This window comes from Adiantum capillus-veneris, chromosome 10 (assembly GCF_014529385.1).
Source record: "Adiantum capillus-veneris isolate H3 chromosome 10, ASM1452938v2, whole genome shotgun sequence".
In the NCBI taxonomy this organism is placed as follows: domain Eukaryota; kingdom Viridiplantae; phylum Streptophyta; class Polypodiopsida; order Polypodiales; family Pteridaceae; genus Adiantum; species Adiantum capillus-veneris.
The window spans coordinates 129602429-129746607 of NC_140940.1; the positions used below are offsets into that span (position 1 = coordinate 129602429).

Genomic DNA, 144179 nt, shown 5'->3' on the forward strand with positions numbered 1-144179 from the left:
CAAGGGTGCCCAAGTAATAAAGCTAAGTGTGGGAACTGAAAAAATAGAGAGAAGACCAGAAAAAACGTGGAGAAGAGAGGAGGAACAGCCGCAGCTGTGTTTTTGCTCATTTTGGAGCCTGTTTTGGCCGTAAACTGCTCATCCGAGGTCGGATTTGAGCACTTTGACATTGTAGATTGGGGTTTTGGGCCGTTCCGGACGCGATGGCACTGTCCATTTTGCCAAATTCTTCACTCTTTTTCTGCTTTTTTGGCTGTGTAAGTTTCTCTTATGAGCGAAGCTTCTTCTCCAATTTGTGATTGTATCTGGTATATTTTACCCATTTTGTGTGAGCTATTTGCCCCTTGGTGTTGGCCCAAGCTCATTTGTATCTAATTATCAGAAGTTCTCCTCTTTTGAGCTGAGTTTTTTTTTTGTGTGTGTGTGTGTGTGTGTGTGTGTGTGTGTGTCTCTGTGTGGAGTGGGAAAGTGGATAGTCTCTCTCCTCTCGCTCCATCGGTGTGTTCCCTGTCTCGGCCAGGTGGATTGTGTAAGCCGAGTGGTGCCCCATAGTGTGTGTGTGTATATCTTTCCAAGAGTGTGTGTTGGGTTGTTATAGAGGCGTTCTGTGTGTTTCCATCCTGCTCACATTCTTTTGGCGCCCCCACGGAGGATCTTCTTCGAGTACCTTCTGCTTCGAGCTTCAAGCATTGAGATTAGCGATTACGGGTTGCAGACTATAGGTTACAAGTTACACGTTACAGGGACAGGTACATGTACAAGTGATTCACATAGGTACAGGTAGCTGGAGTACAGTGATATACTAGAAGTGGTGTCACTTGCAGTTGTTGTGGGTATGCATCATTTGGCGCCTGTTTGAGTGCATTGTCTGCTGGATTGTACGTTACTTGTGGAAAATTCCATTGTACGCCATTGTGGAGCCATATTTGGTTTTATTTGGCAGTCCCAACCATTTCTGAGACTTGGTCTGGAAGATAGTCATTTCTGAGACTTGACTATACGCGATTTGCATTAGCCTTCATGTGAGGGTCAATAGCGTGAGGTTTTTATTGAGCTGGGGGATTCTCAAATGTGGAGATCCTTTCGGTGATACAGGTAGATGGAGCACCCTTTTCGTGACCTCGCCATAGGCTATGTACTAGTGAGTCCTATTTGATGCTCGAGTTCTATTGTTGACAGGTTGTGCATACATATACAGTCTATATTTTGGGTTCTTACTGCTCTACTTCTGGGGAAACTCTGCCAAAATTTTTCCAAATTGTGATGGCTGGTTTTTTGGTCTTTTGAGCCATTTATGCTGTTATGCTGCTGAAATTTTGGCAAAATCAGAGGATAAGACAGGTGTTCCTTCTTGGGAGCTGCATGGTTGGCTTTAATGGATGATCAAAATGGCCCTCAATTCACTCCATTTCATTTAACTCAAAGAATCCATATAAATGTTCATGTGTCCAGGAAGATTTTTTTCCAGCATCGCATAGTCTTCATGTTCGGGCCAAGAAGATTAAGGGAGATCTTGGAATGTCCTTTGCCTGTTGTAATTCCGATGATCAACTATGAAAACTCATTTGATGTGCATGTGTTTGTCCTTATCTAAAGTTGAGCTCCATTGAAGTTTTTGGGAATTGAGTCAGTAAAAGTTTTGGGTTCTTGCACGTGTGTTCAAAGGGGTTCTCAAAGGATTAAACTTGGGTAGCCATGGCTTTCTCTTATCCGGAATTTCATGGAAGAAGTGGTGAAGATGCAAAAGACTTTCTGGAGCAAGTCGAGGTGGCATGCATCAGCAACAATATGTGTGATGAGGAGAAGATTTTGAGGCTATTTGGATTGCTTTTGGAAGATGAGGCCCGTGTTTGGTTCATGGGTTTGGAAGCTAAAGAAGCAGTGGATTATTCCTATGGTTTGAGTCTTGACAAGTTTATAAAAGCTTTTTTAGAGCGTTTCCAGGTTTTTGAAGATGCAAATGCAGTATGGAATGAGCTCAATGCTCTTAAGCAAGGTTCTTGTCAAGGTGTTGATGCCTATGTACAAGGTTTTACAGATTTATGGACTCGTTGGTGTGTTGCTCTTAAGGATGAGACCCCCCCTTGTTCATTGAAGAAAATTTCTTTTGTTGATGGTGTTGTCACCTTGGTTGCGGTTCGAGGTTAAGTTGAAGACGCCCGAGTCTTTTGAAGATGCAGTATGCATTGCAAAGCACAAGGAATGGAAGTTTAAGCGTCTTGAGGAACATGGTATCAGTACAGGTATGCATGTGCAAGATGGATTTGACATGGAAGATGAAGTTAAGCCTAAGCAGGTGAAAAGTAGCCTATCCTATGATGTTTCTCGTTTCTTCCCAAGGTCTATTGTGAAACGTAAAGAGGTCTTGCAGGTTGACAGGTTTATGGAAGAGCCTAAAGAGGTGAGTAATGCTTTGGATACAGGATTGAAAAGTCTTGAAGAGGATGCATTGGCTACTTGTGTACCTTGTGATTCTGGGTGTGAGTGTGAGGTTGAGGTTATTGATGATGAGCACGTATCTTTGGATACTAGTTCCTTGGAAATTAGGTAAGAGGGCAAGGTTGAGAGCCATTTTGTGGATTTGTTGGATGTGGAGCCTGTGTTGAAGCCATATTTTGATGTATGTGCAGTGATTGAACCGATTTGTGAGCATGATTGTGGTTTAGAGCAGGGATCTGTTTTCTTGGAGACTGATGAACCCATGCTAGAAGCTATGGATAGTGGTGATAGCCATGATTATGATGTGGATAAATTTATGTGTGATGATGAGTATGCTTATGATGATGAGAAGGGGTTTGGCATATATGAGTCCAATCTCAGCTATGTGGATGCCTATACTAGGGATATGTGTGCTGCGGGGATACTTTTGTGCTTTGGATATCAACAACTTTAACTTCACACAATGATTTTAGCTACTTTGGTGCATGATTTGCAGGTTGTTTCTATGGCTGGTGAAGCCAAGATGCCAGGTGATGAGTCCCTTGAGTTGTCTCTATCGGTTGGGTGGAATGTGGCATGCAATATTTATGCTTTTGGAACTCTAGACAGGGCGGATGTGTTAGTTGGATATGCCTATGGTGCATTTTGGTTGATTGTTGACAAATGTAGGTGTGGTATTATGATGCTTCTTGTGAATCAGGCGATATGCCTTTGCCCTTTTGATCCAGGTGGAATGAGCATCTACTAGTGCTGCTGCTGAGCATGAATGCTCTAGCAGGCTAGGGTATGGGCAAATTATGTCAGGAGTTTTTTGGAAGAAGTGATTGCGCATATGTACATACCCATCCATGGTGCATCTAATAAAGAATTGCCCATTTTCCAGAGCCAGGTGGTTACGTGGGGCCCACATGTGTACAGGTAGGAAAGGGTGTACATAGTGCATCGATTTTCACTGTTATCAGTACCAGTGTGTTTTTTCTACAATAATGAGGAGTTGGTAGCACGTAAAACTTCTCGAGGAAGCTATCGGCGGGCCTATGACATGAGGTAAGCAAATGCGTCAGATGACATCTAGTGGCGTCAGAACGTCGAATGGGGTCAGTACTTGCACGTGGAGAAGTACGGACACGACGTGGGTGTTTTCTTGTGAGAGTTATGCAGAAAGGTCATCATTAGGATCACTTTTTGGGGCCACTTCACATGGTGGCGGGAGGCATTATTGAAAGAAATGAGTGCCAGGTGTGCGGATGATGCAAAAAGGTGACAACTATGCACTGCGAGGTCAGTTTTTGGCCTGTTCGGGGTCCGTTTGAGGTCATCTAAAAGGCCAAGGGTGCCCAAGTAATAAAGCTAAGTGTGGGAACTGAAAAAACAGAGAGAAGACCAGAAAAAACGTGGAGAAGAGAGGAGGAACAGCCGCAGCTGTGTTTTTGCTCATTTTGGAGCCTGTTTTGGCCGTAAACTGCTCATCCGAGGTCGGATTTGAGCACTTTGACATTGTAGATTGGGGTTTTGGGCTGTTCCGGACGCGATGGCACTGTCCATTTTTCCAAATTCCTCACTCTTTTTCTGCTTTTTTGGCTGTGTAATTTTCTCCTATGAGCGAAGCTTCTTCTCCAATTTGTGATTGTATCTGGTATATTTTACCCATTTTGTGTGAGCTATTTGCCCCTTGGTGTTGGCCCAAGATCATTTGTATCTAATTATCAGAAGTTCTCCTCTTTTGAGTTGAGTTTTTTTTTTTTGTGTGTGTGTGTGTGTGTGTCTCTGTGTGGAGTGGGAAAGTGGATAGTCTCTCTCCTCTCGCTCCATCGGTGTGTTCCCTGTCTCGGCCAGGTGGATTGTGTAAGCCGAGTGGTGTCCCATAGTGTGTGTGTGTGTATATATTTCCAAGAGTGTGTGTTGGGTTGTTATAGAGGCGTTCTGTGTGTTTCCATCCCGCTCACAGCGGGTACGTCAGCATCTCCGTAGCACAGGCGCACTCGTCGATCTCAACGATAGTCAGGTGGAGGTGGTGGTTGCTGTGGAGGAGGGTCCACAGATGCTTCGAACTTTCCTGGCTCACCACCCCCGTCCTACCCAGACACACCTCTTAGTACACCTTGAACACCTTCGGGAGCACATGATCCTAGTGCCTCCAAGGTCTATACTGTACGGGCAGATGGACAGGTTGACATGGATAGAGTCGGGACTGAGATGAGACAACAGGTTCTCCAAATCGCAAAGCTGTATTTTTCTACCACCATTATGGCATCTTGGCCTTATCAGGACTGCAGCAAAGTCAATTATATAGTGGAGACCATCATGAGAGAGTATTAGCCTTCTCCGAGTTCAGAGGAGCTTGCGTGGAGGTGGATCATGAATGTTGCACAGGACACCGTGAAACATCGTCGAGATGCAGCTTGTCGGGCTTTCAGGCAGGGCTCCCTGAAGCCTTCGGACAACTCACATGAGACGTGGCAGCAGATCAGGGAGGATCAGCAAACAGCGGACACGAGGTTCAGATAGCAGCGTCAGGCCGCGAAGGTACGTAGGACGACCAGAGGCACATCTCATCTTGGCAGCGGAGGCTTTGATACCTTTCGCTATGAGTTTGTGAGTTTCCAATCCAATCCTAGCTATGGCATTTTTTTTAAAAAGCGATGAATCATGTATTCTTAATTACTTTGGTTTTTGTATAAACGTAGAATCTTGAAATGCATCGAGCCCCTACACGCCAGGAGGAGACAGATGGATATCGGAGCGGCATTTATGAAGTATTGAATGATCTTGCTACTGCAGGAGAGCTTGTAGACTGGGAGGCCTTAGAGTCTCGGTGATCAATTGAGGTGAGACGTTTGATCGAGACAAATAATATGTGTGAGTTGACTTAATTAATCAAGTATATGTGAAGTAATATCATACTAATTTTGTGACTTGTAGTTTTATGTGCAGGTTGTGACGCGCGAGTCATGATCAATGGATTTCTATATATGTTTTGTGAGACACAGACACATATCTGTGTTTCTTTCTTGTATAGACATGGTTATCGTTATTGTTTATTGTTTATGGACGTTATGGTTATGGTTATTGTTTTGTTTATGGTTATGTTTAATTTTATGGTTATTGTTTTGTTTATGGTTATGGTTATCGTTATGGTTTTGATCAATATGGTTATGGTTTTAATTTGGTTACGGTTTTGCACAAAGTTTGTTATATATGAAGTTCATTATGGTTATGGTTTTAATTTGGTTATGGTTTGCACAAAGTTCGTTTCATTTCTTCCATCAAGTTGTGCCTTAAATCTCATGTGAGATCCTACATGGATATCATGTAGGAGGCGTATACATATGGTTTTTTTTGAAAAGTTTATGTTAAAACAAAGGGAACTCCGTCGAAATTTTTGCGGGAACACGGTTGATTTTGGTGCTGCTCGCTTTCTTGGGCAAAGGATAGGTAGTCTGGCTGTGGCTGTGTCCATCTTTTCACTGCGCTCACAGGACACGCTACCTGTCCTCTACCCAAGAATTTTTTTTTTGATATGGTCGTCGAAATACTCATCGATACAGGCGTAGAAATACGCATCAAAAACAGGTGCCTTTAGACATAGATATCGATGCGTATTTCGACAATATCACATGGACGAAGATTTCGATGTAGTTTTCGACGGCTCGTGTCGAAATCTACGTCGAAGGCACCTGTTTTTGTTGTAGTGTTGGAGCAGTAAAAAATAATGTTGTGTTGTAGTTTCTACGATTGAGTTAGAATATGTTGCAGCATCAGTTGCAGGTCGTGAGATGATCTGGCTTCGACAAATGCTAGTGGATATTGGTCACTCTGATCTTTCTAGCACACCCTTGCGGTGTGACAACCAAAGTGCTATTAGTCTTGCAAAAGACTATGTTCAACATAATAAGTCGAAGCACATTGCTGTCCATTATCATTATGTAAGGTATAAAGTACGCAAAGGAACCATTTTGGTTGAACACTGTCCAAGTGACCAGATGATTGCAGACATTCTTACCAAAGGCCTCAACGAGTCACGTTTCATCCTCTTGCGCTCAGAGCTTGGAGTTTCTTTGGCCTCATTCTTTCTAGATTAGCTTCTTTGTTATTGTAATAGCTTTGTACATGTGACATTGTAATCCTATAGGTACCATGCACTATGCACATTCCACATTTGCACATTGTGATCTCTGAGTCACTTGTATATTTGTACATAGATACACAATTCATTTTCACATCATCATCGCTGGTTCATATTTTCACATTGTATAGGGGCTTGGGTTTTTCCCTTGAACTCCCTAAGGACTTTTTCATCTAAAGCTAGAGACCTTTGTTTGAGTGGGGATGTTGGAGCTATATATGGCTCACTCTACTCAACTTGGTCTCACCTATATATTTTTATCTTGTCCTCAATATGAATCAGTCTTTGGAAGTGTACATGGTGTCTCTCTTGTCTCATCTCTCTCTTTCTCTCTACATCTCAACATTTCTCGCTTCTCTATCTCCCTCTCTTGCTCTTTGTTTCTCTCCCTCTCTTTCTCTATTCCCTCTCTTTCTCTCTATTCTCTCTCTCCCTCAGTTTCTCAAGTTTTTTCCTATTTTATTTACTTCAACTTATTTCTTTATCCATTTCTCTCACAATCCATTTCCCAACAAATCTACCTCTTACATCCATTTTCACACAAAGAAAACAAGTTTACAGTGACGTGTGAGAAGGTTGTATCTACTTCACTAAGCAACCTACGTCTATCATCACGTAACATCATTTCAAACGGATACAAACGTATCCAAAGTAGCAGGGGGAGGGGAACAAACCACCCCCCTCTACCCTTAGATATCTATAATGGAAGTATTGATTGTACTTTAAAGAATTGTAGTACTCATTGCACTTTATTCTCTTTGAATTTTTAGTCATCTCTCTTTTTTAATTGAAATATGTAATTGACACTATTTTCTCTAATTAATTGTTTATTTTTAGGACACACATGATTAAATATATATTTTTTGAGTTAAATATCCTCTCTATTTTGCACGTGTGCAGAACGTCGAGTAGCATGATCGTGGCCCTCCAAATGGCCCTGAGTGTGATCGACGGCTCAAGGACAAACTCCCTTGTCCTTGTGCCAAGAGAAAAATGGAATTCCCTCGCTTGAGGCACATTGCATTGGAGCACATGGAGAACGAAGGGCTTTGGCATCCTCAAAAAATCACTTGGAGAGATGAGAGAGCCACTCACCCCTCACTTGAGGAGGTGCCCCATTGATCTGTGTTCGATGGTGGTGCATTATCATGCAAGGCCGAACGACAGAGAGAAGTGCTATTGGATGAATTGGACGCACCGCATTGTGATCCTCCCACTTGCTCTACTTCCACATCTCCTCCTCTGGTGTCTCAGTTGCACTTTGAGGTAGAGAATGAGCACATGTTTGACATGTGTGATGAGTTACTGGCTCATGAATGTGATGTGTGCATTTCCATCCATGCACTTGACTAGCAGCGGCAATGGAGGATAGAATGATGACGAGTTTCCAAATACCTCTTTAGGACGCTGCCGATTACTTGGTGCTCCGAGCACTGTTGCAAGCAAAATTTGGTTAGAGCAATGCAAGTGTCAATGCACTCCTTGGGTAAGTTTGCTATAAGGATTTTTATACATCTCTCTCGCTTCATGGTGCCTCCTTGCAATTGTATAAATAGGCATGTTTGTTGTAGTTGGGAAAAATGTTGCCAAAAGCTCACCAACAAGCAAGATTGTATGTCAGTGCACTTGGCATGGAGTATGAGTGCATCCACGTGTGCATCAAAAATTGCATACTATACCACATTGAGTACACACATGCTACCTCATGTCCCGTGTGCGAGAAAGCATGATACAAGACCGGAGTGAGCACGATGCATCTACCCCGCAAGGTATTGAGACATTTTCCATTAATCCCTCGCATGAAACACATGTTTAAAAGAAAATCTATCGTGGATCTTCTTGCATGGCATGCCAACCACCACTCGAATGATGGAATGATGCGTATCCTAGTAAATTCACCTGCATGAAGGCACATCAAAATTCAATGGATAGAGTTTGGATTGGAGCCTCATCACTTGAGGATTGGGTTATTAAGTGATGGTGTCCAATATGGTATGTATGTAGGGTTTTCCACATTGGATCACAATGCATGTTCAACTTGCGGGCCATCATTGGTGACAGAGAGGCCGGATGCCTTGCACAAGGTAATCTATCCAAACAACCATTTTTTATTACCCCAAGATCATAGCAAGCACAAGGTTCCAACAAATGGTAAGATGTTTGTAAATCTCACGATGCAAATTGGGAAACCATTTGGGAAGAGCACTACAACAACAATCCGTCTCTGAGTACTCCACCAAAAATTATGTCAAGGTACTCCATATTCTATAAGCCTTCCATATTGGAAGGACTTAAAAATACAGCACCTCTTGGATCCCATGCAGATATTCAAGAATGTAGCCCACACCCTTTGGGACCACATTATTGGCAAGAAGGACTCATGGGCGAGGGAGGATTTGCCCGGGGAGGTCACCTAATAAAAATGCAACCTATCACGTGAGTTCAACAGAAGGCTATTTAAATTTCTTGAAACTTACATAAATATATATACAGAAGGGCATTATTTTATCAAATTTGAAAAAAACTTATAGATTTTAAAAGAAAAGGGTACATTGTATTCTTAACAAAATTGACAGATAAGGGGTTTTATAAACATGTCTTGAACGTACGTGACATGGTAGTTTTACACATAGTGAACCTCCCAAGAGGATTTGAGGGTCTTGAAATGTCTCCCCGTCTTTGCTACTCCACAGTGTGTCCCCAATGAGAAGATTGTGATTCCTAAAGCACTGTGGGTGCTAGCCAAAGAAGATTTAGACAAAGTGAAGGGTACCATTGCATCTATTCGCACATCAGCAGCATGCACAACTTTCACAAAAGCTAAGAGAGGTGGAAGCGTTCAATTGTATGGGTTGAAGTCCATGATTGGTAGTAGATGCTTTAGGTAATGTCTCTTTCTCTATTCTAGAAATTGATTGTGTGTATGACTCTCTCTCACTTCCCTTCCCCAAATTTACATTGTAGTTATTTCTGTCGGTGAGTATGTGTATATGTCGGGACAAGAACAAGACTCCACTTAGCTACACCTTTTTTATGTACACAATAACCTCAGCTAGCACTTAGTGTATTCTTGTGTGTTGTCTTTCAAATTTGTGAGCTCCAAGGAGATAGAAATAGATGCTATCCCTGCTGCTCAAACACTTGCAACGGAAACCCTGTGTGCCATTGAGGATGCATTTTTTGGATTGGTCCTTCTTAGTCAAATCCACCTCTTGGTTCATGTGGTGGAGGAGTTCTCTATATGTGGAATAGTACATGCACGATGGATGTTCTTTTTAGAGAGGTTTCTAAATACTCTCAAAGATTTTGTGCCGCTATGGTCTCAACCAGAGGCATGTATGGCCAAGGATGGATCGTGCAAAAGGCATTTGTTTACATCTCCAAGTATTTGGCACAAGTTGATCCTTCAATGCCTCGCATGTGGTTAGACGAGGAAGATGCAAGGATGACTTCACACTTTCCAAGTGGAAAGGGAAAATTATTTAACATGGATATGAATCTATCCTGAGTGGCCAATAACTTTTGTATTCTCAATGCAAATGTTATGGCCGAGTGGGTAAACTTGTGGATAGTAGCAAAGGCAAGAAATTTGCAAGAGAGAGAAGCATGGAAACAAGTACATGGAGGGAGGAGGGCACCCCAAGTGCCTAGACACCTTGCATGTTTCCCAGATCTCATTAGTGTGGATTGGATTCATGAGTGAATGACCGAAGCAAAAGTGCATGGAGAATACATCATCGACACAGAATGGGAATATGCACAAGGCTGCATACCAAAAGGTAATGGGAGTATGCACGAGGCTACATATCAAAGGTAGAGTACTCATACACCTAAACCATAATGTATAGCTTTTTCTTGATTTTATCTTTGTAATTGATAAAATATATTTTCCTATTTTGTAGTGCCTTTCCTTAACTCTATATGGTCAAAGGGTTGTCACTTTCCTACGCACCACATGGACGAACGTAGAACCACCATGGATTGTGCCATCATGGCCAACCTTGACAAAGATGGTGATGAAGCTAGGTACTATGGAACTATTGAAAGGATACTAAAGGCTAATCTTAGAACCTTTCATACCTTCATCTTCGAGTGCAAGTGGTTTGCAAATGTGTCTAGACGACATGAGAATGGCCTCTACATGGTGGACTGTAATGTACATCACACAAGGAGGTATGACAATTTAGTTTTTCCACACAATTGTGAGCAGGTGAGTGACTACCTTTTCTATTCTTATTTTCTTGTAGCATTAATTATACCAATGCTACTCACTTTGAGATCCTCTCCTATAGGTAATCTATATCCTAGCAATTCACCAACAAAACTTTGGTTTGTAATTCTTATAAAACCTCAGGGGAGAACCATTTTTTCCACTAATGAAGTGGAGACCATCTTCAACCCTCTTCCATTTCCTACTTTGGATGAGCGGGAGACAGAGGAGAGGGAGGTCGAGGAATCAAATCTGGTGGCCGGAAGTCTTAGCGGGGATGATTGTCATGAAGATGAAGATGATGAGATGGAGGATAAATAATTCAAAGATGATGAAGCAAACGCATACGCAAATGACAAATATATTTCTCTCTTTATTAATTTAGGAGCCATGGGCTTAGAATTCAATGATGCTTCTTGTAGAGATCTTTTGGAAGATGATTCATAAACATTTTGCATACTTTAAGTTATGACTTTTTTTTGTCGTGTCATCCATTCATCTCTCTCTCCTCCCTCGTCCTCTCTCTAATTTTGTGAATCATGCTAAATTATGTTAATCAAGTGATAGTGATCAGTTTAACTACAACCATGTGTAATCCCACAGAGCCAACTATTGTTCCATGTTTTCATATCTCTTTTTTTCAAATTTAATAATATCGTATAATTTTCTTTAAGTTTAATTAAGAGGAGGGAAACACCAAAATTTTGGAGGAGGGGGGGGGGCGGGGGGGGGGGGGGGGGGGAATGTATAAGCCAAAATTTGAATGTTTAGGTGTTGAGTTGCTCTTCAGGAATAAACGCGGTAATACGAGCGAAATTATTAGAGGTAATTTTTGTGGTAATAGTCATGAAAATAATCACGGTAATATTTGAAATGCATAAAAAACCCCGCTCTCCTTTCTCTTCCCTCTCCAATTGATTTTGGACCTTCTCTCTACAAAACGTGGTAAAAGACCACGGTAAACAATTAGAGATTTTCATAGTGTTAGAGACAAGGGATGACAACCTTGATGACATGGTGTCGCAATGGCTCAACTTGAATTAGAGAGAGCACTGATGAATCAATTGGGCTAATTTTTATGTTTGATATTTAGGTGTGAATTTATTATGTGTCTAGCAGTTGACATTTTGGTCTCTCCTCTACCTTTTGTTTGAAAAAATATAGACATGGAGAAATGTTTTGACGTGATTGCCGTACATCATTGAGGAGTTTAGCAAATCTTGTAAATTCTCTTTGTTCGGGAATAAAACTTGGACTTCCACATGTTACATTTGTGCTCCATCAAGATAATTTGTGAATGGTTGATATCCAGTAAAAGTATTAATTTTTAATAGTGATTTTTGTTAGGGATGGCTTGTTTGTTTACGTTTTTGAGTTTCTTGAATCCTTAAATGTACCTCTATCTATCATAGTAGTTACTATCCTAACATAGATCCATCATATAATCTATGGTAGAGATCTATGAAGTTTATTTTCTACGTTTAGACATTACTTTCACTAGTGTGGGACTAATATATTTAGGTTGGGATTTTGCTTTGAACCTATTTTAGCCAATATTTGGATGTTTATGTGGCCAAGTATAGTGTTTCTTTGTGCCTATTGTGTGATATGTTGAACATAGCTCACCATGAAGATCAAAAGGGGCTAAGGATATTTGTGAAGAGAGACAAAAAACTAAAGGGATAGTGAAAAGATATTGTTATAACACAAACATATCATGTTTCATCTAAGAGGAACCATGGAATAATCCCAAGAAGGTAGGGAAAATACACTCTAATAACACAAGCGGATCATGTTTGATCTAAGAGGCACTATGGAATAATCCCAACCACATAGAGAAAAGATAGTATTATAACACAACCGGATCATGTTTTATCGAAGAGGTACCATGGAAAAATTCCAACCATTAATGAAGTAGAATGAGTATTTGAAGGCACAAAGGATTGTAGTAAAAGATGCCAAATACCTTGGTGAGGAAGACATCTCCTCACTACATGTCAGAAGTGAATTGATGTTTGTCAGCAAATGCTATGCTGTATATTCATTGTCTAGCTAATATTTTTTGTCTTATAAACCTCTTGGAGTATAGCATTTTGAATTTTTCCCTTGTGAAGTCGCTTGTGTTAGGTTGTCTCTATATATTTGATGGTATTTCCATGAGACTTTCCTCTTTGCATCATTGTTCAAATACATGTCCTAGGATGCTTTGTCATGTGTTGAATATGTGGAAGCTTGGTTTCCCTTTCTTAGATGAAAGGTATCATTTACTAGGCTTGGTGTTAGATTCACTCTCGCGAGTTTTCTCCCCAAGTTCTTTCTTTCTATACTTAAATCTAGTGAGTGGCATAACCATCTTTTTGCAACATTTTTCAGCCTACTCAACGTCCTCTTCCTCATATGTGTATATATTTTTCTACGCTATTAAGTTATCTAGAGTAAATTCCCCCTCTTAGTTTAACCTTTTTGGCGACACATACATTGTACTCTTCCCAAAAATGTCACCTTAGTCATATTTATATTACCACCCTTTTCTTTGTAAATAAAATTAAGCATACAATAACCAACTATGTACCCCCAAACTTTCTTACCTCTTGTAAATTAGTAGTAGAAAAATAATATATCCATCTTTCATCCCATATAGATAAATTACCATGGACAATCAACTCTCCACTTGTCTTTACCAAAGATTATGGTCCATCTCTACAAGTCTTCTATGCCCCCTACATAGGTGGCCCAATATCTCTTAAGAATATACATATAGTTTTTCTCCTTTCAAAAAGACTCAAATTGTATATTCTTTTCACTAGCAAATAATATTGGTCCCTCCTCTATTTGTTTAATCATCATACCCTTTTGAAAAAGCATGATTTCCCTCGGATGCATACAAGCAAAGGGCCCATACAAGAAGACTTGGAAGCAAAAGGTTCCCTAACCTTGTGTGGACCTTCCAAACCGAATTCCTTGGTGCATGGGTGTGAAGAATAGTCCAAATTCATATCAAACATGTTGAGAAGGTCAAATTTTCCTTTTGAAGCATGTCATTCCGAGCTACAGGTAAAAATTTATGGTCAAAATAGTGTAAATCTCACTACAAGAGGCTATTCATATTAGCGACGCTCACACAGCAACGCTCAAAAAAAAAAATTCCCAGCGTCGCTATGAGCGTCGCAAATTTACTTGTAAATTTGTGACCCTCATAGCGACGCCGGCTGGGCTAAAAAAAAATAACAGAGAGCGCCCAAAAACTCAGATCTCAGATCTGAGTTTTTTGGCGCCCTCAAGCAAGTAGCAGGTAACGCTCTCCCTCTCTCTCTCTCTCTCTTTCTTCTCCACACACACACACACACACACACACACACACACGAGGAGAGGAAGGAGAGCCAGGTATGTTAAGTATGGAGCCTGATTTACCCTCTGTAATTTTTTGTGGTAAAAGCGCACATTTGTAAGGCCCCCATTATGAGGAGAAGCCATCGTGCGTGAAAGAAAATCACTCACCAGAAACCAAAATTTTCACGCACAAGAATCACGGACTTTTTTTTCGCCAGAATATTATGCCTGGATGGCGGCCGAAAAGTGGTCGGAAAACAACCGGTCGGTTGGCCGGTGGCCGGTAGTCAATGGCCGATGGCCGGTGGTCGGAAGTCAATGGCCGGTGGCCGGTGGCCGGTGGCCGAATTCAATGGCCGGTGGCCGAATTCAAAAGCGGATTGGAGGGTCCGATTTGGACTTATTCGCACAAGGGCGGTTACACATGGCTGTCTCTCATAAGAGAGGGCAGCCCTTTTGGCCTATAAAAGGAGGCCATTTCTACACACATTTTGTAGTGTGAAGTTGATGCAACAAGGTGAGTGTGAGGTGGTGAGAGTGAAGCAAGGCGGGAGCTCCATTAAGGGTATAATCCCTTTGTAGACTACTTCTTGTTTTGAAGTACTAAAGCCATTGAGTGGCTGCTTTCCCGTGGACGTAGCCCACATTGGGTGAACCACGTATATCGTGTGTACTCTCTCTCTCTCTCTCTCTCTCTCTCTCTCTCTCTCTCTCTCTACTCTATAATCTCGTGTATATAAATCTGTCTCTCTCCATTAAGTAATCTACTCAATTGTCTATTTAGCTACGTCTTATTTCCTAACAATTGGTATCAGAGCAAGGTTTGCTCGTAGCTAAATTATCTCAAGGAAAGGATTCCTTGAATTGAGTGGGAGTTATCGTGGAGGAAGGGAAGCTCAAGATTGAGAAGTTCAACGGCAAAACCTACCAACATTGGAAGATGCAGATTGAAGACTATCTCTACCAGAAGGACCTCTATTTGCCACTAGGCGGTCTTGCGAAGAAGCCCGCAACAATGGCAGATGAAGCATGGATTGTCCTTGATCGAAAGGCACTGGGAACAATCCGGTTAAGCTTGGCATCAACGGTGGCCTTCAATGTTTCGGAGATGAAGACCACGGAGGACTTGATGAAGTCACTTGACGACTTCTACGAGAAACCATCGGCATCCAATAAGGTATTTCTTATGAAGCGCTTGTTCAATCTAAAGATGGCAGAGAATGGTTCAGTTGCAGAACACCTAAATTACTTTAACAAAAACATAAGTCAACTTTGATCAGTGAAAATCAATTTCGATGACGAAGTGCGAGCTCTCCTTATACTATCATCTCTACCGGATAGTTGGGACAGCCTTGTGATGGCTGTAAGTAATTCTATCTCTGGCACAAATACTCTTAAGTTTGATGATGTTGTGGGTGTTCTCCTAAGCGAGGAAATGCGAAGGAGAAGCACAGGAGAATCATCAAGTGCTGCACTATCAGTGGAAACAAGAGGAAGGCTTAAGGAGAGGTTCAAAAACCAAAAGGGTCGTGATCGCTCAAGGCGGAGCAAGTCACGCACAAAGTCAGTTCTTGAATGTTGGAACTGCGGCAAGAAGGGCCACGTCAAGAAGGATTGCTGGTCCAAGAAGAAGAAGGAGACACAGTCTCAAGACAACAAGCCAACATCGGAGGCCAATGTGGCAGGTAAAGTAGAGCAAGATGCTCTAATTCTCTCATTAGACAATGTGTCTAATTCCTAGATAGTAGATTCCGGGGCTTCATTCCATGCGACACCACACAAGCAACATTTCCAAGACTACACCAAAGGTAATTTTGGGTATGTATACTTGGGAGATGATGAAGCTTGTGAGATTGTCGGCAAAGGTACAGTTTCTGTCAAAACTGCTAACGAAAATGAATGGAAGCTTAAAGATGTTAGGCATGTTCCTTCTCTTCGCAAAAATTTGATCTCTACAGGACAATTGGACGATGAAGGTCACAACATTGCATTCGGAAACAAACGGTGGAAGATCTCAAAGGGATCTTTGGTGGTTGCCAAGGGTGAAAAAGTCGGTACACTTTACTTGTGTACTGTTAGCACGCAACCTTGAGCTTGTGCAGCAACTACAGAAGTTGACAGTGCGGTGTGGCACTACCGACTTGGGCATATGAGTGCCAAAGGAATGCAAATCCTTCAAACAAAGAAGCTTCTACCAGGTTTGAAAGAAGTGGACTTAGAGTTCTGTGAAGATTGTGTTTATGGTAAACAAAAGAGGGTAAAATTTCAAAACTCAGGAAATGAAAGAAAAAATTAAAAACTTGAGTTGGTTCATTCTGATGTTTGGGGTCCTGCAAGTACACCATCACTTGGTGGCTCATTGTACTAGGTAACATTCATAGACGATGCGACTAGAAAAACATGGGTTTATGTCATGAAGAATAAATCCGATGTATTTTCCATATTTCAAAGGTGGAAAGCCTTTGTGGAGAATGAAACAAGTACCAAGGTTAAATGCCTCAGATCCGACAATGGAGGCGAATATTGTAGCCAAGCTTTTGAAAGCTTTTGTGCTAGCAATGGCATTCGGAGGCAAAGGACAACCCCAAGGACACCTCAACAAAATGGGATTTCGGAAAGGATGAATAGGACAATCATGGAACGAGCACGAAGCATGCGGCTACATGCAGGCCTACCGCTTGAGCTTTGGGTAAGTACGTCTGTGTACTTAATCAATCGTTCACCCTCAACGGCATTGGATGGGGGAGTTCCAGAAGGGGCATGGACAGGTAAACCGGTGAATTATGCATTTCTCAAAGTGTTTGGATGTGAGGCTTTCATGCACATAGATAGAAGCCTAAGATCAAAGTTAGATGCAAAGTCCAAAAAGTGTTTCTTCATTGGCTATGGAGAAGGAGACTTTGGGTATCGCCTATGGAATACTGAAGATGGTAAAATCTTAAAGAGTAGGGATGTAATTTTTAACGAACAAAATATGTACAAAGATTACTTGGAAAGAAAACAAACAAAAGAAACAGGTGATGAGTACATAGAGCTTGAGGACGGTGAAGACTCAAGGACTGCAAACGGTGACAATGTGCAACAACGTCAACCAAATGAGGAGCCTCAACCTATTCCCTGAATATCTACAAGAGCAAGTAGACCTCCAGAAAGGTTTGTTCCTTCCTTCAACCATCTCTTGATCTCAGATTCTGGAGAGTCGGAATCGTACGAAGAAGCTATGCAACATGAATCCAAAGAAGAATGGACGAAGAGCATGCAAGTGGAGATGGACTCACTACATCGCAACCAAACATGGGAGTTGGTTGAGTTGCCTAAAGGTAAGCGGGCACTTCAAAACAAATGGGTGTACAAGCTAAAGGAAGAAGAAGGTGGGAAGAAAAGGTACAAGTCTAGGCTTGTGGTAAAAGTTTTTTCTCAAAAGAAAGGTATTGACTTCAATGAAATATTTTCTCCTGTTGTAAAAATGAACTCAATTAGGCTTGTCTTAAGCCTTGTGGCTGCTCATGATCTAAATCTCGAGAAAATGGATGTAAATACGGCATTCCCTCACGGTGACTTAGAGGAGGAAATCTACATGCTTCAACCAAAGGGGTATGAAGTAAAAGGTAAGGAGAAAATGGTTTGCGGATTAAAGAAGAGCTTGTATGGTTTAAACCAAGCATCAAGACAATGGTACTTGAAGTTTGATCGATGGATGTTGGATCATGGATTCACAAGATGCAACTCGGATCACTGCGTCTACATGGAGAATTTGGGAGATGGGAAATTCATCATCCTAATGTTGTATGTTGATGACATGTTGATTGCAAGTGCTAACATGTAGGACATCAAAGACCTAAAAGAGAAGCTGTCCAAATCTTTTTCAATGAAAGATTTAGGTGCTGCAAAGAGGATACTTGGTATGAAAATATCAAGGGATAGGACGAACAAGACAATAAAGCTATCTCAAGAAGATTACATCAAGAAGGTACTAGAAAGGTTTGCAATGCAAAATGCAAAACCAGTTTCTACACCTTTGGCTGGTCATTTTAAACTAACGAAGGATATGTGTCCAAAGACACAAGAGGAGATAGCCTATATGTCTAAAGTTCCATATGCTGCAGCGGTAGGTTCTCTAATGTATGCTATGGTCTGGACAAGGCCAGACATTGCACATGCAGTGGGAGTTGTGAGTAGGTTCATGGACAACCCAGGTAAAGAGCATTGGCAAGCTGTGAAGTGGATACTTAGGTATGTAAAAGGGACAAAAACAAATGCTTTGTATTTTGGAGGAGCTGATATTTTTCTAGAAGGGTATGCTGATGCAGATATGGCAGGTGACAAAGATACTCGAAGGAGCACTACTGGCTATGTGTTCACGGTTGGAGGCACAGCAGTAAGCTGGGCTTCAAAGCTGCAGAAAGTGGTTTCACTTTCTACCACGGAACCAGAGTATGTAGCAATGACGGAGGCAAGCAAAGAAATTATGTGGCTTCACAGATTCTTAGAAGAGCTTGGATTCAAACAAGACAATTGTGTCTTGTACAGTGATAGCCAAAGCGCTATCCATCTTGCGAAGAACTCAGCCTTTCATTCAAGGACAAAGCACATTGAGGTGAGATATCACTTCATACGCACTCTTTTGGAAGAGGGACAACTAAAGCTAGCAAAGGTGCATACAAGTGAAAATCCTGCAGACATGTTTACAAAGGTGGTCAACAAGGAGAAGTTGAGCTTTTGCTCATCTTCAATCGGCATTCAAGGATAAGAAGCCAGAATGGAAAGCAGTCACAGGTTTGGTTTGGAGATCAGTCTCCAAGTGGGAGATTGTTAAGTATGGAGCCTGATTTACCCTCTGTAATTTTCTGTGGTAAAAGCGCACATTTGTAAGGCCCCCATTATGAGGAGAAGCCATCGTGCGTGAAAGGAAATCACTCACCCGAAACCAAAATTTTCACGGACAAGAATCAGGGGCAACTTTAAAGGCCTCGGGGGCGGAGGCCCCCAAGACATTTTTTTTCGCCGGAATATTTCGGCCGGACTGCGGCCGGAAAGTGGTCGGAAAACAACCGGTCGGTTGGCCGGTGGCCGGTAGTCAATGGCCGATGGCCGGTGGTCGGAAGTCAATGGCCGGTGGCCGGTGGCCGAATTCAAAAGCGGACTTGTCTTCTCAAGGGCGGCCACACATGGGCGGATTGGAGGGTCCGATTTGGACTTATTCGCACAAGGGCGGCTAGACATGGCTGTCTCTCATAAGAGAGGGCAGCCCTTTTGGCCTATAAAAGGAGGCCATTTCTACACACATTTTATAGTGTGAAGTTGATGCAACAAGGTGAGTGTGAGGTGGTGAGAGTGAAGCAAGGCGGGAGCTCCATTAAGGGTATAATCCCTTTGTAAACTACTTCTTGTTTTGAAGTACTAAAGCCATTGAGTGGCTGCTTTCCCGTGGACGTAGCCCACATTGGCTGAACCACGTATATCGTGTGTACTCTCTCTCTCTCTCTCTCTACTCTATAATCTCGGTTATATAAATCTGTCTCTCTCCATTAAGTAATCTACTCAATTGTCTATTTAGCTACGGCTTATTTCCTAACAAGGTATGCTCCTTCCCTCTCCTCACTCTCATGTTCCCTTCCCCTCTTTCTCTCTCCCTCTCTCTCTCTCTCTCTCACACACACACACACACACATAGTGTTTTTGAGAGAGAGAGAGAGAGAGAGAGAGAGAGAGAGAGAGAGAGAGAGAGAGAGAAAGAGTACAAACATAAACAAAAACGCACACACACATACATAAACAAAGAATGCACACACACATTGAGAGAGGAAAAGAGAGAGAGAGCATGCATAAAAAGAAAACGCACACATTGAGAGAGGAAAAGAGAGAGAGAACATGCATAAATAAAAAATGCACACATTGAGAGAGGAAAAGAGAGAGAAAACATGCATAAACAAAAAAACGCACACACATTGAGAGAGAAAGAGAGAGAAACTAATTTAACGTCGTAGGAAACTAATTAAAATTAAAAGACCTAAAGATCTAGCCGATGAGGAGTTGAACTCAAGACCTATTATTCAAGAGGGAAATGGCATAACCAATCTATCATACTTGGCATGGGTGATAGAAAGGTTATACCATTTATCTCTTTTTATTGGCACACACATCCACACACGCGCACACACACAAGAAGAAGAGAGTTATAACGTCGTAGGAAACTATCCTAAAAGACGTTAAAGATTAGGTTAGATGTAGACTTACGTTAAATTAGATTTAGGTTTATTTAAGTTAAATTAGATTAGATTTAGGTTTATTTTTAGTTAGATTTACGTTTATTTACGCTAGATTTAGATTTACGTTATATTAGATTAGATTTAGGTCTCCATAGACTGCGATGCCTGCATGAAGCGGGTGAAGAAAGACCTCAATGGAATATAGGGTATTGCTGCCTTCACTCATGGTGGGCTCCGTCGATCCAAAAGTACTGGTGAAATGTCTTCAGAAGATAGGGAAGAAGGTGGATCTTCAGGGCGGCAAGAGTCACTACATCCCCGACAATGACCATGTGGACAACCTCTAGTCATTCAGCAGCAACTTCAAAGTTAGTAACAAGACCAAGAATGGTCCAAAGGGCCAATTGCTGTCATCAGATGTGGATGGAGATGAGGCAGCGTCACCGCCGGAAGTTAACTCTCACATCTTTAGTGATGAGAATGCCAACTCTTGCCGAGTTATGTGAAAAATTATGTGTTAAATCAGTTTTAAGGTTCTTATAATCCCTGTTAGTTTAGTTCTTTGTTTTTAATATAACATAATTTACGTTAGATTTAGATTTATGTCATATTAGATTAGACTTAGGTTTATTTAGGTTTACCCACACACACACACACACACACAAGAAGAAGAGAGTTTTAACGTCGTAGGAAACTATCCCAAAAGACGTTAAAGATTAGGTTAGATGTAGACTTACGTTAAATTAGATTTAGGTTTATTTTTAGTTAGATTTATGTTTATTTAGATTTACGATTATTTACGTTAGATCAAGTCCACGCAAGAATTACTTACGGTTTAGGGTTTTGAGTTAGACGAACAGTGAAAAGATCTACTGTGAAAAGATGTTAAGATGATGTGAAGTGCTACAGCTAGAGAAGAGGCAAAGGGGTTTTGTCCACTACATGCAGTATCATGTAGACGTGGGTCTGTAGATTTCTTGTACCCACAAATATAGGTATTGACCAATAAAGACGAGATTATAACCCGGTGGTTCTGATCGCCGTGCACCTCTAGACCGAGGTGTGCGGGGATTGGACATGAGTAGAGAATGTGAGGTAGAGAGAGAGAGAGAGAGAGAGAGAGAGAGAGAGAGAGAGAGAGAGAGAGAGAGAGAGAGAGAGAGAGATAAGACGAAGAATGCCAATAGAATATTAAATTTGTTGTCCAGGTTATAAGATTTTTATCCTCATTATGAGTAGTGATGAGGATGTGGGATTGTCCAACCGAAACACCTGTCTCTCTACGAGGGTCTTATGTCCTTGTAATCAATGCAAGCATGCTATGCGACGGACAAGACGTGTTTCTTTGCAACACGTTCGTGAATTTGGCGAGTTCGATCCATCTATTATAGATCGAGTTGTTTTCAATTATAACTCGTCGGACTCTGATGCTGGCCAACAAGCAGCAATCTTGCAACCCAATAGACGTGTTCGCAGGCGCTTTGGTCAAGTATCATATGTGAGGCCACAAGATGTAGCCTCTGACAGCTCGGGGGATGATCATGCAGAGCACATTCCCAACGAGGCAATGTTTGAGCCCGAGATTGATGAAATGATCGAGAGGATCATGGATTCAGAAAGGCTTATGTATGCTGATATGAAAAGTGAAGCCGATACGCCATTGTATAATGGAGCACGTATGTCTAGATTGAAAGCACTCCTAGTTCTTCTCAACATGCAGGCAAAGTTTGGATGGAGTGACACTAGCGTCACAACGCTTTTCAGGTGATCTATTACAATTAGTTTACTATAATAAAACTCTAAATGTATAATGATCTGATAGATTTTTACACGACTGTATCGTATTTTTATGTTGTGTAGATTGCTTAAAGAGCACATACTACCAGCTGACAATGTGATGCCAGATTCCCGAGATGAAGCAAGAAAGATTTTGCGAATAAATCTTGGGTGAGGAGAAGCACGTAGGGCGCCCTCACTGAAGAAGCAAATCTACGAAGGTCATCAAGCGTATCTTCCAGAGAATCATGTGTTACGCGACGGCTTTTTGGGAAGAGAGCCACCAAGGATGTCTGCACAAGCATGGTTAGAGCAGAAGGAGATGTGCGATGACGGATTGCCTCCAGGGATGAAGAGACTATCTCTATGGTACGAGTTACCATACTGGCCCCGACTCATGATCAATCACTTGCTCGATCCAATGCACATATTCAAGAATGTGGGTAATCTACTATGGGACCATCTGATCGGCAAGAAAGATACTTTGGGAGCCAGAGTTGACCTTAGAAATGTGGATCGTATGGAGCAATATTGGCCGCAAACAGCGTTTGATGGATCGATAAAACTCCCTAAAGCACGATGGATTTTCACAGGAGCCCAAGAACGCAAAGTAAAAGAGACCATTCGATCTTTGCGGGCCCCCACTGGCGTAATGCACTCGCTCCGAAAGTGTTTTACTAAAGAAGGAAAGCTTAGCGGTTTGAAGTCACACGATTGGCATAAAATTTGTCAGGTACGTTCATAGTGGACTTTAATATCATTGCATAAAATGTGGACTTTAATATCATTGCTGCACATACTTTACAATTTATTTTACCGGTTGCCATTGAGGGATGTTTGTCTCTCGACATCCGTAACACAATCTACAAACTTGCAAAGCTGGTGCAATGGATCTCACAAAAGGAGATCAACGTAGACTCCATACCATTCGCCAAACTAAATGCTGCGGAGCTTGTGTGCATGTTTGAGAAACATTTTCCTACTACCATGCTAACCATTCACGTGCATCTTCTTGTTCACATAGTTGATGAGGTGGAAATAGCTGGCACAGTTCATTCCAGATGGATGTTCTTCTTAGAACGTTTCATGAAAACGCTTAAGGGATATGTGCGTCAAAAGGCACGTCCGGAGGGTAGCATGGCAGAAGGTTGGTTGGTATCAGAGTCCCTAGTGTACATTGGAGAGTGGCTAGACGGATTTGATAAAGCCCGGGACACGCTATGGCGAACCATAGATGATGAGCGCATATCTGGGATTGTCATGTGCAATCTCGGTGTTGAGAAGAAGATGACGGAAGATCTAGAGGCTAAAATCAACCGATTTTGCATGCTTCACAATCGAGTGATGCAAAAGTGGATCTCACAATATGAGGATGCAAAGCAAGAGCGACAATGGGCACGAATCGAGTGGAGACAGGGAAGACGACCACCGATGCACTATCCGACGGGTCTGGAGAGCCTACCAACATTCATGAGCTTAAGATGGTTGCACAACCGATTGAAAAGCGCACAACAATGCGGTGACGAAGTGACTGAGGAAGAGTGGGAGTACTCTCGGGGCTGCGCGACCAAGGTAAGTTTGCAATGTACGACTAGCTAGTGACTTTATTTCTAAACGTTTGAACAGCCACTCATAATCTATGTTCGTTGTAGTATAAGTCATACACAACATCATGGTGTAAAGGTCGACATTTTAGGGTGGAACGGATCGACAAAAAGCGTTTTACTCAAGATTGTGGAATCATGGCAAAATTTGAACAGTCTAGTCGACGACGTTCCTCTGATGAAGATCCTGTGGTGGCGGAACTCACATACTTCGGCACGCTACAAGAGATTTTGAGGATCGATTACAGAGGATTTTTTGTCGACTTGTTCGACGTGCAATGGTTCAAGATAATCATGGAGGGTCGCAATGCTACTGTGCGTAGAGGAGAGTCTGGTTTTCTTGAGGTGGATTCTACTAAGAAATGGACTGACCTAAGAGACACTTTCGTACTACCCGAGCATTGTGAACAAGTAAGTATGAAAATAGTTAACATCCCCCTTTTACAAGTTATGTGCTTGAAAGCTCTCATGTAAGTTATGTGGCTCTGCCAGGTAATATTTCATCCTACAAAGTCTACATCAAACTGGTGGTACGTCATAGAGGTAGCCCCTCGTAGTGCAAGGACGTATGAAGGCTACCATGTGCCAATCACAACGGCATCAATGGAGGAGATCAGAGAAGATACTCAATCAGAAGCCGCTGCGGTGGTGCCAGACGAGCATCAAGATGCTACTACTCTATATGGGGTGCATGCAGAGGAGCTACAAAATGAAACAGAGGATATGTGTTTAAACGGAGAGCTCTATATAGATATAGGAAGTTATCCTGAGTTATGCGAGGATGAGAGAGAGATCTCTTAAAGCCACAAATATTGTATTTGAACAATTTTTCTCCGTGTTGTAAAAGCTCTGGCTCTCTAAGTACCTTCCATGGTGTATAACGCTCTTTTCCACTCGCGCTCACATCTTTTGATTGAAAATTCTGAGTTTTCCACTTGCCTCTTCTATCACTCAATTCATTGCGTCATTGTATTTATATCCGTCATTACGTCATTGTATTTAATGGTCTTTGCGTCATTGTCTACTCTATTCATTCAATATTAAGTTTAAATATTCGTGTGTTTAATGCAGGTATGGAGGATGAGGAGTTTCTTTCTTCTTTGTCACCGCAGCAGAGACAGTGGTACGTGGAGCGTCATCGCTTAGGCGCATCATCGCGCGTTCCTACTCCATCCGCATCTCCCTCTCTTTCGAAGCATTCGGCGCGCTCCGAAGCTTCGGCGTCGACGAGACGAGCTTCACACTCGTCTAGACACCGGCGCTCTAGTGGTGGCGGTGGCGGTTGTTGTGGGTATTCAGCCACCGATGCCTCCACACCGCCTCGTGTTCGACGAGGATCTTTACCCTCCCCTTCTTTGCCCGCCCCCACACAAGCCACAGCATCGCCGTCTACGCCAGGTTTTGCGCGGTTGCCTGTTCCTAGTAGCTACACACCTCTACCTACTCCGCCAGGAGCCACCCCACTCGACACTCCTCACTTCGGGGCCCAGATGCCGGTGGAGACACCTGACGTCCGTACCCCCATCGACACGCCGCTAGAGACCCCTGCTGGGACACCCAGGTTCACGCATCATCGGCCAGAGGTCTTGCCTTACACCGTCGACTTCAGCGGCGGCATCATCATGGATGATGACGGCAAGAAGGTGATCTCACGCATGCGTGGTCTTTGCTCTCAGCTGTTTAGACACTACATACTAAACAAATGGAGTGAAGTACCAAGTGATTTAAAAGCCAGAGTTATCAGCATACTTCATGATGAGTTTCCCGTTTCAACACGGGATCAGCGCTTCAATGAAGACCTGATGAAGATTCGAATGCGCAAATACTGCAAACACAAGCGTTCCGAAGTGCAAAAAGCAATCAAGCATGGGTGGAACAGGCCAGATTGGCTGGCCAAAGAAGATTGGAAGAATGCGAAGAAAGCAGCGCGCGAGAATCCCGACAAGTGGAAGCAACAAAAGGATGCAGCCAGAGCGCGAGTAGAGGCAGGGAGCTCGCACCACTTGGGGAGCGGTGGATGGGCATCATTTGAGGCCGATTTTGTAAGTGTTTTCGCATTGCTCTTTATGTTCAATACTTTAGGGTTTATGAGTTTTTTAATTCTAACATAATGAAATCTTTGTATGTTTTGACAGTGCTCGATGACAGGACGTGATCCCACACTGTACGAGCGCGAGTACGCAGGCAGGAAGGGCGTAAACGCCCTGATGGACATTCTCAGTTCTCGCGGCGGCATGGTTAGTATTAGGGTTTACTCTTTTCTATTTTTTGTATTGTTTTATAAATGTCGTTATATGTTTATACTTACTGAAAGTTGTCTTATTGTCTTTTTTTGCAGAATCCGACAGATACGCCGCTTGGACCACTACAAGAGGCTATTCATATTAGCGAAGCTCACACAGCGACGCTCAAAAAAAAATTTCCCGGCGTCGCTATGAGCGTCGCAAATTTACAAGTAAATTTGCGGCGTTCATAGCGACGCCGCCTGGGCTAAAAAAATAACAGAGAGCACCCAAAAACTCAGATCTCAGATCTGAGTTTTTCGGCACCCTCAAGCAAGAGCAGGTAACGCTCTCTCTCTCTCTCTCTCTCTCTCTCTTTCTTCTCCACACACACACACACAAACACACACACACACACACACACACACACACACGAGGAGAGGAAGGAGAGCCAGGTATGCTCCTTCCCTCTCCTCACTCTCATGTTCCCTTCCCCTCTTTCTCTCTCCCTCTCTCTCTCTCTCACACACACACACACACATACACACACATAGTGTTTTTGAGAGAGAGAGAGAGAGAGAGAGAGAGAGAGAGACAGAGAGAGAGAGAGAGAGAAAGAGTACAAATATAAACAAAAACGCACACACACATACATAAACAAAGAATGCACACACACATTGAGAGAGGAAAAGAGAGAGAGAGCATGCATAAACAAAAAACGCACACATTGAGAGAGGAAAAGAGAGAGAGAACATGCATAAACAAAAAATGCACACATTGAGAGAGGAAAAGAGAGAGAAAACATGCATAAACAAAAAAACGCACACACATTGAGAGAGAAAGAGAGAGAAACTAATTTAACGTCGTAGGAAACTAATTAAAATTAAAAGACCTAAAGATCTAGCCGACGAGGAGTTGAACTCAAGACCTATTATTGAAGAGGGAAATGGCATAACCAATCTATCATACTTGGCATGGGTGATAGAAAGGTTATACCATTTATCTCTTTTTATTGGCACACACATCCACACACGCGCACACACACAAGAAGAAGAGAGTTATAACGTCGTAGGAAACTATCCTAAAAGACGTTAAAGATTAGGTTAGATGTAGACTTACGTTAAATTAGATTTAGGTTTATTTAAGTTAAATTAGATTAGATTTAGGATTATTTTTAATTAGATTTACGTTTATTTACGCTAGATTTAGATTTACATTATATTAGATTAGATTTAGGTCTCCATAGACTGCGATGCCTGCATGAAGCGGGTGAAGAAAGCCCTCAATGGAATATAGGGTATTGCTGCCTTCACTCATGGTGGGCTCCGTCGATCCAAAAGTACTGGTGAAATGTCTTAAGAAGATAGGGAAGAAGGTGGATCTTCAGGGCGGCAAGACTCACTACATCCCCGACACAATGACCATCTAGACAACCTCTAGTCATTCAACAGCAACTTCAAAGTTAGTAACAAGAGCAAGAATGGTCTAAAGGGCCAATTGCTGTCGTCAGATGTGGATGGAGATGAGGCAGCGTCACCGCCGAAAGTTAACTCTCACATCTTTAGTGATGAGAATGCCAACTCTTGCCGAGTTATGTGAAAAATTATGTGTTAAATCAGTTTTAAGGTTCTTATAATCCCTGTTAGTTTAGTTCTTTGTTTTTAATATAACATAATTTACGTTATATTAGATTAGACTTAGGTTTATTTAGGTTTACCCACACACACACACACACACACACACAAGAAGAAGAGAGTTTTAACATCGTAGGAAACTATCCCAAAAGACGTTAAAGATTAGGTTAGATGTAGACTTACGTTAAATTAGATTTAGGTTTATTTTTAGTTAGATTTATGCTTATTTACGTTAGATCGAGTCCATGCAAGAATTACTTACGGTTTAGGGTTTAGAGTTAGACGAATAGTGAAAAGATCTACTGTGAAAAGATGTTAAGATGCTGTGAAGTGCTACAGCTAGAGAAGAGGCAAAGGAGTTTTGTCCACTACATGCATTATCATGTAGATGTGGATCTGTAGATTTCTTGTACCCACAAATATAGGTATTGACCAATAAAGATAAGATTATAGCCCGGTGGTTCTGATCTTCGTGCACCTCTAGACCGAGGTGTGCGGGGATTGGACATGACTAGAGAATGTGAGGTAAAGAGAGAGAGAGAGAGAGAGAGAGAGAGAGAGAGAGAGAGAGAGAGAGAGAGAGAGAGATAAGACGAAGAATGCCAATAGAATATTAAATTTGTTGTCCAGGTTATAAGATTTTTATCCTCATTATGAGTAGTGACGAGGATGTGGGACCGTCCAACCGAAACACCTATCTCTCGACAAGGGTCTTATGTCCTTGTAATCAATGCAAGCATGCTGTGCGACGGACAAGACGCGTTTCTTTGCAACACGTTCGCGAATTGGGCGAGTTCGATCCATCTATTATAGATCGAGTTGTTGCCAATTATAACTCGTCAGACTCTGACGCTGGCCAACAAGCAGCAATCTTGCAACCCAATAGACGTGTTCGCAGGCGCTTTGGTCAAGCAGCATATGTGAGGCCACAAGATGTAGCCTCTGACAGCTCGGGGGATGATCATGCAGAGCACATTCCCAACGTTGCAATGTTTGAGCTCGAGATTGATGAAATGATCGAGATGATCATGGATTCAGAAAGGCTTATCTTTGATGATATGAAAAGTGAAGCCGATACTCCATTGTATAATGGAGCACGTATGTCTAGATTGAAAGAACTACTGGTTCTTCTCAACATGCAGGCAAAGTTTGGATAGAGTGACACTAGCGTCACAGCGCTTTTTAGGTGATCTATTACAATTAGTTTACTATAATAAAACTCTAAATGTATAATGATCTGATAGATTTTTACACGACTGTTTCGTGTTTTTATGTTGTGTAGATTGCTTAAAGAGCACATACTACCGGTTGACAATGTGATGCCAGATTCCCGAGATGAAGCAAGAAAGATTTTGCGAATAAATCTTAGGTGAGGAGAAGCACGTAGGGCGCCCTCACTGAAGAAGCAAATCTACGAAGGTCATCAAGCGTATCTTCCAGAGAATCATGTGTTACGCGACGGCTTTTTGGGAAGAGAGACACCAAGGATGTCTGCACAAGCATGGTTAGAGCAGAAGGAGATGTGCGATGACGGATTGCCTCCAGGGATGAAGAGACTATCTCTATGGTACGAGTTACCATACTGGCCCCGACTCATGATCAATCACTTGCTCGATCCAATGCACATATTCAAGAATGTGCGTAATCTACTATGGGACCATCTGACCGGCAAGAAAGATACTTTGGGAGCCAGAGTTGACCTTAGAAATGTGGATCGTATGGAGCAATATTGGCCGCAAACAGCGTTTGATGGATCGATAAAACTCCCTAAAGCACGATGGATTTTCACAGGAGCCCAAGAACGCAAAGTAAAAGAGACCATTCGATCTTTGCGGGCCCCCACTGGCGTAATGCACTCGCTCCGAAAGTGTTTTACTAAAGAAGGAAAGCTTAGCGGTTTGAAGTCACACGATTGGCATAAAATTTGTCAGGTACGTTCATAGTGGACTTTAATATCATTGCATAAAATGTGGACTTTAATATCATTGCTGCACATACTTTACAATTTATTTTACCGGTTGCCATTGAGGGATGTTTGTCTCTCGACATCCGTAACACAATCTACAAACTTGCAAAGCTGGTGCAATGGATCTCACAAAAGGAGATCAACGTAGACTCCATACCATTCGCCAAACTAAATGCTGCGGAGCTTGTGTGCATGTTTGAGAAACATTTTCCTACTACCATGCTAACCATTCACGTGCATCTTCTTGTTCACATAGTTGATGAGGTGGAAATAGCTGGCACAGTTCATTCCAGATGGATGTTCTTCTTAGAACGTTTCATGAAAACGCTTAAGGGATATGTGCGTCAAAAGGCACGTCCGGAGGGTAGCATGGCAGAAGGTTGGTTGGTATCAGAGTCCCTAGTGTACATTGGAGAGTGGCTAGACGGATTTGATAAAGCCCGTGACACGCTATGGCGAACCATAGATGATGAGCGCATATCTGGGATTGTCATGTGCAATCTCGGTGTTGAGAAGAAGATGACGGAAGATCTAGAGGCTAAAATCAACCGATTTTGCATGCTTCACAATCCAGTGATGCAAAAGTTGATTTCACAATATGAGGATGCAGATCCTATGATGGCGGAACTCACTTACTTCGGCACGCTGCAAGAGATTTTGAGGATCGATTACAGAGGATTTTTTGTCGACTTGTTCGACATGCAATGGTTCAAGATAATCATGGAGGGTCGCAACGCTACTGTGCGTACAGGAGAGTCTGGTTTTCTTTAGGTGGATTCTACTAAGAAATGGACTGACCTAAGAGACACTTTCGTACTACTCGAGCATTGTGAACAAGTAAGTATGTAAATAGTTAACGAGAGCCTTTTACAAGTTATGTGCTTGAAAGCTCTCATGTAAGTTATGTGGCTCTGCCAGGTAATATTTCATCCTACAAAGTCTACATCAAACTGGTGGTACGTCATAGAGGTAGCCCCTCGTAGTGCAAGGACGTATGAAGGCTACCATGTGCCAATCACAACGGCATCAATGGAGGAGATCAGAGAAGATGCTCAATCAGAAGCCGTTACGGTGGTCCCAGACGAGCATCAAGATGCTAGTACTCTATATGGGGTGCATGCAGAGGAGCTACAAAATGAAACAGAAGATATGTGTTTAAACGGAGAGCTCTATATAGATATAGGAAGTTATGCTGAGTTATGCGAGGATGAGAGAGAGATCTCTTAAATCCACAAATATTGTATTTGAACAATTTTGCTCCGTGTTGTAAAAGCTCTGGCTCTCTAAGTACCTTCCATGGTGTATAACGCTCTTTTCCACTCGCGCTCACATCTTTTGATTGAAAATTCTGAGTTTTCGACTTGCCTCTTCTATCACTCAATTCATTGCGTCATTGTATTTATATGCGTCATTACGTCATTGTATTTAATGGTCTTTGCGTCATTGTCTACTCTATTCATTCAATATTAAGTTTAAATATTCGTGTGTTTAATGCAGGTATGGATGATGAGGAGTTTCTTTCTTCTTTGTCACCGCAGCAGAGACAGTGGTACGTGGAGTGTCATCGCTCAGGCGCATCATCGCGCATTCCTACTCCATCGGCATCTCCCTCTCTTTCGGAGCATTCGGCGCGCTCCGAAGCTTCGGTGGCGACGAGACGAGCTTCACACTCGTCTAGACACCGGCGCTCTAGTGGTGGCGGTGGCGGTTGTTGTGGGGATTCCGCCACCGATGCGTCCACACCGCCTCGTGTTTGACGAGGCTCTTTACCCTCCCCTTCTTTGCCCGCCCCCACACCAGCCACAACATCGCCATCTACGCCAGGTTTTGCACGGCTGACTGTTCCTAGCAGCTACACCCTCTATCTACTCCACCAGGAGCCCCCCATCGACACTCCTCGCTTCGGGGCCCAGACGCGGTGGAGACACCTGATGTCCGTACCCCCATCGACACGCCGCTAGAGACCCCTGCGGGACACCCGATTAACGCGTCACGGCCAGAGGGCTTGCCTTACTCCTTCGACTTCAGCGGTGGCATCATCATGGATGATGACGGCAGAAGGTGATCTCCGGCATGCGTGGTCTTTGCTCTCAGCTGTTTTGAGACACTAATACTAAACAAATGGAGTGAAGTACCAAGTGATTTAAAAACAGAGTCATCAGCATACTTCATGATGAGTTTCCCATTCCAACACGAGATCAGCGCTTCAATGAAGACCTGATGAAGATTCCAATGCGTGAATACTGCAAACATAAGCGTCCGAAGTGAAAAAAGCAATCAAACATGGGTGGAACAGGCCAGATTGGCTGGCAAAGAAGATTGGAAGAATGCGAAGAAAGCAGCGCGCGAGAATCCCGACAAGTGGAAGCAACAAAGGATGCAGCCAGAGCGCGAGTAGAGACAGGGAGCTCGCACCACTTGGGGGAGCGGTGGATGGGCATCATTTGAGGCCGATTTTGTAAGTGTTTTCGCATTGCTCTTTATGTTCGATAGTTTAGGGTTTATGGGTTTTTCAATTCTAACATAATGAATTCTTTGTATGTTTTGACAGTGGTCGATGATATAGGACGTGATCCCACACCGTACGAGCGCGAGTACGTAGGCAGGAAGGGCTTAAACGCCCTAATGGACATTCTCAGTTCTCGCGGCGGCATGGTTAGTATTAGGGTTTACTCTTTTCTATTTTTTGTATTGTTTTATAAAATGTCGTTATATGTTTATACTTACTGAAAGTTGTCTTATTGTCTTTTTTTGCAGTATCCGACAGATACGCCGTTTGGACGCGATGAGACATCTGACTAGACGAGGTCAGTTTAGAGCATTAGTTTAGGGTTTCTCATAGCTTATGTATATGAGACGGATTTTATACGTCTTTTTGAACCATGTATATTATTACATTTGTCACCGAGTTCATTTTGCCAATCAATTCTTTATGCCTATGATGTTGTACAATTGTCAATTTTAGCTTGTCAATTTTGCAAACAATGCGTCTTGTGGGTGACTATTTTGGGTCTATTATCTACCCTTGCACTTTTTTAAAAAGTGAATCAAGTACAATATGGTTGATGGGTGGGAGGGCATTCAATGCCCTGTCACCAAAAAAAAATTTCTTGGGCGTCGCTATTTATGGCTCTGTAGCGTCGCTATGAGTGTCGCTATAGACTTCTGTGTAAACGTGGCTATGAGCGTCTCTATATAGCGACGCTATAGCGACGTATTAGCGACGGTTTTAGCGACGCCGGGGTTATAAAAACCCAGTGTATATCGTCGCTAACAGCGTCACAAGAGCACACAACCTCTTGTAGTGGACGCGATGAGAGTCTGATAGATGACGTCAGTTTAGCCGTAGCTAGATAGCATTAGTTTAGGGTTTCTCATAGCTTATGTATCATGAGACGGATTTTATATGTCTTTTTGAACCATGTATATTATTACATTTGTCACCGCAGTTCATTTTGCCAATCAATTGTTTATGCCTATGATGTTGTACAATTGTCATTATTACATTTGCCAATCAATTCATTTTGCCTATGATGTGTACAATTGTCAATTTTGCAAACAATGCGTCTTGTGGGTGACTATTTTGGGTCTATTATCTACCCTTGCACTTTTTTTTAAAAGTGAATCAAGTACAATATGGTTGATGGGTGGTAGGGCATTCAATGCCCTGTCACCAAAAAAAATTTCTCTCGGGCGTGGCTATAACCGTCGCTATTTATGGCTCTACAGCGTCGCTATAGACTTATGTGTAAACGTCGCTATAACCGTCGCTATGACCGTCGCTATGAGCGTCTCTATATAGCGACGCCTATAGCGTCGCATATAGCGACGCTCTCGTAGCGACGCTATTAGCGACGGTTTTAGCGACGCTGGGGATTATAAAAACCCAGTGTATTTCCGTCGCTAACAGCGTCACAAGAGCACACAACCTCTTGTAGTGTCTGTCAGATTCGCAGCAAAAGGAAACTGTAAATCAAGTAAATCAAGAGGGTTAGATCTTATTTTTCCCCTACTCATCTTCTAGAAGAGCAATGAGTGTTCAAGTTCACTTGCATGTGATGGGACCAACCTAAAGATGCTTTTTCAATGCCAAGACAGACAAGTTGAGATACCCCGCAAGAGCCACCCATAGGGCCTCATGGTGGGGCCCACCTACAATATGCACCCCTATGTAGTCTTCACAGTATTAAATGATATTTTTGGTGAATAAATAGTCTATTTTATGTCCAATATTCATTGAGTGGTCAAAGGACACTTAATTAGGGCTAATCACTCACCCTAATTAAGTGTAGCATAATCCCACTCCTACACAACTATAAATAGCCCCCCTTGGAGAGACTCAAGGACACACACCTATATTTTCAACTTCATTTTGTTCTTGATCAATAGTAGAGAAACCCCAACTCTTCCCTTTCACATCCTCCCTCCTAACCCTCTTCTTTGGAGGAAGTGCAACTCTATCCTCCACTCTTTCTATTCTACAATCTCTTACTCCATCAACCCAATAAATCATTTGTAGAACCTCAATAACTTGTAAATACATCATGATATCTCTCATGGTTATGTTAATGATCATTAAATCATCTGCAAAACATTCAAGTGTCGCAATTCGTGATGGTTAGCCAGTGTCTGTCGTCCCCTTAAAAGGTGTGCAAGAAATCAAGTAAGTGTTCTATTCTCAATTTACCATTGGTTTGTTTCTCCACACTTATTCAATTGGTCTAAAGAAATTTCACTCCAACTCTCTTTTGCTTCATTACATATGCATGTGGCTACCTCTCATGGTGATTTTATTTGTGTCACGGCATTGCATAAATGGAGATGAGCTCTCTATGCAAAGTGTGTTAGTTCGATGTAGGTGATTCTCTTGTGTGTTTGAGAGGCAAGTCTTGTGCGCATGATTTTTTGATGAGTGCTTGAGAGAGGAGGAGTTTGGATGTATCAAGGGTATTCTTAATGGGGAGAAGGTGAATGCTATTCCACATATTGCATATTTCATTTGATGCATGGCATTGGGTTGCATAATCGTTGATGGTGTCAAGTGTCCAAAGTGTATATAGAGAAAGGGGTTTTCAAAGTGTGTTGCTTGAGTGGGTGAGTGAAAGTGTTATTTTGATTGGTTTCCTTCTCCACTCCCAAAAGAAGGTGGTGCCCCAAGTAGTGTGCGTACCTCTTTACGAACGTTTTGTGAGGGTAGGCCCATTGGTTTGGGTTTAGAGGCCCCATTTTCAAAAAGCTCGCCCTCATAAAGTGGTGCCTCCACGGAGGAACATAGTTCCAAGTTACCTTCAAATTTTTAGTGATGAACAATGGAGTTCCCATCTATCCATTTCATTTTGCACAACACATTAGAGTAAATGTTCACATAGATAGAAAAGTATTTTTCCAACAAAGCATTGTTTTTATGTTTGGTGTAGAAAGACTTACAGAAATACTGGCATCACCCAATCCAATTATACTTCCAATCATCAATTATGAAACTTCTTTTGATGTTCACACGTGTTCATTTTGTTTTAAAGGCGGGAACAAGGAGTGGTGAAGGGGTGCTTAAGGGCAATATGAAGGAACGAGGTCTTCAAACCAACAACGAGGAGTAGCACATGAATCACGATCAGAACAATGAACCTTTTAGGCCTATTGCTCGGCAATCCATTCATATAATCATTGCAACTAAGTTTAGGTTTCAATCTATCATAAGGAGGATGTTTGGATCCACTCGCCTGAATGAAATCAATGCTTCAATTAATCCATTTGTTCTACCTATGATAAAGTACGAATTAACAATGGATGTGTACATCTTCATTTTAATGTAATCAGATTTATAGTGTCAACAATCTTGTGCGGCGCGTAAGAGAAAAGTTTCTTGAAAAAAAACAATTTCAAAAAGTCTAAACAAAATGTCAAGTTCTTTTCCATGTTTTATGCAAGAAGTGGGGAAGATGAGCAAGAGTTTCTTGACAACTTGGAGATGGAACATCTCATATCCAGGAGAGATGAAGAGGAAGTAAAGCTACGAGCCTTCCCGTTGGTTCTAAAAGAAGAAGCTAAAGCATGGTATGAGACCTTGCAACCCCAAATCAAGTCCAACTGTGAGAGACTGCGAGCCAACTTCCTCTCCAAGTTCGAGCAAGGTGATACTTCTGAAGGACTATGGAAATGTCTTATTGGACATAAGCAGGTATCACTTGAAGACTATCCCTCTTATGAAGCAGCCTTTGTCAATCTATGGGGTAGATGGGAGGCTACATTAGAAAATCATGGTGGTACACCTAACTTTCTAAAAACAGAGAGATTGATGGTTGGCTTGTATCCACTTTTAAAGGCTAAAGTAGAGCTAAAATTCCCATCCACCTTCGAAGCAGCACGTGAGGTAGCCATCATCAAGTTTAGAAAACGACACTTCCAAGCACATAGAGCAAGGGGTTTGAATGAAGTGAGTGAGAGGGAGTCTTCACAAACCATGGAAGCACCAATTAGGACCCCTCTTGCACAATCTTCACAAATAGGAGATAACTCTCAACAATAGGTTTTACAAAGGCTAACTCAATAGCTTGAGAACCTCACTTTGAATCTAGTACAGAGCCTACCTCAACAACGACAACCAAGAGAAGGGAATCGCAATCAAGAAAGAAAAGCTCAAGTGTTGCGATTTTGGAATTGCAATGAAATGGTCCATGGAATGTACAATTTTCCACATCCAAGGCGACTTCCGGGAGACATATAGCCCCCTAGACTGCCTCCTCTCATTATGCAGTAAGAACTAGCTCAAGGACCACAAATCCTTCGTCGACCACCACAACCAGCAAATATACCTCCCGTCCCACATGAGGAGGAAGAAAGAGGAGTCAACATCATCGAGCTAGAAGAGGTAATAGATGAGCATACTCTAAACTTTGATGTTATGCCGGCAGAAAAACGCACAAGAGCACATGATAAGGATGAAGACATGAGAAGTGAAGGAACAAATTCAGCCAGAAGGGACAAGAAGAAGAATTCAAAGATGGAAGAAGCTGAAAGTAGCAGGAAGAAAAGATCAAGGCGAAGGGAAATTGGTATCAACGACTTCCCATTGGGAAAGGAGCTAGAGCCCTACAATATCTTGGAGGATTTACAAACCCAAAAGCCAAACATTTCATGGCCTCAACTTCTACACCTATCAGCCAAAGTAAGAAGGCAATGGCCAAAGTTGGTAAGTACAAGAATTCCAAAGAAGAAAGCAAATCTTGCCATTAAGGTTGTGGCCTCAAAGCTACAAAAAGATGTGGAACCAATTGTGTATGATTACATAAGGGGTAAAAAGGTGTTTAATGTATATGTTGATGGTGGATCTCAAATGTGTGTGAGCATGGAAAAATCAATGAACAGGTTAGGGCTTGAAATTACAAAGTCCTCTAATTGTCAAGCTAGGCTAGCCAACAACTCAGGTGTAAAGTGTTTGGGGATCATTGAAAATGTAAAAGTCTCTGTATGTAACATAGATGCACGAGTGGATATGTATGTCATGCCAGCTAAGGGGGAGGGCTATCCCATCATCCTAGGGAGGCCTTGGCTCATTGTTGTGAATGTAGATAAAAAATGGGGAAGTGGTCGTTTGATTCTTAAGAAGGGTCAACCAGTGGTGTATGATTGGGGAGAAGGAAAGCAATGATGGGGGCTTTTCACAAGCCAAGCTCCCATACCCCTCTTCTCTCATCCCCACCCCATGAAAACCCCCTCTTATGGAGGGAGTGATAAAAGTCATTAGAAAAAGTAAGAAAAAATAAAGTATGATTATGTAAATATATAAGAAAGGTAAAATAGGCCACCTCATGCCTGCGGGGTAGCCCATCCCCACCTTGCCTCCTTTTTCTTCACTGTTGCCCCGCCGGGTGTCCCTTTTCCTCTCCTCCACTCAAAAGGTCAACCCCTCTCTCTTCCCCTTGTCCTTTCTCCTTTCTCTCTCCCCTCAAGCTACCCCACCTCTCACCAATAATGCATTATAACTCACCAATAATGCACCCTAACTCACATGCAACTTACCCTATCTTCCAAAATAGTATACCCCACCCCCTCTTTCTCTCTCCTATCATATCCCATGACCCAAATACCCCCCTCTCTCTCTAAAGGGCGCCATGTCTCTTGTCTTGTAGCTAAATAACCTCCCCCACACTCACACACACTCAGTTTCACTGAAATAAGGTGCCCACAGACCCATCCCCACCCGGTGGTTACCTAATTTTTCTTGTGTTCACACACATCTACACACAGATTCACCTCTTAGCACACTCCCCTCTTGTAATTACTTTATTCTCCATGTCACCTCTCACTTTTTTTCATCAACCCATCTCTCTCTCTTAGTCTCTCTCTCATGAGACTGCTATTCTGGCACATATACACACAGCCAGACAAGTGGGGCCCACAGTCACATGGCCTATGTAGATAATGATTTCTTCATTTCTAAATTCTAGAATTTCTCCCCCCTCCTCCCCTATATAAAGAGGGGTCACCATCACACTAAAGACACACAACATCACCAAAGAACACACTATGCACTGTGTGTGCCTAGTGCACACACACACAGTACACACACACCATCACCATCACCGCAATCACCATGCTTGTCTTGAGCATGACCTCTACACCCTTGGCTATGGAAGATGAAGGGCAACTAAATGAAGGATGATGGCCATAATCCTCGTGCGAGTCTTCGCCATCAACTCCCACCTATCCGCCATGTGCTCTACCACTCTCTCCCTTCTCATTCCCCCACCCTATGCTCCCCATTTCATTGCCTTATTCTCTAAATTAATCTTGAGGTTTTGTGAGTATGTTTTCTTGCAATGTTTTTCCCATGTGAGGTGTGCGGAATCGCCACCTAGTCTTGTGTTTTGGAGTGAGCTTGTGTATGTGTGAAGGGTGTGCGGATTCGCCATCCTTTTGTGGTGCCTAAGTACTAAGCCGCTATACCCCCTCCCTCACTCTCTCTCTCTCTCTCTATCTCTCTCTCTCTCTCTCACTTGATCTCATTCCCTTTCCTCTTCATCATTACTCCCAAGCATCCATCTCTCTTGGATGAAAACTTTGTTATGGTGGTGTGTTGTTTGCGTCCTAGCCGCTGAAGCTAGGTGGTGCCCCCTGTTTGCTTTACCATGACAGGCTCGAGGTGCGCCATTCGGTCCCCGGTGTTTTAGAGGCCGTCGGGGTTCGGGGTTCGCTTTGCTCCCGTCATTTGGTGCCCCCACTGAGGATCTTTTCATGAAACCCTTCAGTTTACAAGACTAAAACCCTTAAACTATTGTGAATGGATGAATGGCTAGCAGGATTTTCTAATTGGACGACAGAAGAAGAAGAGCTCCAAGCACAACTAGACGAACTCCGCATCTCCATTGAAGCTCGAGTGCCAGGCGTAACGGTAATCGATTTGCAGTGGGAGAGTCAACCAACACGCCAAACCCAGTGGATATACATAGGCCAAGTGCCAAGAAGAAGAAGGAGAAGGTCGAAACCATGTCCGCAACCTACAACCAACCCACAACAACAAAATGGAAGGAGCTCTACACAATAGAGAATCAACACTATTCTACTTTGAGAATCGGGTAACTCTAGTCACCGAGGTAATTATCACAGTCAGTTTTCAAGTCGCACCTGATGCTGCAGCACAGATAACGGAAGCATTGGCTCACACTCTCACTAGAGAAACTAGGGATCTGCTGAGTTTGTTTCAGAAAAGAACACCACCCTCTCCCACAAGCTTGGACAGTGACTAAGCACCTCTAAGCTTCACATGAATCAGTACAACCTACCTCAAGACAGATCACACATACCAACACGTGTACGCTCAATCAAGGTAATACTGGATTTGAAGGCTCACTACCAACACGTCATTGACACCATGCCGGTGGGGAGCGGTTTTTGGACGTTCTGGCATCGGATCAACCATTTGTCCTACCTTTGGTACAAGGCAATGTACCGTTTGAAGTTTTAATCTATGTCCTAGTATAAGAGGGTATACACGCCTCCTTGTAAAGAAGAAAAAAACTTTTGCAAGTTAAGTAGTGTGTCTTTCTAGCTCTATCTCGGTAATCATGGCAAGTATAGCATTTCCAACATTTAAAGGAAAGAAGGGGGAGGATTTGGTAATAGACTTCCTAGATGACTTTGAAGTACCATGTGTAGTGAGCAACAAAGATACGGATGAGTCCCGGGTTAGAATCTTTAAGCATCTCATGAAGCTAGAAGCTAGATCATGGTACAATGTACTTCCACAAGCAACCAAGGATGATTGGGAACCCTTAAAAACCGCTTTTAAGAGGCGCTTTGGGGGAGGTACCACTTCAGAAAATTTGTGGGACAAGTTGAGAGACTTGAAGCAGGAGGGTCTTTTAGAATATGCCACCTATGAGTCCAAATTTGTGGATTTGTGGGAACGGTGGGTTGAGTCACTGGCAAGGGGGGAAGCCGCACCCGATTTCCTAAAAAAAGATCGGTTCACGCATGGCTTATGGCCGCTTCTCAAGGAGAAGGTGAAAGGTAGATTCCCGGCTACGTACGAGTTAGCCGTTGAGATTGCTCGCCTTAAGGACAAGAAGCTGCGAATGAAAGCCAAAGAAACCGAGTCAACAGAAGCAGGAACATCACGTTGACCAGCAACTACAACAACCACCATACCACCACCACCGGCTCTTGGGGTAAGAGATGACCAACAAGATATGTTGGCTCATATTACTGACCAACTGCAGAATTTGTCTGTCCACTTAATACAGCAAGGGAGGAGTCAAGAAAGAGATCAAGACCCTGGAAGAGCACGATGACAAAACAGGGAGTATCATTGCTACAACTGCGGAGAAGACGGTCACAGTATGTACTACTGTCCCAAACCACGACAAAACTATAATAGAGGAGGTAGAAGGAACCAACTGTCACCCCCTAGAGAAAGAACACCCCCACCCCGAGAACCACCCCCACCAACACAAATTCTACGTCCACCCCAGACACCACTACAAGCATCCATTCCACCTCTTCCACCAGCCCCACCACCTGATCGCCCTGTAAACATCATAAGGCTAGAAGAGAGAGCAAAAGTAGTAGTAGTGGATCCACCCAGAGCAAAGGAGAGGGACAAGGGTAAGGAGAAGGTAACCTTTTTAGAACCACTTGAAGCCATGACTGTGAAAAGAGCTAGGAGGGAGAAGGCTACACAATCAGATGATGAGAGAAGCATGAGAGGAGAAACTAGCAAGAGGCCATCCAGGCCACGACGGAAATTGGGCATCACCGACTTCCAGCTAGGGGAAAGTTCTAAGCCCTATGATCTAACATTGGATGTGGCAGAGCAAGGACCGAAGATTAGATGGCCACAACTGCTACATCTTGCACCAAAAGTAAGGTGACAATGGTCTAAAATGGTAAGTACAAGACGCTCCAAAACAAAGGTAGCTGGAGCAATTTCGGGATGCAACATGGATGACATCCTTCCAATTGTCGACGTAAACATAAATGGAAAGAGGGTTGGAAACACCTACATTGATGGAGGTGCACAAATATGTGTAATGAGCGAAGCTATGATGCTTCGATTAGGGCTCGAGGTTGACAGGCCTTCTCCATGCAAGGCAAAGATGGCAAACAACGCAAAAGTAAAGTGTGTGGGTGTGGTAAGTGCCGTGAAAATCAAAGCTTTCAACACTGAGGTAGAGGTAGATGTTTTTGTAATACCTACTAAGGGGGAGGGCTATCCACTAATTTTGGGAAGGCCATGGTTGATGGCCATGAAGGCAAAAAAGGACTGGGGTACTGGCCTTCTACGCATGACCGGTAAGAAAGGGGAGACAATCTACTACGACATGAGGATTGGCAAGCAGAAGCAAATGAATCTGGAAACATCGGCAGATGAAACCACTAGCGAATCTTCCAGTTCTGAGGAGGAGACCACATCCACCGATGAAAGTGACAGTTCCATCGATGTGATGGGTATCATTATGAAGGATCCACAAAGGGTAAGCACAACTGGTGATCCATCACCAAAAGGGCAACCCAATGAAGAGGAGAGAAAATCACCTGGCCTAGGAGGAAGTAGGTTGAAGGGTATGTTGTCTACGGAATTAACACTTGAGGAGAAAGATAGTTTTTTGCAAATGTTGATGGGATTTCCTAACCTGCTCATTGACAACTATGAAAGAATCAGAGGCATTACAGTGGTGGAACATCATATTAAGCTGAAGGAAGGGGTAAAACCAGTTGTGCAAAAGCTACGACGACTGGGGGTCATACAATAAAAGGCACTCTTGGTCGAGGTAAGGAAACTGCTGGAGGCGGGATTCATCCATCCTGTAGAAAACTCAGAATGGGTGTCACCCGTAGTGGTGACGCCTAAAAAGAATGGTAAGTGGAGGGTCTGTGTTGACTACAAACCACTAAATGCAGCTACAAAGAGAGACCACTTTCCTCTCCCTTTCTTGGATGAAATTCTGAATGAAGTAGCGGGTTTTGAATGCTATACCCTCTGTGATGGTTATTCTGGATACTTTCAAATACGCATAGCCTTGGAAGATCAGCTAAAAACCACTTTTATCCTCCCCTGGATCTTTACCCTCCCCTTCTTTGCTCGCCCCCACAACAGCCACAGCATCGCCGTCTACGCCAGGTTTTGCGCGGCTGCCTGTTCCTAGCAGCTACACACCTCTACCTACTCCGCCAGGAGCCACCCCACTCGACACTCCTCGATTCGGGGCCCAGACGCCGGTGGAGACACCTGACGTCCGTACCCCCATCGACACGCCGCTAGAGACCCCTGCCGGGACACCCAGGTTCACGCGTCATCGGCCAGAGGTCTTGCCTTACGCCATCGACTTCAGCGGCGGCATCATCATGGATGATGACGTCAAGAAGGTGATCTCGCGCATGCGTGGTCTTTGCTCTCAGCTGTTTAGACACTACATACTAAACAAATGGAGTGAAGTACCAAGTGATTTAAAAGCCAGAGTCATCAGCACACTTCATGATGAGTTTCCCGTTTCAACACGGGATCAGCGCTTCAATGAAGACCTGATGAAGATTCCAATGCGCAAATACTACAAACACAAGCGTTCCGAAGTGCAAAAATCAATCAAGCATGGGTGGAACAGGCCAGATTGGCTGGCCAAAGAAGATTGGAAGAATGCGAAGAAAGCAGCGCGCGAGAATCCCGACAAGTGGAAGCAACAAAAGGATGCAGCCAGAGCGCGAGTAGAGGCAGGGAGCTCGCACCACTTGGGGAGCGGCGGATGGGCATCATTTGAGGCCGATTTTGTAAGTGTTTTCGCATTGCTCTTTATGTTCGATAGTTTAGGGTTTATGGGTTTTTCAATTCTAACATAATGAATTCTTTGTATGTTTTGACAGTGGTCGATGATAGGACGTGATCCCACACCGTACGAGCGCGAGTACGTAGGCAGGAAGGGCTTAAACGCCCTAATGGACATTCTCAGTTCTCGCGGCGGCATGGTTAGTATTAGGGTTTACTCTTTTCTATTTTTTGTATTGTTTTATAAATGTCGTTATATGTTTATACTTACTGAAAGTTGTCTTATTGTCTTTTTTTGCAGTATCCGACAGATACGCCGTTTGGACGCGATGAGACATCTGACTAGACGAGGTCAGTTTAGAGCATTAGTTTAGGGTTTCTCATAGCTTATGTATCATGAGACGGATTTTATACGTCTTTTTGAACCATGTATATTATTACATTTGTCACCGCAGTTCATTTTGCCAATCAATTCTTTATGCCTATGATGTTGTACAATTGTCAATTTTACGCTTGTCAATTTTGCAAACAATGCGTCTTGTGGGTGACTATTTTGGGTCTATTATCTACCCTTGCACTTTTTTTAAAAAGTGAATCAAGTACAATATGGTTGATGGGTGGGAGGGCATTCAATGCCCTGTCACCAAAAAAAAAATTTCTTGGGCGTCGCTATTTATGGCTCTGTAGCGTCGCTATGAGTGTCGCTATAGACTTCTGTGTAAACGTGGCTATGAGCGTCTCTATATAGCGACGCCTATAGCGACGCTATTAGCGACGGTTTTAGCGACGCCGGGGGTTATAAAAACCCAGTGTATATCCGTCGCTAACAGCGTCACAAGAGCACACAACCTCTTGTAGTGGACGCGATGAGACGTCTGACTAGATGACGTCAGTTTAGCCGTAGCTAGATAGCATTAGTTTAGGGTTTCTCATAGCTTATGTATCATGAGACGGATTTTATATGTCTTTTTGAACCATGTATATTATTACATTTGTCACCGCAGTTCATTTTGCCAATCAATTGTTTATGCCTATGATGTTGTACAATTGTCATTATTACATTTGCCAATCAATTCATTTTGCCTATGATGTGTACAATTGTCAATTTTGCAAACAATGCGTCTTGTGGGTGACTATTTTGGGTCTATTATCTACCCTTGCACTTTTTTTTAAAAGTGAATCAAGTACAATATGGTTGATGGGTGGTAGGGCATTCAATGCCCTGTCACCAAAAAAAATTTCTCTCGGGCGTGGCTATAACCGTCGCTATTTATGGCTCTACAGCGTCGCTATAGACTTATGTGTAAACGTCGCTATAACCGTCGCTATGACCGTCGCTATGAGCGTCTCTATATAGCGACGCCTATAGCGTCGCATATAGCGACGCTCTCGTAGCGACGCTATTAGCGACGGTTTTAGCGACGCTGGGGATTATAAAAACCCAGTGTATTTCCGTCGCTAACAGCGTCACAAGAGCACACAACCTCTTGTAGTGTCTGTCAGATTCGCAGCAAAAGGAAACTGTAAATCAAGTAAATCAAGAGGGTTAGATCTTATTTTTCCCCTACTCATCTTCTAGAAGAGCAATGAGTGTTCAAGTTCACTTGCATGTGATGGGACCAACCTAAAGATGCTTTTTCAATGCCAAGACAGACAAGTTGAGATACCCCGCAAGAGCCACCCATAGGGCCTCATGGTGGGGCCCACCTACAATATGCACCCCTATGTAGTCTTCACAGTATTAAATGATATTTTTGGTGAATAAATAGTCTATTTTATGTCCAATATTCATTGAGTGGTCAAAGGACACTTAATTAGGGCTAATCACTCACCCTAATTAAGTGTAGCATAATCCCACTCCTACACAACTATAAATAGCCCCCCTTGGAGAGACTCAAGGACACACACCTATATTTTCAACTTCATTTTGTTCTTGATCAATAGTAGAGAAACCCCAACTCTTCCCTTTCACATCCTCCCTCCTAACCCTCTTCTTTGGAGGAAGTGCAACTCTATCCTCCACTCTTTCTATTCTACAATCTCTTACTCCATCAACCCAATAAATCATTTGTAGAACCTCAATAACTTGTAAATACATCATGATATCTCTCATGGTTATGTTAATGATCATTAAATCATCTGCAAAACATTCAAGTGTCGCAATTCGTGATGGTTAGCCAGTGTCTGTCGTCCCCTTAAAAGGTGTGCAAGAAATCAAGTAAGTGTTCTATTCTCAATTTACCATTGGTTTGTTTCTCCACACTTATTCAATTGGTCTAAAGAAATTTCACTCCAACTCTCTTTTGCTTCATTACATATGCATGTGGCTACCTCTCATGGTGATTTTATTTGTGTCACGGCATTGCATAAATGGAGATGAGCTCTCTATGCAAAGTGTGTTAGTTCGATGTAGGTGATTCTCTTGTGTGTTTGAGAGGCAAGTCTTGTGCGCATGATTTTTTGATGAGTGCTTGAGAGAGGAGGAGTTTGGATGTATCAAGGGTATTCTTAATGGGGAGAAGGTGAATGCTATTCCACATATTGCATATTTCATTTGATGCATGGCATTGGGTTGCATAATCGTTGATGGTGTCAAGTGTCCAAAGTGTATATAGAGAAAGGGGTTTTCAAAGTGTGTTGCTTGAGTGGGTGAGTGAAAGTGTTATTTTGATTGGTTTCCTTCTCCACTCCCAAAAGAAGGTGGTGCCCCAAGTAGTGTGCGTACCTCTTTACGAACGTTTTGTGAGGGTAGGCCCATTGGTTTGGGTTTAGAGGCCCCATTTTCAAAAAGCTCGCCCTCATAAAGTGGTGCCTCCCACGGAGGAACATAGTTCCAAGTTACCTTCAAATTTTTAGTGATGAACAATGGAGTTCCCATCTATCCATTTCATTTTGCACAACACATTAGAGTAAATGTTCACATAGATAGAAAAGTATTTTTCCAACAAAGCATTGTTTTTTATTTGGTGTAGAAAGACTTACAGAAATACTGGCATCACCCAATCCAATTATACTTCCAATCATCAATTATGAAACTTCTTTTGATGTTCACACGTGTTCATTTTGTTTTAAAGGCGGGAACAAGGAGTGGTGAAGGGGTGCTTAAGGGCAATATGAAGGAACGAGGTCTTCAAACCAACAACGAGGAGTAGCACATGAATCACGATCAGAACAATGAACCTTTTAGGCCTATTGCTCGGCAATCCATTCATATAATCATTGCAACTAAGTTTAGGTTTCAATCTATCATAAGGAGGATGTTTGGATCCACTCGCCTGAATGAAATCAATGCTTCAATTAATCCATTTGTTCTACCTATGATAAAGTACGAATTAACAATGGATGTGTACATCTTCATTTTAATGTAATCAGATTTATAGTGTCAACAATCTTGTGCGGCGCGTAAGAGAAAAGTTTCTTGAAAAAAACAATTTCAAAAAGTCTAAACAAAATGTCAAGTTCTTTTCCCATGTTTTATGCAAGAAGTGGGGAAGATGAGCAAGAGTTTCTTGACAACTTGGAGATGGAACATCTCATATCCAGGAGAGATGAAGAGGAAGTAAAGCTACGAGCCTTCCCGTTGGTTCTAAAAGAAGAAGCTAAAGCATGGTATGAGACCTTGCAACCCCAAATCAAGTCCAACTGTGAGAGACTGCGAGCCAACTTCCTCTCCAAGTTCGAGCAAGGTGATACTTCTGAAGGACTATGGAAATGTCTTATTGGACATAAGCAGGTATCACTTGAAGACTATCCCTCTTATGAAGCAGCCTTTGTCAATCTATGGGGTAGATGGGAGGCTACATTAGAAAATCATGGTGGTACACCTAACTTTCTAAAAACAGAGAGATTGATGGTTGGCTTGTATCCACTTTTAAAGGCTAAAGTAGAGCTAAAATTCCCATCCACCTTCGAAGCAGCACGTGAGGTAGCCATCATCAAGTTTAGAAAACGACACTTCCAAGCACATAGAGCAAGGGGTTTGAATGAAGTGAGTGAGAGGGAGTCTTCACAAACCATGGAAGCACCAATTAGGACCCCTCTTGCACAATCTTCACAAATAGGAGATAACTCTCAACAATAGGTTTTACAAAGGCTAACTCAATAGCTTGAGAACCTCACTTTGAATCTAGTACAGAGCCTACCTCAACAACGACAACCAAGAGAAGGGAATCGCAATCAAGAAAGAAAAGCTCAAGTGTTGCGATTTTGGAATTGCAATGAAATGGTCCATGGAATGTACAATTTTCCACATCCAAGGCGACTTCCGGGAGACATATAGCCCCCTAGACTGCCTCCTCTCATTATGCAGTAAGAACTAGCTCAAGGACCACAAATCCTTCGTCGACCACCACAACCAGCAAATATACCTCCCGTCCCACATGAGGAGGAAGAAAGAGGAGTCAACATCATCGAGCTAGAAGAGGTAATAGATGAGCATACTCTAAACTTTGATGTTATGCCGGCAGAAAAACGCACAAGAGCACATGATAAGGATGAAGACATGAGAAGTGAAGGAACAAACTCAGCCAGAAGGGACAAGAAGAAGAATTCAAAGATGGAAGAAGCTGAAAGTAGCAGGAAGAAAAGATCAAGGCGAAGGGAAATTGGTATCAACGACTTCCCATTGGGAAAGGAGCTAGAGCCCTACAATATCTTGGAGGATTTACAAACCCAAAAGCCAAACATTTCATGGCCTCAACTTCTACACCTATCAGCCAAAGTAAGAAGGCAATGGCCAAAGTTGGTAAGTACAAGAATTCCAAAGAAGAAAGCAAATCTTGCCATTAAGGTTGTGGCCTCAAAGCTACAAAAAGATGTGGAACCAATTGTGTATGATTACATAAGGGGTAAAAAGGTGTTTAATGTATATGTTGATGGTGGATCTCAAATGTGTGTGAGCATGGAAAAATCAATGAACAGGTTAGGGCTTGAAATTACAAAGTCCTCTAATTGTCAAGCTAGGCTAGCCAACAACTCAGGTGTAAAGTGTTTGGGGATCATTGAAAATGTAAAAGTCTCTGTATGTAACATAGATGCACGAGTGGATATGTATGTCATGCCAGCTAAGGGGGAGGGCTATCCCATCATCCTAGGGAGGCCTTGGCTCATTGTTGTGAATGTAGATAAAAAATGGGGAAGTGGTCGTTTGATTCTTAAGAAGGGTCAACCAGTGGTGTATGATAGTGGAGAAGGAAAGCAATGATGGGGGCTTTTCACAAGCCAAGCTCCCATACCCCTCTTCTCTCATCCCCACCCCATGAAAACCCCCTCTTATGGAGGGAGTGATAAAAGTCATTAGAAAAAGTAAGAAAAAATAAAGTATGATTATGTAAATATATAAGAAAGGTAAAATAGGCCACCTCATGCCTGCGGGGTAGCCCATCCCCACCTTGCCTCCTTTTTCTTCACTGTTGCCCCGCCGGGTGTCCCTTTTCCTCTCCTCCACTCAAAAGGTCAACCCCTCTCTCTTCCCCTTGTCCTTTCTCCTTTCTCTCTCCCCTCAAGCTACCCCACCTCTCACCAATAATGCATTATAACTCACCAATAATGCACCCTAACTCACATGCAACTTACCCTATCTTCCAAAATAGTATACCCCACCCCCTCTTTCTCTCTCCTATCATATCCCATGACCCAAATACCCCCCTCTCTCTCTAAAGGGCGCCATGTCTCTTGTCTTGTAGCTAAATAACCTCCCCCACACTCACACACACTCAGTTTCACTGAAAAAAGGTGCCCACAGACCCATCCCCACCCGGTGGTTACCTAATTTTTCTTGTGTTCACACACATCTACACACAGATTCACCTCTGAGCACACTCCCCTCTTGTAATTACTTTATTCTCCATGTCACCTCTCACTTTTTTTCATCAACCCATCTCTCTCTCTTAGTCTCTCTCTCATGAGACTGCTGTTCTGGCACATATACACACAGCCAGACAAGTGGGGCCCACAGTCACATGGCCTATGTAGATAATGATTTCTTCATTTCTAAATTCTAGAATTTCTCCCCCCTCCTCCCCTATATAAAGAGGGGTCACCATCACACTAAAGACACACAACATCACCAAAGAACACACTATGCACTGTGTGTGCCTAGTGCACACACACACAGTACACACACACCATCACCATCACCGCAATCACCATGCTTGTCTTGAGCATGACCTCTACACCCTTGGCTATGGAAGATGAAGGGCAACTAAATGAAGGATGATGGCCATAATCCTCGTGCGAGTCTTCGCCATCAACTCCCACCTATCCGCCATGTGCTCTACCACTCTCTCCCTTCTCATTCCCCTACCCTATGCTCCCCATTTCATTGCCTTATTCTCTAAATAAAGCTTGAGGTTTTGTGAGTATGTTTTCTTGCAATGTTTTGCCCATGTGAGGTGTGCAGAATCGCCACCTAGTCTTGTGTTTTGGAGTGAGCTTGTGTATGTGTGAAGGGTGTGCGGATTCGCCATCCTTTTGTGGTGCCTAAGTACTAAGCCGCTATACCCCCTCCCTCACACTCTCTCTCTCTCTCTCTCTCCTTCTCTCCTCTTCTCTCCTCCTCTCTCTCACTCCCTCTCTCTCTCACATATCTCATTCCCTTTCTCCTCTTCATCATTACTCCCAAGCATCCATCTCTCTTGGATGAAAACTTTGTTTGGTGGTGTGTTGTTTGCGCCCTAGCTGCTGAAGCTAGGTGGTGCCACCTGTTTGCTTTTTACCATGACAGGCTCGAGTGCGCCATTCGGTCCCCGGTGTTTTAGAGGCCGTCGGGGTTCGGGTTCGGGGTTCGCTTTGCTCCCGTCATTTGGTGCCCCACTGAGGATCTTTTCATGAAACCCTTCAGTTTACAAGACTAAAACCCTTAAACAATAGTGAATGGATGAATGGCTAGCAGGATTTGCTAATTGGACGACAGAAGAAGAAGAGCTCCAAGCACAACTAGAGACGAACTCCGCATCTCCATTGAAGCTCGAGTGCCAGGGTAACGGTAATCGTTTGCAGTGGGAGAGTCAACCAACACGCCAAACCCAGTCGATATACATAGGCCAAGTGCCAAGAAGAAGAAGGAGAAGGTCAAAACCATGTCCGCAACCTACAACCAACCCACAACAACAAAATGGAAGGAGCTCTACACAATAGAGAATCAACACTATTCTACTTTGAGAATCGGGTAACTCAAGTCACCGAGGTAATTATCACAGTCAGTTTTCAAGTCGCACCTTATGCTGCAGCACAGATAACGGAAGCATTGGCTCACACTCTCACTAGAGAAACTAGGGATCTGCTGAGTTTGTTTCAGGAAAGAACACCACCCTCTCCCACAAGCTTGGACAGTGACTAAGCACCTCTAAGCTTCACATGAATCAGTACAACCTACCTCAAGACAGATCACACATACCAACACGTGTACGCTCAATCAAGGTAATACTGGATTTGAAGGCTCACTACCAACACGTCATTGACACCATGTCGGTGGGGAGCGGTTTTTGGACGTTCTGGCATCGGATCAACCATTTGTCCTACCTTTGGTACAAGGCAATGTACCGTTTGAAAGTTTTAATCTATGTCCTAGTAATAAGAGAGTATACACGTCCCTCTGGTAAAGAAGAAAAAAACTTTTGCAAGTTAAGCAGTGTGTCTTTCTAGCTCTCTCTCAGTAATCATGGCAAGTTATAGCATTTCCAACATTTAAAGGAAAGAAGGGGGAGGATTTGGTAACAGACTTCCTAGATGACTTTGAAGTACCATGTGTAGTGAGCAACAAAGATACGGATGAGTCCCGGGTTAGAATCTTTAAGCATCTCATGAAGCTAGAAGCTAGATCATGGTACAATGCACTTCCACAAGCAACCAAGGATGACTAGGAACCCTTAAAAACCGCTTTTAAGAGGCGCTTTGGGGGAGGTACCACTTCAAAAAAGTTGTGGGACAAGTTGAGAGACTTGAAGCAGGAGGGTCTTTTAGAATATGCCACCTATGAGTCCAAATTTGTGGATTTGTGGGAACGGTGGGTTGAGTCACTGGCAAGGGGGGAAGCCGCACCCGATTTCCTAAAAAAAGATCGGTTCACGCATGGCTTATGGCCGCTTCTCAAGGAGAAGGTGAAAGGTAGATTCCCGGCTACGTACAAGTTAGCCGTTGAGATTGCTCGCCTTAAGGACAAGAAGCTGCGAATGAAAGCCAAAGAAACCGTGTCAACAGAAGCAGGAACATCGCGTTGACCAGCAACTACAACAACCACCATACCACCACCACCAGCTCTTGGGGTAAGAGATGACCAACAAGATATGTTGGCTCATGTTACTGACCAACTGCAGAATTTGTCTGTCCACTTAATACAGCAAGGGAGGAGTCAAGAAAGAGATCAAGACCCTGGAAGAGCACGATGAAAAAACAGGGAGTATCATTGCTACAACTGCGGAGAAGACGGTCACGGTATGTACTACTGTCCCAAACCACGACAAAACTATAATAGAGGAGGTAGAAGGAACCAACTGTCACCCCCTAGAGAAAGAACACCCCCACCCCGAGAACCACCCCCACCAACACAAATTCTACGTCCACCCCAGACACCACTACAAGCATCCATTCCACCTCTTCCACCAGCCCCACCACCTGATCGCCCTGTAAACATCATAAGGCTAGAAGAGAGAGCAAAAGTAGTAGTAGTGGATCCACCCAGAGCAAAGGAGAGGGACAAGGGTAAGGAGAAGGTAACCTTTTTAGAACCACTTGAAGCCATGACTGTGAAAAGAGCTAGGAGGGAGAAGGCTACACAATCAGATGATGAGAGAAGCATGAGAGGAGAAACTAGCAAGAGGCCATCCAGGCCACGACAGAAATTGGGCATCACCGACTTCCAGCTAGGGGAAATTTCTAAGCCCTATGATCTAACATTGGATATGGCAGAGCAAGGACCGAAGATTACATGGCCACAACTGCTACATCTTGCACCAAAAGTAAGGTGACAATGGTCTAAAATGGTAAGTACAAGACGCTCCAAAACAAAGGTAGCCGGAGCAATTTCGGGATGCAACATGGATGACATCCTTCCAATTGTCGACGTAAACATAAAAGGAAAGAGGTTTGGAAACACCTACATTGATGGAGGTGCACAAATCTGTGTAATGAGCGAAGCTATGATGCTTCGATTATGGCTCGAGTTTGACAGGCCTTCTCCATGCAAGGCAAAGATGGCAAACAACGCAAAAGTAAAGTGTGTGGGTGTGGTAAGTGCCGTGAAAATCAAAGCTTTCAACACTGAGGTAGAGGTAGATGTTTTTGTAATACCTACTAAGGGGGAGGGCTATCCACTAATTTTGGGAAGGCCATGGTTGATGGCCATGAAGGCAAAAAAGGACTGGGGTACTGGCCTTCTACGCATGACCGGTAAGAAAGGGGAGACAATCTACTACGACATGAGGATTGGCAAGCAGAAGCAAATGAATCTGGAAACATCGGCAGATGAAACCACTAGCGAATCTTCCAGTTCTGAGGAGGAGACCACATCCACCGACGAAAGTGACAGTTCCATCGATGTGATGGGTATCATTATGAAGGATCCACAAAGGGTAAGCACAACTGGTGATCCATCACCAAAAGGGCAACCCAATGAAGAGGAGAGAAAATCACTTGGCCTAAGAGGAAGTAGGTTGAAGGGTATGTTGTCTACGGAATTAACACTTGAGGAGAAAGATAGTTTTTTGCAAATGTTGATGGGATTTCCTAACCTGCTCATTGACAACTATGAAAGAATCAGAGGCATTACAGTGGTGGAACATCATATTAAGCTGAAGGAAGGGGTAAAACCAGTTGTGCAAAAGCTACGACGACTGGGGGTCATACAAGAAAAGGCACTCTTGGTCGAGGTAAGGAAACTACTGGAGGCGGGATTCATCTATCCTGTAGAAAACTCAGAATGGGTGTCACCCGTAGTGGTGACGCCTAAAAAGAATGGTAAGTGGAGGGTCTGTGTTGACTACAAACCACTAAATGCAGCTACAAAGAGAGAGGTCCACTTTCCTCTCCCTTTCTTGGATGAAATTCTGAATGAAGTAGCGGGTTTTGAATGCTATACCCTCTGTGATGGTTATTCTGGATACTTTCAAATATACATAGCCTTGGAAGATCAGCTAAAAACCACTTTTATCACGCCATGGGGTTGTTTTGCATACAGGGTTATGCCATTTGGTCTCACAAATGCACCTGCCACATTCCAAAGATATGTCACATATGTTTTTCAACCATTCTTTGGAACATCCATAAGAGTGTGCATTGATGATTTTTGTATATATAGCTCCCGTATTTCACATTTAGAAAAGGTAACTGAAGGTTTGGCCAGGTCGCAGAGCCTAGGCAGGCAATTAAATGTGGATAAATGTCACATTGGGGAGAGTAAAGTCATTCTACTAGGCCATGAAATTTCAACAAAAGGTATCAACGCCGACCCAAGTAAGGTGTCCGCACTCATAGCCCTACCTTCACCAACGACCGCACGTCAACTGGTCTCTTTTCTACAGAAGGTGAGGTACTTAAGTAGATTCATACATCTACTATCACAACTTGTTCTACCACTGCAACAACTCACTCAAAGAACAACTTTCACTTGAGACGAGGAAAGCGAACATCACTACAACAAGGTAAAGGAGGTCTTAGCCACTCTGCCAACTATCTCACCACCTAAGTGGGATGAAAAATTCTATGTCACCTCAAGTGTTGGTGATGACTCATTGGGGGCTGTGCTACTCCAAAAGGATACGACGACATCTTTCATGAGGCCAATCTACTTCTCTACTCGAATGATGACAGCAGGAGAGAAAGGTTTCACCCATGTGGAACACTTAGTCCTAGCTCTTAGATTTGCAACTACAAAGTTTAGGTCATATTTGATGCCTAAGCAATTTGTGATTCTAACCACGGATGAAATATTTCCCTATGTTGTACAACACATGGATGTGTCTGCTAGAATTACTAAATGGCTAGTTCGTCTGCAAGAGTTTGACTACACGGTACAAGTAGAAAGCACGACAAGGGCAAGTTTGGGGGGACTCATGACCTACCAGGTCTTTGAAAGGAAGGAGAAGCAATCTAAGGAAGGAGAATTCCGATTACCTTCAGTACCACCGATGGTAGAAGGAGCATACTCTCTCTACTTTGATGGAGCCTACAAGCGAGCGTCCGATAAATCAGCTGCAGGCATAGTGGTCTTTGATGACAAAGGGACAAAGGTACTTTCGTTGGGCCAATTGTTAGATTCACATTCTAACAATGAAGCTGAGTATGCAGCACTAACCAAGGGTCTACAATGGTGCATCTCGCAAGGTGTACAATGCCTTAATGTATTTAGGGATGCTCTACTTCTGATAAGGCAAGTAAATGGAGCATGGACATGCAAGAATCCTAGTTTAAGGACTCACTTAGGTGGTGTAAAAACCTTGTTGGGTAAGTTTGAAGAAGTTCAAATACATCATATCCCAAGGGCTCAAAACCAAGAAGCAGATGCCCTAGCAAGTGAAAGACTACAGGAAGTGGTGGTTGGAGCAATAAAACTAAAGCTCCCTCTATTTCAAGGAAGCGATGCCTTGCCTAACATCATGCATTTTTTGGAAACAGGGGAATGCCCATCAGATTTAACAAAGGGACAGAAGCAATGGCTGACGCGGAAGGCCACAAGGTATCGACTCATCAATGATGGTTTGTACTGTAAGGGTAAGGACCAAATACTCAGGAAGGTCCCTCTCTCTCAGGAAATCACGGGAGTAATTGCTAGTTGTCACGACGGGGTTTGTGGTGGTCACTTTTCCCTAGACATAACAAGTAGGAAAATCTTGCAGGCAGGCTTCATATGGCCTAGCCTCAACCGTGATGTACACCATTGGTGCAAAACGTGTAAGTTGTGCCAAAAGGCCGGCACTAGGTCACTTATGCCTGAACCACAGACACCTATTCTCTCATATGGCCCATTTGAAAAATGGGGTATTGAGGCCATTACCTAGGGCCAACTCAGGAAAATTCTACATTATCATGGGGGTCGACTACATGACTAGATGGGCAGAGGCTACAGCCACCACTAGAATCACAGCGGTAGAGGTAGCTAAATTTATCTACGAGCACATATGATGTAGGTTTGGCACACCTTTAGAGATCATCTCTGATAGAGGGCCAGGTTTCAGAGCAGACTTGGTAGGAGAATTAATGCAGAAACTGGGCATTACAAGGAGGCACTCTTCACCATATTACCCTCAATGTAATGGCCTAGTTGAAAAGGTAAATGGAATGGTTTCTAAAATTATTACCAAGAAGGTAAACAATCATCCTGGAGACTGGGATAAGTATCTACTACCAGCTTTATGGGCCTACAGAACTTCATTTCGTACATCCTTGGGATTCACACCGTATCATCTAGTATTTGGTAAGGAAGCAATCTTGCCCATTGAAGTGCAACTACAAAGTCTCAGAGTAATGGCAAGCCAGCTTCAACAGCCCAACATGCATTTGAGAGATCACATCATCAACTTGGAAAGACTGCAGCTGGATAGAGAAGAAGCAATAAATTATTATGCAGCACAAGGAGAGCATAGATGACTTAGCTTTAACGAGCATCTCCGGAAAAAAAAATTGAAGAAAGGAATGTTGGTGCTTCGCTACGACAATCGCTTTGACACGCGCAAGGATAAGAAACTCCTACTCCAATGGGAAGGTTCTTTCATCGTCAGGAAAAAGTATGCCAATGGAAGCTACCAGCTTATGGAGGCTGATGGAAAACTTCATAAAACTAGGGTAAATGGTTGGCGACTTAAACCTTATTTTCTTCGATTTGACCAGGCTCCACCAATTAACATTCCAGATGAGGACATACCATCAACCGCCACCTCCGACGATAATGATCAAACAGATGAGCTAGAGACATGAATGCCTCTAGCCAAAAGGGGAGGGCTAATGATGGGGGCTTTTCACAAGCCAAGCTCCCATACCCCTCTTCTCTCGTCCCCACCCCATGAAAACCCCCTCTTATGGAGGGAGTGATAAACGGCATTGAAAAAAGTAAGAAAAAATAAAGTATGATTATGTAAATATATAAGAAAGGTAAAATAGGCCACCTCATGCCTGCGGGGTAGCCCATCCCCACCTTGCCTCCTTTTTCTTCATTGTTGCCCCGCCGGGTGTCCCTTTTCCTCTCCACTCAAAAGGTCAACCCCTCTCTCTTCCCCTTGTCCTTTCTCCTTTCTCTCTCCCCTCAAGCTACCCCACCTCTCACCAATAATGCATTATAACTCACCAATAATGCACCCTAACTCACATGCAACTTACCCTATCTTCCAAAATAGTATACCCCACCCCCTCTTTCTCTCTCCTATCATATCCCATGACCCAAATACCCCACTCTCTCTCTAAAGGGCGCCATGTCTCTTGTCTTGTAGGTAAATAACCTCCCCCACACTCACACACACTCAGTTTCACTGAAAAAAGGTACCCACAGACCCATCCCCACTCGGTGGTTACCTGATTTTTCTTGTGTTCACACACATCTGCACACAGATTCACCTCTCAGCACACTCCCCTCTCTCCCCTCTTGTAATTACTTTTTTCTCCATGTCACCTCTCACTTTTTTTCATCAACCCATCTCTCTCTCATGAGACTGCTGTTCTGGCACATATACACACAGCCAGACAAGTGGGGCCCACAGTCACATGGCCTATGTAGATAATGATTTCTTCATTTTTAAATTCTAGAATTTCCCCCCCCCTCCTCCCCTATATAAAGAGGGGTCACCATCACACTAAAGACACACAACATCACCAAAGAACACACTATGCACTGTGTGTGCCTAGTGCACACACACACACACACACACCATCACCATCACCGCAATCACCATGCTTGTCTTGAGCATGACCTCTACACCCTTGGCTATGGAAGATGAAGGGAAACTAAATGAAGGATGATGGCGATAATCCTCGTGCGAGTCTTCGCCATCAACTCCCACCTATCCGCCATGTGCTCTACCACTCTCTCCCTTCTCATTCCCCTACCCTATGCTCCCCATTTCATTGCCTTATTCTCTAAATAAAGCTTGAGGTTTTGTGAGTATGTTTTCTTGCAATGTTTTGCCCATGTGAGGTGTGTGGAATCGCCACCTAGTCTTGTGTTTTGGAGTGAGCTTGTGTATGTGTGAAGGGTGTGCGGATTCGCCATCCTTTTGTGGTGCCTAAGTACTAAGCCGCTATACCCCCTCCCTCACTCTCTCTCTCTCTCTCTCTCTCTCTCTCTCTCTCTCTCTCTCTCTCTCACTTGATCTCATTCCCTTTCCTCTTCATCATTACTCCCAAGCATCCATCTCTCTTGGATGAAAACTTTGTTATGGTGGTGTGTTGTTTGCGTCCTAGCCGCTGAAGCTAGGTGGTGCCCCCTGTTTGCTTTACCATGACAGGCTCGAGGCGCGCCATTCGGTCCCTGGTGTTTTAGAGGCCGTCGGGGTTCCGGGTTCGCTTTGCTCCCGTCAGCAACTAGATATCAACTATGAAACCACGGCAGATGAAGAGAGCGAGGAGGAGAGTCCTTACTCAAGTGATGAGGAAGCATCAACCAGTGCATCAACCAGTGAGAAGAGGAGTCTTCTTTGGAGGTAATGGTAATTGTATTTAACGCTAACACCGAAGATGTTTCCGTTGAAGAAAAGCCAACAGACAAGCACACACAAGGGGATGAAAGATGCCACCACCTTGAAGAAGGATTTGAGAAGATGCTTGCAAAAGATCTTACTTGTGAGGAGAAGAGGTCCTACATCAATATGTTAAGAAGGTATCCCAATTTGTTTATCATTGACTACTCACAAATAAGAGGTGTAGATGTAATAGAGAATCGAATTGAATTGAAACCAGGGACCAAACCCGTGGCTCAAAAGTTAAGGCGACTAGGATCTGTGCAACAAAAGGATCTCCTACAAGAAGTGAATCGACTCTTGAAGCCTGGCTTCATCTATCCAGTATCCAACTCCGAATGGGTATCACCTATTGTAGTCACTCCCAAGAAGAATGGTAAGTGGAGGGTCTGCGTGGATTACAAACCCCTCAATGCTGCGACAAAGAGGGACCACTTCCCTCTCCCTTTCTAAGATGAAATTTTGAATGAAGTAGCAGGTCATGAATGCTACACTGTGTGTGATGGGTATTCAGGATATTTTCAAATTAGAATAGAAGAAGAGGACCAACCAAAAACCACCTTCATCACACCTTGGGGATGTTTTGCATTCAGAGTAATGCCTTTTCGGCTCACCAATGCTCCTAGCACCTTCATGAGATTCACAATATTTGTACTTCAACCATTCTTTGGAAAATCTATAAGAGTCTTTATGGATGATTTCTGTATTTATAGTTGTGATCACTTCACTGTCAAAAGGTTGAAGAGGGGCTTAAGAGGATCCATCAATTTGGGGGACAAATCAACCCAGAGAAGTGTCATATCGGTGAATCTCAGGTGGTTTTTCTAGGCCATGTGGTTTCTTCACAAGGAATTCAAGTGGATCCCTCTAAAGTAGAGGCCCTTTTGTCATTATCTCCACCAACAACAACTAAGGAGCTAATGACCTTCAACCACAAAGTGAGGTACATGTCTCGCTTCATCCATCTCCTAGCAGAAGCCATCGCCCCTTTTCATACGTTGACAAACCAATCTGCATTTGAATGGGGGAGGGAACATGCAAAATGTTTTGAGGAAGTGAAGGGAATTCTTAGCTCTCTCCTAATCCTAATGCCACCAGATCCAAAGGAGACCTACCATGTCACTCCAAGTGTAGGTTTTGAAGGAATTGGTGTTGTTTTGATGCAAAAAGATCCTAAAACATCATACATGAGGCCGATCTATTTTGCAATCAAGGTCATGACTCCGGCCGAGAAGGGATACACTGAAATGGAGAAAGTGGTCTTTGCAATCTTGTTTGCGGTAAGGAAGTTTCAATCGTATCTTCTTCCTGTGCCATTTGTTTTTCTCACCTTAGAGCACAATCTACCATATGTAGTACAACACATGAGCCTCTAATCTAGAATAGCAAAGTGGGTGCTTGAACTCCAAGAATTTGAATACACTTTCCTTGTAGAAGATAGCACAAGAGCAGGACTTGCAGACATTCTCACCTACAAAGTGAGAGAAAGGGAAGGATCACGACTACAAAGAGAGGAAGGCTCAAAACAGTTCAAAGTGAAGGAGATTGATAATGCCCATACTTTATGCTTTGACGGAGCTTATCAACGCCAACAAGAAAAAGCAGCAGAGGGGATCATCATTTTGAATCCACAAAAGGAGGTAATGGTTAGAAAATGTATCACTCTACCCAATGTTCACTCTAACTATGAGGCTGAGTATGCTGCTCTAACCCTTGGGTTAGAAGAATGCAAAGAATTAGGCATACAAAGATTCTTTGCTAGTGGTCAGGAAAATCCAAGGGACTTCGAGGTGCAAGAATCATATATTGTTTGAGTGGCTTAGTAGTGTAAGAGCTTTGATGAAGGGTTTTAAAGCAACACGGGTACAACACATTGTGAGAACTCATAACAAGGAAGCAGACTTACTCACAAATTAAAAGCTTCAAATGGCGATAGGAGGTGTGAAACTATATGAACCCAAATATCAAGGTCAAGAGGAGCTAAAAGACATTATTTTCTTTCTACAAGCAGGTGAGTGTCCCAAACACTTAGACAAGGTGCAAAGACATAGATTAGTTAAGAAGGCCACACCTTACCAGTTGATCGAGGATGATTTATATCACAAAGGGAAAGATTTGGTCTTTAGGAGAGTACCAGGTGTGCAAGAGATAAAGAAAATTCTTCTTTCATGTCAATGTGATGATGTCTGTGGTGGTCACTTTTCTCAAGATATTACAGGTAGGAAGATTTTACAAGTAGGGTTTATTTGGCCGAGCTTACATCGTGATGTCCAATATTGGTGTAAGGCATGTAACCAATGCCAAATTGCTGGGGATAGACGACTAACATGTTGAGCTCGATGGGTTGTAAAGCCTCTTGACCATAGACCAAGTAAAATGGTGTGAACTCTATGGCTTCCCTATATGTGGTTCGATACGCCCACAAGGCACCATTCAAGAAGTTGTCCCACAACTTTGTCTTGTTTTTCACCATCTTTCTAATGATGCTTGCAATGACACCATTAGCTTTTTCTACCAAACCATTTCACTGGGGATAGTAGGGTGTATTGTGACGATGTAGAATGTGAAGTTCTTCACAGACTTCTGTGAGCAAGCCCTTTCTAAACCCTGGACCATTATCGGAAACAATCTCCAAAGGTGTGCCAAATCTACAACAAATGTGAGTGTAGACAAATTTGCTCACTATCCTCTCGTTTACCTTTGCCACACTTTGTGCTTCCACCCACCTAGTCATATAGTCTACAGCCACTAGAATGTAGAGTTTACCATTTTTTGTCCTAGGCAGAGGACCCATAGCATCAGTGCCCCACTTTTCAAAGGGTCCATTTGCAAGCACGATTTGCCTTGGACCATAAACCAATCTTCTATTCCCATTTACCTGACAATTGTGACAACTTTTATACCAATGTTGGACATCCACATGCAAGCCTAGCCAAACATACCCCGCAAGCAAATCTTCTTCACAGTTAATTCTTGGGCAAAATGACCACCACATGTTTCTTCATGCAAACCTTTTATAATGGCTGGGATCTCCTCAATAGTTGGTACTCTTGTGCACACTTGATCCCTCCCTCTTTGATAGAGGGATCCTTCTAGGAAGAGATACGCACTTGCCTTCTTCATGAGTCTCCTCTTCTGAGCCTTCGTGAAGTCTTGTGAAAACTCACCCTCCAAAATGTAGCCAATAATGGGAGTCAATGACTCCAATACCTTATATCTCGGTTGCTTAACAGCGCTGCCACCATGATGACCTGCACTTCTTTCTCAACACATGTAACTGCTTGTTGTGCAAGTAAATCGACATCTTCATTTTGTTTCCTAGGAATATGATATAGTTGCACTTCTTCAATCTCATTAAAGAGATACCAATACCTGGTATCTCGGTTGCTTAACAACGCCACCATGATGACCTACACTTCTATCTCAACACATGTAACTGCTTGTTGTGCAAGTAAATCGGCATCTTCATTTTGTTTCCTAGGAAATAGGATATAGTTGCACTTCTTCAATCTCATTAAAGAATCTACGAATGGCATGAACTTTTGTCATTAGGCTTTCATTCTTGCATGCCCAAATGTCTAAAATTTGCTTCACAATGAGAAGTGCATCCCCTTTTACCATGAAACGTTGTATACCTTGGCCAATGCCTCATTGTTGCTAGTTGAACCTGGTAGATTGACGTTCTCTTTCATGACCACCTCCCCACTTGGCTTGAGCAACACTAGCCCTCCCCCTGCTTTTCCTATGGCTCGTCGAAAAGCTCCATCAAAGAACAAGGTAAAGGAATTAGGAATATTTTTTGGTGGTGGCAATGGTAGGGTTTTTATTTCAGGCACCTTAATCTCCTTCTCATGTACCCTATAAGTAAGGATCCCTCCCAATTGTGCACGCACACTATCTTCCACCTTAAAAGTAACCCGAGTAGCCATCACACACAGTGTACTTCTCATGACCAGCTACCTCATTTAGTATCTCATCCTGAAATGGGAGGGGAAAGTGATCTCTTTTTGTTTCCTCATTGAGTGGACGGTAATCCACACACACCCTCCACTTGCCGTTTTTCTTAGGAGTGACAACAATGGGAGAGACCCACTCTGAATTCTCCACTGGATAAATGAAACCTGCTGCTAGAAGCTTTCTTAACTCCTTGAGTAAAGCCTCCTCCTTGATGACTCCTAGCCTTCGTAGCTTCTGAGCTTTAGGTGTGGCCTCTGTCTTCATCTCAATTTTGTGTTGAACAACATCTACTCCACGCACATCGGTGTAGTCTTTAGCAAAAATCCTAGGAAATTTCCTTAACACTAGGTTGGTAACCTAACAGGACATAAAAGTGTCCTTTCAGGGTTTTGAAAAAAACCTCCAAAACCATAGTAGATCCACTCATTTTGTAAAATCCTTTCATGAGGTTATAGTTCAAGGCCTACTACACATGAAAAAAATAATAAACTTGTAAAATTTCTCATCTTTTGGTCACACCAAGCCTCCAAAGTTGATGGACCAGTACATTTTCATCAAAACAGTCATTTCTTGCGTTTTGTTGCATAAAATAAGATTAGGGATTTTTGTAGGACTTGAGATAAATTCCCTAGTTAACTTCAATGGTTTGGTGATTAGAACATATGATTGCTTCTCACTCACTATTTTTTGTTTTGCCAAAAGAAATAGGTACAAGAAAGTTGAATTTTTATCATTCTGCAAACCTATCATCAAAGTTTCTATAGCCACGCTCAATACAAATAATATATGCATGTTTTCTTAGTTCCCTATTGTCCTTTAGGTTCATAAGGATCCATGGAGCATGTCAAAAGAATAATACATCTCTTACCAAGGGGAATCTTGGGGACAAAGATGAAGTGCTAAATACAGCAAACATGAAAAAACTGGGTTCAACATTATGAGTTGTAGAATCCCATAGAAACTATTCAATATCTAGCCAAATTTGATCCTTATGACTAGATATGGTTACTACCTACAAAATGCATGTAGTTGTCACAAGAAACTAACAATATTGAAAAAGCTATACTTGATATACTAGAATGTTTCGTTTTCTTCTATAATTGAAAAAATAAACCATCGTTGTCTACTATGAAAAATAGGGTATTAGGTGCCCCAAAACTCAAGGAATATTAGCTTTATGTTACAATATGGGACATAGAAAATCAAAACTGCATTTGGATATCATGAAAGCCACCAAAAAAATCATAGAAGAGCTAAAATTGGCGAAAAACCAGGATTTGATAATTTTTGTAATTTGGTCATAACTTACAACTTTAACATTTATTTCTCCCTAGTAGCATCAGGACATGTTGAGGACTACTAAAGATAGTTCTCTATCATTATAGACCTCATAAACATGAGTTCTAGAGTGGTATAGTTGCAAAAAGTTGAAAAATGCCAAAAACAGGACCCGTTTTTTCACACAGTTTAGGTTGTGAAATGTTGTGCAAGGACAAGGTTAAAGATGGAATTGATATTCCAAAAAAATGTCGAGTTTTTTTTAGCTCATGAGACAACTTTCAAGATAGATAGCACCTCAAAATCCATTTTGAAACTCTTGACATAATTCAAGGAAAATGGTCACTTAAGAGGACATAAAAGTGTCCCAGGACATAAAAGTGTTCCATTACCAACCTAGTGTTAACACACCTTTGAGCTCCTCTCTTTCATCCTTTGTAAGTGTTGTAGATAACATACCTTCTAACATTCTTTCATCTTCCACTTTTTGGTTCTCTTGGGAACCTACCTCTTCCAAGCCTGGGCAAGAGGTCTCTTGGTTATTTGGCTTAAACCTTACCCCCATGACTTCTATGAGATATCAGGACCCTTACCTTTCATGTCTTCCAACAAGTTGTATGGAGCCATACCATGTCCAAGAGGGAAGTCTTGGAGGTTGATACGACGTCGAGTCCTCTTGGTTTCCTTGGTCTCCTTTGCCTTCTTTTCTCATCCATGATCACTTTGTGACGTGACTCCTTATTTTTCCTTCCCTTTTCCACGGCCACTCTTAATGCCATTTGCTTCCATGTGAACCTCTTTTGAATTTGTCACCTCTACCACATGCACATTTGGGTCTAGCAAAGGTGGAGCTCCTTCCACTCCTTGTGGAGGTGGTCTTGCTCCATTTGGCCTTTGTAGAAGCCGTGGTTGCTGAATAGTTCCTTCACCTACATGCATCACTGGGTAATTCAAGTTAGGTGTCCTTGGCTCCCCACGGGGCCAGACAATTATACATCCCATGTCTAGACTCTCCGCAATTTCAACATTGTAAGACTCTTCTAGGTCGTGGATCTCGCTCTTCATACTTCTTTGCTTGTGCCTTTGGACCTATGGCTTGTGCAAGGTGAATTGACAGGCTACTTAAACTAGATTCATTTAACTTCTCGATTACTTCAGCTGTTACCTCAAGAAGCTCCCTAGATGTTGATGCTTGTGACTTACCTTTGGGTCTAAGACCTTCTATTGGAACCTCTCTCCTTAAGCACTTCATTATCCTATACTTCTCAACAGCCCTAGTTTTCGCTGGATCAAAAGTAGCAGGTGCACCTGCCTTAACTTTTACCTTAAGGTCAGGATAGAGTCCAGCTATGAACCTCTCCTTCTTTAGAAATTCTGCACCATCACCAGGGTTAGCAACATTTCGTATCCATAGAGCCCAAATACGTAGAAACTCTTGCTTATACAAGTAGTAGTCATCTAAGTCTTTTTGCTTATGAGAAAAAATGTCTTGCCATAATTTTTTAGTGTTTTGGGATTGAAGAAGTATTTTTTGAAATGATTCAAAACTTCCGTGTAATTCCCCTTAACTTCCTCAGGCAAAGAGTCAAACCAAGTACTAGCATCTTTCCTAAGGACCACCTTAGACATTTCTACACGTTCTTGATCAGTTATTATCCTCTTGATATAGCAAGACATCTTGAAATTTGCTAAAAATAATTTTGCATCCTCTCCAAGCTCTCCAAAGAAAAGAGGATATCTAGACATTTGGCGTTGGCTCTCCATTGAACTGATTTCAAAGTGACGCATGTTTTTGTTTTTTTCTTTCTTTAAAATATTTACACAATAATATTTTCTTAATTGCAATCTATCTACAACAAAATAAAAATATTCACATCAAATGACCTATGATAATCAATAAGAGGTAGAATGACAGGGTTTGGTGATGCGAGAATTTCTCCTACTCTTTGGGCACCAAACATGAACACCATACGTTGTTGAAAATGGATTTTTCTACTAATTGAAATGTTTACTCTAATGTGTGGAGTGAAATGAAAGGGGAAAACCTCTATTCCTGGGCCATTATCCATGGTCTATGCATGACCTAATTCTTAAAACAAAACAAAAATATAGACGTCCAAACTAAGGTTGTCTCTAATGAGAGGCCAAATAAAAGGATTTACCGAAGCGTTTATTTCGGATAACCTAAGAGAACCTAAAATTCTACAAATTACACGTTGAAATTACAACTTGGTACTAACAATTATGTGTACCTTTTGCCTTGCAATCGGAATGAAAGGATCATACAAATTCTCGTGATGCATGCAAACTACTTGACTATTCTAAAGATTGATCCTACACAAAAAGATACACAAGTTGGTTCCTCAGTAGGGGCACCAATTTGAGACGGTCCGGGATGGGCAACAAGAAGAGTGGCCTCTAAGCACTCATCTATGCTCCCGTGTTGCTCAATTGGGTTGGGGTTGGAAAAAAAACAACAAACACACACACACAAACCCGCAACCTAACCCTACACAAATTTGTGGAACCACCTAGTTTTGGATGCGAACTAGGACGCGTAAAGAGAGAGAGAGAGAGAGAGAGAGAGAGATTGCTCGGGCTTCTTTGAAATGTATCGGCAGTGATCAAGCAAACACATTTATATATGTAAGAAAGAGAGAGAAGGGGGAGGGGGTGCTTGTTGCATTAATACCTTCTTACAGATCTGTTATGACCAATCAAAGTGAGATTAGTATTTGTTCAACATAGCTTGAGTAAATTACACCACAACACATCACAAGAAAAGCCACCCCAATCACTGTCTTAAGGCCAGGGGAGACCTCTCCACCCTGTTGCCCTCTTACAGTATGTGGGATTTAGGGCTAAATTGATGACAACACCCAGAGACAAGCTATCAAGAACTTAAAGAAAACACCAAGACACTTACACATCATTGTTGTCCATTACTTCATGTTGGAAAAGAGACAAAGTATCCAAGATTAGTCCAAATCCACCCTCCTTGATTCAGCAAATGTTGGGCTTACACTAGTAGGAGAAATGATAGATTTCCTACTCTCAATTGAATGATCACTCTCTCTTACAATGTCATAGATCTCCCTTGCTAATCACCCCTAACACAGCACATGCATATGCAGAAGACAATGAGCTTCCACTCAAGAGCTTCTTCTAGAGAGGTTGAGCTTGGCTTCTCAAGCTATAGCGTAGTGCTCTTGATTATGGCTCTCCCCTTTGTGCTAGCTACACCCTCCGTTTATAGCAATTTTGAGGGCTAGGGCTACTCCTCTAACCATGGTTGTGTTAGATTTTGAGCACTTATCTAATTTCTTTTGCTTGGAATTATCAAGAAGTTGGTGGGGATAGATGAAGAAGAGAGAGAGGAGAGAAGTGGAGGTGATAGGACTTTTCATAGTAGGTTAGTGTTAGTAAATTATTAGAGTTAGTATTTTTATTGATTTACAAATGGAATTAGATATTTACAATGGGAGTATCCATGTAGGATACAAATAAGTAAAAAAAAACACTCTTAATAGGTAAGAAAATATGGATTTCTTACAATGTTGATGCTCCAAGTGTCTTGAGTAGGGTCAATTTTGACGCTTGTTGAAGGTCCACTAGCTTTGACGGTAAGTTTTTCTCGACTCTTGACCTTCCTTGAGAGCCAAGGTAATTGAATATGTGTAATCAATCAACATGGTGCTGTCTTTCAAGAGAAGAGGCTGAATTTTGTGGTTTTTTTTATAGATATGGGTAATATGAAAGAGGAAAAATAAGACTAGGTGGTCAATTTTGGAATGGAAGTGTGTGTAGGAGGCATGAGTTCACCATGGTTTCTCTTATTCTTCAAGGTTGAGAAGAAGGTGAGTAGGGTGCAGAGAGGAGTGGTTAGAGAGGTGGGGATGATGAGTGGAGAAGTGTGTGTGAAAGAGGAAAATGATAAAGTGGAAGAGAGAGTGTGGCTGCATAGCATGGGAAAACTGGAGTCCACCAATAAAATCATAGCTCACAGCTCTTAGCTCAAACAAATATAAAAAAAATTGAGGTAAAATTTCAGTCTATGAGCTACAACTTTTGTTTGTATCACCTTTTCAAATTCGGAGAGCAAGTGATATTTAAAAATTCAGCAAAACTGACTGTCTTTTTCCACTGCACAAAGTCCTTATGGGGTCCTTCTTTGGATGATTCTTTTGAATGCCTCCAAGAGTGAGCCCTCCATAGTGCATGCATGCATGCGACATACCCTTGACCTTATTTGGTAGGTCTATAATTGAAGATATTGTTGAGATCATGATATAAATGAACAGTAGAACTAAGGAAATCAAATATTGAGGGGTCTAAAAAAATATGTACATGTCAAATATAAATAATATAGGTGGAAAAAATAGAGGTCAAAATAAATCTCTCTCATTATAAGTCTATCATAAAAAGATGAATATTTTTGGTGTTCTCATTTATGAGAGTAATAGAGAATAGATGTAGGAAGGAAAAAAATCACAATAATGAAAAAATATACACATAAATAAAACTAGTTTTTTTGGATTTTTGTTGGGATGGAGTTACACCAAAAGTAAGATAAGCTTGCATGAAATTATTTCTTTATGGAATAAAGAGTACGGTAAGAAAAATTGTGGTAATGGTGAGTCAATGTACATAGCATAAATAACACATACCTAAGTATAAATATTTAAATAAATACCAAAATAATTATGAAAAATCCTTATATTTAGGCCGTATATACAATGAAATATTTACACACAAAGAGGCCATAATATACCTTTTTTTTTTAAAAAAAACATTGTGGCTCAACTAGCCCAGTAACTAGATAATTGAGGATTTTTAAGAAATTATGGGAAAAGTCCCCTAACTCACACACGCCTATGTACAGTGAAATGGTAGGGATAGCCAGAGTGTTTGGATGATCTTGGTAGGGTGAGGTAGCTCACTATGACAATTTATAATAGCCGAAAAACGGCTATCAATAGATAAATGTGAGCTTGCCCAATCTGCATCAGTGTAACCCAAAAGAGAAAGAGATTGTATAGAATCCAATGAGTTGTCGTCAATAGATCAAACCAAAATCTATAGTGCCTTTCAAGTATTTCAACACACACTTTGCTACAGACCAATGCTTAAGAGAAGGACGTGCAAGATGTTGTCCAAGATAATTAGCAACAAACAGAATATCAGGACGAGTGTTCATGCCAACAAACAGAAGACATCCAGTCAAGTTATCATAAGACTGATTTGTGACAAGTTGACCGCCATTGTAGAAGTGTTCTTTGTAGAGCTCGCAAGACAAGGTGTGTTGGTTGAATGTGCAGATTTGATACCAAATTTTTGAATAGTATTTGCAATAAACTTTTACTGTCGAAGGAAAAAAATAGCTTCTGTACGATTCTGTTGGATTTGAATGCCAAGACACGAGTGAATCTCTACAAGGTCCACCATATCAAATGCAGAAGACAATAACTTTTTCACTTGCTGAAGAAATCCTAAATCATTGGAAACAAGGATGGTATCATCCACATAAAGAGCAAGAATCACAAAACTGCTACCTTGGCGTTTTATGTATAAGTTGGGGTCTGAAGATCAAGAGATGAATCCTTTAGAGGTGAGAAAAAGATCAAATTTTGTATACCAACTCGCGAAGCTTGTTTGAGACCATATAGTGCCTTATGGACTTGAGCAATAGGGTCTTCTTTACCTGGAATAGCAAACCCTTCTGGTTGTTCCATATAAATTTCCACTTCTAAGTCACCGTTAAGAAAAGCAGTTCGCACATCTATTTGATGAGCTTCTCAATCAAATTGAATAGCAAATGCCAATAAAACTCGAACACTTGTAATGTGAACAACTGGTGAAAAGGTCTCTTGATAATCAACACCAGCTACTTGGGAGTAACCTTTTGCAACTAAATTGTGCCTTGAACTTGTCAAAAGATCCATCTGCTTTTACCTTTGTCTTATACACCCACTTACACTTAATAGCTGTACGACTAGGAGGTAGTTCAGTTAGTATCCATGTACCTTTAGAGATAAGAGAATCGTACTCTGCTTCCATAGCCTCTTTCCATTGATCCTTTTGTGGTGAAGAGATAGCTTCATCATAAGTAACGGGATCTTCAAAAGTAGAAAAAGCATTATCAACAATATCATCGTCATAAACATGACATGAGCCATGTTCAAAATCAATAGGCAGATCAACAAAAATATCAATATTATCATTGAAACAATACGGAATGGATGGTTTCTAAGAGGAAAGTTTCTCTATAAGAAGAGTTTCATCATCTGAAAGAAATGGAAAAGCCAGAAGCAATGATTTAGTATCATCAGAATCATCCATGGACCATGAGCCTCCCATAAGCTGTTCGTTAAAAGTAGCATCAGGATTCACAATTACTTTCTTGGAGGAAGGATCATAGAATTTTTAGCCTTTGGAAGTGTTAGAATATCCAATAAAACTAACTTTAAGACCAGGAGCATCAAGCTTTGTTCGTGTTTCTTTGGGAACATGAATATAAGCAATACATACAAAGGTTCTGAAATGAGATACAGAAGGAATGTCACCTATCCATGTTGTGATGGGTATCTTACTAGAGGGTGCCGTAGTAGGAAGATGATTCTGAATAGATAATGGTGTCAAAGTAGCTTCAGCCCAAAAAACACGAATGAATCAGCATACATCTTACAACATTGAGAATAGTGCAATTCTTTTGTTCAGCAATGTCGTTTTGTCAAGGTGAATATGGAATAGTGTGTTCATGGTGAATTCCACTGTCAACACAGTAATTCACAAACTCTTGGAAAACATATTTGCCTCCATTGTCACTACAAAGCTTCTTAAGGCGACGACCAGTTTGAAGTCTTGCAGCCTTGTGGAATTTTTTGAAAACAGATAAGGCCTCATATTTTTGTCTAAGTAAAAATACAGTTGTATACCGTGAGAAATCATCAATGAAAGTAATGAAGTAGCGATATTGTGATCTCGAAGAAGGTAGAGGTCCACATATATCACTATGAACAAGATCCAATAGGTCATGAGAATGAGTTGTATTTGAAAGAGGAAAGGGTTTACGATTATGTTTCCCAAGAGCACAAAAATCACAAATTCCCATATGGGGATGAGCTCTAAGATCCATGCCATGAACAAGATCACGACGCTAAATATTGAGGAGTTTTGAGAAATCAGCATGAACAAAACGGTGATGCCATACGTTGCAATCATGATCACCTAGTGCAGTAACAACATTTGCTACAGCATCATTGAGAGAGAGTTCAAACAAATTACCGTTTCGAGGAGCAGTGGCTATAGTCTATTCATCTTTCTCAATTCGGCATTTGGTATGATCAAATCCAACAAAGAGACCAAGATCAACAAGTCTAGCAACTGAATGAAGATTAAGTTGAAGATCTAGTACATGTAATACTCCTCACAAAATTTGAGTGGAAGAAGATAAGGTACCAAGATATAAATCTCCAATACCCTTTACTTGACAAGTCATATCATCAACCAGATAAACAACACGTTGAACTGGTAGTGGATGATAGTTATGGAGCCACTTAGACTGATATGTCATATTTCCTGTAGCACCAGAATCAACAATAAAAAGTGAACCATCACGTACATAAAGTATTCTGTCTGGAGCAACTGAACATAGGACGCAGCTTGTTTCTGAGACGATGTTCTTTCGATATTCAGTAGTATATATTGTATTACGACCTATGTCGAATCGACGCTTATAGCACATATGAGTAGGATGATCAGATTGTCCACAATATTCACAAGAAGAAGAAGCAGATTCTCTAGATAAACGTGGTTGTTTTGTGGTAATATTGTGTTCTTCATCATATTGATGTGCCAAACAATCATCTTCAGTGTGGCCATTTCTGTTACAGTAAGAACATTGCTTACTAGGAAATTTGAGACGAGAGAAAATATTACCACGACCGCCACCTCTGCGGTTTCCTCATTGAAAGAGCATAAAAAACACGTTCCATCTGTTGTGACTCAGTCTCCTCTTGTGAAATCATAGCTATATCATGACTAGCATTACATCGTTCTTGACGTTGAGAGCATTCAATGAATTAAAGGCATGCAGGCTTGGTTGAAATCAAGACCATCTTTATTAGAGAGAATAGTAACAATGTTATCATAAGAGAAGTCCTTCACCGTATCAAGAAGAAGTGTAATCAATTGCTTTTGTGGAACAGGGTCACCGACAACAGCAAGTTGATTAATAATAGATTTGAAAGACTCAATATGTCCTGTCATGGCAGTACCAACTTCATATTGTAGTTTGTTAAGCAACCCTCTCAAATAAAGTATTTATGTAACAGATTTCTTCTGAAAGTTTGCAATAAGGTACTTCCATACGTCGTGGGAAGTAGGCAGTTCATACATATCAAGCAAAAGGGAATCACTAAGAGCAGAAATATTATCCCAACGAGCTGCTTTATCACGCCGTTGCCAATCCATATATGCAACATTCTAATCTTTAAATATAGGTCCTTTAGTGATAAGCACGTTATCATGATCCGTATCAATAGGCTCAGACAGACAAACACGATTTCCAAGGACAACATCAGAGAGTTCATCGCCTTCAAGAATTAACAACATCTTTGCTTTCCACCCTGAAAATCCTTGGCCTTGGAAAGGAGGAGTAGAACGTTGGCCAGAAGGAAAGCCGTTGACGAGAATAGTCATAGCCATATCTGGTTGCGAGAAGACGTATAAAATAAGATCGTAGAATTTGCACACCGTATATGGTGAAGGCTGCAATTGAGAACGAGAGAAATACGATTGACTGTATTCTATCAATGATAAACGCAAGAAGGATTCTCAATACACGTCCAAATATATGAGAGAGGTCATTCAAAAAAGCATGGGAAAGGAGACATCAATAATAAAAGAGTCCTCATAATAGAGTGACGTGAGACGAGAGTCCTCAAAATAGAGTGACGTGAGACGCAAGATTGATAGCCACAATAAGAATAAAGCTAAATTTTCTCAAACAAGTTAACACCAAAATTAGAAAAACGATCCCGGACGCTTCACAAAGACGCACGACGAAGAAAGTTGCGTCAAGCTCAATTTGCAGTAAAAATAGCATAACTTTCTGCTGCGAACTCCAATTGACGCAAACCGAGAACTCAAATCGAAGAGCTCGAGGAGATGAACAAGTTCAGGGTGCCAAAAAACAAATCAACAATAAAATGTAATCAATGAATTATTATATCGATTAGCAATAAACACCACAGAAAACACTAGTCATATTCTTCTTACCACAAAACAACCACATTCAACAAGAATCAATCCTCAAAAAAAGAAAATTTGTAGCAATTTTGAATCTTACATGTGAATCATAGACACATACTGTTTTGTCACCATGAATTGAATCGACGCGTGATCATTACCGCTCTGATACCATGTTGAGATGTAGAGAGAGAGAGAGAGAGAGAGAGAGAGAGAGAGAGAGAGAGAGAGAGAGAGAGAGAGAGAGAGAGAGACGAGAGACATACCATGTACGCTCCCAAAGATTGATTCATATTGAGGATAAGATACAAATATATAGGTAAGACCAAGTTGAGTAGAGTGAGGCATATATATATAGCTCCAACATGGAGTCTATTGTTGGGAGGATAGGAATGTCAAGGAGCTTCTATGGACCTCTCATGCCAATCCAGGGTAGTTAACACCCATGAAGATCATCTCTCTTCAAGATCAAGGACAAAGATTCACTACAAGAGGTTGTGTGCTCTTGTGACGCTGTTAGCGACGGAAATACACTGGGTTTTTATAACCCCCGGCGTCGCTATATGCGTCTCTATAGGCGTCGCTATATCCGTCACTATAACCGTCGCTATATAGAGACGCTCATAGCGACGTTTACACAGAAGTCTATAGCGACTCTCATAGCGACACTACAGAGCCATAAATAGCGACGGTTATAGCGACGCCCGAGAGAAAGTTTTTTTGGTGACAGGGCATTGAATGCCCTCCCACCCATCAACCATATTGTACTTGATTCACTTTTTAAAAAAAGTGCAAGGGTAGATAATAGACCCAAAATAGTCACCCACAAGACGCATTGTTTGCAAAATTGACAAGCGTAAAATTGACAATTGTACACATCATAGGCAAAATGAATTGATTGACAAATGTAATAATGACAATTGTACAACATCATAGGCATAAAGAATTGATTGGCAAAATGAACTGCGGTGACAAATGTAATAATATACATGGTTCAAAAAGACGTATAAAATCCGTCTCATGATACATAAGCTATGAGAAACCCTAAACTAATGCTCTAAACTCACGTTGTCTAGTCAGACGTCTCATCGCGTCCAAGCAGCGTATCTGTCGGATTCTGCAAAAAAAGACAATAAGACAGCTTTTAGTAAGTATAAACATATAACGACATTTATAAAACAATACAAAAAATAGAAAAGAGTAAACCCTAATACTAACCATGCCGCCGCGAGAACTGAGAATGTCCATCAGGGCGTTTAAGCCCTTCCAGCCTACGTACTCGCGCTCGTACGGTGTGCGATCACGTCCTGTCATCGACCACTGTCAAAACATACAAAGAATTCATTATGTTAGAATTAAAAAACTCATAAACCCTAAACTATCGAACATAAAGAGCAATGCGAAAACACTTACAAAATCGGCCTCAAATGATGCCCATCCACCGCTCCCCAAGTGGTGCCTCTACTCGCGCTCTGGCTGCATCGTTTTGTTGCTTCCACTTGTCGGGATTCTCGCACGCTGCTTTCTTCGCATTCTTCCAATCTTCTTTGGCCAACCAATCTGGCATGTTCCACCCATGCTTGATTGCTTTTTGCACTTCGGAACGCTTGTGTTTGCAGTATTCGCGCATTCGAATCTTCATCAGGTCTTCATTGAAGCGCTGATCCCGTGTTGGAACGGGAAACTCATCATGAAGTATGCTGATGACTCTGTTTTTTAAATCACTTGGTACTTCACTCCATTTGTTTAGTATGTAGTGTCTAAACAGCTGAGAGCAAAGACCACGCATGCGCGAGATCACCTTCTTGCCGTCATCATCCATGATGATGCCACCGCTGAAGTCGACGGAGTAAGGCAAGCCCTCTGGCCGGTGACGCGTAAACCTGGGTGTCCCGGAAGGGTTCTCTAGCGGCGTGTCGATGGGGGTACGGACGTCAGGTGTCTCCACCGGCGTCTGGGCCCCGAAGCGAGGAGTGTCGAGTGGGGTGGCTCCTGGCGGAGTAGGTAGAGGTGTGTAGCTGCTAGGAACAGTCAGCCGTGCAAAACCTGGCGTAGATGGCGATGCTGTGGCTGGTGTGGGGGCGGGCAAATAAGGGGAGGGTAAAGCGCCTCGTCGAACACGAGGCGGTGTGGAGGCATCGGTGGCGGAATCCCCACAACAACTGCCACCGCCACCACTAGAACGCCGATGTCTAGACGAGTGTGAAGCTCGTCTCGTCGACGCCGAAATTTTGGAGCGCGCCGAATGCTCTAAAAGAGAGGGAGATGTGGATGGAGTAGTAGCATCTTGATGCTCGTCTGGCACCACCGCAGCGGCTTCTGATTGAGCATCTTCTCTGATCTCCTCCATTGATTCCGTAGTGATTGGCACATGGTAGCCTTTATACGTCCTTGGACTACGAGGGGCTACCTCTATGACGTACCACCAGTTTGATGTAGACTTTGTAGGATGAAATATTACCTGCGAGAGCCACATAACTTACATGAGAGATTTCAAGCACATAACTTGTAAAAGGCTCTCGTTAACTATTTACATACTTACTTGTTCACAATGCTCGGGTAGTACGAAAGTGTCTCTTAGGTCAGTCCATTTCTTAGTAGAATCCACCTCAAGAAAACCAGACTCTCCTCTACGCACAGTAGCATTGCGACCCTCCATGATTATCTTGAACCATTGCACGTCGAACAAGTCAACAAAAAATCCTCTGTAATTGATCCTCAAAATCTCTTGCAGTGTGCTGAAGTAAGTGAGTTCCGCCACCACAGGATCTGCATCAGAGGAACGTCGTCGACTAGACTGTTCAAATTTTGCCATGATTCCACAATCTTGAGTAAAACGCTTTTTGTCGATTCGTTCCACCCTAAAATGTCGACCTTTACACCATGCTGCTGTGTATGACTTATACTACAACGAACAAAGATTATGAGTGGTCGTTCAAACGTTTAGAAATAAAGTCACTAGCTAGTCGTACATTGCAAACTTACCTTGGTCGCACAACCCCGAGAGTACTCCCACTCTTTCTCAGTCACTTTGTCACCGCATTGTTGTGCGCTTTTCAATTGGTTGTGCAATCATCTTAACCTCATGAAGGTTGGTAGGCTCTCCAGAATCATCGGATAGTGCATCGGTGGTCGTCTTCCCCGTCTCCACTCGATTCGTGCCCTTTGTCGCTCTTGCTTTGCATCCTCATATTGTGAAATCCACTTTTGCATCACTGGATTGTGAAGCATGCAATATCGGTTGATTTTAGCCTCTAGATCTTCCGTCATCTTCTTCTCAACACCGAGATTGCACATGACAATCCCAGATATGCGCTCATCATCTATGGTTCGCCATAGCGTGTCCCCGGCTTTATCAAATCCGTCTAGCCACTCTCCAATGTACACTAGGGACTCTGATACCAACCAACCTTCTGCCATGCTACCCTCCGGACGTGCCTTTTGATGCACATATCCCTTAAGCGTTTTCATGACGTTCTAAGAAGAACATCCATCTGGAATGAAATGTGCCAGCTATTTCCACCTCATCAACTATGTGAACAAGAAGATGCACCTGAATGGTTAGCATGGTAGTAGGAAAATGTTTCTCAAACATGCACACAAGCTCCGCAGCATTTAGTTTGGCAAATGGTATGGAGTCTACGTTGATCTCCTTTTGTGAGATCCATTGCACCAGCTTTGCAAGTTTGTAGATTGTGTTACGGATGTCGAGAGACAAACATCCCTCAATGGCAACCGGTAAAATAAACTGTAAAGTATGTGCATCAATGATATTAAAGTCCACATTTTATGCAATGATATTAAAGTCCACTATGAACGTACCTAACACATTTTATGCCAATCGTGTGACTTCAAACCGGTAAGCTTTCCTTCTTTAGTAAAACACGTTCGGAGCGAGTGCATTACGCCAGTGGGGGTCCGCAAAGATCGAATGGTCTCTTTTACTTTGCGTTCTTGGGCTCCTGTGAAAATCCATGGTGCTTTAGGGAGTTTTATCAATCCATCAGACGCTGTTTGCGGCCAATATTGCTCCATACGATCCACATTTCTAAGGTCAACTCTGGCTCCCAAAGTATCTTTCTTGCCGGTCAGACGGTCCCATAGTAGATTACTCACATTCTTGAATATGTGCATTGGATCGAGCAAGTGATTGATCATGAGTCGGGGCCAGTATGGTAACTCATACCATAGAGATAGTCTCTTCATCCCTGGAGGCAATCCGTCATCTCACATCTCCTTCTGCTCTAACCATGCTTGTGCAGACATCCTTGGTGGCTCTCTTCCCAAAAAGCCGTCGCGTAACACATGATTCTCTGGAAGATACGCTTGATGACCTTCGTAGATTTGCTTCTTCAGTGAGGGCGCCCTACGTGCATTCAGTCTAGGTCCACATGTGACACATGCTCTGTATCCGCTTGTTTGAAGCCCTGCATGTATACACATGATAATAGATCAACTATGGGAAAAAACAAGATTTACAGTGTCTGAGTGAGGAGTGTCAATAGATCACCTGAGCATTCTGTTAGCCCGGGATAGTCATGCATGGTCCACATTAGAATGCCTCTGATCAAAGCATTCCGTCGTCCTGTGTGTCGGCTCATATCCACCACCTCTATGCCAATCCACAATTGTTGTAGCTCTTCCAATAGTGGACGAAGATACACATCCATATTCCCCACTTTATATCGCCCTGGCACAATCAAGCTTAGCCATAGGTGCCCCTTCTTCGTAGTCAACCACGGGGGAATGTTGTAGTTGACGATGACAACGGGCCATACACTGTAAGATGTTGATCTTTGACCAAATGGATTTATGCCGTCCATAGCCAGGCCTAAGCGCAAATTTCGAGCTTCTTTGGCAAAATCCGACCATGTTCCATCTATATGTTTCTAGGCTGCGCAATCTGCAGGAATTCGTAGCACACCATCCGAAGATTTATTCTCCTCATGCCATGATGCTAGGGCGGCCATGGACTTACATTCGAAGAAATGCTTGATGCGAGGAAGCAGAGGAAAATGTCGCAAAACCTTTTGTGGAAATTTTGTCCCGTGGAGATCTACTCGATATCTTTCGGAATCACATTTCGGACACTTCTCCATGTCTATGTATTCCCCTTTGAAAAGAATGCAATCATTAGGACAAGTGTGGATAGAATTGTAATCAATCCCCAAGTTTCGGAAAATCTTTCTTGCTTCATCTCGGGAATCTGGCATCACATTGTCAGCTGGTAGTATGTGCTCTTTAAGCAATCTACACAACATAAAAATACGATACAGTCGTGTAAAAATCTATCAGATCATTATACATTTAGAGTTTTATTAAAGTAAACTAATTGTAATAGATCACGTGAAAAGCGCTGTGACGCTAGTGTCACTCCATCCAAACTTTGCCTCCATGTTGAGAAGAACCAGAAGTGCTTTCAATCTATACATACGTGCTCCATTATACAATGGCGTATCGGCTTCACTTTTCATATCATCATAGATAAGCCTTTCTGAATCCATGATCGTCTCGATCATTTCATCAATCTCGGGCTCAAACATTGCCTCGTTGGGAATGTGCTCTGCATGATCATCCCCCAAGCTGTCAGAGGCTACATCTTGTGGCCTCACATATGCTGCTTGACCAAAGCGCCTGCGAACACGTCTATTGGGTTGCAAGATTGCTGCTTGTTGGCCAGCGTCAAAGTCCGACGAGTTATAATTGGCAACAACTCGATCTATAATAGATGGATCGAACTCGCCAAATTCACGAACGTGTTTCAAAGAAACGCGTCTTGTCCGTCGCACAGCATGCTTGCATTGATTACAAGGACATAAGACCCTCGTTGAGAGATAGGTGTTTCGGTTGGACGGTCCCACATCCTCGTCACTACTCATAATGAGGATAAAAATCTTATAACCTGGACAACAAATTTAATATTCTATTGGCATTCTTCGTCTTATCTCTCTCTCTCTCTCTCTCTCTCTCTCTCTCTCTCTCTCTCTCTCTCTCTCTCTCTCTCTCTCTCTCTCTCTCTCGCTCTCTCTCTCTCTTTACCTCACATTCTCTAGTCATGTCCAATCCCCGCACACCTCGGTCTAGAGGTGCACGGAGATCAGAACCACCGGATTATAATCTCGTCTTTATTGGTCAATACCTATATTTGTGGGTACAAGAAATCTACAGACCCACGTCTACATGATACTGCATGTAGTGGACAAAACCCCTTTGCCTCTTCTCTAGCTATAGCACTTCATAGCATCTTAACATCTTTTCACAGTAGATCTTTTCACTGTTTGTCAAACTCTAAACCCTAAACCGTAAGTAATTCTTGCATGGACTCGATCTAACGTAAATAAGCCTAAATCTAAATAAACGTAAATCTAACTAAAAATAAACCTAAATCTAATTTAACGTAAGTCTACATCTAACCTAATCTTTAACGTCTTTTGGGATAGTTTCCTACGACGTTAAAACTCTCTTCTTCTTGTGTGTGTCTGTGTGTGTGTGTGGGTAAACCTAAATAAACCTAAATAAACCTAAGTCTAATCTAATATAACATAAATCTAAATCTAACGTAAATTATGTTATATTAAAAACAAAGAGCTAAACTAACAGGGATTATAAGAACCTTAAAACTGATTTAACACATAATTTTTCACATAACTCGGCAAGAGTTGGCATTCTCATCACTAAAGATGTGAGAGTTAACTTTCGACGGTGACGCTGCCTCATCTCCATCCACATCTGACGACAGAAATTGGCCCTTAAGACGGTTCTTGATCTTGTTACTAACTTTGAAGTTGCTGTTGAATGACTAGAGGTTGTCTAGATGGTCATTGTGTCAGGGATGTAGTGACTCTTGCCACCCTGAAGATCCACCTTCTTCCCTATCTTCTGAAGACATTTCACCAGTACTTTTGGATCGACGGAGCCCACCATGAGTGAAGGCAGCAATACCCTATATTCCATTGAGGGCTTTCTTCACCCGCTTCATGCAGGCATCGCAGTCTATGGAGACCTAAATCTAATCTAATATAACGTAAATCTAAATCTAGCGTAAATAAACGTAAATCTAATTAAAAAAAACCTAAATCTAATCTAATTTAACTTAAATAAACCTAAATCGAATTTAAGGTAAGTCTACATCTAACCTAATCTTTAACGTCTTTTAGATAGTTTCCTACGACGTTATAACTCTCTTCTTCTTGTGTGTGTGCGCGTGTGTGGATGTGTGTGCCAATAAAAAGAGATAAATGGTATAACCTTTCTATCACCCATGCCATGTATGATAGATTGGTTATGCCATTTCCCTCTTGAATAATAGGTCTTGAGTTCAACTCCTCGTCGGCTAGATCTTTAGGTCTTTTAATTTTAATTAGTTTCCTACGACGTTAAATTAGTTTCTCTCTCTTTCTCTCTCAATGTGTGTGCGTTTTTTTGTTTATGCATGTTTTCTCTCTCTTTTCCTCTCTCAATGTGTCCGTTTTTTGTTTATGCATGTTCTCTCTCTCTTTTCCTCTCTCAATGTGTGCGTTTTTTGTTTATGCATGCTCTCTCTCTCTTTTCCTCTCTCAATGTGTGTGTGCATTCTTTGTTTATGTATGTGTGTGTGCGTTTTTGTTTATATTTCTACTCTTTCTCTCTCTCTCTCTCTCTCTCTCTCTCTCTCTCTCTCTCTCTCTCTCTCTTAAAAACACTATGTGTGTGTGTGTGTGTGTGTGTGTGTGAGAGAGAGAGAGAGAGAGAGAGAGGGAGAGAGAAAGAGGGGAAGGGAACATGAGAGTGAGGAGAGGGAAGGAGCATACCTGGCTCTCCTTCCTCTCCTCGTGTGTGTGTGTGTGTGTGTGTGTGGAGAAGAAAGAGAGAGAGAGAGAGAGAGAGAGAGAGAGAGAGAGAGAGAGAGAGAGAGAGGGAGAGCGTTACCTGCTCTTGCTTGAGGGTGCCGAAAAACTCAGATCTGAGATCTGAGTTTTTGGGCGCTCTCTGTTATTTTTTTAGCCCAGCCGACGTCGCTATGAGTGTCGCAAATTTACTTGTAAATTTGCGACGCTCATAGCGACGCCGGGATTTTTTTTTTCCAGCGTCGCTGTGTGAGCGTCGCTAATATGAATAGCCTCTTGTAGTGATTCAATAGATCTCCCATCTTACCTATTTAGGGATTGTTATAGCAATAAATTTGTTATGATGAGTCTTGAGGAGGTAGAACAGACGATATACCAAGGGTACTCTATAAGAGATTGAATATTGGGGCAAGGACCTCAGCCTATTCCGAGAGATGAACTCCATGAGAGATCTTTTGGGAGAACTGTTAAAAACCCCAAACCTACCTCATCACGAAGAAAACTAAGTGACATTAGAGCTAGTGCATGGCTACATGAGTCACTATTTCCAATAGATTGCTTTGAAGGACTCGACATAGGACCAACTGTCATAAGAGTTGGGGCCGAGCCAAACAGACATGTCATACCAGCTGATTTTAAAAAAAAAAAAGTCAAAAAATACAGTGGATTTGGGGATCCATATGCCCACTTAGCTAGCTTCATGCAAGTGCTAAGAGCAAAACGCATATTTGATTCCCCCACTCAATTTGAGGGATTTGGAATGACTTTAGAAGGAAAAGCTTGACATGGTTCCAAAGAATTCCACCAAGGGCAATCATGGATTTATATGCATTAGCTCATAAATTTGTAGCTACATGTTCCAAAACTGGGATCAAACATAGCACGGTAGATAAAATCTATAGCTTCAAACAGAAACAAGGTGAGTCTGTTAGAGATTGTGCAACTAGGATGAAGCAATACATTGCAAGATGCCCAGAATTAGAAATACTAGTAAAAGAAAGATTAGTGTCATTGTTTCTAGAAGGATTACTAAACGAAGAACTTCATGCTATATTGTATACCAAGAAGCATACGACCCTAGAAGAGTGTGTATCAGATGTTATTGACTTGGGAGACAATGGTGATATTTTCAATAAAGGAGGTGTCCCTAAGGATACTTAGAGTGAGAAAACAGCATCCACAAAACCAACACAAGTGGAAACAGTTGCCGTAGCACCACTTATAGCCATAGAAGACATGCTCAAAAGGATGAACAAAATGATGAATAATATGCAAAAAGCTCCTATGAGAATACGTGGGAAAGGGGTACCTCAACAGGGACAACCAATTAGTCCACGGAATTGGTGTACCATTGAGGGTAAATGGACAAAACATGAAACTAATGAGTGCTATTACTGACCAAATCACGATGGAAATGTTCAATATATGCCTATGAGATCACAAGGACAACCCATGTACAAATATCAACATAATATGGCCCCAACACAAAGACCACCGATGGGTGTGGAAAGACCACAACTAGTGTTGGGTCAACAACCTCCATATCCTGGACATAATGCAGTGCCTGTAAAGTACATTCTTTCAGAAGGAGTCATAGATGAACAAGAACTAGTGCCTGATATACCTTATGTTGAGCCTAGTTAATCTATAGTAATGGTAGAAGGAGAGTGGTATAATTCACATCTACCTTCATTGAAAGAACTTGTGACTTATGTTGCACCAGAGCTTACACCGATGTACTTCGTGTAGCTAAGCAAGGTGTTAAACCTCCAATTCTAAGACCCATGATTAAGCCAAAGACTGGAAACTACCATAATTGTGGGGCAAATGATCATTGGAAAAATGAATGCCCATAATCTAGCAAGAACATTAAGCCAGATGAAGCTTTTTTTACACGATGTTTCAAGAAGGGTGGAAACTTCCCTGAAGATTGTCCAAAAAATCTGTTAAACAGATGAAAAGCAATGGTGAATGTAGTCCAAGTGATACCTAGTAGCTCTTTGGAAAGTGAACCTATTGTTCCATTCAAGGTGATCACTAGAGCCCAAGCCAGGAAAAAGAAACATAACTCCTCTGATGAATTAGAAAATACTAAAATCTCCTCACAAAAGACCAAGAAAAGAAGACATCAAAGATAAGAGATAAGAAAACAAAAACAAAAAAAGGAAATTGAGGAAAAAGCCAAAAGCACTCCATGAAAAAGTGAAAGAAACTGAGAGTGAAATCAAGGAAACCATAATAAAATCTGGAGGATCAATTTTGGTAGACAAAATTTTTTAGCCAATCAATGCAGCCTTGGAAGCTTTCCAAGCGGGACTTAAAGTAGACCAAAATAGAGAAAACAAATGGAAAACCTATCCTTCTCTAGATATGGAAGCAACCAAGTTTAAAGCTTATCAAAATTTGGTAAGAATTACTCAAGAAATGTTGAAAAAACAAGAACCCAAGCTTGAAAGTATAGAAAAAACTGAGGAGCTTGTGGTAGAAACCAATAAAGACAACTCCAAAGTGGTAGTAGAACCCCACCTTGAAACTAAAGAGCCAAAAATCATAGTCCCTGATAGTGAAGATGCTTTAGATGGAATTCAGTTTGTGGACGAAGACTAGCCAGGACATTTATGGAAAAAAGTGAGAGAGATTAATGATGGGAACATAACTTTGAAATCATCTCCTAATGAGGAAGTCTGGTTAGACAATTTACCTCGTGATATGGACATTGATATACAATCCTTGTATGGGAATTGCGACTCTGAAGCATCAATAATGTCTAAACAATTGACTCTAAAAACACTACCCTCTTACTTAGGAGACAATACATATGAGTCCATAGTGTGAAAAACCACTCGGGTAAAAATAGCGAAATAGACCCTAGAGGTAGAGAACATCCATTCAATCATGTCAACGCCCATTGAATGTGCTCTTACCTTGGGAGAACTGTTAAAAATCAGACCATATTTATGGAATGATTTACAAAAAACTTTAGAGAAGGTGGGGATAACATGGCTAGTTGCAAACAAATTGGGTAAATTGAAACAGAAATTGGATAACAAAGAGATTAGATTTGTCCCTATGAACAAAGTCAGAGAATACTACAAAAGGCAAGAAGGTAACACAACCCTTCCAGTGAGATATAATGATGTAGAAACCATGGCAATACTCGACAATGGGGTTGGCATAGCCATAGCCACAAAAGCAGTATGTGAATTGTGGGAAAAACGAGCCATTAGAAAAACTTTAATGAAATTACAAATGGTGGATGGCCACATGGAAAAACCCCTAGCATTGCTTGAAAAAGTGGTAGCTAGTTCTTGTGGAATTGATTATGTAACATTTAATGGCCTAAAAAACTCTTGTGTAGCTGAAATTAGCATGAATATAGTGGGCATTTCATTAGATTAGATTCTAAATGAGAATTACAAGAGTGCTTGGGTAGAGAGAGCAACAAAAAGCATAGCACCTAGTTAGATAGCATGAACAATACTTTCAAAAGAGAGAGAAATTAAGCTATTGACAACAATTGAGGACCAGATTTGCATGGAGCCGGTCCCCCCTCCAAAAGGCTTTGTATTATGGTTTCTCCCATCAAGAGAGACATTGTACAATACAATTCTTTGTGTTCCTTCAAGACTAGCTATTGCGATGAAGATGAAAGCTTCATGCACTAAGCAAAACACTTAGCAAACACAACATTAATTATCCCCGGTCTCAGACCCAAGACCTCACACACCTTCGAAGATGGTGAGAGCTGGTAGGGTATGAGAGTAGATTGAGAGGAAGAAGGAGTATCTTACGAGAAAGATGTACATCTCCTCACATAATCACTCATATTATCTTAGCTTAGCTTAGTAATTATCATGGTAGAGGAGATGAGCATGCATTGCAGCTTGGCTCTTGGTTGGATTTGCATCACAAAGCCAAGAGTTGTTGGTGTAGGACTCCCTTCTCACAAGATTGGAGTAGGTGGTAAGCTTTCCATTAAATCTTGAGAAGGAGAGAGAGTCTTCTTTACTTCACACATGAGATTGTGTGAGTTTGTGTGTGATAATGCCTTTCAAAAATCAGCCCCCTCTCTCTCTTCCGCGAGCCCCCTTGCTAATTGATCTTGCTGTCCTCCCATTGGACCTCCCTAGAGCTAGCCAATGACAATTAAGCAGCATAAGTGATAGCCTTCTGACATGTGTCCCCCTTTCCCCTTTTGTGAGAGCTTAAGGTAATTTAATAATTCATCTAAACTCTCATTGGACCCCTTTGCCTCCTGGCCAATAGGAATCAAGCAAGCCATTGGGCGAATGCTCATTGGACCACTTGGGAGACTGTCCAATAGTCTTCTAGAGGACTTAATTCTCATTGGTTATTTTATTTAGTGTTTTTAAATTAATTAAACTAGATTTACTCTAGCGTAATTCTCATTGGTCCACCTCCAAGGCCATCCAATAGGAATTGGGTACACCTTGTGGGCATTTGGCCTAGGGAGCTGACATGTGTCCCTCATTCCCTTTGTGTAAAGGGAGCTTGTGTGTGTGTGTGTGTGTGTGTGTGTGTGTGTGTGTGTGGCTTTCTCTCTCATCCCCTACATGCAAGGCTCGCCCCCTCCTATGTAGGGATGTGCAAAGACTTTTTTGGACACACACAAAGCATCCAAGTTGACCTTTGGACACAACCTTTGAATTTTGGAACCTTAGCATTTTGGAAGTCTTAATGGGCTGAAGCTTAGGGTCTTTTTAGCCCATTGTTGCACATGGCTCTTTTGCAGATGGCCCCCCTTTTGGATCCCTATTTTCCCTCCTTTGGATCCCTACAATGGCCGGTCTGCTAGCTTAACCAATATTCTAGCTTTTTCTCCCCTGGCACTTCCCCACATTAAATGATCAGTTTAATAATTATTAAGGAGAATTAGATATTGATTATTATGACATTACCTCTCACTTGAAATCATAGTCGTCCTCGACTATGGTGTAGAGAAGATAAAGATTATTCATAAGTCCTTTTCTTAGCGGGTAGAGGATCCCTATGTTACCCTACGATATCATTCCACAATGGATGACTAATCCATTTGGCACATAAGAGCCTGAGGCTGCCGCAAGCATGTCTACACATTAGTCCTATCAATCTTCCATAGTAGAGTGACAAGATCTACTTGATGTTTGGGAGACGTCGTCTCCGCAAACTTGATCTAAGCATGCATACTACTTCATTTTTGTGCACAATAAAGAAAAAGAGAGTCTTATAAGACAAAAAAAACATTGTTCATTGTTAACATTTTGTACATTTGCTTACTCTTGGGAAGCATTGTAAGCATTGACAAGGTTTAGGTTATCCTTTAATTGTATGCCTTGCATCCATCTAGCATCTTCAAAAGGATAATTCTTAAACTTAATAAGATATTGTCGGATAGTCTTACCGCCTCTTAATACCTTGTCTTCATGTCGGAGAATGGACTCGGTCTGCAGCACCTCCTCTTGGTCCTCGATCTCCGGTGGGTCTTGTTGGTTCTTGAGGTGGATCTCCTTTGTAAGGCTTTAAAAGGCTCACATGGAAAGCATTGTGTATGAGCCAATGATTGGGAAACTTGAGTTGATAGGCCCTCTCATTGATTGGCCTGAGAATCTGGAAGGGACCATAGTACCTTTTTGTTAGCTTAGCATAGTACTTTTGGTGTCCCGTAGGATTCTTGCCCGTCTTGTGCCTTAATCGAGCCTTGGGAAACTTTAATAAGACCCAATCATTTTCTTTAAAGGTTTGGGCTCTTTTGTGCTTGCTAGCAGTAGCCTTTTGCCTTTGTTGTGAGATAGAGATAGCATCCTTAATCTTTTGAAAAGATTCTTGTAGGTCTCGGCTATACTCATCTGCAGCGAAGATCTTCCCATGTACCTTAAGTAGCAAGGGACTTTTTGATCTCCCCTCAATTACCTCAAAAGGTGCTTTTCCCGTGGAAATATATACAGTGTTATTGTAAGCATACTCCATTAAGGGTAAGTACTTCTCCCATTGGGATCTTTGATCTACTTCCGTTACATAGGCTTTTCGTAGATCGAGAATTGTTAGGTTGGCTATTTCACTTTGGCCATCCGTTTGTGGATGATAGGCCGAAGAGAAGTTTAGCCTTGTCCCTTAATTCTCAAAGAGACCCTTCCAGAAATTACTGGTCATTCTAGGATCTCTATCCGAAACTATGGACATTGGCAAGCCATGGTACTTGAAAATTTGTGAAATGAAGAGGGTTGCCATTTGATGGGCTTTGATAGTCTTTTTGGCAGGTATAAAATGAGCTTGTTTACTGAACCTGTCTACTATCGTCCATATTCCCGTATTCCCATGGATAGACTTAGTCAATCCAAAGATAAAATCCATGGATATGCTCTCCCATGGTGAATTAGGGATTGGCAAGGGTTGAAGAAATCCAGGTTTCTTCCCTCTATCAAATTTTGTCTTTTGACATACCACACATTTAGAAACATACTCTTGTATGTTCACTTTCATGGTAGGCCAATAGAAATATGTTTCAATTCCCTTTAAGGTATACTGAATCCCTCTATGCCTCGCATAAGGTGGAGCATGAGATTCATACATTACTTTCTCACGTAGTGAGTTTGTAACGCATAGTCTATTGCCATAGAGAAGATAACCATCTTGTAAAGTAAATGGTTCTTCTTTCTTCCCTAATGCAAGGGCTGAAATCACATCTCTAAAATCGGGATCAATAGCATACTCATCTATCATTGAAGATAGATCATTGTGAGTTGCTATGGAAACCGCATTCACTCTCAGTCGTCTTGAGAGTGCATCAGCTACTTGATTATGCTTGCCAGCAATGTGAGTAATATGAAAATGAAATTGCAAAAGGAGATTTTACCACCTCATTTGTTTGTCGGAGAACTTGGTCTGCGTCATGAAGTACTTAAGACTTTGGTGATCCGTTCGCAGAATGAAAGGAGTCCCCAATAAATAGTGCTTCCATGAGTCTAAGGCATGGAGAACTGCAAGGAGTTCCTTTTCATATATGCCTAGAGATTTCTCAACAGGGTCGAGCCTTCGACTCTCATAGCCTATTGCGTGCCCTTCTTGGAGCAAAACATCTCCAAGGAAATCACCACAAGCATCATCACATTGGACCTCAAATGGTTTTGAGAGATCCAGTAGTGTAAGCACAGGTTGAGAGATAAGCTTTTCGAAATCATTGTTCTCCTTAGCATACCATATATACCTAACGCTTTTTTTTGTTAGGTCATGTAATGGTCCCGCAATTTGTGAGAACTTTTCTATGAAGCGTCTATAGTATGCACACATACCTATAAAGCTTCTTAGTTCATGAAGATTCCTTGGTTTAGTCCATCCTTTTATTACCTCTAACTTTGATGGATCCATTTGGATGCCATCTTGAGAGATAATGTGACCTAATACTGAATCTCTTGCAAGAAAAATTCACTTTTCTTTCGATTAACATAAAGTTTATTCTCTCTCAAAACTTGAAATATTACCTGGAGGTGTTGCTTGTGTTCGTCTAATGAATTAGAGTAGATGATAATATCATCAAAGAACACTCCAATGAAGGTTCGATGAGGCCTGAACAGCTTCTCCATCAAACGGTTGAATGTGGCTGGTGCATTGGTCAAGCCAAAAGGCATGACAATATATTCGTAAAGACCAAATGTGGTGCGAAATGCGGTCTTTACAATGTCTTGATCAACTATCCTTATTTGATGATAGCCACTTTTTAGGTCAATCCTACTGAAGTAGGTCGATCCTTGTAGCTTATCAAATAGGTCTTCTACCCGTGGAACGGGAAACCTATTTTTGATAGTGATCCTATTTAGTGCTCTATAGTCGACACACATACGATATGTGCCGTCTTTCTTTTGCACAAATAGCACAGGCGAGCAAAATGGAGATGATCTAGGCCTAACCATGCCCTTCTCAACTAACTCATGCACTTGGCGCGTAATCTCCTCTTGTTGAGCTTGAGAAACTCTATAAGGAGGTCTGTTAGGCGGTGAACTTCCTGGAAGAAGTTCAATTGTATGGTCATCATTACCTCGTTTAGGAGGTAGCTCACAAGGGATGTCGTCAATAAAAACATCTTAAAACTGTTGAGAGAGAAGGAGAGAGCACAGAAGTAGAACCCCAAAGTGTGTAGAATACACACATGAGATGATGTATATATAGAGGGGACCTGGGTGCCATATATAGAGAAGCCATATATTGAGTAGCTTCACATATAAGCTCAACACCCCCGCTCAAATAAGGGTCCCTAACTGTGGATGAAAAAACCCTTGGGGGATCAAGGAAAAAACCCACAGCTCTATATACACCCACCGTTATATTATAAAAATCATTGAATATACAAATGTTTACGAGGAGCTACATCACTCCTTTTACAATGAATGTTTTATGAGGAGTTACATTACTCCTATCCTATCAATACAATAATGAATACAAAGGTTCAATAAAGAGGTGTAAAAGCTATCGATTAGCTTGTAATCAAAAGTGTCTCCGTGAATGTGCTGTGTAGCTTGTCATCAATATCGCATCACCAAACATGTCTTCATGTTGTCATCAATATGGCATCACCAAACATATCTTCATAAATCTTTTATTGTCACCAAGTTTGTCTTCATAAAATCAATTCTTTGATCAATCCTACATAGATCATAGACTCCAAAAAAAAAAAAACATGTCATGAAAATTATTAGCATCGTTAATGAAATAATTACATTCACAATGCCATAAGAGATGGTTCGCGACGCCACTCTTTTGACGACATATATATGCACGACAACATATGGTACATAAAGTATAAACGTAAAAGTACAAAATGTGTGATTACGTGATACAAATGATATGTGTATATACTACATAAAACAACATTTATCAATGTAGTGATCAATGAATACCATCAAAGTATTAACAAAATATCATCATTATATCAATAAAAATGAATAAATGATCATAGTATCAACGAAAAGCATCTTGATATCACCGAGAATAATCATTGTATCAACGAAACAACATTATGGCATCACCGAGAATAACCATGGTATCAACGAAACATCATCATGGCATCACCGAGAATAACCATGGTATCAACGAAACAACATCATGGTATCACCGAGAATAACCATGGTATCAACAAAACATCATCATGGTATCAACAAAAATCACCATGGAATCAACGAAACAACATCATGGCATCACCGAGAATAACCATGGTATCAACGAAACATCATCATGGCATCACCAAGAATAACCATGGTATCAATGAAATATCATCATGGCACCACCGAGAATAACCATGGTATCAATGGCATATCATCATGGTATCAACGAAAATCACCATGACCAAAGTATTAACAAAACATCATCATGGTACCATCAAAATCACTATGGTATCAATGAGAAATTATCAATAAAACGACGTAAACTATATCTCTAAAAGAATAATTATACGAGAATCAATGAACGAGTATATCATATAACAAAAGATCATGTACCAACAGTAGCTCGATAGAATTTGGACGATCATCAACGGCTCGACTGAATCGGAACGATGTGTAACTGGCTTCTGCAGAAAAGTTACGTCAGTAACAAATATATGATTGATGAAGAAAAATATAATTGAGAAGTTTTCAATTATGAGAAAAATCAAAAGCAAAAAGTAAAATTTTGATTTTCAAACATATTCGCAGTCCGAGACGATAACTCAAAATCGGTGCAGAATTTAGAGAAACTTCCTTCTGCAAAGTTATAGACCACATCGATTCCGAACTCCCATAGCGGGTAGTTTCTTCTGCAAAGTTGTAGAACACATCGATTCCGGTCTCTCACGCGGGTAGTTTCTGCAAAATCGTTTCCAATTAGCAGAAAAATCAAAAACAAAAAGCGGAAGTTGCTTTTTAGGTATGTACGCAGTCCGCGAACGATAACTCAAAATCGGTGCAGAATTTGAAAACACTTCCTTCTGCAAAGTTGTAGACCACATCCATTCCCGTCTCCCAATTAGGTAGTTTCTGCAAAATCGTTTTCAATTAGCAAAAAAATCAAAAACAAAAAGCGCAAGTTGCTTTTCAGGTATGTACGCAGTCCACGAACGATAACTCAAAATCGGTGCAGAATTTGAAAACACTTCCTTCTGCAAAGTTGTAGACCACATCGATTCCAATCTCCTCAGCGGGTAGTTTCCGGAAAATCGTTTCCAATTAGCAGAAAAATCAAAAACAAAAAGTGGAAGTTGCTTTTTAGGTATGTACGCAGTCCGCGAACGATAACTCAAAATCGGTGCAGAATTTGAAAAAACTTCCTTCTGCAAAGTTGTAGAGCACATCGATTCCAGTCTCTATATTAGGTAGTTTCTGCAAAATCGTTTTCAATTAGCAGAAAAATCAAAAACAAAACGCGGAAGCTGTTTTTCAGGTATGTACGCAGTCCGTGAACGATAACTCAAAATCGGTGCAGAATTTGAAGAAACTTCCTTCTGCAAAGTTGTAGACCACATCGATTCCAATCCCTCAGGCGTGTAGTTTCTGCAAAATTGATTTTGATCAGGAGAAAAATCGAAAACAAAAATGTACTGCTCTGATACCATGTTGAGAGAGAAGGAGAGAGCACAGAAGTAGAACCCCAAAGTGTGTAGAATACACACATGAGATGATGTATATATAGAGGGAACCTGGGTGCCATATATAGAGAAGCCATATATTGAGTAGCTTCACATATAAGCTCAACAAAAACCCCTTGAGAAAATTGGATAGCTCTAATTAATTCCTTTTTGTTGCTTTTATTTTCTTTTGGTAAAGCATTAGGTTCATTTTGAGAATCTTTAACAAAAATCATGTACACGAAAATAGATCTCTTTATTGACTTGTTGAAAGCTAGTGTATGTACAATGGGGATAGTGTTACCCATTTCCTTAGCATCTATATGCATGTCTTTTTCCCTAAACTTAAAGGAGATTCTCCTTTCAGGGAATTTAACATTGGCAGCTAGGCGATCAAACCATGGTGCCCCTAGGATTACATCCTCATTCTTGAGAGGAGAGATAAAGAAGTCCTCTTTGTCCACAAAGCCTTGGACATGAAGCCTCAATTTCTCGATTAAGGGATTGACTGAAGCTTCTTGCACCTTGAAGGCACTGTCTGCGGGTGGGACATCTCCCATCTCGTAAGCTTGTATGCCTAGCTTGGTGGCCAACTCTATAGATATAAAATTGTGAGTAGAACCAAGGTCAAAGAGAATAAAAGCATCATGCTCTCTTACCTTTCCCCAAGAATGGCATAGAGGAGATCCTTTGTGGTGAGTTTGGTGAGTCTCCTCCTCTTGGATTTCAACCAAGGAAGCTCTAGGAGGATCTTGGCGGTTGTTCTTTTGGGGACAAGCGCAATACGCATGCCCTTGTTCGCCGCACTTGAAACACCGGTTATCCTTGTAATAACGCTCAAGATCTTCAGGAGAGATTTTGTTTTTACCTTTGTAAACTCCCTTCTCTTTAGCTTTGTTGGAGTTGCCCTTAGGAGACTTTTGGACATTGTCCTTCCCCTTAGGCTCGTTGGAACCCTTGTTTTCGGTGGGCTTATTATTTCTTTTAGCCCCCGTTTGGAAATTGATTCGAGAGGCGACCATAGTATGGTGTATTACTGCCGATATGGTACGTGGCCTTTGGGAGTTGACATACTCCGCCATTTCTTCGGTTAAGCCCGCACAAAATTGTTGCTTTTGCTCTCCAAAATCCAACTTTTTGAAGATAGTGTCTTTGAGTTGTAGGTCCCAAAACTTGTCTACATATTTGTGGATGGATTCATAGGGAGAGAGCTTTAAGATTCGCCATTCGGTGAGTACTTTGTCTTTGGCATCGGTGGCCAAAAACTGCTTCATAATGGAAGCTCTTAAAGCTTTCCATGTTCGTGGAGCTTCACCATTGGCTCGTAGGCTAGACCACCATTGTCTGGCGGACTTTTGAAAGTGCATAGCTACATGGCGTAGCTTAGAGGACTTCGTGAAGCCCTCATCTCCAAACGCCGCATGGAACTGTTCGATAAAGGCCAAGACTTTGTCCGTAGCACCAAAGGTACCATCATAGGTAAGGAAAGAGATGCTCTTCCCTCCATCTTTGAACTTCTTCAGCTTGGATGACCTCATCCATGTGGCATAGGATTTCCTATGGCCTCTTCTTTTTGATGGTTCAAAGGTTGCACCATCACTTTCTTCAGAAGGTGAAGAATTTGAAGAAGGTGGAGAAGAGGGTGACCTCTTTCTCGCCTTTTTTTTGTCTTGATCTTCGTCGTCTTCACCATCACTTTCATAAGAAAAAGAGGATGAAGAAGATGGATAAGAGGATTTCCTCTTTCTCGCCTTTTTCTTCTCTTGCTTTTTATCATCCCTCTTTGAATTATGGTGTGGAGAAGAGTGCGATGGTCTTCTCTGCTTTGGTGGTGATGGAGAGCGTTTAGCCCGCCGTCTTCATGGAGCCATCTCCGCCGAGGTGGCGGGAGACTCACTTCTTTCTCGTTCCTTCGGTGGAGGCTCTTGAGTTCTCCTTTGGGAAGGAGATGCATCATCAAGAAGTAAATTCTTGAGCCCTTCATATGGATTCTCTTCTTCTTCCCGAATCGGAGAGAGACCTATTTTGGGAGTCTCACAAGGAGGCTTCCTAGGTGTTCTCTCATCATGGTGATGAGCTTGGAGAATCCCGTGAGCACGGAGCTGCCGTTGCACTTCACTTTGGAGAGATGGATTGCCCATGGCTTGTTGAAGCCTAGAAACAAGATAGTTAACAAGCATCGGAGCATCATTAGTAGCTTGCTCATTAGCAAAATCAAAGTTATCAACATTAATTTCACTCTCTTTACTATTGTCATCCATTCTAACAAATTTTAGATGTAAACTTTTTAGGTGTACTTTGGCACTTCAAGCCCTAGTTGCTACGCCTCTTTACCCCTTTAGAAAAAGCACTCAATCTACTGTACCCGTGGCTTGAATACCATTAATTACAAGGAATAGAAGAGAGGGTCTTTCAACACCAGCAGAACAGCACCGGCTCCTGTCAAGCTTCTAATAGCTCAATAGTGGTTAAGCCGTAGGCAAGCCCTGTAGGACTCCACTATTAAGACCATAGCTCTCGACAGTGATGCCACGTTAACTGCACAAAGGCAACGCACTGCAAGGCTGAAAAATCCCTATTCTACTTACTCACATGTAATTAATAATACCAACCATTTATAGCTAGCTTGAGGACCTCCCTTCTTGAGCAAGAAAAGACAAACCTTGTGCTCTAATACCAATGTAACATTTAATGGCCTAAAAAACTCGTGTGTAGCGGAAATTAGCATGAACATAGTGGGCATTTCATTAGATTAGATTCTAAATAAGAATTACAAGAATGCTTGGGTAGAGAGAGCAACAAAAAGCATAGCACCTAGTTAGATAGCATGAACAATACTTTCAAAAGAGAGAGAAATTAAGCTATTGACAACAATTGAGGACCAGATTTGCATGGAGCCGGTCCCCCCTCCAAAAGGCTTTGTATTATGGTTTCTTCCATTAAGAGAGACATTGTACAATACAATTCTTTGTGTTCCTTCAAGACTAGCTATTGCAATGAAGATGAAAGCTTCATGCACTAAGCAAAACACAACATTAATTATCCCCGGTCTCAGACCCAAGACCTCACACACCTTCCAAGATGGTGAGAGCTAGTAGGGTATGAGAGTAGATTGAGAGGAAGAAGGAGTATCTTACAAGAAATATGTACATCTCCTCACATAATCACTCATATTATCTTAGCTTAGCTTAGTAATTAGCATGGTAGAGGAGATGAGCATGCATTGAAGCTTGGCTCTTGGTTGGATTTGCATCACAAAGCCAAGGGTTGTTGGTGTAGGCCTCCCTTCTCACAAGCTTGGAGTAGGTGGTAAGCTTTCCATTAAATCTTGAGAAGGAGAGAGAGTCTTCTTTACTTCACACATGAGATTGTGTGAGTTTGTGTGTGATAATGCCTTGCAAAAATCAGCCCCCTCTCTCTCTTCCGCGAGCCCCCTTGCTAATTGATCTTGCTGTCCTCCCATTGGACCTCCCTAGAGCTAGCCAATGACAATTAAGCAGCATAAGTGATAGCCTTCTGACATGTGTCCCCCTTTCCCCTTTTGTGAGAGCTTAAGGTAATTTAATAATTCATCTAAACTCTCATTGGACCCCTTTGCCTCCTGGCCAATAGGAATCAAGCAAGCCATTGGGCGAATGCTCATTGGACCACTTGGGAGACTGTCCAATAGTCTTCTAGAGGACTTAATTCTCATTGGTTATTTTATTTAGTGTTTTTAAATTAATTAAACTAGATTTACTCTAGCATAATTCTCATTGGTCCACCTCCAAGGCCATCCAATAGGAATTGGGTACACCTTGTGGGCATTTGGCCTAGGGAGCTGACATGTGTCCCTCATTCCCTTTGTGTAAAGGGAGCTTGTGTGTGTGTGTGTGTGTGGATTTCTCTCTCATCCCCTACATGCAAGGCTCGGCCCCTCCTATGTAGGGATGTGCAAAGACTTGGGTTGACCTTTGGACACAACCTTTGAATTTTGGAACCTTAGCATTTTGGGAGTCTTAATGAGTTGAACCTTAGGGTCTTTTTAGCCCATTGTTGCACATGGATCTTTTGCAGATGGCCCCCCTTTTGGATCCCTATTTTCCCTTTTTTGGATCCCTACAGTGGCCGGTCTGCTAGCTTAACCAATATTCTAGCTTTTTCTCCCCTGGTACTTCCCCACATTAAATGATCAGTTTAATATGAGAAAATTATTTAGGAGAATTATATATTTTTTATTATGACAGATTATCAACAAACTTCTACGATAGTGGACTTTGGAAAGAAACTTAATTATGAAATCATTTTCGGAAGGGCATTCATGCGGCAAGTATAGTTGATTCAAGATTGGGGAAACAATTACTTGTACTTGAAGCAAGTGGGATCAATCACAAGGATTAAATTGAAAGATCACACTTATAGAGATATAACGAAAACACCCATTCAAGAATTTGAATCAAAGTTTCCATCTTGGTTAAACAAAGACACACCTATTTGGATGTGTGGAGACTCAGAAAATGGGAGTTTAAAACGAGAAGAATGTATATTAGAAAGAGATTGTACAGATGAAGCATATACACCTGAACCCTTTCCGGAGAATTTGTTTGAGCCATTCGAATGGACTCAAATTTTGGTAACAATGGATGTGTGTGTGAATACGGCTATGCCTACTCAATTTTGCAGTGAGGATGGTTATGGCATAGTTCCCATACAAATGATCTCAACCATTCAAATTGAAGATGAATTTCAGGAACCTAAGGATTTACTAAAAGCTCAACAAGACTTCTATTATGATGAGTTTGAAGAACATTCAACTACATCTGATGATTCTGGATCAAAAAAAGAACATGTGAGAGCCCAACTGCTGTAAAAGGAGAGGAGGGAAAGTTTTTTTACTTTCAAAACCAAAAACCAAGAAGACAAAAATGATATAGAAGAAAAAGAGAATAAAGAAACTTGAAATCTATACCTATGCCATCAGTTTCTAGCATAACACAGTTTCTAATGCAGATAGATGCACACGAGTGTGTCAAAGACAAAATCACGGGTAGATATCCTTCAAACAACAAGCAAGGTACCTCAAATATATAAAGGAAAATGAGAAAGGAAACTCAATCAAAGTCACCAGGATGATTAATCATCCATCACACGAGTTGAATGAAAGAAAAAATATCAAGAGTTGAAGAAAACTCTAAAGGAGGTGTATACCACGGAAATGGAAACAACCGAGGAAGGGAGGAAAGATGTAATGAGTGTTCCATCCCATTACAAGAAATATACTCTCCAAGACCGAAAGATCATAGTGGAACAACCTGTAAGGAAACTAAGAAAACAGGGTGATTCATATGAAGGACCTGGAAATGCAAAGAAAATAGATTTAGCCGAACTAGGAGAAGAGCCTAGACCTAACTACGTTGCGAATGACGTGACTGAAGAAGAAGAAGAAGAGCTTTTGCTAAGCTTACTTGAAGAATACCGATATATCTTTGCATGGTCTTATAAATATCTCAAGGGTGTTGATCCAAAAATTTATCAACATACCATACCTATGAGAGATGATGCAAAACCAAGTAGACAACGACCATATACTTATAATGAAACATTTGCCAGAAAGATCAAAGAAGAGATAGAGAAGCTCAAGGAAGCCGAATTCATTCATGAAATTGAACACACAGATTGGGTGTCTCCAATTGTGGTGGTACCCAAGAAAAATGGAAAATTAAGAGTATGTGTCAATCTCAAAAAAGTGAATGCAGCCACCGTTAGAGACAAATACCCTCTTCCAATTGCCGAGCATGTTTTAGAACGAATTGCAAGAATAGAAGCTTATGACTTTCTAGATGCCTTTTTAGGGTACAATCAACTTTTGGTTGATCCAAAAGATCAACATAATACTACCTTTGCAAGTGAATGGGGTATTCTTGCCTATAGGGTTATGCCTTTTGGCCCTAACTAATGCTCCTGCCACCTTTCAAAGATTGATAAGCCATGCTTCCAAAGAATATATTAGGAATTTTTTGGAAGTATATATGGATGCTTTATATGTACATTCATCAATCTCGGCTGATCATTTTGAACATCTCAAAAAGGTATTGAAAAATGTAGACTTTATAGGATTTGCTTAAATCCTAAAAAGTGCACATTTATGGACAGACAAGGAAAAATTCTTGAACATATAGTGTCTAAAAATGACATCATGATCGATATGGATAAAATTCATGTTATTGCTGAATTGTCTAGACCAAAAACAATCAAAGGGCTTTAGGCTTTCATGGGACGTTGTGGATATTACATACAATTCATTTATATGTATGTTATAATCGCAAAAACCATGTATGGACTGATTACACTCTTTGTATGGAGTCATCTGTGAAGAATCCTTCATGAAGCTTAAAGAAGCTCTCACTTTAGCCCCAATATTGAAAGCACCATATTGGAATAAGATATTCCATATACATATTGATGCTTCTAATTTTGCCATTGGGTGTATATTAGCTCAACGAGGAGATGGAAAATTTGATTCTCCCATTTTTTATGCTAGTAGACAGCTGAATGTGGGAGAGAAAAACTATACAACTATTGAAAGAGAAGGATTAGAGATGATTTATGTTGTAAAAAAGTATCGACATTATCTATTAGCCAACGAATTTGTGTTCTTTGTGGAACACCAAGCCTTATTATGTTTGGTCAGCAAGCCATGCAACATAAAGAGAATAGTGAGATGATTCATCATTCTTTTGGAATTTGATTTCACCATAGTTGTAGAAAAGGGCACCACACACCAAAGAGCAGATCATTTATCAAGGATTATTTTAGGAGAACCACCTAAAGAGGTAGACGATGATCTACCAGATGCATATCTGTTCTCTGTGGAAATGATACCCCATTGGTCAAAAAATATGCTTTCATTGATGACTATAGCTCAAGTGGATTCTCAAATATCACTTCCTATTACACCGAGATTAATTAGGCAATCGGCTATGTATCAATTAATAGATAAAAGGTTGTAAAAAGGAAATTGAGATGGAATATTACTTTTGTGTAAATTAATCCTAAGGAGAAAAACCCAATACCTAAATCAAGCACACATGTGGCATAGTAGGAATTCACTTTGCGAAAGACCAAACTATGCAACGGATCATGAGACTTGAAGTAGTTTGGCCAACCATGAGGAGTGATGTTCACTAGAGGTCACTCTTTTAGTGAAACCACCGCTAGAGCGTTTTAATGGCAGGCATATAGTGGCCAACAACTTTTGCAGATGCCAAAGAATATGTTCAAAGATGTCATGCATGCCAACGAGCAAAAATGCCAACAAGGGTAGGTAGCATGCCTTTATGACCAATGATGGGGGCTAGAGATTTTGCAAAATGGGGCATAGATTTTGTCGGATCAATACAACCACCTGCTTATAGAACTCAAGCTCAATATATTATTCTAGGTACGGAATATTTGACTAAGTGGACAGAGTCCAAGGCAACCAGAAAGAATGATGCTAGAACCAGAGCCGCATTCTTGTATGAGAATGTATTCACCAGATATGGACTTCCAATAGAAATTTTCACTGATAGGCAAACTCATTTCCTCAATGAGGTAATTGAGTATCTTCTAAATGAATTTATGGTCATCCATAACAAATTTTCTCCATATCATCCACAAGCGAATGGACAAGGTGAGCACATGGATAAAATTCTTAGCTCAGTATTGACTAAAGTGGTTAGTTCAGGATGAATTGATTGGGAAATGAATCTACATGCTACTCTTTGGGCTTATAGAGTTTCATTCAAGACAACTTTAAATGCTACACCCTTTAACCTTGTTTATGGTCTTGATTGCATACTACCGATGGAATTTCTATTGCTGACACTAAGGGTAGCTAAAGATCTTGAGTGGATCGGATATGAATTGTCATAGAGGCTTCAAGATTTAGAAAATCTTGATGAACAAAGGCTAACAGCTATAGCTCACATCTACGCACAAAAACGAAAGCAAAAGTAATTTTTTGATTCACATCTAGTCACAAAAATCTTCAAAAAAGGGGACCTAGTTTTAGTTTATTCCCTTAAGCAACACATTCCCAAATTCAAGAAAAAGAGAAATTGACCGTTTGTCATTGAAGATGTATTTCCAAGTGGAGCAGTTAAGTTATCCACTATAGATGGTCAACCAGTGGCTAACTGGATTAGTGGATGCCGCTTAAAGAAGTACCATTTGCCACTAATCATTGATTTGCTAGAGAAAATGCATGCAACAAAGAAGAGAAAGATTAAATGATATCAGGTTGTTGACAGAGCTTGACTTCGAGTACTCAAGAGAAAAGCTGCTTTCAAAAATCAACAAACACCTATTCCCATCAACACATTGGAACCAGATAAGAGACTATGGGAATCACAAAATGATGAAGTATCAATGGATGATGAATGGTTGGATGGAATTGACCTTTGCGTCACAGTACAACTAAACAATCATAGCACAAATGCATTAGTAAATACCGGCGCTCGAATGAATGCAGTATGTTATTCCACTTAAAAGAAAGCTACAAATGAATCTTTTGCATCGGGAGTATCTTCTATTAAAGGATGCAACAAAAACCCAACACCGGCATTGGGAGTGGTCAACTTGAATGTGATAGTAAATGGTTTTTCATGCCCTGATCAATTTATATGCATACAAGATGAACATATGAATGAAACAATGATTCTTAAAATCTCATGGATGCGGACATACAAGGCAGTACCAGATTGGGACACCAATCAACTCAAGGTATCACTTAAAGGAGGACAACTCTTAGTTCCAATTGCACCAAGCAAAGAGGAATGGAAAAGAGTTTGCCCACAAAAGAAACCAGGGAATCATCAATCTACATCAACGTCTGGACAAGCAAATGTTACAAGCAGCATGCAAGGAGTCACGCAAATTTGGGTACCAAAAGCACAACTAAAGGACAATCCGTCTCAAATTTGGGTGCCAAAAACTCATCTACCATACTGAAGGAAGTTTCACATATAAAAACTCAGAGAAAAATATCTTTCGGAAGAGAAACTAGCACTAGATGGTTTTGGAAACCAAATGAGCATTTATTTTCTCCACAAACTGTAAAGCCGATGAATCAATGGAAAGTTAAATCTCAAAAAACTCCACCACAATAGTTCAATTCATCAACCAAAAACCGCAATACCAATGGAGAGTTAAATCTCAGCAACCGCCATCATTGCTACCTATAGCTCAGAAAATCAATGGGCCAAAGCATCCAGATGGTACAATCATGCAAAGAGCACATAAATTACAAAATTTTCTATTTTAAAAATATCAACAAGGAGATACCTCGACCACGGAAACCCTTGAGTTAACTACTCAAGACCCAACTCTTGCACCGCATACTCATTTGTATTGCATTGACCTTCAAAGCATGATAGATCCAACCACACCTATGCATAGAGACACGATTGTTTAACCCATGCATACAGTCGCCCCGGAGTACTCCATCTAGGAGGGGTGGAAGGAAACTTCATTAATTAAGGGCAATGTTTGAAGAGGGAGGAAAAAGTTGGATGTTAGCATGTGATTTTTGCAAACTTACCTGATAATGCCCTTAAAAATCATCCACAGTCCCCGATGAGTGTAAACAGTGTATATACTATAAAAAAATACGTCAAAAAATAGCCTTTTTTTATTTTCATCATTTTTGGATATTGGAGTTTAAAAGTGGAGAAATCCACCAAAAAGTAATAAAATAGTTTTTTTCAATGGATTTTCTTAAGCTTTGATCTTTCAATTTTCTTTTTAGTGCATTTTATTATTTTCTTTGGTCTTTTCAATAAACAAGTCAAAAATTAATAATAAATAGCAAATGAGCTGAGATGGGAAACTAAAAATACGTTGATGATAAGGAAGACAATATGGACATGCAAAAAAAAAATCGATCGAAACGACAAACGAAAGCGGGAGGCCTAAGTTAAGTTGCCAAAGCCTGCTTTTGCAAATTCTTACAGAATGAGCTAACAAAGTCCGATTGAGGAAATTTTTGAGTCTAATGTAGATTCACGATCTATTAGGACTAATAGGAGCATTTGGGGAAAAAAAGTTTGGGAAGTCCGAGCATAGATATCTTTGGTAGCCCAAAATCACCTCATTTCCACTAGTCACTCCTGGAGAAGAGAGCTCTCTACCTTCTTCGCGCGTGATTTTCGAAGTCCACAGTCACCCATTTTCAGCACCATTTCACACGAGACATGAGGGGTAAGTTCTAAACTCATCAAAGAACATTTCTATGCAGTCAGGTAGCAGGTCTAGGACCTAGAAAAAACCCTAGAATCCCAGCTATGTACGAATTCCTAGAACACATAAACAACCATAGCGGCCTGTCAGCTCAGCCAAATTGGACAAGACTTGAATTGTACCATGCCCCTAGATAGTAGAACACTTCCATATCATTAGATGACCGTTTGGCAGGGGTTGAGGGGGTCCCTAAGTAAATAATATAGGGTTTTGCCACATGCGAGAATTGAATTCAGACTCCACCGGCGGCAGCTTATAGACAAAGTCTATACACAAGGAAAGCTCTCTAGCAAAAGGAAACATCTCGCAGACTACAAAGCATCAATTTTGACACATGGACTCAAACTGACTCCAAATGAGCCCAATTGAATGAGCAGCATCAGAACTATGTAGCGGACAAGTCCATGGCTTCAATAGTGACCAGATCTTACCAAACTCATTTTAGGACTTGTTTTTTATGCAATGAAGATGTGTAGGTCATAAAATTGTCTTTTCAAGCATAAAATTCAACTACTATAAATAATTACAATTATTTACTTTGGTGCGAAATTGGATTAAAAATCATCATCATGGTTCAATTATCACTTATACACATCTATCTCATGTCACATTTTGAATATGAGCCCAAAATGTCCAATAAATCTCACATTTTGTCAAAAAATGCACTAAAAGGTCTACAGTCCAAATTTTGAGTTATTTGTCACATTTTTTGATCCAAAACCTCCCATATCTCACACAAAGGGTCTATAGAATGTCTAAAACCAATTTTCAAGAAAAAATATTCAATTTGATGAAAATGTTAATAATCGCGATTATTTACATTTTTCCCAGAATGAATCCAAATTTCATCTTTGACCTTATGGGACCAAAGTACATGATGTGACAAGCCCACCGATCAAGTGTTGGTGTTGGCTACACCCGTTATGCATCAAGAGGGAGATATGCTATGGATGTCACAATATTTCCCACTCACTTTGTATAAGTATTGGGATCACTCGGAGTTCCAAAGTTGTATATGGTAGTTTGAGGGGTCAAGCTTAAACCCATAGTAGAAGGGATTGTGGTGAAATCCCTTAAAAGGAAGCCTTTAGGCAAGGAGGCTTCATTCTTGAGTATCCACTCTTGAGGATCCACTTTTGAGAGCTCTCTCTCTCTCTCTTGAGTGTTCACTCTTTGGCCTAGCCTTGAGCTTAATGCCCATGCTTAAGAGGCTGGTGCTAACTGTTGTAATTAGAGTAAGCTCTTCTTAATTAATCTAGTTCTTATTTTCTCATTTGTCTACTTCTTCTCTACATTTCATCTTTTCATGAAGTGGTATTACACTTTCATTATTCTAGACTTGAGAGATGTATGTACCTCTTGCTATTAACCACTCTTATCTCTCTACGAGCAACTGATTTGCGATCTTTAGCATCACAAATTAAGTCGATTAAGTTGGGTCTTAATCTTGTAATTTGTGTGTGTGCCCTATTCTTTGCTTGTGTGTAGATAGGTTTCATAAAGCTCTAGCACCATCTCGAGGGGTTCACTATGTGTAAAACTACCATATCACGTGCGTTCAAGACATATTTGTAAAACCCCTTATCAGGGAACTTTTTTAGGAATATAACATACCCTTTTCTTTAAAATCTGTAAGTTGTTTTCAACTTTGAAAAAATAATGCCCTTCTGTATATATATTTCTGTAAGTTTCAAGAACTTTAAATACCCTTCTGTTGAACTCAGGTGATAGGTTACATTTTTATTAGGTGACCTCCCTGCGAGCACCATTCACCTCCTGTGTGTAGCTATTGATGAAGTGTCGTAATTGACATGTGGTAATTAGTGTGTGCTTATCATTAGTGTGCTTGGGGTTTCTAGTCTATGGCAAGTCCGACATCGGTGGGCTTGATGTGTGTAGGAGTTGCTTAGTGATTATAGTAGGTTTAGAGTTATTCTTGCCATGGCTAATCTCTACTTGCAATGAAGAGGTGATCTCTTGAATCCTCTATTCCTATGCATCCGATGCTCGTGCTTCCATGCCCTTGCCGGGTTGCCGATCCACGGATTTGATAATTTTGTGTGGGTTGCAATTAGGTCGTGCTACAATGCCTCCATACATTTGGCACCGTTGTCAGGGATCGATATCCTAAGCTAGTGAGTTTAGGATGTATAAAATAGAGTAATTTCATTACTCGATTTTTGAGTGTGTGTAACTCAAAATTGGTTTGATTTGATGATATTGTGTAAGAAATTGATGTTAATGTTGAGTTATGAATACCCAAACCCCCAATTTCACTAATTTTATGCTAACCCTTACTAATTTCACTTCTTTTCATGCTAATTTTTACTAATTTTGACTAACCTTGCTAAACTAACCGCTAACAATTGAAGTGTAATTTATGATTAATCCCCTTTTAAGAGGTGGAATCATCACTATAATCAAGTTAGTTGTACCAATTTATGCGTAATTTAATGATTTGAGTGTTTGAATTTTGAGCTACAAATGGTCAATTTTGGAGCCGATTTGGTGGTGCACACACTTGTGTGTGCAATGATGCGTCTTTGCGCGGAGAAAAGGAATAGCTAGGCGTGTAATTACGATGTAAGTGAACTCACTTGTTATGTCAATTCTTGATTGATTAATGAAGTTCAATGTGCTAATTATTTGCTAAAATTAGGTGTGTAACACAAATTGACCTACACTTTGCACCTAATTTGATACACTTGGAATGAAATTGATCGTCAAATTGTGACTAATGAACTTTATGTGTATCCAAATAATGCTTAATTCTCATCAAGAACTCATGTGTGTACATAAAAATCATTGTGTGTGCATACACCAAAGAGGGAAAAAACTGTCAAAAATTTCAAGTGTGTGCACCTAATCTTGAATATGTGCATACATATAAATTGATGGAATTGATGATACATGTGTATGCTAGGCTAATCAATCATTGGATAAGCTTAATTGCCAAAAAATTGGGCAAAAATTGAGTGTGTGTGTCCATCCATGATCACCTCATTTTTAATGATTGATGGTCAATTGGGACACCTTTTTATTGTGAAATTTGCATAGAAAGTGTGTGCAATCATTAGGTGTAAGCCTAAATGCATTGCCAATTGAGCCAAATTTAAAATTTTGTGCTTAATTTTTGAGTGTGTGCATTGCTTGATTGAGTCAAAATAGGGTTATTTTTTGGAAAATTGAGCATGCATGCATTCACTTATGTTTGATTGAGTTGCAATTTGAGCATTGCAATGTGGAATTTATGGAATAGTTGCATAAAATTTTGGCCTAAATTTGGGTGTGTGTGCCTACTCAATGGCATGTGATATCCAATTTAGGGATGAATATCTAGGAGCAATTCCCATTATGATGATTGAAAGGCCTAAAGGTTGGTGTGTATGATCAAATGACTTGGTATGACTCAACTGTATACAATTGAGGATGATTTTATTACCATTGCATGTGTATACCAATGGAAATGGTAAAAAAATTGATGCTTTATGCATTTGCAATTGCCATAATCACGTATGTGTAGCCATAAAAACCAAAAATGACAAATCTGACAGGGTTTGGATGATTAGGGCTTTGAGATATGAGCAATTAGTTTTGCAATGATTGATGATTATCTATGGAATCGTAATTGAGACGTATTTATGCTCTACATTTTGTGTATGCATCTCAGTTTGTTGAAATGGAAACGACCATTGTGCATAAGACTATTCTGACCCAATGTGTGTGCATGTCTAAAGAATCATCATTTTGAAGATGGATAGCATGGTTTCATTGAAATGTTTCCCCATTTGGATAGTAATAGTTCAAAAAATTTGTTCAAGTGAGATACATGAGCACTTATTCACGTTGATATGGCTTGAAAATGTTCAATTGTAACATAGAAAGTGGAAAATTATAGACTTTTCAAGAATGAAAAGTTTTCTTTTCAATTTTGCTAACACTCGATGGTCGCTACACTCAAATCATCATGTGACTGTTGGCTTGCTTGGACATAACTTTGCTCACACACCGTCAAATTTCCTGTGAGAACCTTCCCTTGGAGATACCATCCAATATATATATATATGAACGAGCTGCTTTTTTACTGCCCTGCTCACAAAATTGTAGTGATCCGCTCGGCGTTCACTAGCCCCACTCCACCGGAGTCGGCTTGACTCACACACACAAACAATACTATGCGTGGGAACGAGCCCCAATGAAATTTGAAAAGGAAATTCTAAACACACCCCTTTTTGGAGATTTGTCTCGCTTGGCTTGTACTCCACACACACACACACTCTGATGCTTGCGTTAATCTAGAGTCTGCCTATGTGTGGTTGCCATTTTTTGGCTCGCTACCACACACACATATTCTTCCTACCTTGTGGGCCTGGATTTGCTCACAGCACCCCACACAAGAGGTGCGCACATGAGCAGATTTTAATGCCGCTGCGGCTTGTGCGTCCGACGTGGCAATGAATCTATAGCCGTAGCGTTTTCCGCGTGAAAGTAGGGCAGTGAACGTAGTTGACTGCTGCGTTCACTGCTTTTGCGGCACTTTTTTGGAGGACCCACCATGCGAGCTGTTTACCGGCGTCTGCCTCCTGCTGCAGCGCCATCACAGGGCGTTAGCTAACCACAGTTTGGTAGCAACCTCCACATGCCACTGCTCGAGGGTAGTATACAGCTGCACCAACCGAGGTCCGAGACCTGTTGCACTCTCGCTACAACAGTCGTTAGCGGTTGATGAAATTGCACCATAATTAGTGCCTTCCAAAGCGATAGAATTACCACTTGCTGTACTGTGCCACAAAAAAAATACTTAAAGGCACTTGTTAGGCAGTGAAATCTCGCTCGGCAAGAAAGCCTGTGTCGAGAATCACTTACTCGGCGTTCTGATTTTGAGTGAGAAGGGTAAGCGACTCATATTCCCCACTGTCATGCGCTTCACTATGCTACTGCGCCAGACATGGCAATAGAAAAGCCTACGTCAGAAGGCTGAATTATTCTCCACATCAAGAGAGCAAGGAGTTGTGCAAAAGGAAGTGGAAGAGAAACCAACATGGTGTGTAGGTTGTGTGTATCCTCTCTCTCTCCCTCTCTCCTTCTGTCCTTCCCTCTCTCTCTCCTCTCTCTCTCTCTCTCTCTCTCTCTCTCTCTCTCTCTCTCTCTCTCTCTCTCTCTCTCTCTCTCTCTCTCTCTCTATCTATCTCTCTCTCTCTCTCGGGGAGTTGCAGAGCAGTTATAGAAACTACTAGTACTTAATGACAATGCAAAACATACGTTCTGTGTTGCAGTAACACTCTTTGCCTAGCGTTTTAGCTAATGGTGCGGGTCCTAATGCTTGCAGGGAAACACAATGGACCAGCAACGCTCACCTAGCTTGCGACCAGGCTCTCCAATGGTGAGTGCGTTCACAACATATCGTCCTCCACGTTCCGTCCACGGGCAACAACCACCCCATCGAATTCAGCCACAATTTTAATCCACAGAGACGGTGCCATCACCACCGCCAGCCGGTGGATTCCGTCAACTTCTACAATCTGGTGACTACATTATGCACGATCAAGTCAATTTGCAATTTCCTCTTCCTTCGGGGACCCACTACCTATCGCCAAACCCTAAACACAACAGAATGGTAGGCATTACTGCAACGGCTCCACCTGGATCGATGCCGATGTTCCTGCCAAGCTTTCGGTCACTTGAACATTCAATTCCTCAAAGTGCCGATGGCTCCTTGCCATCTATTCCTGCTCTCCTTCCTGCCATGGAGGAGAACATACCTCTGCTAGAGTTTCCAATGGTCAAGGCAACCGCTCTACAAGGAAATGAAGTAAGCTCAGTCACAAATACTATGTCTTCAGCAGTTCTGGTGCAACGAGACCCTAAGAGCAAGGCTAAAACGCCTTCCAACCTGAAGAAAGGTTTGGAGTGGTCAACCATAAGGGTCTTGTGCTTGATCGAATTCTTCCAGGAGAAGTGGACTAGCCTAGGCAAAGGAAACTTCAAGCAGAAGCATTGGTCCGGTCTTGCGCTACAAATGAACTCAAAGTTTTCATCTACCTACTCGGCACAACAATGCAAAAATAAATGGGACTCTCTTCGCAAGACCTACCAGAGAGAGAAAAGGGCTGAAGAAGGTACTGGTGCATCCCCGTCTACTTGGGAGTTTTTTGATAGGATGTCTCAGGTTCTTGGGAGAACACCCAAGGTGCATGGTTTGGCCGGTGGCTTCAATGGGGAGGACTTTTTACCTGGGGCACCAGAGGCGGATGAAGACGACGACAACAGTGATGCAGACAATAAGGACGTCCACATCCCTAACAATGACGAGCATCAGAATGTAGCAACCCCCTCTCGAGAGGGACCACCAACCTCACCAATTACCAGTGCGCCAAGCAGTGCTGGTGCTGGAGAATGTTCTGCTGGTAGGGCTGCCGACTCCGTTCGGGGCCAAGGATGCAAGAAGAAACGTCATCTATCCGAAGTTGGCTCCTCCTTGGGTGTTGAGCTGAAAGAAGGACTATCCAGTTTTGCAGAAACCATGAAGGAGGTCGAGCTCCGCAGGATTGAGGCCGAAGTGCGTCGAATTGAAGCAGATGAAAGGCGTGCAGAGAAAGCTGGAGAGATACAGTTGCAGATAGCAAGAATTTTGGCTAGTGGACGTGATGCTTGACGTAAGATTGCATCTTGTCAGGCAGAATATTGATGTAACCCAGCAATAAAATATAGCAATGCCTACGTCATTTCTTCAAACATGGTCTCTCTCTTTCTCTCTGAGTCTCTCCTGCCTGACACTGTTGTGTCTCTTTGTAGAGTTAATGCAATTTGGAGTCTGACAAGTTAGAGAATAAGTATCTATTGTTTGTTTATTTGCCTACCTACCACTAAATATTCATGGTGTTCTCGTTGTCAATCACAGTAGCAACATTTGGCTTAAGTGATCATTTATAGTATGACAAAAAAATAGATTCTTCAGAAAGAGAGAAGAGAGTTGGAGATAAGGGGTTACGAGAGAGAGGGATTTAGTAAAAAAGTTAGAGAATAATTTAGCGTTATGGTTAGAGTTAGAAAGATATATGTACAGGTGGTTAGCATTATAGCGAGAGTAAGAGAGATAGATAGTTAACGTTAGAGTTACAGATAAAGGGGTTACGGGAGAGAGGGAGGTAGTAAAAAAGTTACAACGTAATTTGGCATTATGGTTAGAGTTAGAACGATATATGTATAGATGGTTAGCATTACAGCTAGAGTAAGATAGATAGATAGTTAACGTTAGAGTTAGAAATAGGCGGAAACGTTATGCGTAAACATTACAGAGTTAGGGAGACAGGTACTTAGCGTTATAGTTAGAGTTAGAGAGTTAGATCACACTATGCGTAAAAGTTAGAGTTACAGAGACAGGTAGTTAGAGTGGTTGGGGAGTTAGCGTGATTACGAGAAAGACGTAGCGTTATAGTTGGAGTTATTGAGTTAGGTCAACTATGCGTAAAAGTTAGAGTTAGAGAGACAGGTAGTTATAGTGGTTGGGTAGTTATTGTGACTACGAGGAAGAGTTAGCGTTATAGTTAGAGTTAGGAGATATAGATCAACTATGCGTAAAAGTTAGAGTTACAGAGACAGGTAGTTAGAGTGGTTGGGGAGTTAGCGTGATTACGAGAAAGACTTAGCGTTATAGTTGGAGTTATTGAGTTAGGTCAACTATGCGTAAAAGTTAGAGTTAGAGAGACAGGTAGTTACAGTGGTTGGGTAGTTATTGTGACTACGAGAAAGAGTTATCGTTATAGTTAGAGTTAGGAGAGTTAGATCAACTATGCGTAGAAGTTAGAGTTAGAGAGATAGGTAGTTACAGTGATTGGGTAGTTAGAGCTGTGAGTTAGAGAAAGACTAAGCGTTATTGTTAGAGTTAGAGAAGTAAACAATATGCGTCAACGTTACAGTTACAGAGACTGGTAGTTAGAGTGGAGACATGGAGACAGGGTGGTAGAGTGCACATACCAACTATGTGGATCATTGCAATGGACAAATGCCTAGCACTCCCGTGAGTCTCATCTGGCATTGTTATTTGCTAATTGATATCTGGCAACCCAGTCCCTATATAGAATGTTGCGCATTCTCTGACCTAGAATACGCTCTCTCCTAGCACTTCTTGGAGCGGGCAAAATATTTGGATGGGGATCAAATTGCTCTTCTCTGTCCACAGCATGCACACCATGCTCAGCCAAAAAATTATGAAGCACACAACATGCAATCACATAAGCTGGAGCTCGACTAAGGTCCACGGGCATATTTTACAAAATTCACCACCTCTTCTTCATGATGCCAAAAACATTTTCAATTACAACGCGTCCTCTGGAAATGTGACGGTTAAATTCAGCCCAAGGTCCCTGACTAGGAGCGGCGCCCTCTCCAAATGGAGTGATCATCAAAGAGGAAGAACCGTAGCCTTTGTCTGCGAGGAGGTATGGTTGTATGCGCAAACGCTCCAACGTAATTACTGGAGCAGAGAGGACTTGTCGGGATCGCATGCGCCTATACAACGCAGAGCTCTTCCAGTGCGCAGCATCGTTAGTGCCTCCGGGCACGCTCACGCACACATCCCACAATTTTTTCCTCGCATCGCACACTGCCTGCAATAGGATTGAATGGAAATGGTGTCTACACCAATACTCTGCTGGAGTGTCACGACGTTTTGGTCTCCTAGCCAACCTTATGTGAGTGCCATCTATCGCGCCACACACATTCAGTAACATAGTGATGGTCGAAAATTCAGCTATAATTTGATGTAGCCGCTCAACGGACGGCACACTGATGTATTGAGGATGTAAGCGTGTGGCAAGGATGTCCACCATGATGTTACAGTACTTACGCACAGTTGATTCTCCGACACCGAAGGTATCACTAATGTGAGTGGTGGAATCGTTGTGGGCAAGCCTAAGGAGAGTAAAACTAAGAGCCAGTTCTGGGTCTATCGGAGGACGAACGAAATTATCTCGATCGGTCGATGGAAGAAAAGGCACAATAGCTTGTAAAAGAATTTGAAAGACCGGTTTAGGCATACGATACCTTTTCATGAAAATGTCATCTGTGTAATCCTCCTCGCGGATCCAGACTTGCCTTTGCACTTGGGACCAATATGCGTGTTGGCGCGGGAATATCCACCACTCTCAAACTGCAGCGAGCGCCTCGAGGTGCAGATCGAAAATGGCAGGCGACGCCATGAATAGAAAGATTACTAGACCAGTAAATAACAGTTTTGATGTTGTAGTTGGGGTAGGGGTGGAGCCCTGGCTTTCCAACTCTGCAGTGATCCAATAGAATGCAAGCAATGTATTCATTGTTTGCAAAGGTCGACACTGTAGAATTTTGGGCCGAACAGTGCATGCATCAGTAGATAGTTTGGACTGTTGCCGTGGCTTGAAGAGAGCTTAAAGGTACAGGCGATGGCGGGTAGCTGATACAAAGTGCAGTAATCCCAGAGGTTAACACTGGTCACCATTAGTGTGAGAACTGTCCTCTGAAAACATTTGAATAATTGCAACTTGAAGATGCAATTGCTTGTCTGTTGTCGTATGTCGCCGTGCAGGGTGAACAGCCACTCCCTCTGCTCCAAATCCACTCCCTCTGCTTGCAGTGATATAGCTCTCTCTCTCTCTCTCTCTCTCTCTCTCTCTCTCTCTCTGTGTGTGTCGGTTAATGGAGTAGGCTGTAGTAGCTGGCTGCAGATACGAAGCGAGCTCGCGTAAGTGTTGCTCTGCACCGAGGACCTGGGTACTGAAGTAGTCCAAAGCCTCGACCTCCACCAGGGCGGCGTCTACGCCAGGCAGCCACTGCTTATTGGCGCCGACACTGAGCAGCCAATGATTGAAAACTTGCTTTTAACGTTATTTCATGTGCGCAAGAACACTATGGCGGCCACGTCCGAAAAGGCCGGATAATGGATTTGAAAACCCTAAACCGGATCATGTGCGCTCCCTTACACTCACACAAAGGCCGCACTGGCAACCGAATATGGCGTCGACAACACACACGCACACATGCGTTTATAATAGCCAGCAGATGCCTTGTCGTTTTGAGGCGCAGCAGATTCATTCATGGCTCCCATCCCCGCTGGGCCCGCTCCCAATCCTCTCACGGCCCCGCCATTGGTCGACTTTCCAGCTCACAGCACACTCACTGTCTCGTCGGCACTCCCTTGTCTTGGCTGCCCAAGCTGGCTTGGTCGACACACACACACATACACACCTGTTTTCTCTCTTTGCAGGCTTCCTGAGCCAAGTTTTTATGGCTCCATTTGCATTAGCCGCCCCACTCGACTGCTCCTATGACGCGATGCTGCGCCCTTGCACACCCACTCAACCCAAGCAATGCAAACACACTCCTGGTACCATGCTCTGTTAGGCCGCTCACTACCACACTCGCGTCCCCATCCAATACTTACTGTCTATTCCATCACACAGTCTCGCTTGGCCTGGCTACTGCAGTTGCGTTCGCATTCACAGGCCCCGAACCTGATCTTGCCATCTACCTGTATTATCGCTGCCCCTTTGCAGGTTCGACGACCTTCACAATTGAAACATGAGCTTAAGATGAATTTAAAAAAGAAAAGAAAAAAGATTAATATTTTTTGGACTTGAGGGCATTAGATGGTGTTTTCACGTTCTTTCCGAAAAAAATAAAATAAAAAATATGCACGCTTCAAGCAAAAATTTGAGAGGATCCTATTAATCTTGCAACTTTGCGAGAAATAAAAAATTCAAATCTGCTAAGCAAGACCAAATTAAGCAACATTCAAGGAAAAATGGACTTTGAGAGCTTAAAGGGAAAACATTGTATACTTGACTTGATGGTAAGTTTTTTCATCGAGATCATCTATGTGGCTATCATTGAGCCCACTGATTAGTGTGTCAAAAATGAGTTTCATAGTTGTAATAACTCTCTTTCATTTTAGATATGCATGACGATGGTGCTATGAAAGGACCTCTATTTTTTCATCAATGATCATTGTGTTTTTTATTGGTTCAAATCTTTCTACACAAAACATGGGACATGTGTTGAACTATAGCAACTGAACATGAACACTCAGGAGGAACCACAAATAGTGAAGGTGTCAGCCGAACTGCATGCGGAGTTTAGGGAGAAACTGAAGGAGTTATTGCTAGAATTCAAAGATGTTTTTTCATGGAAGTATACAGATATGAAGGGATTAGATGCTAGCTTTTGTAAACACTAAACTAACTTGAAATCAGATGCAATCTCAACAGTTGTACAAAAAAGATACATGATGATTCCTAACTATGGCAAACAGGTTAAAGAGAAGATTGATAAATTGTTAGCTCTGGGTATCATTTATCCAATGGATAAGGTCACTTGGTTTTCACCAATTGTTGTTGCTCCCAAGAAGAATGGAAAGATCAAGGTGTGTGAAGATTATAGGAAACTCAATGTTGCTACAATAATTGATCTATTTCCATTACCGTTTTGTGATACACTAATTGGATACAATAGTTGAACATGAGCTTTATAGTTTCCTAGATGGTTTTAGTGGATACAACCAAACCTTAATGGAACTTGAAGACACAGAGAAAACAGCTTTTGTCACTGAGTGTGGATTTTATGCTAGCAATGTGATGACGTTTGGCTTAAAGAATGGTCCACCAACATTTTAGAAGGTGGTACAACGTGTGTTTGCTGAATTCCTTACAACATTTATGAGGGTTTTTTTGGATGATTTTAGTGTTTTTGGAAAGAAGCAGAAGCATCTTGAGCACTTGAGGTTGTGTTTTAAGATATGCAAGGAATTCAAATGGACACTTAACCCAGCCAAACATGCATTTGCAGTTTAGAGAGGAGTTCTCTTGGGACATGTAATTTTTGAAGGAGTATCTATAGATCCAAGTAAGGTGAAAGCAATCAGTAAAGCACCAGAACCAAGGAAAATTAAGCATTCAAGTACAGGTTTACAAGTTTACAAGCAGGTTTGAGGGCTTATATGGGCGCTGAATTTTCAGCCATTGTTTCCTCTTTGCAGGTGTCCATGTATGGCTCAGTTGTAGGCTGATCTGGGACACGTTTGTGACTTGTTTATGCAGCTGTTTAAGAGCTGAATTTTGGGGCTGTTTTGGGGTTTATTTGTAGCCATATTTTACAGCCATACAGGAGCTTGGTTTACTCTACAGGAGCCTCGTACACTTGGCATTTGGGATTTGCATCATTGCCATTTATAGAGCACAGTGTGGTTACACTACTGCGAGAGATTTTATGCGTGGATTCGCATGAGCATTGTAGGTGCTGGTGAGCTCTTTTTTGAGAGCATTTTCTCGTTTACAGGTTGCTTCTTTTGGATTAGTTGAGTGCATTTCATTGCTACTGTACCTAGAGGAGAGTTATAGCTCTTGGTTATTTTTGACATTTACTTATAGTAGTCAATATGTGTGAGACTTTCGAGTCTAGGACAATGACTCATGAGAGACGGCGTTCTCGTTCATGTCGACACTTGAGATGTTGTCATTGTGGTCACATAGGGCACATTAGATGGCGATGCTTTCGCCGTATGAGACAGCACAGGAGACATGCTAGTCTCAAGGATACAGTAGATGCTATAGGCTCCGTTGACTTGACAGTTGCAGGATCAGATACAGTGTCTAAGTACCCTAGTGACACTGAGGTCACATTTGCTTCCTGTATTACTCCTGATTTTTTGACGTCTAAGGATAGTGCACTTCTTTTGCAGTGGGTGCTAGACAGGGACGCTAGTCCCTTCACTAGTTAGGGACAATTCTGGAAGATATTCTAGTAGAGTGCATGGTAGTGTGCGATTGGCAGATGGGTCACAGCATGAGATTGCTGGTTCAGGAGATGTGAAACTGTCATTACCGAGTTGGGTAGATTCTTGTGTAAGGTGAAGTGGCATAACTAATTTTTGAGATATTTAGCATATGTATGGAAGCGGTCCGGGGCGGGCAACAAGAAAAGTGGCCTCTAAGCACTCTTGTAGGCTCCCGTGCTGCTCAATTAGGTGGGGGTTTGGAAAAAAACAACAAATACACACACAAACCCGCAACCTAACCCTACACAAATTTGGGGCACCACCTAGTTTTGGATGCGAACTAGGACGCGTAAAAGAGATAGATAGATAAAGAGAGAGAGAGAGAGAGAGAGAGAGAGAGAGAGAGAGAGAGAGAGAGAGAGAGAGAGAGAGAGAGAGAGAGAGAGAGAGATAGTGCTCGGGCTATTTTGAAATGTATTGGCAGTGATCAAGCAAACACAATTATATATGTAAGAAAGAGAGAGAAGGGGGAGGGGGTGCTTGTTGCATTAATACCTTCTTACAAATCTGTCATGACCAATCAAAGTGAGATTAGTATTTGTTCAACATAGCTTGAGTAAATTACACCACAACACATCATAAGAAAAGCCACCCCAATCACTGTCTTAAGGCCAGGGGAGTCCTCTCCACCCTGTCGCCCTCTTACAGTATGTGGGATTTATGGCTAAATTGATGACAACACCCAAAGACAAGCTATCAAGAACTTTTAAAAAAAACACCAAGATACTTACACATCATTGTTGTCCATTACTTCACGTTGGAAAAGAGACAAAGTATCCAAGCTTAGTCCAAATCCACCCTCCTTGATTCAGCAAATGTTGGGCTTACACTAGGCGGAGAAATGATAGATTTCGTACTCTCAATTGAATGATCACTGTCTCTCTTACAATGGCATAGCGTTCCCTTGCTAATCACCCCTATTACAACACATGCACATGCATAATACAATGAGCTTTCACTCAAGAGCTCCTTCTAGAGAGGTTGAGCTTGGCAGCTTCTCAAGCTATAGCATAGTGCTCTTGCTTATGGCGGCCCCCTTTTGTGCTAGCTACACCCTCCTTTTATAGCAATTTTGAGGGATAGGGTTACTTCTCTAACCATGGTTGGGTTAGATTTTCAGCACTTATCTAATTTCGAATTATTTTGCTTGGAATTATCAAGAAGTTGGTGGGGATAGATGAAGAAAAGAGAGGAGAGAAGTGGAGGTGATAGGACTTTTCATACTAGGTTAGTGTTAGTATTTTTATTGATTTACAAATGGAATTCGACATTTACAATGGGAGTATCCATTTAGGATACAAATAAGGAAGAAAAAACTCTTAATAGGTAAGAAAATATGGATTTCTTACAAGGTTGATGCTCCAAGTTTCTTGAGTAGGGTCAACTTTGATGCTTGTTGACAGTCCACTAGCTTTGACGGTACGTTTTTTCTCCACTCTTGACCTTCCTTGGGAGACAAGGTAAGTGAACATGAGTAATCAATCACCATGATTCTATCTTTCAAGAGAAGAGGTTGCATTTTGTGGTTTTTTGATAGATATGGGTAATATGGATGAGGGAAAATGAGACTAGCCGGTGGTCAATTTTGGAATGGAAGTGTGTGCAGGAGACATGAGTTCACCATAGTTTCTCTTTTTTTTTCAAGGTTGAGAAGGAGGTGAATAGGGTGCAAAGAGGAGACGTGGTGAGAGAGGTGGGGATGATGAGTGGAGAAGTGTGTGTGAAAGAGGAAAATGATAAAGTGGAAGAGGGAGTGTGGCTGCATAGCATGGGAAAACTGGGGTCCACCAATAAAATCATAGCTCACAGCTCGTAGCTCAAACAAATATGAAAACATTTGAGGTGAAAGTTTAGCCCAGGAGCTACAACTTTTGTTTGTATCACCTTTTCAAATTCGAAGAGCAAGTGAACTTTAAAAATTCAGCAAAACCGATTGTCTTTTTCCACTTCACAAAGTCCTTGTGGGGTCCTTCTTTGGATGATTCTTTTGAATGCCTCCAAGAGTGAGCCCTCCATAGTGCATGCATGCATGCCACATACCCTTGACCTTAAATGGTAGGTCTATAATTGTAGATATTGTTGAGATCATGATATAAATGAATAGTACAACTAAAGAAATCAAATATTGAGGGGTCTAAAAAAATATGTACATGTCAAATATAAATAATATAGGTGAAAAAAATATAAAGGGGTCAAAATAAATCTCTCTCATTATAAGTCCACCATAAAAAGATGAATATTTTTGGTGTTCTAATTTATGAGAAGTAATAGAGAATAGATATAGAAAGGAAAAAAATCACAATAGTGAAAAAATATACACATAAATAAAACTAGTTTTTTGGATTTTTGTTGGGATGGAGTTACACCAAAAATAAGAGAATCTTGCATGAAATTATTTTTATATAGAATAAAGAGTATGCAAAATGGTAAGAAAAAATATGGTAATGATGAGTCAATGTACGTAGCATAAATAACACACCTTAGGTAGAAATATTTAAATAAATACTAAAATAATTATGAAAATTCCTTTTATTTAGGCCCTATATACAATGAAATATTTACACACAAATGGGCCATAATATATATATATATATATATATATATATATATATATATATATATATATTGTTTTTGGCTCAACTAGCCCAGTGACTAGCTAATTGAGGGTTTTTTAAGAAAATATGGGGAAAGTTTCCTAACTCACACACGCCTATGTACAGTGAAATGGTAAGGATAGCCATAGTGTTTGAATGATTTTGGTAGGGTGGGTTAACTCACTATGGCAATTACGGAGAGCCGAAAAACGGCTATCAGTATGTACACCACTAACAAAGCTTACAAAGAAAGATACAGTATTTGAATGGGGAGAAAAGTAGATTTGAAGAAGATGTTGACTATAGCGCCAATTTTAATCGTTCCTGATTAGAAATTACCATTCCATATTTTTGTGGATGCGTCTCATTGATGCAAGAAACCAAATGATGTAGACTTAGTGCCGAAGGGGTTGACACCATCACTTGCTAACCCAAGCCTCAAGTGTCGAGGCTCCAACCCAAACTCTGACCATTGAGTTTCAATGTGCCTCCTTGCAGGTGAATTGGCAGGGACATGCATCATTCCATCATTTGCGTGATGGTTTGCGTGCCATGAGAGAAGCTCCACTGTAGACCTACTTTTAAACATGTGTTGGATGTGAGGAATTAATGGAAAATGTCTTAATACCTTGCGGGGTAGGTGTGCCCCACTCACACATGTCTTGTGCATGCTCATTGTGGTATAGCATGCAATTGTTGACGCACACATGGATGCGCTCATACTCCATTCCAAGTGCACTGACATATGATCTAGCTCGTCGATGATCTGGAGGCATGTGGTGATCAACTGGCAACATTTTTCCCATCAAACTACAACAAATATGCGTATAAGTATAATTTCTAGAAGACGACACCATAAAGAGAGAGGGAGAGGGTATATAAAAGAGAGAGAGAGAGAGAGGGTATATAAAAGCCACATTCCATACTTACAGAAGTAGTGCATCGACACTTGCATTACTCCAACCGAATTTTTCTTGCTAAGTCATTCCAATGATGCTCCGAGCACCGAGTATCGTGCACCGTTGTAAAGAGGTGTTTGGGCACTCGTCATCAATCTATCCTCCATTTCGGCAGCTTGCCTAGTGCAGAGATGACAACCTCTTCGCACACGTTGTGGTCATGAGCTAGTAGCTCATCACACATGTCGAACATGTATGCATCCTCTACCTCAAAGTGCAACGAAGACGTTGTAGGAGCTGCCAACGTAGAGCCAATGGGAGGATCACCATGCGGTGCACCCAAATTGCCCAGGCGCTCTTGCCTCTGCCATTCGGCCTTGCACGCCGGTGCACCACCACCGAACACAGACCAATGGGGCACCTCCTCAAGCGACGGGTGAGTCGTGCTATCATCTCTCCGAGCGCTTTTTCGAGGATTCCAAAGCCCTTCGTTCTCCACATGCTCGAAAGCAATGCGTCTCAAGTGAGGAATTTTCCTTTTTCACTTGGCGCAAGGACAAGATAGTTTTTCCTTAAGCCAAAAATCTCGCTCTGGGCCTCCAGGAGGACCACGATCATCCCAGTCGTATCCTGCACACGCGAAAGGTTGTTTATTTAGTCATGTGTCCTAAAAAATAAATATTAGAAAAACACTTAATTCCATTAGAAAAATTACATCTAGTTAAAGTCAAAGGGAATAAATGACAATGAGTGTTAAAATTATTATTTAACTAAAAGAGATTTTAAAAAGTTCAATTAATAAACATTTAAAAGTACTACAAAATAAAGTATCCATAAAAAATTAAAAATCTTCATCAAAAAACTGAAAAGGCTAAAAAATGAAATAATGTATAGTTAAGGATAGGGGGGGTGGTTTGTTACCCCCCCCCCCCCCTCCCCCTCCCTCCGCAACCTCGGATTTGCAAGGGTAACCTATTATTTTTCTCAAGGGTAACCTATTCGAATGCATTATTGGAAAAAAGCTGAGTGCCAGGTGTGCGAATGATGCAAAAAGGTGACAACTATGCACTGCGAGGTCAGTTTTTGGCCTGTTCGGGGTCCGTTTGAGGGCATCTAAAAGGCCAAGGGTGCCCAACTAATAAAGCTAAGTGTGGGAACTGAAAAAACAGAGAGAAGACCAGAAAAAACGTGGAGAAGAGAGGAGGAACAGCCGCAGGTGTGTTTTTGCCCATTTTGGAGCCTGTTTTGGCCGTAAACTGCTCATCCGAGGTCGGATTTGAGCACTTTGACATTGTAGACTGGGGTTTTGGGCCGTTCCGGACGCGATGGCGCTGTCCATTTTGCCAAATTTCTCACTCTTTTCCTGCTGTTTTTCTGTGTAAGTTTCTCCTATGAGCGAAGTTTCTGCTCCAGTTTGTGATTGTATCTGGCTTCTTGTACCCATATTGTGTGAGCTATTTTCCCCATTGGTGTTGGCCCAAGCTCATTTGTATCTAATTATCATAATTTCCCCTCTTTTGAGCTGAGTTTTTTGGGGGTGTGTGTGTGTGTGTGTGTGTGTCTCTGTGGAGTGGGCAAGTGGATAGTCTCTCTCCTCTCACTCTAGAGGTGTGTTCCCTGTCTCGGCCAGGTGGGTTGTGTAAGCCGAGTGGTGCCCCATAGTGTGTGTGTATATCCTTCCAAGAGTGTGTGTCGGGTCATTATAGAGGCGTTGTGTGTGTTTTCATCCCGCTCACATTCTTTTGGTGCCCCCACTGAGGATCTTCTTCGAGTACCTTTTGCTTCGAGCTCCAAGCTTCGAGATTCGGGATTAGAGGTTGCAGATTACAGGTTACAGGTTATAGGTTACAGGTTACAGGTACAGGTGATTCACACAGGTACAGGTAGCTGGAGTACAATGATATACTAGATGTGATGTCACTTACCGTTGTTGGGGGTATGCATCACTTGGCGCCTATTTGAGCACATTGTCTGCTGGATTGTACGTTACTTGTGGAAACTGCCATTGTACACCTTTGTGGAGCCATATATGGTTTTATTTGGCAGTCCCGGCCATTTTTGAGACTTGGTCTGGAAGATAGTCATTTCTGAGACTTGACTATATGCGATTTGCATTAGCCTTCGTGTGAGGGTCGATAGCGTGAAGTTTTTATTGAGCTGGGGGATTCTCAAATGTAGAGATCCTTTCGGTGATACAGGTAGCTGGAGCACCCTTTTTGTGACCTCGCCATAGGCTATGTACTAGTGAGTCCTATTTGATGCTCGGGTTCTATTGTTGACAGTTTATGCATACAGATACAATCTATATTTTGGGTTCCTACTGCTCTACTTCTGGGGAAACTCTGTCGAAATTTTCCCAAGTAATGATGGCTGGTTTTTTGGTATTTTGAGCCATTTATGCTGTTATGCTGCTGAAATTTTGGCAAAGTCAGAGGTTGAGTCAGGTGTGCCTTCTTGGGAGCTTCATGGTTGGCTTTAATGGATGATCAAAATGTCCCTCAGTTCACTCCTTTTCATTTAACTCAAAGAATTCAGATTAATGTTCATGTGTCCAGGAAGATCTTTTTCCAGCAGCGCATAGTCTTTATGCTTGGGCCAAGAAGATTGAGAGAGATCCTGGAATGTCCTTTGCCTGTTGTAATTCCGATGATCAACTATGAAAACTCATTTGATGTACATGTGTTTGTTCTCATCTAAAGCTGAGCTCCATTGAAGTTTCTGGGGATTGGGTAGTGAAAAGTTTTGGGTTCTTGCACGTGTGTTTGAAGGGGTTCTCTAGCCATGGCTTTCTCTTATCCCGAGTTTCATGGAAGAAGTGATAAAGATGTGGAAGAATTTTTGGAAAAGATGGAGGTTGCATGCATTAGCAACCAGATTCATGACCCTACGCAAATGTTACGCCTTCTCCAAATTTGTCTGAAGAGTGATGCACGAGCTTGGTCCAAAGCATTTGAAGAGGAGTTGCGTATGGCTGATCCACCTATAAGATTGAGTTGGGACAATCTAAGGCATGGATTGGAAGTGGAGTTTGTGAAGATAGAAGACCTTGACAAAGTGTGGCAAGAAGTACAAGGGTTGGTGCAGAAGGAAGGTGAGCCAGTAGATGCGTACATACGTAAGTTTTCATTGGCATGGGAGCGAATGTGCAAGGCTTTAGCACCACAGGTACCCCCGCCTGACATGATGAAGAAGGACAGGTTCTTAGCTGGTCTTTGGGAGAATATGCGTTGGAGAGTGGAGCTAAAGAAGCCTAGGACATATGAAGATGCACTAGAGGTAGCAAGGAACAAGGAGTGGAAACTGAGGAAAATGAGCCAGTTAGGGGTGGAGTCTTTGCCCATGAGGTCTGAATTTCAGCCTAGGGACTCTTTACAAGGTCGTATGTCAGGGGTTCATCATGAACCAGTGGTTCCTGTTACTACTCAGGTTATGCCAGCAGTGGTCACTACAGCAGTGCAAGATGATGGCCTAAGGCAAGACATGAGGCAAGTGGTTGATTTGATGAAGAATCTCAGCCTAAACATGCTAGGTCAAGTGGGAAATAATCGAAGTCGAGGGCGGTTTGCAAATCAGCTAGGAGGTGAAGAAAGGCCTAGGAATGGTGTTGGACAAAGCAATGGTAGGTTTTGGAGGCAGACGCCCACATGTTATAATTGTGGAGAGTTGGGTCACATCAGCCCGCAATGTGATAATCCACCAAGGATGGGGGGAGACATGTATCCATTGCCAAGACAGGTGCTAACTAGGTCAAATGATTATGGCATCGAAATTAAGGGAGACGAAGGAACCAGTGGACTGACCCAGGAGGAAAAAGGGAAGACAAAAGTGCTAAGTGTAGTCACCTTGGAGAAGGCATCAAAGCTAGAGGATACATTAGTGATGCCTATTGGGAAGAGGACCACAGAGGATAAGGAAGGAAGAAGTGCCCCAGGTCCTAGTAAGAAGAAAGGAAAGAGCCATGAAGACGAGGATGTCAAGGCCAAGAGGAAAAGGAGAGCTCGTCGAAAGTTTCATGTTTCAGATTTTCCACTAGGGGATGGGCAATTAAGCTATGACTTGAAGGAGGATCTGACGAGCAGGAAGGCAGATGTTACTTTTGGGCAGCTTATAGAGATGGTGCCTAAGCTAAAGTGACAGTGGAAGAGGATGGTTAACCCAATGGAGAAAGAGCCAGAGAGAGGTTCAGTGAAGGTGTTGGCAATGGATGAGCTACTAGACATTTGTCCAATAGTAGATGTGTGCCATAAAAGGAAAAATTTGGGACAAGGTTATGTGGATGGCGGAGCCCAAATATGCGTCATAACACACTCATGCGTTGAGAAGATGGGTCTCACAGTGGCTGAGGTGTCAGGGTTTTGGATCAGATTGGCAAACCATCAAAAAGTAAAATGCTTGGGTGTTGTAAAGAGCTTAGAAGTGGAGGCATATGATGCAAAGGCAGTGGTTGATTTTCATGTTATGCCAGCAGGTTTGGGAGCTTATCCTATTATACTGGGCAGACCATGGTTACGTGCAGTGGGAGCTGTTCAAGATTGGCGACATGGTACGCTTAGCCTCTATGGAAAGACAGGTACCAAGAAGCTTTATAATATGGACACAAGGAAACGATTAGAGGAGCTTTATGAAGATGAGGATGAGTCTAGTGATGAAGACTCTTCCACGGTGACAGATGAGGACAGTGATAGCACTACCAGTAGTGATGAGGATGCTGATGTTGCATTTCTTTTGATGGATAAAGAAATCCAGGAGTGTGGTTTAGTCGCATTTGCGAAGGAAGTTGAAGATGAAATTGAAGGGCCTTATGAAGTGATTGAAGGGCTGATGCAAACCAAAGTTGAGTTGTCAAAGAAGTAGGAATTAATGACGCAAATGATTAGTGGAGACCTCTCAGCTATGGAGAAGGATATATATTTGCATATGCTAGCTAGTTTTCCTGATTTGTTCATTACTTCATATGAAGAGATCAGAGGGTTCAAGGGTGAAGAGATGCATATAGAGCTGAAAGAAGGTGCTAAGCCCGTGCGGCAAAGGCTAAGAAGGATGGGTCAAGAGCAAATGGAAGCCTTGCGGGTAGAGGTGGACAAGTTATTGAAGGCAGGGTTCATAGTTCCAGTGGAGACCACAGAATGGGTGAGTCCAGTTGTAGTCAGTCCAAAGAAGGATGGGAAGTGGAGAATTTGTGTGGATGTTAAACCCTTAAACGCAGCCACTAAGAAGAACCCATATCCTCTTCCATTCATCGATCAGATCTTGGATTCAGTGGCAGGTTATGAGAGGTACAGTGTGTGTGATGGTTTTTCAGGCTATTTTCAATTGAAGATTGCTCTTAAAGACCGCACAAAGACAACTTTCATTACGCCATGGGGCTGCTATTGCTACACAGTATTGCCATTTGGGTTGTCAAATGGACCTTCCTTCTATCAAGAGAGAGCAAATTGGGTGTTGGAACCATTCATTGGTAGTTGTGTTAAAGCTTTTATGGATGACTTCTGTGTCTATAGCAGTAGGGCTGAACACCATGAGAAGCTGCAGATGGTATTGGCTCGATATGATGAATGTGGAGGACAACTAAATCCAAAGAAATGTCATCTAGCACAGCCAAGGGTGAAGTTATTAGGCCATATGGTGTCAGAAAATGGCATTGAGGCTAATCCAGATAAGGTGAAGTCTATTATTCTTCTTCCATCACCTATGAGTAAGAAGCAATTGGCAACCTTTATACACAAAGTGAAGTACATGGCACGGTTTATTCCATTGTCTTCGCAGCTTCTTTATCCATTACAGCAAGTGGCAAAGCATGATCCATTGCAATGGGATGACAAGTGTGAAGAAGTGTTTCAAGAGGTGAAAGAGGTGTTAGGGGGGTTGTCAGCCATGCAGGCTCCTAATTGGGAGAAAGTTTTTTATGTAAATCCATCAGTAGGGGATGATGCCATTGGAGCCATGCTATTGCAAAAGGGGAAGGGCAGCCATTATATGAGGCCATTGTATTGTGCAAGCCGAGTGAAGTTGGTAGCGGAGAGAACGTTATCGGAAGTAGAGCTAGTGATGGCCAGTGTAATATTTGCTTGTCGACGATTTCGTCATTACTTGCTACCACGGCCTTTTGTTTTCTTGACGAGTTATGCCTTTTTGCCACAGTTAATTAATGGTACTAACATGTCAAATGTGGTGAAGAAATGGGTAATTGAGCTGCAAGAGTTTGAGTTCTCTTTTCTAGTGGAAGATAGTACAAGGGCTACCCTAGCTGATTTGTTGACCTACAAGGAGAATCCCCTTATTGTTAAGGAAGAGGTGGTGAGAAAGGTAGTTGAAGAAGTGCCACAGATCAGCAATGCACATGTGTTGTTCTTTGATGGTTCATATAGAAAGAGCCATGATGCAGCTTCAGGGGGTATAGCACTTTATGATCCAGAGGGGAAGCTAGTATGCAAGAGAGGGTTCAAATTGGATGCGCATAGTCACAATGAGGCTGAATATGCTACATTGGAAGCCGGATTACACATTTGTTTGAAGCATGGGGTTCGAAGGTTGAGCATAAAAGGTGATGCCTTGTTAGTGGTGAAGCAAGTGCTGGGTGTGTGGAAGAGCAAGAACACCTCATTGAAGGAAATGTGCTTCAGAATTAAAGGCCTGTTAAAAAATTTCGAAGCATGGAGCATCAGACACATTGAACGTGCTCTAAATGGAGAGGCACATGAAGCAGCTCAAGGCATGATTGGGGAGCTATTTGTGTTGAGGACCACTTTACCTCTTTATCATGGCCGGGAAAGTTTGGCTCAAGAAGAGGAGTTTTTGCTAACAGGAATCATTCCAAAGGAGATTCAGAAGTCTAAGAAGTATGGCTTTGTGCGTAGAGCATACAGGTACAAATTGATTGGTGATGTCTTATACATGAAAGGGGCTGATCTCGTGTTGAGACGTGTACCTTGGCGGGAGGAGCTTTACAGAGTGTTGGAAGAGAATCATGAAGGCGCATGTGGTGGCCATTTTTCTCTAAAGATCACCTTGCATAAGATTTTGCAAGAGAGGTATGTATGGCCTAGTTTGCACAAGGATGTTCACCATTGGTGTAGGTCTTGCAATAGGTGTCAAGCATTTGGGAAGAGAGTGTTGAAGCCAGAGCTACGAAAAACCATTATGGCGTTTGATGTGTTTGAAAAGTGGGGAATTGATGCAATAGGCCCGTTACCTATCACAAGCAGGGGCAAAGCTATATTTTGACGGCAGTGGACTATCTCTCTAGATGGGTAGAGGCTATAGCAGTAAAACAGATCACTGCAAAGGATGTGGCAAAATTTGTGTATGATGAAATATGTTGCAAGTTTGGGGTGCCACTGGAGCTACTTTCAGATAAGGGGCCTGGCTTTAGAGCTAAACTGCTAGATTTTTTATGTGCAAAGATGAAGATTAGGCACCAGCATACCACTCCTTATTACCCGCAGTGTAATGGCTTGAATGAAAGATTCAATGGTGAGTTGGTACAGATTCTTTCGAAAGTGACAGAGCACCAAGGAAAGAATTGGGATTTGGAATTGCCTAGTGCATTATGGGCTTACCGTACTTCGGTGAAGACAGGTACAGGGTTTACTCCATTTCATTTGGTGTATGGAAAGGAAGCACTATTGCCTGTGGAGGTAGAGTTGCCTGCGGTCAAAATGTTAGAGAAGTTGCTTGGGCCGCCTAGTGATGCATTCAAAGAGAGGCTCTTGCAGTTACAAGAGGTCCAGTTGGATAGGATGAGCGCATTGGAGCATTATGGGCAGATGCAGGATAAGGCTTTGACAAAGATAAATGAAAAGGTCAAAAGTAAGGGTATCAAGAAACATGACTTGGTTTTGCGCTACAACAGTAAGCTGGACAACACCTTTCAAAAGAAGTTTCAAATTAAGTGGGAAGGCCCTTTCAAGGTAGTAGAGTGTTTTCCAAATGGCACATATCAGCTGGCTAACCTAGATGGTGTTCTACATAAGTCAAGGGTAAATGGATTGCGTCTTAAGTTGTATCATGCTAGGTTGATGATGGTGGAGCAAGATGAGTTTTCTGAAGAGCGAGTGATGTCTGTGAGGGATGACGAGACCTGTGATGCGGCAAGTCTCATATCTCTCTTTGCTGCTGCTGATCATGAATGATGTAGCAGGCTAGGGGATGGGCAAATTATGTCAGGAGTTTTTTGGAGCAAGGGATTGCGTATATGTACATATACATGCATGGTGAATCAAATAAAGGATTGCCCATTTTCCTTAGCCAGGTGGTTATGTAGGGCCCACATGTGTACAGGTAGGACAGGGTGTACATAGTGCATCGATTTTCACTATTACCAGTACTACTGTGTTTTTCTACAATAATGAGGAGTTTATAGCGTGTAAAATTTCTCGAGGAAGCTATCCGCGGACCGACGACGTGAGGTCAGCAGGTGCGTCAGATGGCATCTAGTGGCGTCAGGAGGGCGAACAAGGTCAATATTTGCACACAGATGAGGACGGACACAACGTGGGTGTTTTCTTGTGAGAGTTACGCAGAAAGGTCATCATTAGGACCACTTTTTGGGGCCACTTCATGTGGTGGCGAGATGCATTATTGGAAAAAGGTTGAGTGCCAGGTGTGCGAATGATGCAAAAAGGTGACAACTATGCACTGCGAGGTCAGTTTTTGGCCTGTTCGGGGTCTGTTTGAGGGCATCTAAAAGGCCAAGGGTGCCCAACATATAAATCTAAGTGTGGGAACTGAAAAAACAGAGAGAAGACCAGAAAAAATGTGGAGAAGAGAGGAGGAACAGCCACAGGTGTGTTTTTGCCCATTTTGGAGCCTGTTTTGGCCGTAAACTGCTCATCGGAGGTCGGATTTGAGCACTTTGACATTGTAGACTGGGGTTTTGGGCCATTCCGGACGCGATGGCGCTGTCCATTTTGCCAAATTTCTCACTCTTTTTCTGCTGTTTTTCTGTGTAAGTTTCTCCTATGAGCGAAGTTTCTGCTCCAGTTTGTGATTGTATATGGCTTCTTGTACCCATATTGTGTGAGCTATTTTCCCCATTGGTGTTGGCCCAAGCTCATTTGTATCTAATTATCATAATTTCCCCTCTTTTGAGCTGAGTTTTTTGGGTGTGTGTGTGTGTGTGTGTGTCTCTGTGGAGTGGGCAAGTGGATAGTCTCTCTCCTCTCACTCCAGAGGTGTGTTCCCTGTCTCGGCCAGGTGGGTTGTGTAAGCCAAGTGGTGCCCCATAGTGTGTGTGTGTATCCTTCCAAGAGTGTGTGTCGGGTCGTTATAGAGGCGTTGTGTGTGTTTTCATCCCGCTCACACCGTTTGTGGTAGAGACTGATGCTAGTGATAAAGCCATTGGTGTGGTACTTCTCCGAAGGGAAGACCTATAGCCTTTGAAAGTAAAAATTTAGATAGATCTCAACAAAATTATTATGTTTTATGAGAGAGAGTTGTATGCCATGATTCACGCTTTACGAAAGTGGCAACACTATTTATATGGTGCCAATTTTGAAGTAGTTTTTGACCATGAGAGTATCAAATGGTTTACTACTCAAAAAGACTTGAAGGGCTGTAAAGCTAGATGGGCAGAAATCCTTCAACAATATGATTGTAAGCTACAATATTTCAAGGGGCGATATAATGTAGTAGCGGATGCACTAAGTTGGATGCCTCAAATTAATTCACTTGCTTTCACGAAACTAAGAGTCTATTTTTGGAGTCATTACGTGGCGAGTATGCACAAGATCAATCATATCCTAAAGTGTGGAGTGCAGTTTTAAAAAGGGATCCCTCACACTCACATGTCTCCGAACAGCCAGATGAACATGTCTTTGCACGCGAAGATAGAAACTCCAACACACAGAGCTCCACCCCTACTCAAGAAGAAATTAAGTGATGGAAGAATTTTTCCATTGATGATGGCTACTTACTCCACAAAATTAGAGTATGTGTGCCAAAGGACTCGATCAAACACTAACTGAGTGTCACGATAGTCCAAGTGCTGGTCATCCAGGTATTCGTAAGACGTATGCCTTAGCTCGACGACAATTTTATTGGTGAGGCTTACATCATGATTTTCAAGAGTACGTACTAAACTGCCAATAGTGCCAAGTTAATAAGGCAGAGGGCCTCACGATAGGTGGCATTTTACATCCGTTAGAGACTCCACAAGGTAAGTGGGAGAGTATCTCCATGGATTTTGTAGTAGGACCACCTACTACAAATCGTGGCCATGATGCCATTTGGGTAATTGTTGACCATCTCACAAACATGGGTCAATTCATTCCCACTAAGACTACGGTTAACACTAGGTTGGTAATGGGACACTTTTATGTCCTGGGACACTTTTATGTCCTGTTAAGTGACCATTTTCCTTGAATTATGTCAAGAGTTTCAAAATGGTTTTTCAGGTGCTATCTATCTAGAAATTTGTCTCATGAGCTGAAAAAAACTCGACATTTTTTTGGAATATCAATTCCATCTTTAACCTTGTCCTTGCACGACATTTCACAACCTAAACTGTGTGAAAAAACGGGTCTTGTTTTTGGTTTTTTTTCAACTTTTTGCAACTATACCACTCTAGAATTCATGTTTGTGAGGTCTATAATGCTAAAGAACTATCTTTAGTAGTCCTCAACATGTCTTGATGCTTCTAGGAAGAAATAAATGTTAAAGTTGTAAGTTATGACCAAATTAGAAAAATTGTCAAATCGTGTTTTTAGCCAATTTTAGCTCTTCTATGATTTTTTTGGTAGCTTTCATGATATCCAAATGTAGTTTTGATTTTCTATGTCGCATATTGTAACATAAAGCTAATATTCCTTGAGTTTTGGGGCACCTAATACCCTATTTTGCATAGTAGACAACTATGGTTGATTTTTTTAATTATAGAAGAAAATGAAACATTCTAGTATATCAAGTATAGCTTTTCCAATATTGTTAGTTTCTTGTGACAACGACATGCATTTTGTAGGTAGTAACCATATCTAGTCATAAGGATCAAATTTGGCTAGATGTTTAATATTTTCTATGGGATTCTACAACTCATAATGTTGAACCTAGTTTTTTCATGTTTACTGTATTTATCACTTCATCTTTGTCCCCAAGATTCCCCTTGGTAAGAGATGTATTATTCTTTTGACATGCTCCATGGCTCCTTATGAACCTAAAGGACAATAGGGAACTAAGAAAACATGCATATATTATTTGTATTGAGCGTGGCTATAGAAACTTTGATGATAGGTTTGCAGAATGGTAAAAATCCAACTTTTTTGTACCTATTTCTTTTGGCAAAACAAAAAATAGTGAGTGAGAAGCAATCATATGTTCTGATCACCAACCCATTGAATTTATCTCAAGTCCAATAAAAATCCCTAATCTTAATTTTATGCAACAAAACGTAAGAAATGACTGTTTTGATGAAAATGTACTGGTCCATCAACTTTGGAGGCTTGGTGTGACCAAAAGATGAGAAATTTTACAAGTTTCTTATTTTTTCCATGTGTAGTAGGCCTTGAACTATAAACTCATGAAAGGATTTTACAAAATGAGTGGATCTACTATGGTTTTTGAGGTTTTTTTCAAAACCCTGAAAGGACACTTTTATGTTCTGTTAGGTTACCAACCTAGTGTTAAGACACCGAAATTAGCACGACTATTTGTAGAGCATATATATAAACTCTACGATCTTCCAGCTATTATAGTGACAGAGATCGAAAGTTCGATAATCACTTCTAGAGAGCTGTGTTCCAAAAGTTGGAAACTAAACTTAATCTTAGTACAGCTGATCATCCAGAAACGGATGGTCAAACAGAAAGAGTTAATCAAGTGCTAGAGGATATGCTACGAGCGTACGTTAGCAAGAAGGAAACCAATTGGGAAGACTACTTACCTATATTGGAATTTGCTTATAATAGTTTAAAGCATGTGACTACAGGGTTTAGTCCACTTATGCTTCTGTATGGATTTCAACCTAGATCACCCATTACGGTGGGGTTGGCTAAGGAGAAGATACATCAAGCAAAGGATTCTCTCCAAGACCATTTTGACAAAATGTTAAGCAAGCTCAAGATCGATATAAGAAGTATGTAGATGAGCATCGTCGTCTTTCTACTTGCAAAGAAGGAGACAAGGTTTTCCTCAATGTCTTGGAGCATTCAAAAATTCTGAAGACGGGAAAAGTTACTAAACTTTCACCATCATTATTGTGGACCAGTTACCATTCTCAAACGTATAGTTCAAGTGGCCTATAAGTTAGCTCTCCCAGAGAACTCACAAGTTCATCCTGTTTTTCATGTTAGCCGTTTACAAAAATAGCTAGGACAGAATGATAACGTCATTGATACAAGTTCATTTGTTGACCTTATCGAACTGCCAAGCATTCCTTATGAGCCCTAGAAAATTTTGCATTCTCATGAGATTTGCACCATACATCATGTCAGACGACAGGTGTTGGTAAAATGGCTAGATAGACCTGAAGAAGGTTCTACATGGGAGAATGTTTGCACACTTAAGAAACATTTTCCTATGTTTGTTCCTGAGGGCGAAAATGATTCTCCAAGGGGGGGTAATGTAAGGAAATGGGTCCTATGGGAAAGGCCACCGGCACGACCGGAAAATGTGTATGCTAGGGGGAGGCTATAAGATAGCACGGTTGGGTGGAGACTAGCACACGCATTACCACCGCCCTTTCAGTAGAGAAGAAGAAGAAGAAACATTCATAGGAGAAAGAAATAGTTCCTCACTTAACAAAACTCTTCTTGCTTAGCATAGATAATAGCATAGTAATGAAGCTAGAGAAGATGGCAAGCTTAAGCATTGGAGCATGGCTCTTGGTTGGATTTGCATTCCATAGACAAGAGTATTGGTGTAGGCTCTCAACTTCTCTACAAGCTTGGAGAAGGAGATTGAGCTCTTACACTTTTCACCTCTCTCACACACACACACACACACACACACACACACACTGAGTGTGTGTGTGGGTGGTGGGAGAGTATACCCCCCAAGCTATCCCCCTCATTGCTTTGGTTGACCCCCTCTCTTATCTCATGATGGAAACTCATTAGACCCCTTTAAGCCTAGCCAATCACATGAAGAGTGCATATCTAACAAGCATGATAGCCTTGGGACAAGTGTCCCCTTTCCCCTTTGAGACAAGGGACTTGATAAATGCATAAACAATTAATTTAATTAATTAAATTATCACTGGACCCCTTGAGAGGCCAACCAATAGGCTTTAGGCACACCACAAGGGAAACATGAAGAGGAACTTGACAAGTGTGCTAGTTGCTTTCTTTAGAAGAAGCTTGCCTTGTGTGAGGGTGTGTGTGTTATCTCTCTAGCTCCTACAATGAGGGCTCGCCCCCATTGTGTAGGGATGTGCTTTGACCTTTTGAACACCTTAACCCCTTAAGAACCTTATTCATGGAGCACCTTAGCACCTTAGTCAGTAAGTAGGACAAGAACCCCAAGAACCTTAGTCAGCAAGCACGCACGACAAGCACCTCAAGCTTGGATAGGGTTCCCATGTCAAGCAGAGCCCTAGCTTGCCTAAGGTCAAAGGAGTTTCAACACTAACCTTTGGAGGTCTTTCATGAAGCTAACCCAAAGGTCTTTATGCTCCATTAACTAGCCTTGCTCTTTGACATACCATCTCTCATTTGGACCCCTTTACCATTGGCCCCATGTTGAGATAGATTGGTAAGCACATGTCTATATGTGAACCCTTGTTCCTGTTTATTGTCCCACATTAAATGATCAGTTTAATATGAGAAAATCATATGGGTTGATTAGATATTAGATTTTATGACATTACCTCTCTCTTGAAATCATAGTAGCCCTCGACTATGAGGTCAAAGAGATAAAGCCTTAGTCATTAGTCAATGTTTCTTAGTGGATAGAGGATCCCTTTTTACCCTACGACATCATTACAAAATGGAAGACTAATCCATTTGGTGCTTGGGAGACATAGCTACTGCAAGCATGTCTGCTCTTTGGTCCATTTCATTCTCCCTAGTAGAGTGACAAATTCTACTTGGTGTTTGAGAGACGTCATCATCACAAACATGATATACTACTTTAATTTGTGCACAATAAAAAGAGAATTAATATTATAAAACAAAAAATTGATTATTTAAAGAAAACATGTACATTTGCTTACTGTAATGTATCATTGTACGCATTGACAAGGTTCATGCTATCCTTAAGCCGTATTCTTTGCATCCATCTACATGTTCAAAAGGATAATTTTTAAACTTAATAGGATCGTGTCGGATAATCTTACCATGTCGTAGTACCTTGTCTTCATGCTGAAGGATACCTTTGGGTTGTAGCACCTCCTCTTGGTCTTCAATTTCTGGAGTGTCTTCAATACTTGGTTCATCTGGGTGATCTCCTTGTAGGGCTTAAGTAGGCTCAAATGAAAAACATTGTGTATGAACCAATGGTTGGGCAGCTTGAATTGATAAGCCATCTTATTGATTGGCTTAAAGATTCGAAAAGGACCATAGTATCGTTTTGCTAGTTAAGCATAAAACTTTTGATGGTGCGTAGGATTTTTGCCCCTCATTTGCCTCAATTGAGCCTTGGGAAATTTAAGCAAGACCCAATAATTTTTTTTTAGCCTTAAGGCCCTTTTGTGCTTGTCAGTATCAGCCTTTTGCCTTTGTAGAGAAATGGATATAGCCTCCTTAATCTTTTGGAAAGATTCTTGTAGGTCATGGTATTCCCATGGATAGACTTGTGTAATCCAAAGATAAGATCCATGGATAGACTCTCCCATGTTGAATTAGGGATTGGCAATGGCCTGAGTAATTGCGGTTGCTTCCCTCTATCATACTTAGTATTTTGGCATACCACACATTTTGAAACATACTCTTTTAAGTCCACTTTCATGGTACGCCAATAGAAGTACGTCTCTACTCCTCAAAGAGTAGGTTAACACTAGGTTCGTAACCTAACAGGACATAAATGTGTCCTTTCAGGGTTTTGAAAAAAACCTCCAAAACCATAGTAGATCCACTCATTTTGTAAAATCCTTTCATGAGGTTATAGTTCAAGGCCTACACATGTAAAAAATAAGAAACTTGTAAAATTTCTCATCTTTTGGTCACACCAAGCCTCCAAAGTTGATGGACCAGTACATTTTCATCAAAACAATCATTTCTTACATTTTGTTGCATAAAAATAAGATTAGGGATTTTTGTAGGACTTGAGATAAATTCCCTAGTTAACTTCAATGGGTTGGTGATAAGAACATATGATTGCTTCTCACTCACTATTTTTTGTTTTTCCAAAAGAAATAGGTACAAAAAAGTTGATTTTTACCATTCTACAAACCTATCATCAAAGTTTCTATAGCCACGCTCAATACAAATAATATGTGCATGTTTTCTTAGTTCCTTATCATCCTTTAGGTTTATAAGGAGCCATGGATCATGACACGGTAGTTCAAGGGGTTGAGTTTATTGTTCAAGATCATATGATGACCCTTGACTTCCAAGTTATGAACATGGACCATGCTGATGTAGTTTTAGGACGGGAGTGGCTGCATGGTTTAGGAAACACATTTCACACTAGCTATGAACACAACTCCTTATCCTTTATGGACAATGGTAAACATGTGCTTTTACTTGGTGAGAAAAATATACCATCTGCGCCTCTTATATGTACAACCGAGCTTTCTATTTTGCAGAAAGTAGATTTGATAAATGAATTCTTTTTGTGTTACTACTTGTCTCCAAGTCTTGTGAATTCTTAAGAGCAAAGTGCGGTGAATTCTAGTAATGGTATGCAAAGTGCAATGAATTCTACTGATAAACAAAGTGTTAACAAATCTAGCGAGCACAGTGCTCTCAATTTTAATTCTATAGAGCAACGTGCAATTGCTGCAAAACAAATATTATAGGAATTACAAGATTCTCCATCCCAGCATAACTCTAGTTTACTTTCTCCTTTCGCACGGAAAAAACTAACTCACTTACTCACGGATTATAGTGATGTGTTCTCAAGTGATTTTCCACCGGGTTTACCCCCTACACGTGATGTGCAGCATGGCATAGATGTCTTGCGAGGCACTGCACTGATAGAGTAAACCACCTTATAGTATGAGTGCTAAAGAAGCCCAAGAGGTTGAGAGTCAATTTGCTGACTACCTCACTCGTGGTTTCATTAGACATAGCACTTTGCCTTGGGCATCACCAATTCTATTGGTAACAAAAAGAAAGATGGTATTATGAGCATGTGCGTAGATTATTACGGAGTATATGCGATAACCATCAAGAACAAATATCCTTTGCCTCAAGTGGATGAGTTGTTTGATCAAATACATGGGGCAAGATACTATACAAAGATAGATTTTCGTTCAGGATACCACCAGGTGCGTATCGTATTGCAAGATATCTCCAAAATTGCCTTTAGAACACGGTTCGGGCATTTTGAATTTTTGGTTATGCCTTTTGGTCTAACCAATGCTCCAACTACATTTATGAAACTCATGGATAGTGTCTTACGTACCTATCTTGGAATTTTTTTTGTGGTTTTCCTTGATGACAGTCTCATTTCCAGTAAGACTAAAGATGAACACATAGAACACTTATGATTAGTGTTTGAATAGCTACGAGCTGACGTGCTGTATGCTAAGCAAAGCAAGTGTGATTTCTTTAAATAGAGATACATTACCTTGGTCATGTGATCTCTTATTTTGGCATCAAGATGGACACTGACAAGGTCGTTGCCATTCTTTGATGGCCACATCCCAACATGGTTGAGGAGCTTCAAATATTTTTAGGCATGGCTGGATTTTCTCGACAATATATCCGTGACTATGCCAAAATCACTGTTCCTATGACGGATCTACTTAAAGAAAAAGATAAGACCTTTTCTTGGGAAGAAGTCCAAATATGCAGTTTCGAACATCTCAAGGTAGCTATAGCCACTGCTCCCATCCTAGCAATCGTCGACCCACTTAAGCCGTTGTCAGGAGTCTTTTGGAGCAAGGGATTGTGCATATGTACATATACATGCATGGTGCATCAAATAAAGGATTGCCCATTTTCCTTAGCCAGGTGGTTATGTGGGGCCCACATGTGTACAGGTAGGACAGGGTGTACATAGTGCATCGATTTTCACTATTACCAGTACTACTGAGTTTTTCTACAATAATGAGGAGTTTATAGCGTGTAAAACTTCTCGAGGAAGCTATCCGCGGACCGACGACGTGAGGTTAGCAGGTGCGTCAGATGGCATCTAGTGGCGTCAGGAGGGCGAACAAGGTCAATATTTGCACGCAGATGAGGACGGACACAATGTGGGTGTTTTCTTGTGAGAGTTACGCAGAAAGGTCATCATTAGGACCACTTTTTGGGGCCACTTCATGTGGTGGCGAGATGCATTATTGGAAAAAGGCTGAGTGCCAGGTGTGCGAATGATGCAAAAAGGTGACAACTATGCACTGCGAGGTCAGTTTTTGGCCTGTTCGGGGTCCGTTTGAGGGCATCTAAAAGGCCAAGGGTGCCCAACTAATAAAGCTAAGTGTGGGAACTGAAAAAACAGAGAGAAGACCAGAAAAAACGTGGAGAAGAGAGGAGGAACAGCCGCAGGTGTGTTTTTGCCCATTTTGGAGCCTGTTTTGGCCGTAAACTGCTCATCCGAGGTCGGATTTGAGCACTTTGACATTGTAGACTGGGGTTTTGGGCCGTTCCGGACGCGATGGCGCTGTCCATTTTGCCAAATTCCTCACTCTTTTCCTACTGTTTTTCTGTGTAAGTTTCTCCTATGAGCGAAGTTTCTGCTCCAGTTTGTGATTGTATATGGCTTCTTGTACCCATATTGTGTGAGCTATTTTCCCCATTGGTGTTGGCCCAAGCTCATTTGTATCTAATTATCATAATTTCCCCTCTTTTGAGCTGATTTTTTTGGGTGTGTGTGTGTGTGTGTGTGTGTGTGTTTCTGTGGAGTGGGCAAGTGGATAGTCTCTCTCCTCTCACTCCAGAGGTGTGTTCCCTGTCTCGGCCAGGTGGGTTGTGTAAGCCGAGTGGTGCCCCATAGTGTGTGTGTATATCCTTCCAAGAGTGTGTGTCGAGTCGTTATAGAGGCGTTGTGTGTGTTTTCATCCCGCTCACAGCGTCAATAGCTCCGCCTCTTTAACTTGGGGCAAAAAGCATTCATTCTTTATTTCTACTATCTCATTATCATCTCACACCCTAGCTAGATCCTATATCTAGGGTAAACTCCAATATATATATATTCTATGTATTTTTCATATTTTTCTTATATCTCTTTTTAAATAGCTACTAGGAGGGAATCAAATCTTAGTGGGACGCTAGGTGGCATGATTTCAAAGATACACTTATTTTGATGCATTATTGCAAGCATGATTACAAAAATTTTTCAAGGAGCAATGTCATGCTTTCATATGGCATAAGGTGTCCTTTGGAATCCAATAAAAGTCTAGGCTAAGGGGACCACAGGAAGACTTTTGCTGACAGAAATGGACCCTACTTTGATGATTTTTTACACAAGGTTCCAATCCGAATTGGCAAACGATTTTAAATTGAAAATCGTAGCTAATGAGCTGAATTTTCTACCTATATTTTTACTTTTTTATTTGGAGCCATGGTTGAGGAGATATGATCAAAATATTGGACCCCTGTGTGCCCACATCATGCAGGGACAGCTCATTTCCAACTTTTCCAGTTTCTGTTCACATTGGCTCCTCTCTTCTTGTGTAAACCCTTGGGGATTCCCTTCACCTATAAAAGGAGACCTCTTCTTCCTTGAAAAAGAACTCAAGCATTCAAGCCATTGATGAGAGGAATTCATGAAGGAGTGAGTAGTATTGCCAAATTATACTTAGCCACCCATTAACATAAGCCTAAGCCTACACTTTCTCCTAGAGGAAGACTAGCCATTCTTGCATGCTATCCTTGGAAGATCAACTCTAATCAAAGAAGGTCGTGGACTTGGCGTATCAATCAAAGTTGAATTCTCCCCTCTTCTTCTCTCTCCATCAATAATGGTGCCGAAGGGTTTGTCAAGTAAGATGTGTTCTACATTGATGTTTTCTTGATTTCTTGTTGTTTTCTTTTTCATCTCTAATCCAACATATATATATATATATATATATATATATATATATATATATATATATATATATATATATATATATATATATATATATATATATATATATATATATATATATCTAATCTCATCTCCTTAACCAAACCTATCTCTCTCATTCTTAGTAATTCATCCTCTCTACAAATTCTAGGTTCTCCTTGCTACAGGTACATCTCTCCCCACAGTATCCTTATTGCCTCGGGCAAGAATAGGGCTTGGGAGGGAAACTTCTCATCTCTTCAATTCTCTCATATCTACATTTCTCACATACTATCCTAGATGAATAACCCACATGATGATAATTTCTATCTCTTTCACTCTGTACGATATATTAGAATTAACGTATGGATTAGCCATAAAATACACTTTCAACGACGTATTGTGTTCTCTTTGGTCTAGAAAGGCTCAATGAAATACTTCTATCACCAGATCCCATCATACTACCTCTCATAGACTATAACTTTTTTTTTTACGTAAGCGTAGTTATTTTGCTATGAACCAAGAGGATTTGTACACACAATTAATCCCAATCACTAGACAAAATATATATATTATGGTAAGCACAAAACTACAATTACAAAGAACAATTTGTAGCCTATTTGGTCAGCCAAGATTGAATGCAATTAACTCATCTATTAACCCTTTCATATTATCCATGATACGATATGACCATAGCCTTGATGTTTTCATCTTTTTGTTGTTTTGACACTCTCTTTTGTGTTCTTTCTTTGTGTGTGTGAGTGCAAGAGAGAAAGAGCGGGGCTTCTTTGATTGCACTTCCTTCCAAACCCTAGTCTTCATGGCATCTATGGTTTAACTCATTCATATAGTTTTTTCCGAGTTCTCTCACACTCTCACAGCATAATCCCGGTGCTTTCCTGGCAAGACGGCAAATTTCTTGACATATTTTTGGTGAACCCGACGTGAACAAGCCGGGGTGAGAGTACATAAAGATGGCTAGCAAAGTGGAGCATCTATATGTGGAAATAAAAGAGCTTGCAGACAGATGCAAATGGCTTGAAGAAGAAGACCGGATTCAAAAAGCGATTGAAAGCGCTAGGCAATCCGTATATAATGAGCTTAATATATTCAAAGGCTATGATCTAGAAGGATATCTTGAGTACTATGTGACAGAGATGAGGCTTCAAGCAATTCTAGAATCTTGGATGATTGCAGCATTTGTTGAATTTGTGTGTGATGATTTCAAGCACCAAGTTCAAGACTATGCAAGTGTATATGCAAGCAACTGGGGTGAGTTTTCTACAACTATAACACAGGTATGCTTGGAACATCAAGACCAAGAGATGGAGCAGAGTGAAAGTGGATGTGACCAGCTAGATTTGGTGTCTCCTGTAAGCCAAACAAGTGTCAACACATCCATACAGGCTAATTTAGAAGCAGTAATAGATGCATATCTTTTGCAAGATGCAAATTTATTGTATGCAAATGAAGCAGACATAGTAGAAGCTATTTATGCATGTTTGGGTCTTGTAACCTTCGTATATCAAGATAATGACTCTCATGATGCTATCCAAGTGCCTGAAACGGCTCAAAGCGACTTAGAGGATGATGCAAACTGGTCGGCTATGATAGATGATTTGGACGCTCCTTTTGATTCGTTTGAAGATGCACATGAGTGTATATACAAGGATGAGGATGCTATGGTTTTGACAGAGGATGTGAAGGGAAAACAGGTGGAAGACGGCTATATTAGTGATGTGCTACAATCTACTTTTGAGCAAATCCAGAAGCTTTTACCAAGTTTAGAAGAGCCGGATGCCTATGCTGAAGACGTATACCAGGATGAAGAAGTCATTATCAATGCTTTCCTATGCGAGTTTTATGCATGTGGTACTACCCAAATGGATATGCCTAGCTGCAAAAGTGCTAATTTAGAGGGGGTGACTGAAAATATCTTCCTTTGTGAGTATAGCTCTGCTACTAGCTCTGCTAGTAGCATTGCGGATTGTGAAGTACCTCAGCTAGACGAGGTGGAAGAAGAGGAGTGCATTGACAGAGTAATATGTATGTCTTGTATATATGGGGTAGCAGATGTGATGCAGAGGACTCATGAAATTGTGACTTATTTAGAGCAATATGTAGCAAGCTTTCACAATTCCATGGTAGAGGAAGGTGTTATGCAAAGTTTGGAGTCTTCAGCCAGCTGATTTTGGATTGCCTATTCGTGATGATGACGTTTTTGAAGTCATGTTTGCAGGAATGACAGATGCAGATTCTCTGCATGAGGATTGGGGTTCTGCAGATGAATCTATGAATCTTCAAGATTCACAAATCAAAGATAGAGAAATGTTTGGGAATGCTATACAGGTTGAAGTGACATCAGAGGATAGAGTAGAAGAGCAAGAAACCTCTTCGGGTATGGTCTGTGATTGGGGTGATATTTCTGATCTGTGTGAAGATGCAAATAAAGATATTTGCCATAAAGCGTCTACTATATAGGGTTTTAAGAATTTCGGTTGCTTGCAGGTATGCAAACAATATCTGAGGCATAAAAGGGATTTAGGTCTTGTGTCACAGGGTATAAATTGCAAGCAGGTTTGTGAGCATCTATCTGCTATGGATATGAAGGATATACATGGTGATGCCTTGAAGAAAGAAGCGGATGCTAGCTCTATGCTGACACCAGAGTCATGTAATGAAGAAGGGTTCTCCCTAGATGAGTGGAGACATGATTCGGTTAATTAACACTAGGTTGGTAATGGGACACTTTTATGTCCTGTTAAGTGACCATTTTCCTTGAATTATGTCAAGAGTTTCAAAATGGATTTTGAGGTGATATCTGTCTAGAAATTTGTCTCATGATCTGAAAAAAACTTGACATTTTTTTGGAATATCAATTCCATCTTTAACCTTGTCCTTGCACAACATTTCACAACCTAAACTGTGTGAAAAAAAGGGTCCTTTTTTTGGCTTTTTTCAACTTTTTGCAACTATACCACTCTAGAACTCATGTTTGTGAGGTCTATAATGCTAAAGAACTATCTTTAGTAGTCCTCAACATGTCTTGATGCTTCTAGGGAGAACTAAATGTTAAAGTTGTAAGTTATGACCAAATTACAAAAAATGTCAAATCTTGTTTTTTAGCCAATTTTAGTTCTTCTATGATTTTTTTGGTGGCTTTCATGATATCCAAATGCAGTTTTGATTTTCTATGTCGCATATTGTAACATAAAACTAATATTCCTTGAGTTTTGGGGCACCTAATACCCTATTTTGAATAGTAGACAACGATGGTTGATTTTTTCAATTATAGAAGAAAACAAAACATTCTAGTATATCAAGTGTTTTCAATATTGTTAGTTTCTTGTGACAACTACATGCATTTTTTAGGTAGTAACCATATCTAGTCATAAGGATCAAATTTGGCTAGATATTGAATAGTTTCTATGGGATTCTACAACTCATAATGTTGAACCCAGTTTTTTCATGTTTGCTGTATTTAGCACTTCATCTTTGTCCCCAAGATTCCCCTTGGTAAGAGATGTATTATTCTTTTGACATGCTCCATGGCTCCTTATGAACCTAAAGGACAATAGGGAACTAAGAAAACATGCATATATTATTTGTATTGAGCATGGCTATAGAAACTTTGATGATAGGTTTGCAGAATGGTAAAAATTCAACTTTTTTGTACCTATTTCTTTTGGCAAAACAAAAAATAGTGAGTGAGAAGCAATCATATGTTCTGATCACCAACCCATTGAAGTTAACTAGGGAATTTACCTCAAGTCCTACAAAAATCCCTAATCTTATTTTTATGCAACAAAGTGTAAGAAATGACTGTTTTGATGAAAATGTGCTGGTCCATCAACTTTGGAGGCTTGGTGTGACCAAAAGATGAGAAATTTTACAAGTTTCTTATTTTTTCCATGTGTAGTAGGCCTTGAACTATAACCTCATGAAAGGATTTTACAAAATGAGTGGATCTACTATGGTTTTGGAGTTTTTTTTCAAAACCCTGAAAGGACACTTTTATGTCTTGTTAGGTTACCAACCTAGTGTTAAAGATAATTTAGGGATGGGTCAAAAAGGAAGAAGGGGTGAAGATATTGTGTCAGAGACTAACTCCAAGGAGGTTTTTGAGCAGTCGGTTACAAGTGACCGGAAGCATACCTACCAGGATGACCGGAAGCATACCTACCAGGTTTTTGAGCAGTCGGTTACAAGTGACCGGGAGCATACCTACAAGGATGATTTGGAAAGGAAATTAGACACCATATTTGAGAGGTATGCAAAGTTTTATGATGTAAAGCTGGAGAGGTATTTAGTAAAAGGTGAGAGAATTGATGAGAGGTTTACCATGCATATTTCTAAGGTTTCTCTCGATGTGAGAAAGTCTATCTAGAGGATTCTGTTGAGAATGAAGATGCAGATTCAGACTTCTATGCGAAAGAGGTACATATGGATTTAGAGGTTGGTGAGAAGGTTGAAGTGCAGTTTCAAAGATCTTTCAAGTATATTACAGGAAGCCTGGAAGTGCTTTTTGAAGAGGAGGATGAGGAACTTATGTCTCTTCGTCATGAAGATTTTGAGCATAATGGAGATTTGTTACAGATGTATATAACAATTCCTTCTGATTTGAGAGCAATTAAAAGATGCGGAGAATCTCAATGCTTAGTACAATACAAGTTTTTGAGTTACCCATATGATCCTGGAGGAGGTCATGGGATGACACGGGATACAATTGCTTTCACAAGTTACCATGAGGCTGGCACATGCCGGAGGATGTGCAGGTTTAGAGGGGGTGGATGTCGTGCTGTGACACATACATAGTGGGAACGCATGCTACAAGAGTGATCTTGTAACTTTTTAGATACATAATTATATTTTCTATAATGTACATATGAATATTTAAGTATAATAATAAACCTTCTATCTCATCCTATTATTTTTCTCAAGGGTAACATATTCTTACTTTACCATGAGAAAATACTATGGGAAAAGCGTCAATAGCTCTGCCTCTTTAACTTGGGGCAAAAAGCATTGATTCTTTATTTCTACTATCTCATTATCATCTCACACCCTAGCTACATCCTATATCTAGGGTAAACTCCAATATATATATATATATATATATATATATATATTCTATGTATTTTTCTTATATTTCTTTTTAAATAGCTACTAGGAGGGAATCAAATCCTAGTGGGACGCTAGGTGGCATGATTTCAAAGATACACTTATTTTAATACATTATTGCAAGAATGATTACAAAAATTTGTCAAGGAGCAATGTCATGCTTTCATATGGCATAAGGTGTCCTTTGTAATCAAATGAAAGTCTAGGCTAAGGGGACCACAGGAAGACTTTTGCTTCCAAAAATAGACCCTATTTTGATGATTTTTTTTACACAAGGTTCCAATCCGAATTGGAAAACAATTTTAAAATGAAAATCCTAGCTAATGAGCTGAATTTTTTGCCCATATTTTTACTTTTTTATTTGGAGCCACGGTTAAGGAGATATGATCAAAATACTGGACCCTAGTCTGCCCACATCATGCAGGGATAGGTCATTTCCAACTTTTCCAGTTTCTGCTCACACTCGCTCCTCTCTTCTTGTGTAAACCCTTGGAGGTTCCCTTCACCTATTAAAGGGGACCTCTTCTTCTTTGAAAAAATAACTCAAGCATTCAAGCCATTGATGAGAGGAATTCATGAAGGAGTGAGTAGTAATACCAAATTATACTTAGCCACCCATTAACATAAGCCTAAGCCTACACTTTCTCCTAGAGGAAGACTAGCCATTCTTGCATGCTATCCTTGGAAGATCAACTCTAATCAAAGAAGTTCGTGGACTTGGTGTATCAATCAAAGTTGAATTCTCCCCTCTTCTTCTCTCTCCATCAATAATGGTGCCGAAGGGTTTGTCAAGTAAGATGTGTTCTACATTGATGTTTTCTTGATTTCTTGTTGTTTTCTTTTTCATCTCTAATCCAACATATATATATATATATATATCTAATTTCATCTCCTTAACCAAACCTATCTCTCTCATTCTTAGTAATTCATCCTCTCTACAAATTCTAGGTTCTCCTTGCTATAGGTACATCTCCCCCCGCAGTATCCTTATTGCCTACGGGCAAGAATAGGGCTTGGGAGGGAAACTTCTCATCTCTTCACTTCTCTCATACTATCCTAGATGAATAACCCACATGATGATAATTTCTATCGCTTTCACTCCGTACGATCTATTAGAATTAACGTATGGATTAGCCGTAAAATACACTTTCAACAACGTATTGTGTTTCTCTTTGGTCTAGAAAGGCTCAATGAAATACTTCTATCACCAGATCCCATCATACTACCTCTCATAGACTATAACTTTTCTTTTGACGTAAGCGTAGTTATTTTGCTATGAACCAAGAGGATTTGTACACACAATTAATCCCAATCACTAGACAAAATATATATATTATGGTAAGCACAAAACTACAATTCCAAAGAACAATTCGTAGCCTATTTGGTCAGCCAAGATTGAATGCTATTAACTCATCTATTAACCCTTTCATATTACCCATGATATGATATGACCATAGCCTTGATGTTTTCATCTTTTTGTTGTTTTGACACTCTCTTTTGTGTTCTTTCTTTGTGTATGTGAGTGCAAGAGAGAAAGAGTGGGGATTTTTTTATTGCACTTCCTTCCAAACCCTAGTCTTCATGGCATCTATGGTTTAACTCCTTCACATAGTTTTTTTTGAGTTCTCTCACAATCTCTCACAGCCATAAGCCCGGTGCTTTCCTGGCAAGACCACAAATCTCTTGACAACGGCTTGTTTGAAATGGTTGCCTTGCTAAGCACGTTTGAAAATGGTTGCTTTGCTACGCACGTTTGGAATACGCATGTTTCGAAATGATTGATTTGTCACGCACGTTTTGCACTACAAGAGGTTGTGTGCTCTTGTGACGCTGTTAGCGATGGAAATACACTGGGTTTTTATAACCCCCAGTGTCGCTAATAGCGTCGCTACAAGAGCGTCGCTATATGCGCCGCTATAGACGTCGCTATATGCGTCGCTATATAGAGACGCTCATAGCGACGGTCATAGCGACGATTATAGCGACGTTTACACAGAAGTCTATAGCGGCGCTCATAGCGACGCTACAGAGCCATAAATAGCGACAGTTATAGCGACGCCCGAGAGAAAAATTTTTTGGTGACAGGGCATTGAATGCCCTGCCACCCATCAACCATATTGTACTTAATTCACTTTTTAAAAAAAGTGTAAGGGTAGATAATAGACCCAAAATAGTCACCCACAAGACGCATTGTTTGCAAAATTGACAATTGTACACATCATAGGCAAAATGAATTGATCGGCAAATGTAATAATGACAATTGTACAACATCATAGGCATAAAGAATTGATTGGCAAAATGAACTGCGGTGACAAATGTAATAATATACATGGTTCAAAAAGACGTATAAAATCCGTCTCATGATACATAAGCTATGAGAAACCCTAAACTAATGCTATCTAGCTACGGCTAAACTGACGTCGTCTAGTCAGATGTCATCGCGTCCAAGCGACGTATCTGTCGGATTCTGCAAAAAAAGACAATAAGACAGCTTTCAGTAAGTATAAACATATAACGACATTTATAAAACAATACAAAAAATAGAAAAGAGTAAACCCTAATACTAACCATGCCGCCACGAGAACTGAGAATGTCCATCAGGGCGTTTAAGCCCTTCCTGCCTGTGTACTCACGCTCGTACGGTGTGGGATCACGTCCTGTGATCGACCACTGTCAAAACATACAAAGAATTCATTATGTTAGAATTAAAAAACTCATAAACCCTAAACTATCGAACATAAAGAGCAATGCGAAAACACTTACAAAATCGGCCTCAAATGATGCCCATCCACCGCTCCCCAAGTGGTGCGAGCTACCTGCCTCTACTCGCGCTCTGGCTGCATCATTTTGTTGCTTCCACTTGTCGGGATTCTCGCGTGCTACTTTCTTCGCATTCTTCCAATCTTCTTTGGCCAGCCAATCTGTCCTGTTCCACCCATGCTTGATTGCTTTTTGCACTTCGGAACGCTTGTGTTTGCAGTATTCGCGCATTCTAATCTTCATCAGGTCTTCATTGAAGCGCTGATCCCGTGTTGGAACGGGAAACTCATCATGAAGTATACTGATGACTCTGTTTTTTAAA

At 41.4% G+C, this 144179-nt stretch overlaps 2 protein-coding genes across 2 annotated transcripts; both read left to right on the forward strand.

Moving 5' to 3' along the window:
* The first annotated feature begins 42551 nt into the window (after positions 1 to 42551).
* Positions 42552 to 106056, forward strand: LOC147449643 (uncharacterized). The gene is made up of 3 exons (XM_086521612.1): positions 42552 to 42779; positions 42873 to 42974; positions 105922 to 106056. Exons 1-3 carry the CDS (start codon positions 42552 to 42554, stop codon positions 106054 to 106056), a joined length of 465 nt encoding a protein of 154 aa, XP_086377738.1.
* A 72-nt stretch (positions 106057 to 106128) lies between these two features.
* On the forward strand, positions 106129 to 107247 carry LOC147449644 (uncharacterized). Its single transcript, XM_086522667.1, has 2 exons — positions 106129 to 106675; positions 106988 to 107247. The coding sequence occupies exons 1-2, from the start codon at positions 106129 to 106131 to the stop codon at positions 107245 to 107247; spliced, it is 807 nt and encodes a 268-aa protein (XP_086378793.1).
* Positions 107248 to 144179: the final 36932 nt, after the last annotated feature.

Bases quoted from the DNA above. Each gene is read 5' to 3' on its own strand.
- LOC147449643 (XM_086521612.1), top strand. From the start codon at position 42,552: ATGCGCAAATACTACAAACACAAGCGTTCCGAAGTGCAAAAATCAATC. The intron at 42,780-42,872 runs GTAAGTGTTTTC...ATGTTTTGACAG, and splicing joins CATCATTTGAGGCCGATTTT to TGGTCGATGATAGGACGTGA. The intron at 42,975-105,921 runs GTTAGTATTAGG...TAATGCTTGCAG, and splicing joins TCAGTTCTCGCGGCGGCATG to GGAAACACAATGGACCAGCA.
- LOC147449644 (XM_086522667.1), top strand. From the start codon at position 106,129: ATGCACGATCAAGTCAATTTGCAATTTCCTCTTCCTTCGGGGACCCAC. The intron at 106,676-106,987 runs GCAAGACCTACC...CTGGTGCTGGAG, and splicing joins AAATAAATGGGACTCTCTTC to AATGTTCTGCTGGTAGGGCT.